The following is a 144179-nucleotide window of genomic DNA, read 5'->3' as shown; positions in this document are numbered from 1 at the left end:
CCTACTGGAAGCCCCAGTGTCCAGGGTCCAGAAGGGTAGCTTGGCAGAAAACAAACAAGCAAACAGAAAAATAACACAACTAAACACTAAACACTTAGTTCTCTTTCAAAAAAAAAAAAAATCCCCAACAAAATAAAATGAGAGAGAGAGAGAGAATATGAAGATGAAGTCTTTCTTCCTTTTCCTGATTCGGGGTGTCATGGAGTCTAGGCTGACTCTGAACTTGCTGTATAGCTGAGAAAGGACCTTGAACTCATGATCATCTTGCCTCTCTCTTCTAAGTCCTGGGAAAACAGTCATACTTTCCTTGTTTCATATGATACTGACATCAAAGTAGGCTTCCTACATGCTAGGCAACGATTTTTGTAATGGAGACACATTTCTTTTCTCTATTTTCTTACATTCTAACTCCTAAATAAAGCCATGGTTAGAGAGAGAAACTTCTTGAGGAATCTATAGGAGTCTGAAGTTTGAAAAGAAACCTTATTATTTATGCAGCTTTATCCCAGTAAAGTGGTGCAGGCATTACTTTGTGTATTTTGAGCTGCTTCATATTTGCTAATGGTTCTGAAGTCTCAGAAGAGGCTATCTGGGAAGGGGCTTCATGCAGGCTTATATTATGGAACAGAGTAAAGAGAAGACAACAGGGAGTAAGATGCACACATTTATAAAGAACTCACTTCTTCCATTACCTACTCTCTAATTATGTTAACTCATTCATGACAACAGATGCCTAATTGCCTGCTAAAGACACTACTTGTTAATGCTGTTAAAAATCATTCTTGATGGTGAGGTGAGGTAGTGGATTAAAAGCATTTGCTGTCTAACCTGATGACTTGAGACTGAGACTGATTCCTAGACTCACCTGGCTGAAGGAGAGAGCTTCCTCTTGAAAGTTGGTCTCTAACCTCTATGCTATATATGTATATCATGGTATGTACACACACACACACACACACACACACACAGTTAAAGTAAACCAACTGGACATTTTTGAATGTAGAAAAGAGTAACAATAATAGAAAAACTAGCACATTATCATTAAATGGTCTTGGGGCAAAAATGGGAGGGTGGGATCAAAAGTCTCTGGGGGACTACTGGCCGTTAAAGCTCTCTGGGGAGGGGTTCCATTTTCTTCAGTGGTGTAGCTGCACATCAGTTGACCCTGCTCTGTTGAATATCCTTTCACACACACACTCAAACTCTGTGGGCCACCCGAAAAATGAAGGCATGGAGGTGGAGAGGGGACTGTTTTAGAAGAGGTCTGCTGGTGGAAGAGGTAAGGGTTCAGGGGTAGTGAAAACAAATGGAATTCATTACTCAAATGCCTGAAATTGTCAAGGAATAATAATAATCGCATGCTAGAAAGCATAAAGGTAGGAAGAGCACTATTTTAGAGGGAAAAGGGAACTAGCAGGGAGCAAAGTGCATGGGGTATAATGGGGGGTGCGTATATGTGAAGTACATCTATTCCCATGGTTGAAAGGGCACAATGAATGCTTTCCTCAGATGATGCTGACACAAGGAAGCCTGACAGTAATAGCCAGGATTAGTGGGTAGCAGTAGGTGATAACCAATGGCTGGGCAATACACTGAGGAAAGGTGACAGGGTTATATATATATCCTGCTCTACAATAGTGGCCAATATCCACCCCAATATTGATGTGAGAGAAGTATTTATTTCCCATGAAATATATAATTATATATTATTAATAATTATTATTAATCAATAGTATTCACACAAATATAATTATATATCAAGTAATCAATGTACTTATTAATTTAATAATATTCCTTAGCATGTATAAATATATATCAATTGATATATAGTTGTTAATTTAATACTATATTTCCATGGAGTATAGAATTATATTAATTAATTTTAATAATCAATTATATTCACATGAATTATATATCAATTGGTCGATGTAGTTATTAATTTAATAATGTTCCCATGGAATGTATTAATAAATTAACCAGACCCCCATCGCTGGGCCTCTGCTAGAGGCCTCAGCTGGAGAATTCCGGTCCCTGGCCAGATCTACCTATCCCTACAGGACCATCCTGAGTCATTCCCTGCCTGATCTTTGACCCCTATCACCGGGCCTTTGCTAGAGGTGAGTCTGGGACCAGTTCGGGTTGAATCACCCCCTCCCCCCAACAAAATTCAACACCCTTTCATTATAAAGGTCTTGGAGAGATTAGGGATAACAGGAACATACCTAAACATAGTAAGAGCAATATACAGCAAACCAACTTCCAACATCAAACTGAATGGAGAGAAACTTAAGCCAATTCCTCTAAAATCAAGAACAAGACAAGGCTACCCTCTCTCTCCATATCTCTTCAATATCGTACTGGAAGTTCTAGCTAAAGCTATAAGACAACAAAAGGAGATCAAGGGGATTCAAATTGGAAAGGAAGAAGTCAAACTGTCTCTATTTGCAGACAATATGATAGTTTACATAAGTGGCCCATGAAACTCTACCAGGGAACTCCTACAACTGATAAACACCATCAGCAAACTAGCAGGATACAAGATAAACTCAAAAAAAAAAAAAAAATCAGTAGCCCTACTTTATTCAGATGACAAAGGGGCTGAGAAAGAAATCAGAGAAACATCACCCTTTACAATAGCCACAAAGTACATAAAGTATCTTGGGGTAATCCTTACCAAAGAAGTGAAAGACCTATATAATAGACCTATATAATAAGAACTTTGTGTCTTTAAAGAAAGAAATTAAAGAAGATACCAGAAAATGGAAAGATCTCCCATGCTCTTGGATAAGTAGAATAAACATAGTAAAAATGGCAGTGTTGCCAAAAGCATTCTACAGATTCAATGCAATCCGCATCAAAATCCCAGCACAATTCTTCACTGGCCTGAAAGGATAATAATCAACTTTATATGGAAAAACAAAAGACCCAGGATAGCCAAAACAACCCTGCACAACAAAGGAACTTCAGGAGGCATCAACATCTGTGACTTTAAGCACTCCTACAGAGCTATAGTCTTGAAAACAGCCTTTTATTGGCACAAAAATAGACAAGTAGACCAATGGAATCTAATAGATAATCTTGATATTAACCCACACACCTAAGAACACCTGATTTTTGGCAAAACAGCTGAAAGTATACAATGGGAGGAAGAAAGCATCTTCAACAAATGGTGCTGGCACAATTGAATGATGGTGTGTAGAAGACTGCAGATCTACACATTGTTTATTGCTATGTACAAAACTCAAGTCCAAATGTATCAAAGACCTCAACATAAATCCAGCCACACTGAACATCTTAGAAGAGAAAGTAGGAGGTACCCTTGAACACATTCGTACAGGAGACTGCTTCCTGAACATAACTCCAGTAGCGCAGACACTGAGATCAACAATTTATGAATGGGACCTCCTAAATCTTAGAAGCTTATGTAAGGCAGAAGACACAGTTGAGAAGGCCAAATGACAGCTCACAGACTGGGAAACGATCTGCACCAATCCTACATCTGACAAATGGCTGGTCTCCAAAATATACAAAGAACTCAAGAAATTAGTCAACAAAACACCAAATAACCCTATTAAAAATGGGGAACAGAACTGAGTAGAGAACTCTCAATAGAGGAAATCAAAAATGCTGAAAGACACTTAAGAAAGTGCTCAACATCCTTAGCTATCAGGGAAATGCAAATCAAAACAACTTTGAGATATCATGTTACTCCTACCAGAATGGCTAAAATCAGAAACACCAATGACAACTCATGCTGGACAGGATGTGGAGAAAGGGAAACAAACACTCTTCCATTGCTGGTGGGAGTGCAAACTTGTACATCCATTTTGGATATCAGTATAGCGGTTCCTCAGGAAAATGGGAATTAGTTTACCACAGGACCCAGCAATCCCCCTCTTAGGCATATAACCAAATGATTCACATCTATGCAACAAAGACATGTGCTCAACTATGTTCATAGCAGCATTATTTGTAATAGCAAGAACATGGAGAAAACCTAGATACCCCTCAACTGAAGAATGGATAAAGAAGATTTGGCACATCTACACAATAGAAAGGAAAACATTAATTGGACATTCACACTCTTGGTAATGTTCTAAGGGATGGATAAATCAATAATGAATAAAAACAAATGATAGCCTTGCTCTCATAAAGTCAAAACTGAACACAGTAACCGTGGATATTATGGGATATATTAGAATACACTATGGGGATGGAGTTTGCAGTGAGAAGAGCAATTGCTTACTTAATTTACATTGTCACATGCAATTTTACAAATTGATGGGGCTGGAGAAGTTGTAACAAACATTTGTATACATTTAATGTTCAGATCAAATAAGTATGTCTATTATTTATTATTTCTTTGTGGTGATAAATCAAAAAATATTTTCTTATGGTTTACCTGACATACACTGCATTGCCAATGTGTATAGTCACCCTGCTATGCACTAGCACACCAGATCATACTTCTAGTTAATGATGACATAGTGTACAAGGATCAACCTTTCATTTTTCACCACTCAGTCTACCTTCTGATAACCATTTATCTACCTTCAGTGTCTTTGAGATTATCTTCTTTTAGATGCTGCCAGTGTGGGGTTATACAGGACTTGCCTTTCTGTGAAGTAAGTTGTGTTTTACTCTTCTTCCATATTTTGTTACAAATGGCAGGGTTTCCCCTTTTCATGGGCCAATAGTATTCCATTTTCCATAAGTATCCTGTAATTATTATCCACTTACCAGTCTATGGGCACAGGTTGATGCCACCTCTTGGCTAAGGTTGATTTCCCCTCTTGGCTAAGGTTGATTTCCCCTCTTGGCTATGGTGCACAATGCTGTGATAGTCATTGCAAATGTCTCTTAAATGTACTAGCATCAGTGTTCTTGGTGACATACAAAGGAGTGGGTTTGCTGGCTTATTTAGTGATTTTAATTTGTTGTGGAAGTGCCATACTGTTTTCAAAATGGCAGGATGAACTCACATTCTCATTTATATTGTGCAAGGGCCATTTTCTCCATAACCTTAGGCATTAGTGATTGCTAATTATGCTTTTGTATCAGAGCTGCTTTAACTGGAGTGGGATATGCTGGCTTGTTATGGTTTGGATCTACATTTCTCTGCTGCTTAATGATATTGACTATTTTTTCATATGTCTACTGACTATGTTTATGGCCTTTAAGAAATACCTAGTAAGACCAGTTGCCTATTGTTTTATTGGCTTTTGTTGTTATTGGGTTCTTTGATTATGCTTAATAGTCACACTTCTTCAGGTGGATGATTTGCAAATATTTCCTTCATTTTTTAAGTTGTCTGTTTTTTCTTTATATTATTTTTCTTTTTGCTATGTAGAAACTTTTCAACATTTGCAGAAATTATATTTTCTTCTGTTGCCTGAGCTTTGAATCTTATCCAGTAACTCCTTGTCCATCACAATACCATGAAGCATTTCATGCATATTTTCATCTAGCAGCTCCATAATATCAGGCTTTAAATGTAAACAATTTTTGTTATAAATTTATTTTATACATTTAAATTAAAATGTAGTTGCATCATTTCCTCTCCCCTTTCCTCCCTCTAGCCCCTTCCAAGTTACCTCCTTCCACTCCTTCCATCTTCCCCATCCTTAAATCATCTCCTTTTATTATATATAATAAATGTAATATAACATAATATCTATGTGTGCATGCATAAATGCATTAATACAGCTGGCTGAGTTCATCTTTGTTATTTGTGTTTGTATGGATTCAGGGATGACTACTTAGTATTGGATAACCAATTAGGGAGGCTCATCTCCAGTATAGGCTAAGTCTCCCTTTTCCAGAAGTTATTTAGTTGTTTGTAGTTCGTTGTCTAAGGGTGTGATCTCATGAGATTTTCCCTCTCCAGATAAACATATCTATTGAGATGGTCAATTTTCTGGTCTTGTTTATGTAACTATTTCTAGGAAAGAAGAGTTTCGGGTATTCTGGCTTTTATATCTTTTGCCTCCTTTTCTGCAATGCTCCCTGAAGCATAGATGCAGGAGCTATGAAATAGATGTATCTACCAGGGCTGGACTCCCTATGGTTCTTCTATTTTTGCATTGTGTCCAGTTGCAATTTTCTGTGATGCTCTTTGCTTTCTGCAATGGAATGCTTCTTTGGTTGGAGTGGGGGTTAGACTTGTCCCACACACATGGTTCAGGGAAAAGGAGAGAGAGAGGTCTGGAAGTAGGTTTTTGGGTTTGCAGACTCTATTTAAATCTTTAATCCAGTTAGAACTGATGTTTGCATGGAGAAGTCAGGAGAGGCTTCAATGAGATGGTGACATTTACACAAAAACCTTCAGTAAGTGTTCTTGGATAATAACATCACCAAGTATCTAATCTGCTAAAAGTAAAAGCCAACATCAAAACTCCAATGTGGTTGCACCTTCTCTGATACTTCTTCTGTTACTTTACGGTATCACAGGTATACGGTGATCTCCATTATGGATGAGCAACACTGACTGTGTGAGAACTTCTATTTAATTCTTTGGTCCCCAAACTCTGATTCCTATTGGTTTTCGTTGTTTCAGCACTAATGGATTTCTTAGCTTCTCTCTTGCTCTCATTTGCAGGTCAGATTTCCATAATTAAATGGAGACTCTCTCTCATAGAGTCTACATTTTGGATAAAATTAGTTACCATGTAAAATAAATATGATAGGAAGGAGGGAAGGAAGTGATGAACAGCTGATAATACTTTATGAATGCAAACATGACTTATTTTAGAAGGGGAAACCACAACACAAAAGTTAGATAGTATCTATTGAAGCTTATGTGTTTGAGGCTAGATGGATCATTATTTCCTTTACAAAAAGGACTTGTAAACACAGAATTCACATATTAATCTGTGAACCAACTTATTAAGAAAAAAACTCTCAAAAGTGAAAATTATTTTTGAGTACCGACCAGTTACATAAAATATTGTAGAATGTACTTAAAAAAATCTCCTTGTATATTTACAAACAGCTTAGAGAATTCTGTGTTGGAAGAGTCAAGAGTATTTTATGATTCTGCAAGCTAATTACCAAATGAGCTACATTAGGAGGCAAATTTGAGTTATAAAACCAGAGTGTTAGAAGCAGCTAACAGGGTTTTCTGTGTTTTTCCTATGTTTATAGTGCTCACTAATTGCCTTGAAAGCCTGGGACTTGGGGATGTTATCTTCTCAGACTGAAACACTAATTGTGAGCATTAACTACTGTTGGATGGTTCACAACAAAGCACTGGCAATGTCAGTATGTCCTTTCTTCAAACCATTCTTATTTCTAAAGAAAAGCTTTATTCTTTGGTGGTTAGATTTTCATTATTTGTTTTTGAACAAATACACCCTATTCTTGTGGGTAATTGTGTTTTCAATCAACAAAGATGCAGAGTCTCTGTTCATTCTCAAAATGTATCCAAGTGATGACACTTGTGAATTTAGAGTTAAGCCAAATTTTCGGTAACTTAGTTCATTATTTATATTTATCATGAAAGTGTCTAAACTTGTAACCACATGTGTTGATGTGGAAACAATTTGGACCAGGGGGTGGGGTTTTGTTTTAAATTCACTTAAGAGGAGAATCCTGAATTACACTTGAGAATTTTAAGATTTTTTTTCCCTGTTAAATACTAGTGTAACACCAGACTGAAAACCATGGGATTGTGCTCTTGTTATCTGCAATTTATTTCCTCAGTAATACAAGTGTTACAAAGAAAGGGGGACTTATCCATGCCTTTCTTCTCAAGTATCAGTATTGTGTCTGGATATTTGCCCCTTACATGTTACAGTGCCCTTAGTAGATCTGTGTTATGCCCTGAGTTATTAATAGTTCCCTTCTCAGTAAAGCTAAAGACAGATTGTACAGTAAAGTTAAAAAATCAGATTTTTTTTTCAGAAATTATTATAATATGGAATATATCTATATAGAATAAGTCTCAATTCCTAATATACCATGGATAAGTGTGACTTTATAGCCAAGGACAGTGTGTGAGTGTGTGTGTGTGTGTGTGTGTGTGTGTGTGTGTGTATGTGCATACACATGTGTATATGTGTTGTACAAATGGATGGAATTTTCTCATAATTAACATCAGAGATAAGAGTAGGTTCAAGCTACATGAAATTGAAGGATTTCATTGTTGTTGTTGAAGGCAAGCTAGGGTGATCAGATAGCAAAGGACAAAATGGTGGATGTTTGTATCTGAACTGACTTTGCAAGGTTTTTGCTATAGATAGACCATGTCGGTATAGACCCAACAAGGTCAGACATGAGTGTGAAGCCCAGATTTCGACATCTAAATGGCCTACCTGTTTAATCAAAAGGAACCTGTCACTAAGCAGGGCATTCTGTAATGGCTCAGAGAATATGTACTTTTTCAGTTCTTGTGTGTGTTTATGTTTTTATTCATGTGTATGAGGTGCATATGGTCCCATAGGACACAACCTTCCATTATTCTTTAGGAGTTGTACATCTTGGTTTTTGAGACAGGGTTTCTTGATGGCTAGAAACTCATAGATCAGGCTAGAATGCCTGGCTAGCAAGCCGCAGGGATCCACCAGTCTCTACCTCCCCAGCACTAGGATTACCCATGCTCAACCTTTAACATGGTGACTGGCACTAGGAGATGTTCAGTCAATATTTTTGGATAGATATGTCAGAGAGAAGATCTTGACATTTCTTTAGAGGCAAGTGTATCAGACATGCTATATTCCTTGGGAAAGATCTCTGGCTTGGAGTCCTACTGGACTAGGGTTTGAGTCTAGAGCCCAGCACCAACTATGTGACTTTGAATAGATTTGTACATATCCTGAAGATTCATTCTTCTTCTTTATATGTGAAAATATTTAGCTAAAAAAACGTTTGTATGTGTTGTTGTTTGTTCATTTGTTTGTTTTACTCTTTTGTCTTTTTTGGGGGGCGGCTGCCACTCAGCTCCCAAATAATCACACAAGGAGACGTATTCTTAGTTATAGATGTCTGACCTTAGATTGACTTTTTTTTAGCCAGATTTTCTTAAATTATCCCAGCTTTAATTTTTCCCTTTTTCTATAATCTTAATTTCACTCTTACTCCACGACTTGCTGTATAGCTGGGTGACTGGTTCCTGATATCCTCCTCTTCTTTTCTTCCCAGATTTCTCCTCCTATTTATTCTGTTTGTCTGCCAGCCTATCCTTTCTCCTACCTTGCTATTGGCCATTCAGCTCTTTATTAGACCGTCAGGTATTTTAGACAGATAAAGAATCACAGATTCACAGAGTTAATGCAGCATAAAAGAACGCAATACCTCTTTGCATTAGTAAAACAAATGTTCCACAACATAAACAAATATAACACATCTTAAAATAATATTCCACAGCATGTATGTGAGACTTAGCTGCATGTAATATCTTTGGGTGGCCATAGTCTTGTAATTTTCTGCATTATCTTCCTTAATGTCCCTTACCCAGGGAGGGACTTCTGCTTAAACAGAGGATGGTGGCTGTCCTGAAGCTGATCTGTTCTGTGACAGGAGCAAGCTGTAGCACAGTGGCAACATTCCCATTGACCATGTGACGTCAAACCAGTCTCTTGTGTTTCTCAGTTATAATATTATAAGGCCCCATTAAATCATGTGTAAGGTTTTGAATAGTAGCCATTTTGAATTCTACTCCATAGGAATCTTAATCCAGAAGCGGGTTCATTTCTCACAGCACTGTGGTGGCTAACTTGGCCACTGTGTACTTTCCTATTAGTATTACATAATGGGAATTTAGCATTTTATCCTCCTTAGGATAATTGTTCATTAAAAACAGAAGGGTGGCTGAAAATGTTGTAAAGAGCCATTTGTTAATAAATATGAAAAAGGAAAATGGTTAAGCAAGAAGACAGCTGTCTTCCTTTAGTTCTTTCTTTTCCTGTATTTTAGGAGTACAGCATGACGCTCTTATGTATTTATGCATATAAAATGGTTCTTATAGTTAAATGAATTAACACATCAATTAGTTCACGGGTGGGGGGACTTCATTCCAGCATTTTCCTATGTGAACTATAGTTAAGTTGGAAGCTATGGAAATAAGATACCAGGGGTTTTATGCTTTGCCAAGTAAATATTTTCATATGTCTAGTGATCTGCATTCTCCTGTGAACAGAGCTAATAGAACCAATATATACTGTAAAGAAATTTATATAATTGGCTTACATGATATAGTCCAGCTGTCTTTGTACTAGAGAGGATGAGGACATGGTCTTTGCTTAGTATATGAGGTTGAATGCTTTCATAGTTTCAGCATGGCGTTGAAAGCCTGGAGAGTTCCAGAAAACCACTGGTCTTCAGTCCACTCTACAAAGCAAAGATTCTGGGTTTTGGTATCAGGAAGGAGGGCGGCAGCAGCAGATGGGAAGACAGGCAGGGAGAAAGTGAAACCTCTTCTCTTGGGCCTCATCATATCTGAATCACATACAAAAGGTAACATTCACATTTAGATTTGGTCTTTCCACTTCATCTAACCCAGTGAAGAAATCCCTCATAGGTGTTTCCAGAGGCTCACCCAAGGGATAACCATCATAGGTGTGCCTAGAGGCTTGTTTTATGGGTGATGCCAGAGACTAGCCTAAGAGATAACTCCTCAGAGCTGTGCCTAGAGTCTTGTCTCATGGTTGATGCCTACGGAATAACACCTCACAGCTGTGTCCACTCACTTACCTCATGGGTGATTGCAGAGGCTAGCCTAAGTGATAACTCCTCACAGATGTGTCCAGTGGCTTGTTTCATGGATGATTCTAGATTTTGACAAATTGGTGATCAATATGAATCCTCACAATCTGATTTAGGTTCTTCGGGATGTTTGAGAATGTTTTTGTATATGTTACACTATCCTTTTATCATGTCATCAAATTTTATTTGCTTTTTAATTTTTATTTTATGTGTACATGAGCATTTCTGTGAATATATGCCACATACATGTGTATGCCTTCAGAGGCCAGAATAAGATACTTGATTCTCTGGGACAGGGTTCCAACCTAGAGCAAAACATGGCTTTATTTGTCATCAGGCACAGCATTATTGTATTTATGGTAGTAGTCAAGGGAACTACTGGCTAATTGATGTCAAAGGAATGGAAAGAGCTAAAATGAAAGAATGAATGAATGAATGAGTGAGTGTATGGGGGAGGGAGAAGGGAGCAAAATATAAGAGATAAACAGGGAGAAGAAAACGGAGAGTAAACATGGAGAAAGGGGGAAAAGAGAGGAGAAAGGTTTCAGTTTTTCTGTCAGTTTTTAACATGAATTAGAAGAATATAATTAAGAAATCACAGAACACTCCACTATGGTAAGGAGCCAGTGTGTGAATGGAAGGATGACACTCAGTAGAAAGACCTGGCCTGCCGATAAAAATGTGACATTACTCACTGCTCCACATCTAGAAGGTACAGGTTAGAGTGCAGTTGCCAAGCTAGAAAGTCATCTGGAACTAAGACTCTATATGTAACAGCAGATTCTGAAGCACCACCCTATTAAGGCAGTGTAGGTTCCCCAGAATTGAAATCCTTTGCCACATATTCAGCTGTGATTTCTTAATTATTTCCCATTATAAGGAAACTCATCTTCTTCTTCATTTTCTCTCAAATTTTGTCTTCTACCCCTTGTTCCCATGAACTATCTTGTTGGCAACTTATCAAGATGAAATATGGGGAGACAATATAGATTTTCTTTATCCCTCTAGACCAAGATGCCTTCTACTTCAAACTTGTCTACTAAACAATTGCCATTTTATAGACAGGTTGGTGATATGGTATGAAGGAAACAAGTACAAACCTCTTGTTTATGTTTTACACACTCTTTACTGGGTCAATATTTTTAGTTATCTAAGTCCTTTTAAAGAGTTTCATATTCTACATAATATTTTACTTGTTATTTGAGAACTGTGTACTTTTAGAAAAATATTTTAGGAATTTCCCAGATTCCATCATTTTATTTTATTTTTACTTTTTGGTTTTTCACATAATGGGAACAATTTACCAGTGCCTTTTCTAACTATTTGCACAACCACTTAATATGTAGTTTTCAATGTCTTAAAAATTAGTTCTATTTTGATCAAGCTGCCCTTCCATCAGTCATGGATGACATGGATGTGAACCAGAGGCCCATTTCATTATCTGGTCATGGTGGATATATCACTCTCCATTTCTTTCCATATACTCCATACTCTTATTGGACATAGTGACAAGACATCTTGTGATAAAATCGTGTTTTATTTTTTGATGTCTTTTATCTATCATACACACAGAAATAAAGTCAGAGTGATGTAATAGATTCTAAAGCATAGGAAAGGTAGGATGATACAGTCTTACTTTGCAACACATTTCAGCTTAAGTTACAACATTTTGTCTTTTTTTGTTTATTTTTCTCCAACGTAATATTTTTGTTAATTATTTGGGAATGTCACACAATGTACCCTGTCATGCTCACTTCCTATTCCTTCCAGATCTACCCTCTCACCTTTTTTCAACCCCCTCCCTGAAGAAAAAGAAAAAAGAAAAACACATCAATTCCAATTTGTGTTGCTCACTGGAGCATGGTCAAACTCCCAGTGGCTAGCCTCTAAAACTGAGTCCTCCCCCACCCCACCCCTTTCTGCCAGAAGCTGTCAACTGCGAAGAGCTACACTTCAGCATCTTTATCATAATTTTTAAGTACTCTGTTTAATAACTTTTTATCTGGACTGTTTCTTTATGTGTATGTGTGGGGGCAGGGGGGTTGTCATAGAAGACTTGAATGTCTCTCATTAGCAGTTATAAGTCTGCAGTCATTGATACCATTGCATAAGAAGCTTCCTTGCCCATAGCAGTTAGGGACAGCATGGATCATGGATTTCCATACGGTGTCTGGTGGCAGATTGGTTGGACTATTGACACCCACACAGCTTCCAGGTGCATCATGGAACTTGGACTTCCACATGGCTTCCTGCAGCAGTCCTGATCTTAGATATAGCATGGTCTCCTGGATCATAGACATCAACATGTTTTCCCTTGGCACTATGGATTATGAACATCAATCTGGCCTCTGGTGGCAACACAAACCATGAACATCAACATGGCCCCTGTCAGCGACATAGATCATGGACATCAGTATGACCTTCTGTGGCGGCATAGTTAATGAAGGTCTTTAGGGAGGCTTAATACAGAATATGAACCATCCTTCATCTTTGACATCCTGTTGCTTCCCAGAATTAGGGTGCTCATGAGGCTGGGCAGCATGTCCTGGGGGCAGTACCTGCACAAGATCTCTAGGCCACTGCATACCTCCCTGACCTTAGCATAGTTGACTCCCTGGGCATGACCATTGTCCTTGCAGCCTGAAGGCAGTGCTGTGGCCCTGAGCTTTCTTCTTCCCAGCAATGGCAGAGGCTCCATGCCTTGGGTACCTGTGGGCTTTGCCAGGTGGAGACAACTACTGGGCAATGGAATGCTCGTTGAGATAGTTATGTGTTTCTTTCCTTGTTTCATTTGCTTGATGTACTTTTTTCCATCCTTTAGTCCTGATGTATATTCTGTCTTTAGTGATGAGGTGTGATTATATCCCATCTTGCTGTAAGAGTGTTCAGATTAAAGATGTGTGCTACCATGTCAAGCTTTACATGAGCTTTGGGGATCTAAACACGGGTCCTCATGCTTGTATGGCAAGTGTTTTATGTACTCAAGCATGTCCTCTCGTGAGGTTTAATTGATATGTTAGGAGAGTGTGTGGAGATGTGGTACTACTTAAATATATAGTTGTTGAGTCAGAAATGTGGCAAATACCTTAATTTATTTGTCTGTGTGGTTCGTTTATTTTATGGACATAACTGTAAAGACATGAACCAAATGCCATTATACTCATAGATGCCAGTAGAAGTTAAACTCCCTCTGCCTCTTTTCCTCAGGGACTGTGGAGAGCACTGTTTTTTCCTGCTTTTTTCTCCACGTGGCTGTCAGCTTCCTGATCTGTTCCAGGAATGGAGGAGCGAATGCTTTTTAAAGGAAACAGAACACAATTTCAGATTGATTTCAAAGGAAGGGTTTTGTATAATTTGTTCATCTTTTTTTTTTTCTGGTTACTTTTGGGGAAATATTTTGTTATTGTAAACACAGTATGTATCACAGCAGGAAGAGAACATCTCGGATTCGTCTAATAATGAATTTATCTCATACATACTTACTGATCTGAGATAGTTCTTAGTTTTTGACAATTTAACCTATATTCGTAACTTAAATTAATTATTTTCAATGCTTAAATGTGTGACATCATGTATTACCATGGGTTGTATGTGTTCACACATGCTCACATATGCAGTTTGAGGGTGTCATGCACATAGAGGTAGAGGTCGATGGTGATTATCTTCTTTGATCCCTCTCTGTTTCATCCACTGAGAGAGCATGTGGAACTCACAGTTCAGCCAGCCTGAGCAGTAGCTTTCTCCAGGGACTCTCCCATGTCCTCCAGAGTGCTATAATACAGCAGTGTTCATACTTGCCCAGCTTTTATCTGGGGATCTAAATTCTGTCCCTCATGCTAGCTCAGCAAGGGCTTCATCCACTAAGCCATCTTTGTAGCACAAGTTCTATTTTGTTATAAATAAATTATGTTCTACAATTACCAGGGGTAGATTTAATTTAATTTCACTTCCTTCATCCTTCATAACTATTCCTTTTTAGTTAATTAACTTATTTCTCTTGGTTTTTAGCTTTACACTTTCAAATATGCCATGATTCTGCCGCCATAGCACATTATATTCAATTGTAAAAAAAAAAATGTGTTTTATAAAATTGCTTTTTAGAAAAAGCAAACCTTCTGAGAACAGGGCTAGAAGAAGAAGGTAACTCAAAACCTATGAAAACTAAAAGCTAATGAAAAAATAATTAGTTCCTGATGAAATAACTTAGAATAGAGGCAAGCAGTTGAATGGCACCTAAGACTGTCACAGTAAAAGTTTAAAACGCATAAAAGAGTGACATTAAAATGTCATTAGAACTTTCATTTCAGGGGGTCTTTCAGGTACTGAGACCATCCAGTTGGAATGGATCTTCTATCAAATGTGTCTGCTCTCACTCTTTGCCTGGGAAAAAGACTAAGACTACACTTCATGGTGTAGACACCACTCTTAGATTTTTCCATATGCCCATGGGCTTCTATCAGTAGGCTGGTTGAAAGGAGTTTATCCTTCTGCAGAAATTCTAACTACACTCTTATAATTCTCTCCACAGTATAAAAGTGACAGTTTGTGTAATTTCCATCCACATTGGACCCTTTCTATAGCTATCAAACATCTCTGAGATAACTTTTGTCATAGAATTATGAGAATAATTCTGCAATAAAATAGCAGGCATGCCATTACTGCTTGAATTGTCATCTTTGCTATTTTTGACCTCTAATTACTAAACAAGCAAACACAAGAGGGAAGAAGATGACTTCCCAAACCAATTTTGTCCCATTTCCCTTAGCAATGTGCCCTTTACTCCCATTAGCACTGTTATTATATTACAGTTTTAATTTTCATTCATTTTACTATTCAACTTACAGTTGCTTTCTCGGTATAATGTTTATGGTTGTCTTAGTTCTATTTTCCTAGTACATTCTTTATTCTTTATTCAGAACTTATGAAAACTTTTTTGTTTTTATATATGAAAACATTAACATTTATGTTTGAAAAATAACATGCATAAAATTACTGGACCACTTTCCTATTCTAGTTAGTACTTGAAATTTCACTGCCTTTTATATTCCTTGTTGTGTGAGGATAGCTAGTTGTAATTCAGTTTGTCACAGATTAAATTTGTCATCCGATCATAGTCTATGTATTAACATATATTTACTGTGAAGGTCAGACAATTAATATTTTGTCTTTGAAAACCCATATTTTCTTAAGCTTTCTTTAACTTTCAATCTGCCTGCCTTTTATGCCAATATGAAATCATAAAGCTTTTGTCTATGCAATATTCTTGAGTATAATACAATTTTATTCTCTGTCATGTTTGAATCTCATCTTCATTCACAAGGTTAATTCCATATCTTCATTTCTTATTTCTCTACCATATATTCTTTAACCTTTTTATCTTTTCATGTATGCATATATATATATATATATGTGTGTGTGTGTGTGTGTATTCATTTATATGGTGGATGTATGCATGCCTGTTTAAATGCCGATGCACATATATATGTGAATGCATGGATGTGTAGAGGTCTGAAATTGGCATGAAGTGTCATCTTCAATTTTATCTACTTTCCTTATTGAAGCAATGATTCTTGCTGAGTTTGGAGATCACCAATTTCTAGCTAGACAGCTGGTCTAGGGAACACTTTCCTTCTGTTACTATACAGGAGATGCCACACTCCTGAACTTTGCAGTGGGTTATGGGTATTTGGACTCTGGTCCTTATGATTGTGTTGGGTGTATTTTCACTATAGAGTCATCTTCTCTGCCAATCTTCCTATTCTTTACCACTATTCATCCACTTTTGTTTCATTTGTGTGTATTTCTTTTAGTTCTTCTTTATGTTATTGCTGTTCTTAATATTACTTATTGTATTATATATATTCTATAGTCTATTCAATGTGTTCTAAATTGAAAACGCTCTACTATATTGAACCTCATTTTGTTTGCCTGTTTAAAATACATGTCATTATTTTATGAACTTACAATCATCAGTTTTCCCTTGCCATATATATATATATATATATATATATATATATATATATATATATATGGCATATTTATTCCACTCTTAGGCATGTACCCATGAGAACTTAGTACAGATCAAATCTGGGAAGCTATCACAGAGTATGCACACACACACACACACACACACACACACACAATTTACCTTTATAGCCAAACAATTGCTCTTTCCTCTAAATACTGCATAGTTCTCTAGAAGATATGAAACATTTACAGCAACATTATTTGCCAACAATCTACATGTTTATAAAGAACAAATTGGTAAATAACTTGTAATATAGTTATCAAAATTTATATAAAATTAAAACATTTGTACTTTAATATGTATAGCTATAACATGTCTAAAGGTCACATATAAACATCATCTTAACAGTAGTAAAAATGATTGAAAAGTATTATCTGTCCTTTACAAATCTGCAAAATACAAAGCAACTGATGATAATTGTGCTTATTGGTCTATTGTTTTGAAGATAGAAACTGTGCTTTTTTATTACCATGGCTCTGTAATATTTTTGATTTGTAACGTTCATTTTTGTAAGATAGCATACACAGATATAGTATTTACATAATTCCTAACACTCCCTCTCCCCATCCAACTCTTCCTACTCCTCCTATTCTCTCTCAAATTTATGACATCTTTAATTAATAGTTATATGCACATGTGTATACAAAAATACATGGTGCTGAGTTTATTCATGCTGTTCATATGCGTATGTGATTAAGGCTGATCACTTGGAATTGAATAACTTCTCAAGGGGTTTATCCCTGAAGAATGATCCTCCCTGTCTTAGCATCCATTAACTGCCTGTTGTTCTTCCTCTAGGTATATGATCTTGTGAGATTTCCCCCATCAATGTTGAAATATCAACTTGTGGTGTCATTGTGCAGGTAACCTTATTTTTTGAGATTTCATGGATGATGTTTCCATCATATAGAGAATACACTATCTCACAGGAGGCATCTCGGCCCTCTGACTCCCCTTCTTTTCCCTCTTCTTGGGTGCAGGCATTTTGAATTTGAATAGCATGCCACACCTAGGTTTGGTCTTTGGGGTTGAAATTGCTTTGGTTACTTAAGATCATTTGTGGAATCAAATAGATATGTTTCTTTTCATATAAAAATGTCACTGGCATTTTGATAAGGAGGCTGTGGAGCTCATAGATTGAAGTAGGTAATGTGGTTTGAGAGAAATGTGCCTCACATCTTTCCATGAGTTAACACTTGGGGCCCATCTCGTGGTTGTAAGTGTTTGTGACTTAGCTAGAGTTTTCTGGGGGTGGGACTTGATGATATCCACCCCCTCAGCCCTACAACTTATCTGCCAGGATTTGAGCAAGTGGTAGTTTATGTAAGCTCCTGCTCCATACACAAGCTGTTTCAGCTGCTAACTGTTCTTGCCATGAAACCCTGAACCAGAGCAGTATCTCTTCTCCCTTCCCTTTTCTTCCTCTGAGGTTTTTTTTATCACATCATGGGGAAAATGGGGAAAGTAGTTAGTGCAGTCAATCTGGACTTCAATAACATTAATTCCTTCAGTCTGTGACTGAATAATATCTTTCTACTCCAAAACTTGTTCAGTTTGTTTTTGCTGCTGATTTTCTTCCTTCCTTCCTTCCTTCCTTCCTTCCTTCCTTCCTTCCTTCCTTCCTTCCTTTCTTTCTTTTTTTTTTTTTTTTTTTTTTTTTTTTTTTTTTTGAGGGACAGAATTTTGGTGTTCTTCCTTGAACTCATAATTTCCTGCTCTGTCTCTGGAGCACTGGGATTATGGTGCTCAGAGCTGGTGTTTCTAGTGTTGCCGCTATCCTCTACTCTGGGTATAAAACATGCTCAATGACTATTACCAGTCATCTCCAAATAGTCCTCTGAGATGAAGGTTTCTCTTCATCTCTTGTTATATTTACACATAAAGTAAATACTGAGCATTAGTTATATAGCAACACAGTAGTATAAGCTTTTCCCCAGTGCTTAGTTTATTATTTTGTTTATGACTGGTCAAGGTCAAACTTTTTAATTATAGAAAAATATCAAAGATAGTGAAATATTTTTATGATTCTGCCTTAGCCATTACATGACCTTTGATAAAAGATATAAAAACTGGCTGATTTAATTTATTTTACTGAGAAAGCTAGATTCAACTTGTCTAGTATGTCTTTAGAAGACCTCTACAAAAGGCATCACCTATTACATGTGGATATTATATACTTTCTTACTTCATTAAATTTGGAAAGATTCCATATTCACATGGCAATTTTAAAGCGGGTATCATATTATATAGAACATGCAACAGGATGTTAAATATGTATTTACATAAGAGGAAATCAGAGGGTAACAAACTCAAGCAGCAGAAGTCTGATTTCACAATCATTAGTTTGCTTTTGAGGCTTTTAATAAGGAAATAAACACCAAACAAGAACGTTTAATTTCTCCCCAAAGAACAAGAATAATTATGCTTTACCTGGAAAGTTAGTGTTCATTATATTTTGTCAGGCAAGAGATTTCCCTGAGCAATTTTTGTTCAATGGAATAACCAAAAGGTGAGAAAAATGTCCTTGCCAGTCTGCCTTAAGCATATTGAAACAGCAGTCACAGACATGATTGTGCTGGCCCCTTCAGTGTGGAAATCCATGCTGGAGCACAGGGAACATCAAAGGGTCGGGGTGATAGGGGAGGTTTTGTGTCCTCACTCGTCTTACTCTCTTTGTTTTAGCTGATCCCATCTGTCTCTGAGAACTGAGTGTAGCTCACTCTATTGTAAGCATTCTTCACCTAAGCAAAGATTACACGTGTGGGTTCGTTCCCACATTTTCAGTCTGGCGTTAAAATTAAGTTAGATGGAAGACAGACATTCTGGCGTGTTATTGAGCAGTACAATGACCATCGACAGCAGTCCAGAGAGATAGAAGAAAGGGTGTTTTTGAAAGTTTTTAACACGGAAAAATGGTAAATGCTTGAATATACATATACATACATATATATGTCTTAAACATAACACACTACGAAGTATTGAAAACGTCATGCAGTACAATATTCATATGTACATTTTGTGTATTACAGAACTAGTTAAGAATAAATTAAAAAGAAATGAACAGAAATTTATCAGCAGATACTTCCATAAATAATGTGACTTGGTAATTTTAAAATGCCAACACTAAAATCATTTCATTTTGTGTTTACTTCATGTAGAGACTCAGGTAACTGTATATAATTAGCCATAGCTACTGTTCAGGTGGCTGTGAAGGTAGAGATTGCAACAATATGCAGAACACGCCAAATACAGACACTGGAAAACAAGAAGTAATAGTCAAGACTGTTGTGGCACAATGAACAACTGCTCCCAATGGAAGACGTGGTTTTACATTTCCAAAAGAGTTGCGTTTTTTCTGCTTCCTTAAATCTCAGGGCTGCCATTTCTGTGTGGGAAGCAAGAACCACATACCATGCTTTGCTGATATATTTTGTGATATGGCAAACAAATGATGTAATTCTCTACACCTGAACACCTGGGTAATGAATGAGAAATTAACATATGCAGAATTGAGATACAACTAGACATTGATTCTCTGGCATGCTTTTAGAAGAAAACAGTTCATGTACTTTGCTAGCTCCTCCTGAATCATACCCATATTAAAAAAGAGAAAGTTCCTAACTTAAAGCATACATATTGTAATATTAATTAAACTATACACACACTGCTGTCCTTTCTGATTTATGTGCAATCATTGAGTGAACCCCAAATAGTTTAGTATCTTGGTCACAGCCCAAGAGTGGACTGAAATGGTCTCTTAAAATGTTTTTCAAAATTAAGCAAAGCAGAAGTTAAATTGCTTTTGTGCTCCTGAGAACAGTCTAGCTTTGTTCATTATTGTAAACGGCGAAGTACAAGCCATTTGATTGCTCTTTAACCTTTCGCTATATTGACAATCTGTTACTGCCTAGCATCAACTCCATTCTTCTCAGAAGGTGGTTTGGCATTTTTGAGGTATTTTCAATCTAGGGAGATAAATCTGTGTCTCCATCTGGATTGACCAGATGAGGCTCCCTTCAGAGCCAATTAACACTTTGCCAATGGGGTCACCTCTGCACGGTTGGAGGTGCTTTACACCTCCAGGGCGACCATAAACTGCATCCACAATGCCTCCAGATGCTCCAGCACTGAAAACCAATCAATCTTGTATCTAAGTGGTTAGCACACCTACCCTAGTGTCCCAGAAGGCACACCAAGAGATGTCTATGACTTTCCAAGCAAAGTCCTTTGAATATTTGTTTGTCAGCCTCTTTGTGGATTGTTAAAGGCAGAAGACTGTTCAGGGCACAGTGGTAATCAAGGTTGGAAGGCAAGGCACAAATCCCCTGCTTCTGTGAAATTTTATAGATACAGAAACATATTGTTACCATTTCTTGACTAGTTAAACTCGAGGTTTCTTAAGAACCTCAGTTGTGGAAATGGAATAGACAAAAACTAATATGGAAAACCATCAAGTTCCCAGGCCAGGGAAAGTGTTCCACGTGACACCCCTGTGAAAATATGAAGCAGGGAGTCCAGCATTCTGGTACTATAGAAGGCTACATTGGGCATTCCTCTGTGGTATCCTGGCTTTATCTGGGATGTCTGTGGTGATTTGTGTAGAAATTCCCATTAGGGTCACAGGTCTCCTAGGCTTTTCTACACAGGCATCGCATTTAATGAAGTAATTCCCTTAACTCTGCTTTAGCTGGGAAAGAATGCAAATTAAATATTCTCTAGTGGTGAGGATGGGAGGGGTTAACAAGGGAAGGGAAATAAAGAAAAATAAGTGTGGGGGAGTCTGGCAAAGGCAAGGAGCTGGGCAACTAGCTCAGCCTTTGTGTAGACAGTCTGCCTGTGGGACATGCTCAAAGACAGAAGAATGATAGTCTGGAGGAAGAAAGAAAGACAATAATTGTGGGATGCGTGCGATTAGTGTGGTAGCCCGAGAAATTAAGCCACAAGTCCTAGGAATCTTCCCCTCTCTGTGGTACCTGCAGAGGGAGAGAAAAGAGCCCAATGTGCATTTCAGTCGGAGGCTACTCCCTGCCAGCTTGGCTTGATTGCTTTCTGGTTGCCTACTGTGGGGTTCAGCAACTCGACCTTCCTTTCAGCAGAGCTATATTGTCCTACACGAAAAAAAAAAAAAAAAAAAAAAAAAAAAAAACAAGACAGATTAAGAATTTACAAGGATCCCTCCATCACTGGCCTCTGACAGGAGCGCTGAGGGAGCTGATTTTCCATGGTTCAGTTTGCCTGGGGGCCAAGATTCTTATCAAAACGTATTTTGTACACGTAAAGAAAGATTGCTGTTCTCAGATAGGTGTAAGTTCCATTAAACTTCATCATCTCCTCCAGTCTCCTGTGTCGGTAGGTGGCATTCTTCCTGGGATATTGGACCAGAAATGTTAGGCTTTGAGGATTATCTACACTTGGGTTCAGGTTTATAGGTCAAGAATAAATCCTGTGATTTAAGTTTATAATTATTTTGTGGACAATGGGCTATATTCTGATTGCTTCAGTTAGGAAATATTCCCAGCTTTAATGCAAGTCATTTCAACTGCTTAATTTAAATATTTTATTTAAAATCTCTATGTTCACAGAATGGAAAAACATGATAGCTATTTAATTTTACCTCCTGGGAACAAACAAAAAATGATTCAATCTCTTCCTGGTCTGTTATCTAATAGGCTGCTTTAGAGGACTCATTCAGACTGTGGAGAGGAGGGGTTAGTTAGATTTTTAAATTAACATTGCTATTTGACAGTTTTATCCATTTAAATAATGTAACGAGAGATCTTGTTAAACACACACATTTATATCTATATATACATACATACATATATATATTTAAATATATATATATGTATATATGTATATATATATATATTATATTCTGACCAGGTTTAGTACTACTGTCATTTCTATTGTCTCTTCTGATTATAAGTAACTTGAAATAAAGATTTTGTTTTGTTTGTTTTAGCATTCTTAATTATATCAATATTAATTTTGAGGTCATACTGGTATATGAAGGCATTGTTAAACCTGTTATTAGTACTTCAAACTCGGATGAGTTCTTTAATGCTGCACATTTTATTATAGAGAAAGGGAGAAAACAGAAATGATGCTGTTCTAAAGACAAGAGAGACTCACAGATGAACTATGATGCTCCAGAAGGAGAAATGGAATACCACTGTCTTCATCTGGAATTGATGCTGCCTGGCATAGACACGGCCACAGCAGATGTTCTTAGTAACATGCTCGCTCAACAATGTCACTGCCCACTGGTGGTTTTCAATGTAAGAAGTATGGATCAATACAATTTTAATGTTTTCTGTCTACTAGGTTTGAGGTTTACATTTTCCAGTTTACCAGTAAAGGCATTTAATATAAAACACAATACAGCATGGTTCTGTATGTGACTCCTTCATGTCTGAGTGATTTACGTCATACTCTGCTCTATTACAAGGTCCTTAAACAAAAGATGGTTGATTCCCACTTTAGTAAGTCTTTGCTGATGTCAGATCTAGGAAAAGTGCCTCAGGGGAGGCCAAAGAAATATTTCATATTGGCCTGCCATCTCTCATGATAGTTTTCATTTTTGTGTTCCTCTCCATAATGCATAGAAATGAGAAGACTGACACTTCCCCATACTCTGAAGGACTTCAATTTAGAGCATTTGCTAATTATTTATGATAATTTCAAATTAAGGAATTTCATTATTTTCTGATATGTACTTATATTAAATGTACAAAATCAGTAGACATTCTTAATGAGACATTCATTATCTTGTCAACAGGTGAGGCTTTTTTCTGATAGTATAGCAGGTAAAACTTGAGAGACATTACTTTTTATGCATTGAGATTTTTCAATGATACTTTCTTCTGTTGTGATTAGATCATTTTAAATTAAAGTTCCAAAACAAACAAGTGCTTGAGTGGGTTTGGTGAGGCAGAGAAAAATTAGGTGAATAGAATATTATTTGAAAAGGGAAATAAATTGTTGGGTAATATATCATACTCAGTGGACAAAATATATTAGGTTAGTGCACAAGAAACTCCAGGTCTCCTCCATAGAGCTAGAAAACCATATTGGAAAACTTTCAAGGCAATAATGTTGGAAATACTTATACCACATGCCAATTTTGAGAGAAGAAAGGGCTGCTGAGTTGATGCAAGACCAAGGGAAGGATGGACACAAACTCCAAGTTGGTCGGCTGGAACAGACAGCAGCGTTGGGGCACACACCATATCATCAGTGTACAGCAGAATGTGCTAGCATGATTAAAACTGAACAGTGAGCTCATATCTGTGTTAATAAAACAGAACAGAGGGGAAAGAGAGGGAAGGAGAGGACCAAGGGACAGAAGGACAAATAAGGAAACTGGCTGTTGATAGCTTGTGCACACTGTGTGCCATAAAGGACTTTCTGATGTCTTAACTCAAAAAGTCTCTGCAGAATAATGATAACAAGAGAGAGATACACTGATGTGTAAGTGACATATTCAGGGTCTTGAGCATACTCAGGTTCAAAGAGAATCTAATCTTAGCCAGTTCATTTTTTCTTTCTAAGTCTTTGCCAGATGTGGAGGAAACACAGAGACCCCTATTCACATCAGCTTTTCTTGCTGGACCTGGAAACGAATAGACAAGGGCTTCTCAGAGTTCATAGATCAAGGGATCAAGCTGTAAAGACATGGGCTCAGACAGATAAGAACACCAGTGTAAATTAGCATTACACAAGCTTCAATAAGGATCTTAAGAAATGTCCGAGGCTTTGAGGCAAACACAAAACTGTATCATCATATCATCAGTTTATAAATAAAAGCGGACTTATCAAAATGTTGCTAGAACTGTCAGTGATAAAAATAAGGGTGCTTCTCTTTGCTCTGAAAACCCTTCTTGTCCTCCGAGCAACTCAGAGATCCATAGTTTGATCTTGCATAGATCTTAATAAGTAATGTTTTCTCGCCCATTTTCATTGTACAACAAGCCCATTTAACACCTCTGCTTTCTGGGTGTCATTATTTTGGAATTCCTGAAGATCTTTCACATGGAAGGAGCTACAAATTAGTGATACTGTCTTCTCACTTTTCTGTGTATTATGTAAGTAATCTGGTTCATCTTGGAGAATGGTGCATTAACTGGAATTCAGAAAGTTAGTATAGAAAACTCACATTTTATAAGGGCCACAGATTTGACTTTCTATATTTAAATAACAAGTCAATATTAAATGTTTATATGGCCCAAATATCTGCTTTATTTCCTTTTCTCTGTGACTTAGACACCAATGGAGGAGGTTATGGCAAGTGTTCTATTCAATGTAAGCTATAAGCAGCTTGCCTCCTGTACTTTTCCTGAACTTTGAAACAGTTAAATAGGCCTATGTCCACCATGAACTTGTGAATACTTCTCTTTTAGTTATTTAACTAGAGTTGGAAACCTTTATATAAAAATGAAACTATTTAACTTTCCACACCATAGCAGGTTCTTTAGTGGGCTATCAGTATCAACCAAGTGTGGCAATTGAATATCATTCTAAATTGCATGAGCATTTTCTAATAAAGATTACCAAATTAGCATCATGGTAGTACATATTCCTCATTTGGTACATTATAATAGGATATTTGTAGAAGCCTTCAGTGAGACTTGTCTACTTTAACCATTCAACTCTGGGATCTTGCCTTTGATAACATTCTCCCAAGCTGACCTATAAGTGAATGGGTATATGTTTGGACAGAATTTTAGCTATAATTCAGCAAGTCTGCAAGTCAGATGTAAGATTCAGTGTTCATGTATAATATTTGGGCAAGCAAGAGATGGAAATGGGTAATTAGAAGGAAAGTATAATATTTAGAGTTTCTTGATAAGTCACAAAATTATGTTAGTCAGTGTTCTCCAGAGAAGCAAGACTAATGGGAGATATATTATGATAGATAGATAGGTGATAGATGATAGATAGACATATGGATGATAAGAGCATATTTGTTATAAGAACTCACAAGAATTGGCTAATGCATTGTGGAAGTTCATAGGCCATTTGTAAACTAGATAACAATGAAAATCAGTTATATAGTAATGTATGCGCCTGGAGGTCTAAAACAAAAACCTGTGATGTACAAGGGCAGGACAAAATGTATGGGGGGGGGATAAATAAATTTCACATCTTAAAAATAATTCTATTCAGGATCTTAATGGGTTGATGGACATGTATTCCTGCTGATAAAACACAATTTCTCCTTAGGGTAGTAGTGATTTAGATACTAATCACCTTAGCCCTAACCTGTTCACAGGTTCTGAATCCTGGGCATGTAATTATTCAGTGAAACCCTGGAATTATGTCTTTGATAACATTTTCCCAAGCTGACCAATGAACCCTTACATACCTGCTTCCTCCCCCTCACCAAATTGCCTACTTTTGGTCTGTTTTCTTAGCTGATGCATCTTTGTTTTGTTCCCTTTAGTAAAAGCACCCTGTGACTCTTGGATAGTTTCCTTTTTGGCTTTCCTTTGCTCTCTGTTCCCCAAATAATGTGACACTTAACTCATAAAGCATCCCTTATACATATGGGCTTATTTCCACATCATATGTCAATTTGGAGGGCTGTTATACCTTGTCTAAGAAAGGCAAGTGACCTTTATTCTCCATAGTCTATCTACAATTGACAGACTTTTCTAGCCCATCTCTCCCTCTCTACTATAAATTAGCTTATATTTAAACCCAGGATACTCAGTAGCAAGAACAGGAAAATGCTGAATTTGCCTTGATATTTCTGGTTTGAGTATTCAACATGTCTGCCTACAAAGCACTCAATAAAAATAATCTTTATTCATTACTGCAACTACCATTATGGCAATAGACAAGACAGAAAGTGTTTGAGAGTCCTTGGAAGAAAGATAAATACAAGCGCAAACTGTCCAGTTTTCCTGTAACCCCTCTTCAGAGGGCCGCCAAGTGAGTCTACTATTTGCCTCACACCAGGGGTGTGTCACTGATGTATTTTCACAAGTGCTTAACTACTGAGATAAAGAGTGGAGTGTGACCGTCAGGGGTGGAAGTAAAGCATACGGCTCTACTACTTGCCAGCTTTCACTGAAGATAAATAGTTTGGCTTTGTAATAACAAAGGGTTCCCATATCTCCAAGTCAGCTGCTTACACCTCAGGAAATTGATCTCGAGGAGGCCCCAGAGTAGGGCTGACAAGGTCTATTGATTGGTGAGTGGCAGTTCTTGTAGGAAAAAGGCAATGTGTGTCAAAACTCTGTAGTGCTGACCAAGTCCTGTATCACAGCTCATCTGAACATGGAATATAGTCTTAACTCACTTCTCTGTTACAGCCACCATTTTTTCAACTCCCAGTTTTACTCTATGCCTACGATTTTCACAGTGAATAGAACCACATGCTACCCAAATCCATTTTGACAGCTACCATAGACAATCGTGATGCTCCTAAGATTTATTCCTGCAAACCATAAGCCAAGTAAATGATAGATATTTCTATTTGTTTTACCCTTTATATGTATGCATGTATGTGCATTTTTTCTTTATATGTAAAAGCCCAACACTACTGTGATTAGATGAAATGTCAAGTAAAAAATTTCCATTATTTGAATTCTCAGAATTTCTGTGGAATTACATGCTACAGATATAAGCACATTTCTCATGTTAAGTCAAGAAGCATGAGAGGCCTTGGAATTTAGGATCACCAGAGAACAACTACTCCATTGACAGTGAATGTTACCCAAAGGGGTTAAAAAAACATCTGACTTCCCTGCATGTTGTGCATGGCGTTTGCATTACTTGCCATCATTAAAGTGTTCTTTTCTCTTTTAAGCAAGCATCCCCTGCTGGGACATCACTTTGTTTTGGTGGTACTCTGAAGTTACACGTAAAGCGTGTATTATTAGCCAGAAATACTAAGTACTTCACATAAATATTTAATGAGTCTCTCTTAGTTATTTCAATGAGTGCATGTATTTCATTCCTATGACTTGGATCACTGAAGCCACAAAAGATAATTCTGTGGTAAAAACAAAACAAAACAAAACAAAACAAAACAAAAACAAAACCATGATTGGAGTTGTTTTTTTCCCCCCCAACTAAAGTTTTATGACAAGAAAACAAGGTAAAAATAGACCTTACTATAGACAAGGATTCTGAGACACTGAGTTAGTTTATGTTGGTTAGCTTCAGGGTTGCAGGATTGCCTTGAAAACTGTGCACAGTTTGTTCACCACGCTTTTCTCTTTGCTTCCAGAGCCTGCCTTTACATCCATCAGCGTGGGCTTTGCAGAGTACCTGGAAGGGCACTAGGGCTGAGTGCTCTGAGACTGCTACCAAGACACGCAGACAGGATGAGAGAACCAGATCTTTTTCTTACTTTCTGAGACCAGTGGCTTATAAAAATGGTGAAAGCAGTCAACACACAGGGCTGCTCTGAATAACTAAATCCATACCTTTTCCCAAGACTTCTGACTAGAGCCTCCATTGTGAGGCACTCAGGTTCTCTCTTACAGTGACGTGAGCTCATTTTCCACATTATAAAGGAGTTATAACTTTACTCTATGGGGCATATATATCTCTAAAGACAAACAAAGCTGTGAGTTTTGAAAATAAAATTGGATCACGTCTTGCAGGTTATGAAACAGCGGACGGGAAGTTTATTCTTGCACATGCAACTCCTGTTCCTGTCTAATTCACTGTGTATTCTGCGCTTTTAAATTGCTCTGGGACAGATAATTTTTATAACTAGTCATTCACGTTTTTTTTTTTTTTTTTTTTTTTTGCATTTCTCTAATAACTCTAAGACTATTGAATGTTTATTTTTCAACAAATAGAATTTTATCTAAAACTAACCACAGGCAGTTTTATTTTTCTCAGTTTTCCACAAGCAAGACCAATAACAGGTGGGTGGATGGGAAGGATCTCTGCTGAAAGACTGACAAATGAGTAGAAAATCCTCTAGAGGTGTTCTGCTCTCTTGGCTTCTCAGCACCCTTTATTTTGATCAATTCAACATCTTCCTCATGTGAAACCCCCACTAACAATTCTGAGACTTTGTGATACAAGGACATCAACTAGTAAGTACCTCAGTTCAGTCTTCTCCAAAAGACTGGTAGATGGATGCAGAATGCTACAACGTTATGGTGGATGCAGTCAAATCTACCATCTGTCTAAGTCCAAACATACCTTCTTTCCCTCTTATCACTATTTCAAAGATCAAAGAAAGTGTGCTTTTGAGTGTGTGTGTGTGTGTGTGTGTATATGTGCTTGGTATGTTCTAAATATGGTCAGGTATTAAAAGGTGACTTTAAAAATTAATTACCCATTTTTTAAAATTACCATTGAGCAATTAAGCTATTATACTAAATTCAAGCTATGTATGTACTCTCTCTCTCTGCCTCTCTCTCTCTCTCTCTTGCCTCAAGCTGTCAATCATGTGTTATGTTTTGAAAGTCTTTAGTCCTCAAACACTGATTTTTATAAACATCAATTGATTATCATCTATTGATAGTAAGTTTTTGTTTCATTCTTCCTTTCTTTATTATTAGAAACCAAAATTAGGTTATCTATAGGAGTTTCTTGTGAATTTTAGTAATTTTCTACAAAAATAATTCTATGTTGCATTTGGGAGAAAAGGTGGCCAATTTTCCTGCCATGTTTAACACAAAGGACAGGGGAGATGAGATTCATGCTGTCACATTCCTTTATCCTGTTTCTTTTTTTCTGTGTGAGGCTTGTTTCTTTTCTGGTGAGCCCATGACTTACACTTTAAAATGTTGTAAGAAGGTTTCCTTGGATGAAGAAACTACCTTGTATTATTTATAACAGGAGGACACTAATATGGATTAGCCTTAAAAAGCTGAACATACTGGCCTAAGTCCCATTTCAGGAGCACATCTTAGTTTGGCTCAGCTCAGTGGTGTGACAGTGTTCCCTTTTCCCGTTCCACTTTTCCTGGTTCTTCTGAAAGGAAAAATAGAGATTACCAAGAAGTCTCTTTTGAATGTCTCAATCTACCTTTTCTACTAACACTCAGTCATCAGGACAGAAATGGGTTGAATAAAAAATACTCTCAAATAGAAAAAACAAAACTGTAATAATATTTTCCCCTAAGTGCAATTTCTTGCATGAAGCCTCAGTTTCCATGATTTCATACAGTGGTTATACCTTACTTTTATTGATAAATACAGCTTAAGCATGTTAATTAGTCAGCACTAATTTCAGCATTTCAATAAATAAGCATTGCCATGGCTTTTGTTTGCATCTGGCCATAACCCTGCTGTCAAATCTGCTGTTGTTGGACCCGATTTTAGTTTTTGGCATGAGTGACACAGATGAGAGGTTCTTCTGTCTAGCTAGAATATAATAGAGTGAGCATGGTCTTCAGTTTTTCCCTGTAATGTCTGTGGTTGGTCACATGGCTTGTTGATGTGACTAGGTCTCCCTCATTTTCTCCAGGCAGGTGGTTCCCTGGTTTTCAGCAGAACTAAAGGCAAATGTAATCTAGTTGTCAACTGTTAGGTCATTAAAATAATTTTTGATGATAGATCACCATGTGAATTTTGGCATGAATGGATGACAGGGGTCAAAGAATTCTGACATTTCTGTGAAAGTAACCTTCACATTTTCGTTTCCTTATTTTGTGAACAACTTTCTAGGATAGAATTGCTGACACGGCCTGTTTCCTTCTGGTTTTAAAAAAAAATGATATCTATAATACTGAGCCATTTACAAAAATACTCCCTCATTCATCAATGTGAGAAAGTAACATAAAACTGTTTTGTTTAGTAATTATTTATCAAAATTCATAACACAGGTGCGGGGTTTTCACAGACTCAATACTATCAATATTAGTGCCTCAATACACATTTAATCACCTTAGAGAAATAAATGGGATTTCTTCCTATTAGGGTTTATTTTGTTTAGCAATGTGTAATACCAATAAAGGTTCCCAAGAATAAAAATAGATGAGATGAAATTATGTTGTAGAAATGGACTTAACTCTAGTTAAGTTCTGGATGCAGCACTAATAATGTAAAGGTGAAAGCAGAACCTGTCTACATTTACTCAGTATGTAAGTTGGCACATGTACCTCTCAAGTTCTATTGGCTATAGTTGGGTGAAAACTTTATTTGCCAAAATACATTTCTTTCTCTAGTTATTGCAGCAGAAGCAAATATTTAAACTCCTGACCGATTTTTAGGTCTTTAAAATAAATAGCTTTGTGGGGTGTTTTACAGGCTTCTTTGGAAGATTGTGAAAAGAAAAATTGAATATTGACTTTATTCCATCACCAAAGATCATGAGTAAGGCCTGCGTCATGGTTGATTAGCTTCTCTCATCTGCGCACTTCAAATGGTACTTTCCCCTCTGTCCTCTGATTCGTCTATGATCTCCTACTCCTGTAAAATCTAACCCTCTTCAATTCTGGATTAGATACCTGCATCTTTTTGATACTCTTCATTGTTATTTCAGCTGGAAAAAAATGGTCGTTTCCTTTGTGTCTTCTTTTATTTATTACTTTTAAGTATTTGGTTGTTCAAGTCCTCCTTTGTAGTGCAGAGTGGTCTGGAGCTCACTATATACCACACACAAGCCTTGAAATCACAACAATCCTCCTGCCTGAGCTTCTTGAAGGCTGGGCCTACAGGCATGAACCATCAAATCCACACCTGCATCATTTTAAGAATGTACTTGTATGAGTTTTATATTTTATATTCTAGATTTCCAGAATTTCTCCTAAGTTCAGATATAGAGAGACCACATCTCCTTTAAGTTCACATGCCTTGTATGTACCAAATATACAGTCTCCTGCATGGGAAAACTAATTTATTAAGTTGATATATGTACAAAGTCAATGAATTAATAGAAAAAAATTTCCATTATTTAAAAGTTCTTTTGATGTGGCTGTGCAGCTCTTGGGAACTGCAGGAGATTGTGAAATTAGGGAATGAGAAAGATGAGATTAATGTTGAGGAACTCACACTGAAGTGATATTTTAGATAGGTAAATATATTGGCAAGATACAGCATTAGAAAGATTTTACAAATGGGAAGAAAATTCCCATTTGTGTTTTCAATTTGATATGCATTAAATCAAAGGAGAAATATGTTTCAGGAGATGAACAGGACAACGAAGCCCTGACCTAATAGGTAAGAACACAAAGAGGTAAACCACTAAGGGCATGGAAGGAAGCAAGGCATTTGGTCACCAGGCCAATCTCTGTGGTCACAACAGCTGTACCTTTAATTGTTTAATTAGCCTTTTTTCCCCCACAACATGAGTTCCAAAGTAATTAAATTACTTAGACAAATATATGTGGATTTTTTTCATCCCATTTTCCCATATTGTTTAATTTTTGTTGGGGATAAAGTATTTCCCAACTTTTTAACTTTTAAAATGGCATTTAAAGGACAGCTTTCTGCAATCTAGAACTGATGAAGGAGGGATTGCATTCCTCATATAGTGCTGCTTTTCATGTCCTTATTCACTCGAGCTGAAGTTGCTTCTGGGGGATGCAGTTTGTATTCTAGGGGCAGACTCCTGTCATGTTGTGCTTTACCTTGTGGAATCTAGTACATGAGACTGGGAAAGTGTCAAGTGGGCAGCTGAGCATCCCCTAGGCATTTTTGCCTTCTTGTTCAAAATCCATTGCTGAAATGTAGTAAATCTGAAACCAAAGCTCACAACTGTCAATTAAAAAATGTAAATTAGGAATGACTAAATTAGGAAAAGCCTCAGGATATTGAGAAGCAAATAATTAACATTAAAACATAATGAATTTTTAGTTTCAACTGTAGAACTAATAATATCAATTAAGGAGCACCCATCTTTGGATATGACTGGAACTAGACATGTATATTGACAGGTTTAATTTCACACTGTTTTTTTTACAATTGTGAGAAATATTTTATATGAGAGTGAAATCAAAGCAAGTAAAATGCCTAATGAACCACATTTTTATTAATTTAAAATAAAAGTAATTTCATTGGACATCTTGGTCAATGCATAATCTATATAACTCAGAACACTTGAATTAATAAGTAGAAGAACAGGTAAGTCTCAAGAATATTAGTATAGATATATATTTAGACAATTCATTGAGTATCTCCCATGAGATAAGTAGTATTATAGACCCTGAACAAAAGAAACAAAAGTTTCTTCTTTTAATTTGTATCCTTGATGGTAAATCAAAATAGACAATAATAGACAAGATATGTCCTATGGCCATGAATACTACAAAGGAAAAGAAATTATGGTGGTGAGTTGAAGAGTGGTGATACCGAGTGAATGTTCTCTGCTTGAATTAGTAATGGAAGACATTCTATTGTCTCTGTATGACTCAAAAAAAAATCCTGGAATTATCTGGAAGCTAGGATCAAAGATAGACACACCAGCAAGAACACACCTGAATTTGTATTCTCAGAATTTTTTTTTTAAAGCAGAGGCCCATGAAACTGGGGAAGAGTGGCAAAGAGCAGAACTGGAAGAGATAAGAGGCAGACAGTTACCAGAGGAGTGTTAAGAGAGCATTATTGTGCATGTACAGAACTTGGAAATTATTATGAATGAGCTGAAGTCATGCAATATTGACAGACTCAAGAGTCTTGCTGTGTAAAACATAAACTAGTCAAGGTAACTTTGATACTTATGGTAGAAACAAATAGAATATCAGCCAGACTGATAGTTTCAGGCCTGATGAAAACTGGCATGGGATTTAGGAGATATTTGAACAGTATAGACAGTGAAATTTTCAAGACGCAAAGAAGTGCTGGGAATACTGTATGCAACGTGTCTAAAGATACATGACTCCTTCAGAGAATACTTATGGTCAATTATACCAATCAATAAAGGAAATGGCTATGGTTGCTTTTAACTGAATTGACTAAATGAGAGAACATTGAAACATGGAATATTACCAAGAAATTACTGAAATTAATATAGATGGAAGATAGCTGCCCAGTCAGCTATGTATAAGAATTACATATTATATACTTATATTTTATATATTACCATAAATATATGCATATATAAATTTCACACTGATGACTATGTCCAAGTTTGGTCATGTGACTTTCTCTTAATTCTGAAATATAAAAGGTGATAATGGGAGGTACACTTGGTCTGTGCCCCCATACTTTAATTTCCCACCTGCTGGAAGAACCAACGTCCCCTGAATAAATGCAAAACAAGTACATAACTTTAGCACTTCCAGAAGTTGATATGAGTAGGAAGCAAATACATACCACATGGGAAATTATTTTTATTGTACTACTACTAATATTACCTAGACAAATTAGTACTGGAAATAAAGTTGATATTTTCAAAACTATGTAGTATTAATTTCAACATTAGGTGATGATAAAAATAGGCATTAGAGGTTGGAGGAAATAAACAACCATGTTTTAGAGTAGCATACTTCCATAAAACCACTCCTGTTGATAATTAGGTCATATGCCTTCAAGGCTGTGACTCTAGAACCAGAAGTTGGAAAGCAGAATATTATGGTTTCTACTTATCATTCTTATGTTATCTTATGAGCTGCTACCAGAAAGGAATGAGTTCAGATAAGAATTCATACCTTGAAACCTTAAATAAAAGGGAGTAGATTAAATCCTCAAAACCTAAAGGCTGACAGGGTTGAAAAAAATCTATGCACTAGAACTCAATTAGATGAAATAATACTGGAAAACCTTCATTGCAACTTCTGTAAACAATGTGCTCTATTCTGTATTAAGATTAAAGGAAAATTGGGTGGGTATCTTTATTGACTCACAGAATTCTCTGGTAGATCAGAAACGTGGGAACTTTGAAAGAATCGTTTTGACAACGAAATTCTAAGCCAAAGTCTCATCAGAGAGCTTCTGTCATTGCCAAAGTCTACACCCTGCCTGGCAGAATTTCATGTCCACCACGAAGCAGGGACTTCCATGTGCTGTACAATCTTCTCTTTGTCCAGGGTTGTCTGTGTGGTGACTATCCTGTCCCTGTAGCAAGATTGCATGCTAGGTATCAAAGCATGGAAGAAAGGCATGTGCCTTTGGTCCATGGATGAATAGATTATAAATAGCCACATAATGAGTCTGGTGGAGAAAAGAGTGTATTGTTCAGAATTGCTACAGTCTGAGTCAGGTTCTGTGACTGGATGGAAGTTTGAATCACATATTCTGGGCAAGAGTGGATATGTAGAAAGATATTTAAAAGTCAAAAGAGTTGACTGAGGTACTGATGACTAGCTGTCTACCTAAAAGGTTTCTTATCCTTTTCACACTGCTCAGTTACCATTGGGGGAATAGTCCACAAGGACTTACATCAAGACTCTCCTCATCTATGTGCAGCTAAGGAAATATGTGCCCTAAGGAAATAGCTATTGATACTATCCCTTTCTCTGTCAAAATGGACCTTTACAGTTATGGCACTCTATTTCCCTTCTGATAGATTGTGCAGGGGAATCATCAGAGCTAGGGATGACTAAGAAACAAAATGGAAACCCACCATGTAACAGTGAAAGCATGAACTGAATAATACAAAATAAGCTTCCAGTTTATTAAGGCACTGAATTGGAGGACTTACCTATTGCTGCGATCAGTATTACTCAACTGATAAAAAGTATTATTGACAATATTAGATTGCTTTTTAATAAATGTGTTCCTAAGCATGCTGAGGAGGACTCAGTAAAGTACCAACTACCAAAGCATGGGGACTGAATCTAGATTCACAACATGCATATATAAATCTGGGTGTGTCAGCATGCATCCTTAACACCATTTCTAATGCAATGGTGATAAAGGGAGAGGCAAGCAAATTCTTGGAGCTCATTGGCCAGCCATTTCAACTAATCAGTGAAGCTCAGACCAATGCAGGATCTTGTCTCAAAAAGCAAGGTGTCCAGTGATTATGGAAAATAACTGACAACCCATGTCCAGTTTCTACATGCATGTGTAGAGATACCCACATAAATATGTATATGCGACACATGTGTTCATACATGCTATTTATTTCTCATTAACTTGATTTGAGAATTATTATTATGATTTTTTTTTTTTGCAACTGAGCTTAATGCATGAGGAAGCTTTAGCTACTTGCCCATAGTCATCTTATGAGTAGGTGACAAAATGGGGACTGAAAGGTATGTGTGCCAGTGTGGTGCCACATTTGGAAAGAAATGACAGATATAAATGGCTATGAGTAACTTAAGGAGTGTTTGACTGTTGTCTTTTTCTGGTTGAATTAAGACTGGAATTCTCTGCTAGTCTTAAGTGCTTATATACCATTTGAATATTTAAGTTGAAGGACACTGCACGCTGTTACTGTGTTGTGTTGTTTGTTTATGACATTAGGCAAAGCTAAAGAAAGTAACCCACTTTACTTGTAAATGCCTTTATCTCCTTTTTTGTATGGCTCCTATCCTCTAAGTCATTAATTGGCCATTCCCGAGATTTAATCTTCCAAGCAGGAAATGGCTAGCCTGAGTTTAAGGATAAATACTTATTAAAAATAAAAGTTCCTGCTTTTTCTACAGCACTTCCATGGTAACCATTGTTTACACTGTTACTCTTTAAGGCTGAGGAAATAGTCTAATCCTAACGCTTTCATTTTGATTTTCAGTTATTTTCCTAAAAAGCTGACATTTTATTACCCTCTTCCCTGTAGCACTGATCATCTGACTTTCGCTCTCGAAGCAATGGGTAGCAAGTGCTCTGCTTCTCATGGTAGACCTATTGATGTAGACAAGCCATGGCAGGCTTTAGGTTTTACTTGGATAAACTCTATTGGACTGCCCTCTTTTCAGCTCTCCCTGGCTGCACTCTGAGACCCAGACTTTACCTGGATTCACTTCCATAACTAAAGGCTCTCAAACGTGGACATCCTTGTACTTGGTTCTCATAGACTGGGACTTACTATGGTCATGTCACAGAGTTAATAGATGGTGCAGCTTCATATCAGACTCAAAGAACACCAAATTTCTTTCTCTCTTAATACGTTAATTTTGTTTGCCAATTCTGATTAAGTGTGAAAAAAATACAGAACTCACGTTTAGTAACAACTGAATTCTTTAAGAACTTGTAGGAAATTCTTTCTTGCATCCAACACAAATCTGTCACTCAACTCAAGTCAATCTCCTCTTCCCTGTCAATCATGGTGAGCAATGTATCTTCTTGTTTTCAGTCCCTGGAGTTTTTCACTGTAATTCACTCACCCCGGAAACATACTTTTAATCTGTGGGAGACAGTTCAGTAAAACATTCTACAGCACTGGCTGCTATCCTGAATTTGGAATTCCTCTGGTTTAACTGAGGGCTCCTGCTTTGTTAGATTAGTATATCTAAATACCTAAAATAGACCTAGAAAACATGTCACTGCTAAAGCAAGCATGCTTTTCTTTTCTTTTTTATTTAAATTTGAAGCCAGCTTGTTTTACATGTCATTCCCAGTTCCTGAAAAACTTCTGTCCTCCCCTGTACCCCCCCAACCCCCATCCTATCCACTTTCTGCTCCCCAGGGAGGGTGAGGCCTTCCATGGGTGATCTTCAAAGTCTGTCATATTATTTGGAGCAGGGCTTAGGCCCTCCCCCATGTGTCTAGGCTGAGAGAGTATCTGTCTGTGTGGGATAGGATCCCAAAGTCCATTTATATTCTAGGGATAAATACTGATCCACTACAAGAGGCCTCATAGACTGCACAGTCCTCCCAACTAACACCCACATTCAGGGGATCTGGGTTGGTCCTATGCTGGTTTCCCAGTTATCAGACTGGAGTCCATGAGCTCCTCCTTGTTTGAGTCAGCAGTTTCTATGGGTTTCTCCAGCCTGGTCTTGAGCCTTTTGCTCATCAGTCCTCTCTTTCCACACTGGATTCCAGGAGTTCGGCTCAGTGTTTGGCTGTGGGTGTCTGCTTCTGTTTCCATCAGCTACTGGATTGAAGGCTCTAGGATGGTATATAAAGCAGTCATCAATCTCACTATCGGAGATGGGCATTTAACTTAGATTGTTAGTTGGGGTCATCCTTGTGGATCTCTGGACATTTCCTTAGTGCCAAATTTTTCTTCAAACCTATTATAGCTCCCTCTATTATGGTCTCTCTTTTCTTGCTCTCCTCTATTCTTTCCCTGACTCAATCTTCCTGCTCCCTCATGCCCCCTTCTCTCCCCTTCCTCCCAACTGCTTCTCCCCTGCCCCATGCTCCAAGGAGGACCCTAAGAGAGACATGCATGGTCCCCTGGAGAAGGGGAAAGGGACAAGATCACCCAAGCAAATTGGGAGGAAGAATGCTGTTCTATGCATTCTTTTATTGTCTTCAAATGAGCAATCTAAACGATCATTTTATTTCTTTTTTTTAAAATTTATTTTATATAACAAAGTCCATTTAAATGAAAACAAACATTTATAGACAATATTTGGGAATTGGGGTGTTGTTCTTTCCAAACTTCCTGCTGGTAAGGGGCGCTGTCATGGGGGATTCGAAGAAGATTCAGAAATCCTGGCTGTAGTCTGTAAGGCTGCTTTGTCCAGCTGTTTTGAATGTAGGATCACCTGGTACTCTGTTTCAGGCGGTCTGGCTTGATCAAACCACATTAGTCTGGAAGGAATCCACATCTTTTCCTTTTCTGTGGAAACAAAAATAGAAATCCTTTTCCCCAGTAACTTGTCCTTCAACGTAAATTTTGGAGTCAAAACATTTTTTTAATTTAATTTATTATTTTACATGTCGATCCCAGTTCCCTCCCCCTCCCTCCCTCCTTCTCTCCCTCCCTCCCTCCTTCCCTCCCTTTTACCCTCTCTGCCCTCTTACATGCACCCTAACCACCCTCCCCTCCCATCCCCCCACCCCAATTCCATATGTAGGGGAATGCCATCCAGTTGGGGTCATGTAGATCTGACAGGTCATGTGAAGTAGGGACTAGGGCTTCTCTCCTGTCTCTAGATTTAAGGCAGTTCTTTCTCCATGGGGGATGTGTTCGCAAAGTCGTTTTGTGCACCAGGGATACATCCTGGCTCCACTGTCTGAGGTCCCTTAGCCTGCTCAGTCCTTCTGGCTGAGACCCATATTCAGGGGGAGCTGAGTCAGTCCCATGCTGGCTTCCCAGCTATCAGTCTGGTGGCCCGTTAGCTCCTCCTTGTTCAGGTCAGCTGTCTGTATGTCTAAACGATCATTTTAATTGACCAAGAGAAAGTAGTATTGTGCTGGCCCCAGACGGCTTCTGGGTTCTGCTGAGCTTGCTCTAAGCTTTGACGCTGGTGATGCTCTCTGCAATTAGAGCTCCATTAGAGGATCAGCAGTGAGGCTGGCACTACGAGGACCACCTCCCCCAATCGCACACTGTGTGAGCACTTTATTTTTCTTGCTTGCTTTACTGTTTTCAGTTTCAAAATGACCTGTAAATACATATGTTGCCTTTGGTAACTTTGAGAACATTTGGGTTTCAATTTATGATAAAATAAGACATGGTTTATAATCTCAAATCAGCAACTTTGATTGCCCTTCACACATAAGAACTACTGCATGAAGGTGGTTTGTTTATTAGAAGGAACATCCACGACTTACAGAAAACCATTGCTTTTAACTACTTGATATATATATATATATATATATATATATATATATATATTCTTATATTACATATCAATCCCAGTTCCCTCTCCCTTCCTCCCTGCCTCCTGACCCTCTCCCATCCCATCCCCCCCATTCCACAAGGAGAGTGATGTCTTCCAGGAGGGATCATCAAAATATGTCAAGTCATTTGGAATAGGGTCTAGGCCCTCCCCCTGCCTCCAGGTTAAGGGAGTATCCCTCCATGGGGAAATGTGCTCCCAAAGTCCTTTCATGAACCAGGGATACATCCTGGTTCCACTGTCAGAGGTCCCTTAGACTACTCAGGTCTTCTAACTGAGACCCATGCTCAGGGGTCTGAGTTGGTCCAATGCTGGTTTCCCAGCTATCAGTCTGGTAGGGACCATGAGTTCCCCCTTGTTCAGGTCAGCTGTTACTGTGGATTTCTGTAGCCTGGTCTTGACCTATTTTTTTTTATCACTTCTCCCTCTCAGCAACTGGATTCCAGGAGTTTGGCTCAGTGTTCAGCTGTGGGTGTCTGCTTCTGTTTCCATTAGCTACTAGATGAGGGCTCCATGATGGCATATAAGTTAGTTATCAATCTCATTATCAGGAAAAGGCATTTAAGGTAGCCTTTCCACTGTTGCTCAGATTTAGGTCTAGGAAGATGAATAGACGAGAAAGAGAGAGAGAGAGATACCATAATAGAGGAAGCCATTATAGGTTTGAAGAGAAAACTGACTCTAGAGAAATGTCCAGAGACCTACAAGGTCCAGATGACCTTAACCATTTGCTTTTTTTCTGTCAGTTTGGAAAGATCCTGACCTTTTTGTGACTTGCCTATTACAGGTAGAGGCCCCTTTTCTTGGAAGAGCTTGTGATTTCTTTCATGGAAGATTCCATAACTGAATGTAACTTGAGAATGATGGAGAGGCCTCCTCTCCCTGAGACATTGAGCATTGGTGATGCACTGTTATATCACTGTTAGGATTAATGATGAGTTCCTTTGATTTAGATTGTGAGAACCTTGATGTTCAATTTGCTGTAAGCAGAGGCGCTGGGCACACAGTGGTTTGTCTCCATTAAAAGCAGCTATTAGAATCTCCTTTGCTGCCCTGAGTGAAATGTCTATCAACTCCACAGCCAGCAGGCCAAGCCTTATGCCAGCATGAGCTACCATGAACACACCATGGACGCCTTGGGACAACTATGGAAAGACCGAATGCCATGCATGGCTCCTGAAGGTGTAGCCTGAGCCAGCGCTGTTTAAACGGTTCCTACCAGACATTTGCTATTATAAATAAGCCTCGATGAACTCTAGCTGACTCTGTGTGCACTTGGCCAGAATGGAAGCATGTCCCCGGTGCTAAGGTTCAAGGCTATGATTGCCCCTGAGAAGTGGTTGCAATGGTCCAAAACAAATGGCTGTGATTGGCCCAAGCATCTCCTTTTAGGCTAGACAGGCTGGCTGCAAAGGCTCACTCACAGAGTCATCTGAGAGACACCGCTGTGCTGCCCGGTTAAGAGTCATAAGGCTACTCTAAGGTTGTGTCCTCTTGCCAGCTTTCATGATCTGAGCTGGATCAGGAAGAAACAGGAGACAGCAGAAAATGGAGGCGACAGCAACAACCCTGAAGACGAGAATGACAACAAAGAGGCAGCAGGAACAGCAGCTCCTGCTTGACAGCCAAGGGGACCCCAGTGGCCGTGGCAGCTTGAGCTGGCTTCTAATGGACAATGTTGGGCTCCTGGACGCAGCATGCATCCAGCTACCAGCACAATCTGATGACAGCCTCTTATAGGCAGCTGAAGGAGCTTCGGAAGCCTTAGCATGGTTACCTAAAGGCAGACGTGGCCACATGCTGGTGGACCTGTCTGCCAGGAGCAGCCACAAACAGACCTGGTTCCAGGCCTCTAGTGAAGGGCAACCGTTACATGATGATCCTGACCGTATCTAGAACTGATTCCCAAGTGGACCCCTGGGTCCTGAGCAGGGGGTGTGTACTCTGGCTCCCACCAAGTTCCCCTTGCCTCCCTCAGTTTTTACAGGACAGAAGCAACACAACACACATGTTGTAAAAACGTTGTATCACCAATTACAAAGATTGTCTATTCTGATAGCAAAAAGAAACAGTCTTTATCCTCAGAAATTTTCCTGATGCCTTGTTGTGTTTTTTAATAAGGCTACTCTGCACTGATTTTGGCATCAGGCCACAGATGCTCACAGACTGGGGTTCCTTCATTGCTCTTATATAGAACACTGCTGATTCTACCGTGTTTATAGCAAATGCAGTTTTTGTGATGGATTTTGAGCGAACGGCAAGACAAATAATGTTTCCAAAAATGAGTGTTTTTGGCAGGCGCCTGGCCTGGACATCATTACTAGAGGAGGAAAAACTTTCTCTGAGTTGTTCAGCTTTTATGAGAGTCTCGTTCTTCTAGCTCATTTTTTTTTTTTTTTTTTTTTTTTTTTTTTTTGGTATGTGTTGAAGCAGCCTTGTCTGAGACATTGAGTGGAAACTTTGGCTTGTAAAGAATAGAAATTCTTTCCTTCACTTGTTAGATATGTTTATGAAGTAAAATTATTTGTTGGGCTGTTAGCTTTCAGTACATATAACATACAACTGAGTTAATTTCAGACATGAATTTAAATAGCACTTGGGCGATTGCCCAGGTGTGAAGAATCCTTTGGGATTAGGGTAGATGACATCGAATTCACAATAAACTTTGTCAGCTAAAAGGGGCCTTTAATTCCTTGGGACACATTGCTCAGCCTGGTTAGTAACTATTTCATTCTGTTGATAAACACTTCAACAAATTCCGAGGTTATGCTTGAAAAACAACTCCCCAAATTTAGCACTCTTTGTCTTAACTTGGATTGCATCTATGTTAGCCATGTCCACAGCAATAACTTGCTTCTTCCTAACTTCACAAAGTGTAAAGTTCCTTCATAGAAAGCCTGTTGAATAACAGATGCAGTTTTCATGTGAATCAAGGAAATGAAAATGACAGCGGGGACAAAATTCATCCCTGAAGTGGGGACACACTGAATTTCTTATTGTATATGATTTTGTTTTCTATTTTCTATCCCTATATGTCCTCTTTATTCTCCTGATCAGAAATAATGTGTTATTTTCCCTCTGATTAATTTGTTTTTTATTCTCATTTTTATGAATATTTAAAAGAAACTATCAAAGCATCTCATTGGAGCCTTGTATTTTGTTAAGTCCAACATTGTCTGGTTTCAATGAATTCTAATGTCTGTGATCTTCTAGAGCCATAATTTTCTGGGCAGGATAATTATAAGAAGAGAGAAAGAAAAAAAAAGTTGTAGAGGTCAGGTAGCACAAGAGCAAGTCTAAGTGTGGAAAGCATAGAGCTCTGTGTGAAAGAGGTGATAGCTTTCCCTGCGGCAGGTTCAGCAAAGTTTCTGCAGACAGCCAAGGAGCTGACAGAGTCAGCAGTACATGTATGGATTGATGAGCTTGTTACAGAAACCTTAAGAGGAAGCCAGACTTGAAGATAGAAAACAGCAGACTTCCATAGTAACAAGAGCAGTTAAGGCTACAGCGATGCTGGTAGGTAAATAGTTCAGGGAACGGCAGAGGAAACCGAGACTTCTGTAACATGCCTTTGATACTTTTGATACTTGTTTTGAAAAGATGTGTCAGAGGATTCCAATGTAGAGAGTCGAACACAGAAATAATTGTGGGTGACTCATCACAATGGCTCTCCTTTGCTCTCCAGGAAATCTCCAGTTTGCTCTGTAGAGGAATGCCATTCTTTCCCAGGAGACATGAGGGATGCCTGCCTGGACCACAGGAAACCCCTCTCTATCTGTTGTCAATGGCTAAGTCTCTGTAAAACCATGTGTCCTCAGGTAATTTAGGGAGATCTTGAGCTGCTGTGAGAGAAAATTAGGACAGAGAATATGATACAAAACTGGGCAATGAGGAAAAAAAAATTTTTTTTGGCAGGGGTTAGGGAGCTATTTAGGGATTGTTCTCTTTACTAAGTTCTGCTTTTGTTTGCTTTGATTTTTTTTTCCCTTGCCTGCCATGCACACAAGATGCAACCTTTGTATATTTGATCATTTTGCCAATCAAACAAATGCCTATGCAATTTATTTAAAATCTCACTCTGAGAGATGGAGGAAATGGTTTATTTGCTTATTATATAAAGTACTATCAATAAAAATCCCAAATTCGACCTAAACAAAAACACTCCAGGCAAATATGTTTTGGATTTGGATACATTTTGAACATTTTTGGTCATACTTCGAGTTTTGCTATTTTTGCTATGCTCAAATAGTTGTACGTATTATTATAGCATGAGTATCAAAGTATTTTGAGAATATTGATGTGATTGGTAAATACTAAGGTAAATACCTAAGGAAAAAGGTATTATTCATGTGGTTTCAAGATATGTTACTGCATTTAAAACTTTATTTTTAGAGGGCCATTGCTTCCTTTAAGTTCAAAGATACCTCTTTAAAATTTCATACTCTTATTCTAATTTTATCTTTGTAGTATATAAACTCTTATTATCACAGGGTTAATTTTCAAGTATTTATATCTATTTATAGTTCATGGTTTTTACTATAAGTTAATGGCTTTCAATTATTTCAGCTAATCATTTTATAACCCCTTTCCAGAAACTTTATCTGTAGTTACTTCTACAATCAATTTAGACTTATTTTCTCTAAATGTAAGCCAACAGAATGGGATTCCATTCCAGCAAGGAATGTAATGTCCTGCCACTCATGGGTTTTTCCACTTCTATGTGTGCCAATGTTGTGTTTGATTAGTATTGTTTTTAAGTAATTAATACTATACTGTTCATATTAAGTATGTATTTATTAAATCTTGTGTTTTTAATAGCATATTTGCTCATTTGGATTTTTTTTAATCTAGAAGATATGCTATTATGTGCTTTTTAAAAAATTTTTCCGAGACAGGGTTTCTCTATGCAGCACTGGCTGTACTGGAACTTGTTTTATAGACCGGGCTGGTCTCGAACTCACAAAGATCCATCTGCCTCTGCCTTCCAAGTGCTGGGAATAAAGGTGGATGCCACCATACCCAGCTTATATTTGGAACCAAATCTTTATTTGTAACTCTTTTATTCAGTCATTGGGCATGTGTCTGCAGTGTTTCAGGCATAGAGCCCAGGAAGGCGGGCGACTCAAGTCCAGATGAAAATGCATTAGGACCTAATGAATCACTTGTTTTTCAGGAACATCACCAAATGTCACAATGGACAAATGTCTTCTCACAGTCAGAAATGATCTCATGCTATATATAGTGTGGTATGACATATCCTTAGTATATCTCAGAAGACAGACCTTCTAATATTTTATCAGAAGTTGTAATAAACCATCATCCTCTGTTTTTTCCTGAAAACCTGACAAGAATTAAATCACAAATATCAGTGACACATCACTAGACAATAAATTAAACAATATTGAAAGCACAGCTGTACTGCCATTCATTCTGGTCACATTTCTTTCTCTTATCAGTCATTTGTTAAAAGACTTTGATGAAAGTATAAATAAATAAAATACTTTGACAAATGCTTTCCTAAACTCAGGATAAACAGAACTTTGCCTCTCTTTCTCATTTTAAAAGTACCTTTTCCTTTTATATATATTCAGTGTCTTACACATTATGCATCTCGATTCCATTCATTTCCCTATCCCTATGCCCCTGCAACAGCCCCTTCACACACACACCCCCAAAACCCCAAAATTTAAGAAAAAACAAAGTGCAGGGATAATGAAAAAACTAAAAATTCTCATAATGTAAGCTGCAATTTGACAGTGAGTCAACAGCAAACCCTTTTGTCCATACATCTTTACTTGCAAGTGTTCGTTGCAAAGTCATTGGTCTGGTCTGAGGCCTCTGGTTTCTACTATCCCATCTGTGCTGGACCCTCACAGAGACTCTTCTTGGATATCTTGTCGTTGTCCTGCATTATGCAGACCCTGCAGTTTTAGGTCTGAGGGTTAGACCCGTTCATGTGCTCCAGCAGATCACAGGTGGGGTGAGGGTATTGGAGCGGGCCAGTTCATAACCCTGGTTCTGGGCCTGGACACCTGCAGGGTTGGTCAGCCAGCCAGTTCTCCCATGTCCTCAAGAGCAGGGTGAGCACTCCAGCATTGCCCCTGCTAATTCACCCTTGCAGCATTGAGTAGGGTGTGGGGCTTCTTCCCCTGCGTTCATGCCCTCAGGTTGGCTTCCACCCATCTACACCATCAGGGCCAGCTCTACTGTGTTGCCCAGGTGAGGTGCAGGGGCCACTCTCCAGAGTGAGTGCTGCAGCTGCTGAGGGACAGGGCTAGCTCTCCCACTCTTATGACCCCAGGGCCAGCTCTTCTACCTATCTCAAATGTCTAGGGGTAGAAGTTGGGTGTAGGTAGGTGTGGGGGCATCTCTCCTCTGTCCAGGGTGTTACATGCCAGATAATTAATGGAAACCGCTATCCCTTGTCCTCAACATCAGGGCTGGGTCACCCACACCTTCAACAACAGGGACAGCTCTGTTGTGCTGGCCAGGTGAAGAGCAGCCCGCTTTCTTGAGTGCTTCAGCTGGCCAGAGGGAGGTCCATCTCGCAGGGGCAGGGGGGTAAGGGGCTGCTTCTCCCCAGACCACAGTGCCATGCGGCAGATGAGTAGTGGGGACAGCTCTCTCATGCTCACGACTTCAGGGTTGCAGTGTCACCCACCCCTCTGCCATCAGGGCTGACTCTGTTGTTGCCCAGGTGAGGTGCAGGGCCTGCTTTCCCAAGTGCTGCAGCTGGCAGGGGCATAGGGGTGCTCCTCCACCCCTGTGATCTCAGTGGCAGGCTCCTCCACCCCTGTGATCCCAGTGGCAGGCTCCTCCACCCCTGTGATCCCAGTGGCAGGCTCCTCCACCCCTGTGATCTCAGTGGCAGGCTCCTCCACCCCTGTGATCTCAGTGGCAGGCTCCTCCACCCCTGTGATCTCAGTGGCAGACCTTTGCCTCTCTGCTATGTGGGAAGCCAGATGCCATATCATAATCAAGTTGCCAGGCATGTTAATACGTTCTTCACGTGGCCACAGCTCGGCAGACATCTCAACTGCACATTCCCGAGCCTAAGGAGATCGTCTACCAGAGACACTAAGAAGCCACCCCTGAATGCTCCACACACAAACCAAGAGCTAACGAGTGTTTTTCTTTTGTAAGTTGTTGAGCTTTGGGGTAGTTTATTATGCAAAAATAAACAAATGAAAAATAATTTATCTAACTCACCTGTTCAGGTCAAAGTTTTGTGCAGAAGAATTCAACTTATATTTAAATTGGATATATATATATATATATATATGATTAAGATTTATATAGAAAAATGTTGTTTGCATTTTATGTAGAAAATGTCCGAGGTCAACCAATAGTCTCCTAACTGCTTCAATCTGTTTCTGAATAACAATAATAATGCCATTTACAAAAGTGCCATTATTGCTTAACATTTCATTATGCTTTATGTGATGATAGATTTAAAGCACAAATGCTGCTCTGAAGTTGAGGAAATGTGGTCTGCATTTTCATGTTATTTTAACCATTCTATCATGGATATTTCTATACAATTTTTATAAACAGACACTGAATGCCGTCTTCACTCTTATGGGTCCTACTTGACTTATAAATTATTTCACCTTTCTTTTTCTTGGGTTAGGCCCAGACCAAGCTCTGTATTATATATTAGAAAAATGGGGATGGTTTTCTTTGTACTATGTCCAGTAGAACATATGTACTGCTTCTGAAATGGCTTATTGCTTTACAATAATTCCAAAAACAGAACAGAACAAAACAAAACACACACACAGGCACACCACATACGCAGGCACACACACACACACACACACACACACACACACACACACACGTATGTGTGTATGTATGTATGTATATACACACAGCTTGTATTTTGTTTTAGGGATAATCATCTGTGCTTGAGTCCAAGTAAAAAAACATGAATTGAAAAATGCCAAAACACTAACTAAAACCTTCAGCAATAAATACCATGGGTAGCATTTTGACCATTTTTTTTTTCTGAAAAAGCTATTTTTAAAAAATCTATACTCAGGCAGTAGCCTGAGTGAAAAGAATAATTTAGGGTGGTCTAGCATGGAAACCTCTTTTCCTGTTCACTTTGGCTGCTCTTGTAGTTCAAGAAAGTGTGCAGGGAAAGACTGTGCTGTTTCATGCAGCCATCATTATCACTGATACCACAGACTCAATATGCATTATGGGAAAGGGCCAAGAAGCTGCAAATGTCTGCATCTCTCTTCCCAGAAAATGCACTCCTAGGCTGACTCCTGAAGTTTTCTACTCCACAATTTTTCTGTGTCTCTGTCCATGTGTCTCTGTCCGTGTGTGTGTGTGTGTGTGTGTGTGTGTGTGTGTGTGTGTGTGTGTGTGTGTGCTGAGTGGAAGCTAATCTATGTTGTAGAATATTCAAACACAAGTGCCTATTATGAATAATGAAACGCCAATAAAACAGAACTGAAGAGACAACTGTCTAGTGAGATGAAGGTTAAAGGGTATCAAACTGTGCTAGACATTTCTATTTGCTGGTGTTAAATCATTCTGTCTGCCCCAAGCACTCTTCCCATAAAAAGCTGATGCACTGTTGTTGACAGGCAGTTTATGAAATCACTACTTGAGCTCCATGCCTATACTTATGTGGTGTGAACTGCATGCACAGTGTCAATAACAGCACTGTGGTAAACTACTAGTTACAACAATCCAAACAGTATCTTCTTCTATTTGCCCTCTTACTCAGACTGCACGGGCTTTATTCAGTAAAACATGGCTTGATGTGTTGTTGGTTGGCAAAACAAACAGCTTATTGTACAGATGTGACTTTTCCTACAATGGTTTTGTTTCCTTGCTTGAACTTAAGTGCAGAGGAGAAAGGTTTTTGAATATCTTTACTTTCTCCAGTACCGAGGGGAAGAACAATCACCCCTGTGGGCTATTTAGTTCCAAATGAGGTTGAGTTTGCTCTATTGATCAACATATATTTATGGAGCCTCAATTATACTTAAAGTGCTATGAGATTTGTGTATGTGTTTTACATGTTATTTTCCTTTGTTATAAGGTTTCAAAATAGTGGAGAATATATATTATAAATCTAAGTATTATAAGAGGGAAAATTTAGGATGATATATGTATGGGTGTCAAGGGAATAGGAAACGCTCAGCCTTTAAGACTGCAGCTTATTGATATAAAATGTTACTTTTTTAAGTTAAAAATAGATATTCAGTCAGGTTAATGCATGTACATGAAGCATCCTGATGGGTGTATGGGAATTATAAATATTTTGTGGTTTGAGAGAAAGCAAATGCCAGTTGATGCAGAGTGTAGCAGACTTTGTAATGATGGGCTCTGTTGGAAATGATGACCCAAATAAAAAAAACAGTGTCACATGCCTCCAGAAAGAGTCCTGAGAGATTCCCAGCCCGTGTCTTGAAAAATCTGATGCTTGGGATACCCTTAAAACCAATAGAAACTATCTCTTGAGGTGAGACCCAGAAAGCATCCTTGTTTAAAGCTCCTCCAATTCCTTACAAAATCATACAGCTGGCAGCTCTACCATTTTTCTGAGAGGAAAAAGCAGCAGTGTTTTTTTGTTTTTGTTTTGTTTTGTTCTTTTGCTGTATGGATGCTTGTTTGTTCCCCTCTTCTTATTACTTTTTTGTTGCCGTAATAAAACACCCCCCCCAAAAAAAACATCTTAAAGAAGGCCAGTTCATTTTGGCTCACAGTTTGAGGGTCCAGTTAATAATGGCTGGGAAGAGCATGAGGCCACTTGGAGCTTTTCGTATTGAAAAAAGCTTCAAAGGTTGAATGTTGTTTTCCATCTTGACTTTCTTTTTCCTTTTTATCATTTCCTTGCCTGTGAATGTGCACAAGTCTTGAGCTTAGCATAAGTGAATTTTGGCAAAGCATAATCCACATAACCAGCAATAGTTGAAATACAGAGCAACAAATGTTCCCTGGGGTTCCTATTCATTCTCTGACACTCTCCAATTGCTATAAATAAATAAATAAATAAATAAATAAATGAATACATTCCACTATTATCCAGTTGTTTATATCTTTGAAAATTTTTACAATGTATTCTTTTTAAATCATATTTACCCCTTTTCTTAATTCCTTCATGGTCTCCTCACTTCCCATACCCAAATTTGTCCTTGTAATAAACAAACAAATGAACAAAGAAGCATCAAGTCCAATTTTTGCTGCCCATATAACCATGTATTCTTGGATGGATAGCATTCCATGGGAGCATGTCTGACTTAGCAAGGACTACATCCTTAAAGAAAATCATCTTTGCTTCCTTCAATTATAGTTGTCAATGGCTACTTCTCCTGTCCATGGTGGCATTTGGTTCAGATTGAGCTTAAATGTTGTCATAGCCACTGTGTGTTCATATGTGCAGTGTCTTTCTTTGTAAAAATAGTCACTCACTGTCCTTTGCTCTTAATGTTGTTTCACGTTCTGCAAAGATCCTTGAGCATTGGGAGGAGGGAGCGCGATATAGATGCTCATTCAAGGTCAAGCATTCTAAATTCTCTAATTCTTTCCACATTTCCAGTTGTGAGTCCTAGAGTTAGTTACTATCTAGTGTAAGTAGATGCTCCTCTGAGAAAGAGAGAGAAAAAGAGAGACTAATCTATAAACATGGTTATACGTTATTAAGAGTGGGTTTGATATTTGTATGTTTTTAGGAAAAAAATAGTTGTATGTTCTCCTTTAGGATCTATGCTACATTCTGCCATTGTTTCTTGACCTGATAACAGTGCCCGATATGGGTTTCATAGTGTGAAGTGGGTCTTACAGCCAGTCAGCCAGTCAGAAAGTGGTTGGTTATTACCGTGATGTTTGTACCACTGTTGCATCAGTGGGTATTTCATAGATTAGTTTTGACCATTGTTCATTGTTGGACTTAAAAAAATCCAAGCATAATGAACTATTTTGTTCTGAAAATTTTCTTGTTTATAAATGAGTTCTAGGTTTCTTCATACAGTTGATGAAACAGCTGTTTTTGTCTTTTTATTCCCAAGTTGCATTCTCCTGTGTGGATACACCACAACATTTCATACTCCTATTGAAGGGCATTAGTTTTGTTTCCAGTTCTTGTAAATGTAAACAAACCTCAGTGAACATCACAGTACAAGTTTTTGTCCCCATGTTTCTTTTTCATCTTTGTAAATAGCTAAGGATGGGTTTGTTGGGTCAGGAGAGCTGTAACATTAAGAAACTGCCAACTTCCTGTAGTGATTGTATCATTTTTATATGCTCACCAGCACTGAGTGAGTGAGCCCAGCTGCTTTGCATTCTCCCAGCCATTAGCGTTGTAACTTCTTTTTAATTACCCTCTTAATTTCCTCTATTATCTCATGGGTGTAGCTGTAATTAACTGCTGTTTTATTAGTAGTTCCCTGATGACTAACAATGTTGGCATCTTCATGTGTGCTTGCTTCCTACTAAATACCATTTTTAGTGAACTTTCTGTCAAAAAAAAATTTTCACATTTTTGTATTTTATTGCTTTCATTAATTTTTTTTAAGATTTCAGTTGTCTTAATACTTGTCATTTTCAGATGAAATATAATTTATTTCAGGATAATTTGCTTTCTTTTTACATGATACTTGTGAATAAGAGTCTTTAATTTTGATGAAAAGACTAGTTAATATACTTTCTTCTGTTATACTCATTGATATTTGTATCTCTTAAAGGAAATATTTGTTTATCTTTAGAATATGTTTTCCCATGACAGTCTTTTTTTGTTCTGTATTAGGTATGGTAGCCTTCAGAGTTAATTTTGAGAAAGATATTAGATATGAATCAATATTATATTTTTCCATGTGCAGCATTTAACATATAGTAGTTCAGTGTACTTACTTAAAATGTTCTTGTTTTTCTATTGAATTATGCAGGAAATATTGCTGGAATTCATTTATTTTATGTGTGCTTACAGTTTGTTTATGTGTTTTTTTTTTTGATTTACCAATTTTCTATTATGTGCCATATTGCACTAATTTTTACAAACTTCACAAAAAATATTTTGGATGACAACAAGTTTTCTACTTTGCTCTCCTTTAAGATTGTCTACACAGCTTGATATCTGGACATTTTCATCATATACATTTTAGATAAGCTTGTCAAAATTTAAAATTGTATGATGGGAGATTTCCTTATGTAAATATGTTTCTTATATTGGTTAACGAATAAAGCACTGTTGGCCAATAGGAAAGTAAGATAGGCAGGACTAGGAGACTAGGAGGAGAGAGGAGGAAGTAGGGAGGAGAGTCAACTTGTAAGACCAATAGAACAGAGGTCCGGGCCCTCTCTCCGGTAAGATGAGACCACGTGGAAATACTTAGATTAATAGAAATGGGTTAATATTTAAGACAGAGTTAGCCAATAAGACATGCTAGTAAAAGACGAACAGCTTTATATCGAAAATAGCATCTCTGTGTGTTATTTGGGGATGGCGTGGCTGTGGAACCAGGCTGGCAGGAAAACATGCTTGTAACAATTGTTTGGGTACATTCTGAACATTTTAAAGGGACTTGACATCATTAGTCACTACATGATTAAAAGCAATGGGAAGGACTGAGGATCTGGCTCAGTAGGTGAAGTGTGAGGACGGAGTTTATGTCTTCATCATTCATATTAAAGAAAAGAGCTTGGCTTAGTGGCATGAATCTGTAATTCCTGTACTAGATGGAAATACATGGATCCTTCGGGGCTTGCTTAGACAAACTGGTGAGCTTCTGGTTCAACAAGAGACCATGTCTCAGAAAAATAAGGGAGAAAGCAATAGTAGAAGATACCAATTGTTGATTTCTGCCTCCCTAAACACACACACACACACTCACACACACACACACACACACACACACACACACACACACACACACTCACTCTACAACATTTTCCTTTTCTGTAGATTTCAACAGATTAGCCAAAGGATCTTGCTCTAAGTAATGAAATGTAGCAAAAAGGTCAAAATGTTAAGGAGAATTTTAACAAGTTTCGTAAAGATTGGTAATTTCTTGTTCTGAAGTATTGGCAAATATCTTAGTTTATTACTCTTTTCAACCAATGTAAGTTATAGTAACAAAATAGAAGATATGCAGACTCAAGTTTAAAAATTGTCTGTTTTCTCCTGTGGGTTCCAGCTAAAGACAGAAGTGTTCATCACTAGATTTTTGCATCCATAAGAGTCTTAATACAGGTGAAACCTTCAGTGTGGTGGCTGGGAAGGAGAAATAAGATGAAAGCTTGGACTCATTGGCAACTGATTGAGTACTTTGTCCTTAGTCATTGAATGGCGTTAAGACCTTTTCATTGTTGGTTTGTTGTGTGTGATGCAATGTTTGGTGCACACCTTTGTAATCTGTTTCCAAGGAGCATGTGAAATATTCTAAATGAATTATTACAGAATGCCTGTTTTCTTGCTTCAATTGCTATCTAGTTTTATTTTGTTTTAAATACTCCTTTTGATATAACCTTAGAAGTACTGAAATGGAATTATTCACAGCACTTTCTAAGGTGTCTGAAGACTGATTCATCAGTGTGAGGCTAAGATGTTACTAGATATGCCCGAGTTTTGCTTCAATCTACATTCCAAATATATTTAGCCTATCTTCAAAAGGCCTTCTGTTTTATATTAAAAGTGATAAAATATTAGCTGATTCTACTATGTCTTTATTAAGATTAAAGGTTTAAAGGGTATGGGATAAATATGAAACACGTTAAAAATAAGACCTATTAAGAAAAATTTTATTTGTGGGGATAATTTGTGAGAAAGAGTTAGTGAATTCCCTTTAGGGAATAAAACAGATGAAGTATTAATAAATAACATATCCAAGTAGGAAAATAAGTTGAGATGCCAAGTCAGAAAACAGGACCAAATAAACTTCATATTGGAAGTCTTGCTGTGTAGCAGCATGAAGTATAAACAGTTGCCATTAAAGTAGTCAACTTGATCAGAAATTAATAATTCTGACTAAGACAACAGTACCCACAAAGGCCAGCATTATTGCTACACATTCACAACAAACTATCTGAGAGAAAGAGAGAGAGAACAAGAAAATGATATCATGTTTTAATAGCTAGCAAAAGAGAAAAATAAAAAGAAACATTTAGGAACAAATTTAAGGAAAGAAGTAAAAGACCTACATGGTAAAATCTATCAAACACTGCTGTAAGAAATTGATGAAGAAGAAGTAGGAGGACATTCCATGCTCATAGATTAGGAAAATTAATATTATTAAAATATCCACATTATTCCACATTATTTATACACCTAATGCATCCTCTACAAAAATTCTACAATTATTTTTTTCACACAAATAGCAAAAGTAACAATAAAACTATCTAAAGCATAGCATCTTCATATTACCTGATGTAAAATGTATATAAAGCTCATAATAAGAAAAATATCAAGATACTGGCATACATACTGACACACAGGCTAAGAAAATATTTTGGAGAGATCATAGAGTTATTCAAAATATTGATAATTTATTTGTGACAAAAGTGGCAAGGCCACAAAATGATGGAATGTGTTCAGTGAATAGTATTGGGACATATGGATATCTACAGGCAAAAGACTAAAATTAGACTGTATACCATACAAAAAAATTCTGAGAATAGATTAAAGAATCAGATGTAACACCTTAAAGACTAAAGTATAACACCCCAAACCACAAAATTTCTAAAAAGTAAATGAGAATAGCTCCATGGCATTGGTTTGGACAAAGGTTTTTGTATATGAAGTGATGTATAAACAACAGAGTGTAGAATTATACATCAAAATAAACAGCTTTTACTTCTACACAGTTGTAAAAACAAAGCAACTGAGTGGAATGGCAATCTGTGCAACAGAAAAATATTTTCAAAACATGAATTTATGAAGGGTTAATATGTATATAATATATATATTATATACATATGAAACTCATCCTGATATTAAAATGAGCAAATAAACTGAATAAACACCTTTTTTCTACTGAAAATAAAATGTTTTCATACAGTATATTCTGATCATAGTCCCCTTCCAGAGCCTCTCCACCTTCCCACCTATCAAACTCCAGGCTTTCTTCTTTTCTCTCTTTAGAAAACAAAAAGGCAAAAAAGAAAACTAGAATAAAAGGAAAAATCACAAGAACATAGACACACACACAGACACTGAAAACACAAAATTGGAGCCCATAATATACAAGCAAAAGACCTACAGCGTAGAAACTGTCCAGACAAAGCAATCTGAGATGAAGTATCTCCCCAAAGACCAGTGAGTTCATTTTGTGTTGGCCATCTGCAGGTGTGCATGAGGCCTTCCTTAAGTATGATTTGTCTATCCTGTGAGATTTTTTTTTGAAGAAAACTAATATTTTTTCTTTGCATGTAGTTGTCAATTGGTGAGAGCTTCTTGGTTAGGGAATAGAAGCTCATGCATGTGCATTTCACCTCTCAGTACTGGGAGCTCTTCTGGATTAGACCCATGTAGGCCCCGTCCATGCTGTCCAAATATTTATGAGTTCATACATGTATCAGTCCTGCTGGGTCTGGAAGACACTGATTCTCTGGTGTTAGCCATCTCCTTCTGCTTTTACAATCTTTCTGTGTGGCTCCCCGATCCTCCAAAGGAAGGAGTTGATGAAGACCTCCTAGTGAGGACTAAGCTTTCCAAAGTCTCTGTGTATTGTCCAGTTGTGGGTCTCACTGTTATTTCCCATCTAATGGAAGAGGAAGTTTCACTGGTGATGGCTAACAAACACTGATCTTTAGGCACAGCAGGATGCCATGAAGGGTCAGTTCATTGTCATGTTTCTATAGCAGAACAGCAGTATTTGGGTTGGCATATGTAGTCTTGGGTTTCTGGTCAGGCACTGGTTCCACCTTGTATGGTGAGAATTAAATCTAATCCCACAGAAAATAAGCATTTCTCAAAAGAAGATAGGAATGGTTAGAAGCATATAAAAGAAAGAAGAAAGAAGCTCAATATCCTCAATATCATGTCATCATAACAATGCAAATGAAAACCACAATGAGACATCACATTCCCTCATCCATGACATAATGTCTATTATCAAAATGGCAGGTAGGTGAAGGCAATGTAGAGAGAAGAATCACCTGCACATTGTGAAAGGAATATAAATTTGTGCAGCCATTGGAGAAAACAGCATGGCAGCCTCTTATTAAATGAAAGGTGATCTAGCATCCTCCTGCTGATTGCAAATGTAAGGGATTAAAATCAGCACTTTAAAAATGTTTCCTCATATCCATATTCATAACAGCATTTGGTATAATAGCCAGGATATGGAATGAATTTAAACATCTGTCATGGATGTATATGAAGAAACATATACAAAATATGTACAACAAGGTATATATACAAAATAGACTAGTGCTTGGTCTGAAAAAAAAAAAAGAGAAATAAAGAAAACTTGTCATTGGGACAACATGGAGGAACAGAGAGGACTTTATGTTAAGAGCAATAAATGGGAAACAGAGAGACTAATACTATGTGACCCCTCTGAAATATGAACTCTGAACACATGGATTTAGAGAGTGCAGTCTTAGAACGCTGGTTACCAAGGAATGGCGGCTGGGAGAAGGTATTTGGCAGCTATCCAACAAATCCAAGTTCATATAAAACAGCGACAGAGTTAAAAGACCTGTTCTACACAGAATGGCTATAGGCATGGAGTTTTGAAAATTGCTGAAAAATCTGGAGTTAAATGTTCTCACTGGAAAACAATAAGGGGCTAGTTGCGTGCTACCTGTTCTTACAGAAGCATAGTTTTGCTTTTCATCACCCATGTGGTTACTCACAACTACCTACGATTCAAGTTCCAGGGGATCTGACACCCTTTTCTGGCCTTCATGGGCTTCTGCAGAAAAAGTGTGCACATAAACGTACACAGCGTCACATACATATGAGTAAACTTAAAACAAATAGATAAATAATTTAAAGTAACAATATGAGACAATACATAAACTAATTCACTTTGTTATTCTACAGTGTATCCTACTTCAAATTAGCTTACATGACATATAAATGCAAATTTTGTCTGCTTAAAAATAAATAAAAGTAAAGAAACCAACTAGGAAAATAAAAATAGCCAGAGAAAAAATGGGTATATTTTTTGGAACTTCTGATAAGCTATAGTATCAGGCTCTTCTTTCATCATTTTCTTCTATTAAGCAATTGTGCTTTTATTTATTATTGATCAATAGCAGCGAGTCTCCTTTAATGAAAAAGAATGATCCAGGGAATGATTTTCACTACAACAAAATAAAATCAATGCTTCTAAAAACAGAATTAAAAAAAAAAAGAACTAGAAGTATCATCAACTACACTAACAATATAAAGGGTACAAATGTAATTAGTATAGTCTTCCTTTACTTACCTAACATGATCAAATAAAATAAATTTATTATAAACTGTACTTAGATCCAATTACATCATATTTTAAGTCTGTAAAATATCTACTGTAATCAACTACTTTTATGATTTTATCAAATAATGACTATCACATCATCTAGTGGTATATGTATATTATATTGTTCCCTACAAATAACCAAGAGAAAGTATTGCTGATTTCATAATTCAAATACGTGGGAAAGATTTTGTACAGTATCAATAAAAAACGGACTAGGCCCCAACAACGCCCAATGGGGCCATATAAGACATTCTGGTTTTCAGGAACTCAAGGGTGCAGTTCAACTTTGCATTCTTCTTTTCCCCTGAAATATTACTGACAATAATTTCTGTTCTGGAACCTTCCTCATGCGAGCTTTTCAAGAGAAGGCAGAGTGACTTTTGCTTAATAATTCACATACAACCCAGCAAGAATCAAAATAGAAGAGTTTTCTTAAACAACACCAGCAAAAACAATTAACAATAATAATAATAATAATAATAATAATAATAATGTTGTGAATGTGTTCAGAAGGTGTAATGGTTGGGGGAGCACCATTGGGTGGTGATCCAGGATTCTGATTTCATTAAAAGATGGAATTAATTAAATGTATGTTGCGCCACTTTATACAGAATTTTTATATAGGGCTGATTTATTTTAAATTTTGTTACATTTATTTATTATTTGTGCATATGTGTGTGAATGTGTATATGCATGCATGTGTGCATGTATGTGCATGTGTGTGCATGCTATGGCATGCATATGGGCAGTCACCAGGCAGCTTGTGGGTTTTGGTTGATTCTTTTCCAACCATGAGTGTCCCAGGGATCACACTCAGTTTGTCAGTCTTGGTGGCAGGTGCCTTTATACACTAACCCTCCTAGCAAGTCCTAGGTGAAAATATTTACTTTCCTGAGTGAAGGTATTTTTACTTAAATAAAATCGAAAGTATTAATTGACTCTTATTTCATTTCATTTTATGTGAATGTGTGAGTGCCTACATGTATGTATGTGTGCCATGTGCTTGCTTGATACTTAAATAAGTCAGATCCCAAGTCCCTTGCAAGAGCAGCAAGTACTCTTAATCAGTTAACCTTCTCTTTAGCTTCCTACTCAACTTTTAAAACTTTTGCATCCTTTTAGTGTTTGGTAAAATTTGGAAAGTAAATGCAACTTATTTTTTTTAAGTTTTTAGTTTAGTATATTTCAAAAGAAAAAGGAAACCTCATGGAATAGTGAGTTTTCTGTAGAAAAACAAAAGGGCCACCATTATAGCAGAGTGCAGCGACCCAAAGTCAGAGACCATGTACACTTACTTCCTAGCTCCAAACTCAGGCCCATGGTTCATTATTTGGATAATACGTGAGCCTGCACAGTTGAGAGCGTAGACAAGCCACAAGAAAACAATAGATTATAGTCCATTTATATGTTAGTGACTTGATAATTTGATAGTAAATTTCCCCATGGAAAGTGTTAGAACTGATAGGTGGGTTCCAACACAGCCTGCAAAAACTTAGTTAGTGTAAAAATTTGGTAAGAAGTAAGAGTTTGATAAGAGCTGTAGAAAATATTGTGTATTAAAATAGCAAAATACCCAAGTACGAATTTTGTCTCTACTATCATCTAACTCTTCACTCTGAGCAAATTATTTAATCCAGTTGTCATTTATGAAATGTTAGTGATAATTCTTTACAAAATATTTATTAGAAGTAAAATGGTTTTAAATCACTTAGTATTTAATTAAGTTTCTTATTATAATTGACCATACATACATCTTATTAAGATATTATGTTTTATATTATAATGTTACACAAAATTTATGTAATTCTTGACTGATCAAGAAAAGTGCTAAGAATTTGAGAGAAAATGATGCCACAAATAGTGAAAGAAAATATTTCATAGGGTCTAATCAAAACCAATTTCTGGGGATAGGCTATTGGGGGAAGAAATCATGACCTAGGTTTACACACATGTCTATAATACAGAACAAGAAGTAAAGTTTTCAATGACTTTGTCTAGAATTACCACTGACTTTTTCCCTTCTTTTCTTTGTCATTTTTTCCTTTGTGTCCACCTATTTTGATTATTTCAGTATCACATTAAACACATATTAATTTGAAAAGCAAGTTAGGGATAGGGTTGAGCAAGATGCAGGACATTCTCATTATGATGCACAGAACTGTGGGAAAACACAGGAGAAAGAAAGCAACTGTGTCAAGAAGGCCAGCGCTGGGTGTTGACACTGTGATTTCTGCCCAGGGTTCTGAATGTCAAGTGAAGAAATTCAATGAAGCATGGGTAATAGTGGGAGTAACTATGACTCCCTTAAAGTAGCTAAATGCCTCATTATCTAATTAGTGATGTGCATGAATGGATGAAGGAGATTCCCATTGTCCCTACCTACTATCCAGGGGAAACCACAGCTAAGGGAAGGACTTGGCAGAATCAGCAGGGAATAAGGACCCTATTGAGCTTGACTCTAGTGTGTCATGGTGAAGAGACTTGAGAAGTGTAGAGTAAGTGGGAGGTCCGCAGGCCTCACGAAGTAACGCCCAGTTGTCCACTTCTTTGTGAATTGTTACATGAGTCAGAATTTCACAGCCAACTCTGGATTATTTTTGACCAGAACAAAAAGACAGATGAGCTCAGGCCTGATGCAGCTACTATAAAAAATGAAATAGACAAGCAGAAATCCACACTGGTAGATGCCCGTGCAGGAAAGCATGTGCTCTGGCAGGATCACCTTCTTCACACACAGCCTCATGATGGGACAGCAGATGGAGAAACATCAGGAAGGGAAGAGAAAGGAGAAAGTACCTTGGCAACTCTGTCCGAAACCTTTTGGAAAACTGCCAAGTGCCTTTTTGACAGTAAGGTTTTGGCATTTGCATATAAGCATGCATTAGTAAATAAGATGTATGGGAGAGGCCTTATGTTTGCTACTAAACTTGTAGAAGGGAAACCAACAAAGGAAAACTGGAAAAAAATGTATTCATCTGATGAAATTACTTGGATGGACCCATTGTGCAACTTTTACTGAAAACTGGCTCCCCATCATGTATCCTGATATTGTGTATTATAAAATAAGAACCAAGACTTTAAATTTTCAAAAAGAAAATTTTATAGTGAACAAATGTGTGGCATTTTAAGTCTAACTAATGCATGTTTTCATCCACTATCCAATACCGATCATTAAAACTATGTGTGTTTATCAGAGGACTCACTGGCGTGAGGCTTAATAAATGTAAATCTAGACCTCTTACACCAAGCTGTTTTCCTATGCGTCCCACACTTGGCAAGGGCAGGGCCTACCCTACCTTCCAGCCCCAGCACTATGAGTTGGGTGCAGCTGCTCACAGGCATTAGAGGTTTTCACCTGTGAATTTTAACTGTAACACTTAAATCCTGGTTTTTATTTTATAAATCAAAAGGGTTAAAACATGTTCAACTTTTGCTAACTACATAAAGGCCTTAAAAAACTGGATTAGGGGTAGCTAAATTATTTATTTGACTAATAAATAAGAGAACTTCATTTACAGACTTTTTTTTTCCTAATGAGAAACTCAATTAATGGGAGGCAGGGTGGCATTAACACATGGCAGCTGAAGGAGGACACCTGTTGCAGAAATCTTCACTAAGGACCCATAACTGACAAGTTGTTTTTTCAACATCCTCAAGTACACAGCATCAGAATGCATTAAGATGTCGTGTGTCAGTGTCAGACAGCTGAATCTATCAGGTATTGTAAAGATAGAGTATGTTCATAACCTTGAAATCATGTAGACCACATGAATAAATATGCACAACCTCAGCCACAGTACACCATTTGCACTCTGATACCTTAATATATTTTTATAAATTATAAAAGTAAATAATAAAAAAGAAAGCAACTATGAAGATCTCAGCTTTCAGGGAGGGATGGGGACACCCGTGGCTTCTCCAGGACCAGCAATGTAAGAGCAGCCTTGTTCAGACATGAAACCAAAGTCTCAGTATTATAAGAGGTAAAGCAACTGCTTCATTCTTGGTATCAGCTCCCATTGTGGACAGACCTGAATATTTGACTTCAATTGACTTCAATTTCAGCCAGAGACGATTGTGCAACAATGATCATGCTGAACATTACCTTCATTCTTAATAGCTAACTTTAGTTTTTTTTCTGTGTTTGTGGTAATCCTTAGTTGATAACATCATTTTAGTAATGCAAAATTGTGTACTTACATAATGAAATAGAGGATTGAAGCGGTTACATTCGGAGTCCAGGGGCTTGGTGTCAAGAATTTGATTTAAGATGAAAGTGTGTCATTCTGATTGGTACTTTATATTTTTCTTCGATGTCAGAATATGTCATTATAGATAACATGATTGTAACCCAAGTGTTTTGTACAGCCAAAAATGGCATTGAAATCTGTAATTTGATGCATCCTCTTATACACACGCAGTCAACACAAATTTGTCTGAAAAGGAAGGCCTCTACAAGAAGAAATACATGTTTGGAAAATATAGTTGAATAAAACACTGAAATTATTTGGTTAAAAATTTCAAGTATTCAATACTATCCACACCCGTGGTTTCTCTTATAACAGTGTGATAATTGTCACATAAACTGTGGTGTCTGAAAGATAACACAGTTTTGTAAATATATGTGTTTGTGGATGTTTTCCTGTCTCATATTGCTTTCTCCAGTTATGTGTATGAGATATGTACATGTTGTTTTGTGGTCCCTCCAAATGCATAATATTCATGATAATACTTAAAATGTATATTTAGGTGTTACATTTGCAATGGAGAAAGTACTTTAGCCCGTAATTCCATTGCTTTGTATTTTTATGACAATGTGAGATAGAATGATTGGGTATAGTAATGCTCTTCATTTGTGCATACTAATTTTGAGTGACTCATAGTCACGCAACTGCTAAGCAGTTGCTTAAATTCTTAGGTTTTTTATTTTCCTGTTTTTCTTTCAGTAATTTCCCCATAATATTTTACCTTCTTTTCTATCACAAAGCAATGAAAGATGCCATTTATTGATGAATAATGCCAATTTAAAAGCCACATCGAGTGATGGACCTATGCTATGTGTTACGAAGCTTGCTCCTCAGGCCAATGGTAAATTGTGGTTTTGGAGAAATAGAAATCAAGTCATATAGTTAAATTAGAAGAATGGCAGGGATAAAAGCAGCATGGCAACTCTTGTCTGTAATCCCAGTTCTGGGGAGGCGGAGGAAGGAGGGCCAGAAGTTCAAGGGCATCATTAGCTACATAGCGAGTTCAAGGCCAGTTTATGGTGGAGGCCCTGTCTCAAAAACAGTTAGTGTGGGCTAAGTTGTGGTGGCAGACACCTTTAATCCCAGTACTCAAGAGGCAGAGGCAGGCCGATCTCTGGGTGTTTGAGTACAGCCTGGTCTAAAGATTGAGTTCCAGGTCAGACTAGAAAGCTACACAGAGAAAACCTATCTTGAAAACAAAAAAAAAAATCTCCTACTCATTTCCAAAATATTTTACCATTTTAAAATAACTACAGGTGATCCTGTAACATTAAATAATGAAGGCTAAACTACAGTAGATACAGCATGTATTGTAGGGTATATTTTTCCTTTTATTGTGCACTCTAGTTAAGAGGTAAAATGCAAATTTTCCTTTGAAAAATTTATTTAGAACCAAAATCTCATGTAAGTATCATAGATTTTATTTAGATTTACTGCATGCTTTTGTATCCTCTGTATTTATTACATTTACTGACTCAGCAATTTCACAATCCAACATCTAATACTTTGCCATTAGGCTGTCCTATTGGATCCAGGGTAATCTGGAACTCATACTTCATCACTTAGTATTGTAAATAAGAATGACTAGAATGAAGTTTAGACTAAATAGCCACAAGTTTAAAGAAATACCACCATTCATTCAAGTTGTTATATAAATAAACATTAACACAATGCCAGTTTTGCTAGGCAATAGGGTAAGTGCTTTGGGAATAAAGAGATTAACTAGAGAGAAAATAAACTTCCCTTCTTCAAGGAATTTCATATATGTTTGGAGTCATTAGTCAATACTGCTAAATAATTATAAACAAGAAACTAATAAATAATTATGAAGTGACCCCTTAATGCACTCACATTTGGCTCAGCCTTCCTATTTGTGCAGAACCTGCTATTCACTCCATCATTACTGACCTTGGGTATTACTATATAGTGATATATCACGCAACAATAGGAAAACAACTCTGAAAACTGCCCTGTTAGGTGATTTAGTGATTGTGTGAACATCATAGACTAGATTTGGGGAAGCTTGACTGTATAACTTACCACACAGCTAAGCTACATGGGAACACTAGTGGATTATGCAGTTCATTACTAGCTAAAATGTCATCATGTGACATATGACTTAGGTTGGGTCTGTGGCCTACTGAAATACTTGTTTACCATAGAAATTTGGTAAAGCAAGTGTAGTATATCATTTAAACAATTGCTAATTGTAGAGCAATTGTTTTTAAATACAAGAAAGATTCCATACATAGTTTCTCTACATTCTTTATTTGCTTTATATATTGCAATTCTATCATTGTTATAGAATAAATGCAACTTTTCAATGCAAAGAAAAGTATATGTATATGTATCAAGCCCTGAGTTTTGTCTCTAGCTCTAGTAAGATGTGATGGTGCACATCTACAACTTCAGCAATTCAGGAGGTGGAGGCAGGTGGGAAGGGTATGGAGTTTAGTTTGAGGCTAGACTATGGTATATGGGGAAGGTCTAACAAAGATAAGAATGGGGAGGAGGAGAAGACAGAAGAGGAAGATAAGGAAAAAGAAGATGAGAAAAAAGAAAAAAAAAAAAGGAGAAAAGAAAACAGAGTGGCCAGTCACCCTTTCTAATCTCTGAATGTTCTGAATTTCTTGAAGCGTGGGTCCAATCCTTACCAAAGCTTTTCTTTGTAACAGACAGAGACCATTGCAGAGAACTATACCTGATCAAAATACAGAGAACAATTGATCCTAGAGTGTCTACTCCCAGCAGATACATCTATAACTCATCCTCTGCACTTAAGGCGCAGGGAACATGATGGAATAAGGAGAGAAAGATGTCAAGAGCCAGAGAATCAGTAAGTCTGCTGTAAGATTCTGTCTCATAGAAATAACAAGGAAGTTTTACTCATGACACCCCAACAATATGGCTGTCTAAATGAGATCTAAACAAAGAATGACACCAATAGATTCATGGGACAGCAAATCTAATGAGGTCCCATCCTGAGAAAAAGAACTACAGTCAACTAAAGGATGATGACAGAGAGAGAGAGAGAGAGAGAGAGAGAGAGAGAGAGAGAGAGAAATAGTGTCCCTTTATAGAGAAGCTGGTTAATTGGTTATCCAATATCAAGTGGTCATCACTGAAGTTACACACATGAAAGTATCATTGTATGGACCGAACAGGTTGTTTTTATATATTACATAATTAAATAAAATAGTCCAGGAATTTGAGAGGGAACAAAGGGAAGAAGGCACAAAAAGAGTTACAGGGAGGAAGTGGAATGGGAATGATGTAATTATATTTTAATAAAAAGTGAGTAAAATAATAATTGTATTTAAAACAATATAAACACAAGTGTTCAGAATGCATATGTCTTTAGCAAAAGCCTGTATAAAAATAAATAAACCAATAGACTTTCTTCAAATAATCTATTTCTGAACTTATCTATGTATGTAATCATATTAAATATTCACTAATGCTTCACTAATAAATTTTATTTAAATTTCTGTGTAGAGAAGCAGTTTGTATTTTAATGTGAAATGAATTGTGGTAGTTTTATGATCTACAGATAATAAGCAAAGACAATCAAGAAAATCAAGCAAGTACTAGGTATATCTGTATCCCATCTCATTTGATTCATTGCTTATCTGTCTGGAACCACACTGAAAATTTAAAGATCTCAACCAGTAATATAAAACTAGTACTTAAGAAGGCCATGACAAAACCTAGGTTTTATATGTCACCTAAGACAGTATTTTCTTCCAACCCTCATCCACCCAGAAAGCAAGACAGAGCTTACAGAATTGGAAAGGCTAAAGTTTTAAAAGAAGTCAAATACTAAGTCTCAAGGAATATTGTGAAAGAAGAGGCAGAAAGACTGTAAAACATGTAAGAAATAATGTAATGAGAATGAGGCAGAGTCTTATCATGAACAAAATGCAGCTATTGTTTCCTGCCCAAGCTCTATACATGATTGGGCTCTTCAGCATTCAATCAAGGAAGAGAGGGCCTTGGAAAGCACACCCTCTGAGGAACCATTGGTAGCTAGTGTTCGGGGGAAGGTGAGTTTATTTTCTTCAATGGTCTAGTCATTGTTTAGCAGCCCACGGTTTCATAAATAAGTGCTATCCATGCTCATGCGAGTAATTGTGGTTAACTCAGTGAGTCACACACACTGAAGGTCCAACAGCAGACAGGAACTCAAGAGGAGAAGGGGTAGAAAAAGAGTCAGAGGGGGAAAAGAGAGGGGAATATGGCGTACAAGTGCTCAAAATAACTTACATGCATATATAAATTACGAAAGAATAGAGTTTAAGGTTGTGAAATGAAGAAGAAATTACCTCACGTGGATGCTGAACCATGTAGAAAGAAATGAGAAGAGGTCAGGGAAGTCTTTGTGGGGACATTATTGTAGGGCTACAAGTATGTGAGTAATTTGTCAAGTTATTTATTTGGAGTATTCAATGAAGTTTTAAAGGTGATTGCAAGTCACTTAAAGAGAATTGAGAGTGAACCAATAAGGAAGACAAGAGACACAAGAAAGATTCCATGGGGTTTATTTTGTACTCTGGGATTACTTAAATTGCATGTTTGGGGGGTATTTTCTCTAGTTTTAATGATATATATGAAGAGTTTCTAGTTGCAGATAATTATAATTTGAAAAGGGGACACACACACACACACACACACACACGTGTGTGTGTGTGTGTGTGTGTGTGTGTGTGTGTGTGTGTATCTCCTATCTGTCAATATTGAAGCCAAGAGAATATTTCTTTAAAATATGGAAGGATGGTTAGTGATTTTCCTCTGTTCTCTTTACTACCCTCATGATCTAGTGAAAAGGACTTCTTATTTTTTCCCCTTTGGTAATTTATTATTTTTAGAATATATAACAATGTGTAAAACAATTTGTGGCATTTTATAAATAGGAGTTAAATTTTTATAGACAATACATACATACATATATATGTATAATATGTATGTATGAATGCATAGATATGCATATCTACACCCCTTTGACTATTAGAATTACATCATGAGTGTTAGGAAGAGTGACTCAAACATTTGTATTTAAAAATAAGTTAGGGAAATGTTGCAGAGAAGATTGTGATAACAGAAAATAAAACCATAACACAATGATAACAACTTCTGTTCCAGTGAGATGTGATGAATAAATGCAGCTGGATTGCTATAAGAACCCAAATGTGACACTGTAGGATCTCAGATTTACCTTCATCTTTGTGTTACAAGTTTTTGCTATGATTTAGAGAACTGTGTCTCATATATTCTACTCCAGATTAAAAGTTGTGTGTCTAAACTAATCCTCCAAGAAAATTTGCTAACATATGAATTCAGAAATTAGAGAACATCGTTTGCAATGGCATCCTTTCTTTTCTCTCTTCTGGACCATTTCATCATGGGTGTGTGTCAATAGGTTTTGAAAACAGCCACTTAATTCAGTTGATTGGTGAAAGGAAATTGGTCAAGTCAATTGCTAGAATCCTATAGACACAGGATCCAGCTGGCTGATTGTTTTGCTTACTGAGTGTTTTCTTTGGCATTATTTAGACACAGCCTTTGTTACTTCATCCTTTTCTCTCAAGATCGAGTTCATTTTATTGCTTTTGTGTTATCTTTCTTGGCATTCTTCTCACTTCTTCCTTCGTTTCTGGGTTGTTCAAACTGTTTTATTTTTAAACACATTCTCCAATTGATCCATATGATACATATAACTGATTTAGCACAAAGTCTATAGGCTATTTATCTTGATACCCAAAGTCTTTACTCAAGTAACCCGAGTTAAAGTTTGAATTGGAATAAGATTCAAGGCCACGTGTGCCAACTTATTTATTGTTAACATCTAGCCAGATTTTAGTATTCAGAGAAACACATGTATGAAAACAGAGAGAAAATAAAGTCAGTCATCAAATAGATTGTACTAACACTGTGGTGCTCTCCACATCTTCATTTTCTGACCTGCTGTAGAGCAGACATGAGACACCTATTGTTCAAAGCAGGTGCCAGGTCCAGCATCTTTTCCTATTCACATTCTAAGTTCACAAACAGAAAGACGGTTAGCTAAAGAAAGGCATAAAAAAATACTGAAATGGAACTCAATTTAAATCTTGAAGTGGCATTCTAACACTTCTAGAATGCCACATTTTTCTAGTGAATTCACAGCCTTACACTTTCTCCTAAAGTCTTCACTAAGCCCTTACTTTTGACATACATTAGATGACCTCTTTAAACAGTGACAGAAAATCAATCTGACTAATGTGAAACCTGCACCGACCAACTAACCCACTGCATCTGCAATGCTTGCTCAGTCCCATATCCAGTGAAGAATGAAACAGTCTGTGATTCAGGCTACTCCCCTAACCCAGCTGACCCAGAGCCCTAGGCAACCCTACCAGTTTTGCATCTGTTAATGTATATCCACACTTTACACGTGTACCATTAAGCTCTCCCTCCCTTAGTTTTACTCCAAATACCTTTCCATATCACCCACACTAAAAAAAAGCATAGAATCTCTTGAGGCCATACTTTCTTCTTGATAGTGAACTGGTCTGTTCTCCATAGCTTCCAAATTCTTAAAAGGTAGATTATTACTACATTCTCTTTTTAAAGTGCCTTACATCCTTTCTTCAACCTGTTATTTCTTGGTTTGTATTTGTAGAGAAGCACTGAAGCAGAATCGAGTAGTTTTAATGTTGTTTAGTTAAAAAAAAAAAGAAGTATAATCAGTGTTTAAAATATTTCTTAAAGGCTGGAGAGAGCACTTGATGCTCTTGCAGCAGACCTGAGTTTGGTTCTCAGCACCCACATTTGATGGCTTATAACTTATGTAACTCTATCCCCAAGGAATCCCATGCCTTCTCCCAGACCCATTGGCAAGCACCTGTGTTAATCCATTAGACATAAGCAAAATAACACAAATCTTTTAAAAACACATCTCTTATAATGTCTTATAGCATAATATCTCCAGAAAGTAAACCTTTAATCTGAATGTTCTAGTCTTAGAGTCTTAGAGCTTCAGCATTCTAGTTCAGATCTGTCTTGTGGAGCCCTGAAGGTACAGAAGGGCATCTCACAAGTGTTTCAATAAGATAGGGATGCATTGATTCTTGTTGATAATATGTTAGTATGGGAGAGTGTGAAATGTTTACCAGCATCATTTTGATGTTAGGAAGTTTGTTGACCATCTCCACTTTCAGGCATGACTCATTTTGAAGTGTCCTTTCTGGGTGGCTGTCAACCACAAGGAACCCAGAATTCTTTCTGCTGCATTTGTACAAAAAGGGTTGGAGGAGAGAGAATGAAATCATTCTCCCTTGTATTTTTGCAGCAGTGCTTTGTGATTGATTGTTTCCATGGCAAGGGCCATAGGAATAGGCTGTAAGTCCCCAGGCCCATGGAGATGGTGTGGTTTCCTTCCTATTCTGAATGTAACCCTGCAGGTTACCCTTAGTGTGTTCACAGCAGCTTCCACAGAAGACCCTCCATTGGTGTCACATGTCCAGCATTGCATGGGCTTCTTGCTCCCTTAAGGTGTTTCCAGTTGGCTGGGGAGGATCTGAACCTGCTTTTGGTGCTCTTTTGGCTTCTCTGGCAAGGCAATTAGCTGCTCCTGCTCTTTGCTGAAACTGGGCCCATTGAGCCTGGGTTTCAGCCATTCTAAAAGGCAATCTAGCCATTTAAGAAAAGACATGAAAGTAGAAAAATGAATTATTTAGGAAGAAGAATGGAAGCAAAGTGTCTGAGAAGAGAGACCAGAAAGAATGACGGGTTAAACAGGATCAAAGTACTTTATATACATGACTGAAATTTGTATCTCAATGGAAGCAGTTATTCTGTAGAATTAATATATACTAATTAAATGCTAAACAGTGTGCAGGTGTGCACACATGCACACATGCACACACACACACACACACACACACACACACACACACACACAATGTCATTCAAATAGTCCATAGTGGAGGAGCACTAAGGAAGCACTGTGGACAGCTTATATGAATGTTTCCAAAGCTTTCACTGTTGACTTTCCTTCTTAGGTGACCTGTCACTTCTCCAGGAATTGCATAGCATCTTTTCCCAATATCCAGTGCTGTGTCTCCTTAGCAGCCTTCATCAGTCAGCTGGTTCTCTTGTTAGTATCACTGGATCACTGGATTATAGTAAAATAAGGTACTTTAAACGTAGTTTGGTTTGTAATGTAGTCATGTTATTTTTATTTTAGATGTAAGGCCCAGATCTTCAGTATTTAAACTTAGAGCATAAAACACAACTAGGCTTATGGTCTGAATTTATTAGAATCTCCTTAACTAGCTTTGTACTTGACCTTCTCTGCCAAAACAACGAAGAAAGCAATCATAGTAAATACTTGGATTTTCAGGACTCATTAACTATTTGCCATCTCCTAGTGTATCCATGATTCAAATCATGTGAAATTCAAGAGTATTGGGTGTATTGGATCTTTATGGAGTACATGTACTAAATGACATCCTGGAAGGTGAGTCTAGGGTTGGAGCAGAGCCTGTGCAGTTCCTTCTAGGACCTGCATTCATAGCAGCAGTAGTTCTGTGTCCTCCTGAGCTGACCCACCAGCTACTCCCTCTGAGAACATGGTGTATCTGTCCTAAATAGACCAAGACCTTTTAATGGAGCAGAGGTCTGCACAGTGTAGTGCCAACTATTAGCAGTAAATAAACACTGACTATCCTGGGATAAACTTTACTACCAGCTACTAAACAATGTGAAATATCTTCCTTATAAACTTGGTGTCAGAGTTGTTTTACAGCAAACAGTGTTACAGTTGTATGTTTACCTCCTCTCTCATACAAACAAACAGTGGACTATTGTGTGAGCATGTGGGCTAAGAATCCTGAAAGCTGACAGTGAGGTCTGTTTTCACAATGCAGATCATTTAATTTCAAAATGCTTTGACTTAATAATTTATGTGCGTCTTAAAAATGATCAACTAAATGATTTTAGATTCTATCTCTACTATGTAGCTATTTAGGAATTTTCCTTATGTACAGTGAAGTTTGCTAAAAGAAATCGCTTGAAGGCCATAACTAGACTATTTATTTCTCATTTGTGGAAGGAAGGAACAGGAAAATTCTTCACAGCCCTGAAGTACTCACATTTAAAACATTTAAGGCTAATGAATTTCAGATATTTTCTGGTAACAATCAATAAATGAATCTACACCATACATTATTACAGAGAGTTTACTTTTAATATTTAAGTCTTTTATTGGGTAACTAAACCCAAAATTCCACAAGAAATAGATCATATTCAAAGTTAGTCTTGCACAAATTTTTTGAACTAGCTATAATTAATGGTGAGTTAGAAGCAAGGAATAGTGGTGTTTATTTTACTGTCTCACCTTAAAGAAGTTTAGGCTAGTAAAGCTTTTGTAGTTCTAAAATGTCCTAACTTATAACTGAACCAAATTTATGCACTCCATTTGACAGTCATAATCTTATCATGAAGTTTCCCAGGTCACTGGGGTAGCAAGATCCCTTTTAGTCTAATCCATTCCTCACCAACCATCACTTCTATTGCCCGACAGCCATCATCCAAACACATACCAAAGGATTCCTGGAAAAAGCTACTGCACATAAAAATCGGCTGGCATTCGTAGATAAGAATGGTGTTTAAGTATCAATGATCAGTTGCAATTTACAAAATGCACACTCTCTAATATCCATAACCAACATTAAACAGGAAAATGCTAGAATTTATGCTGAGTTATGTCCTTCTTACTAATTGTCTACTGTTTAAATGAGGTTCATTTCATTATCAGACAGAGAAGCAAAATCAGTGGGTGAGAGAGGAGACAGACGTAGGTGGTGCTGTCTTTTCTAGAAGGTGGAAAAGTAATCAGCTTGAATATCAGTGCCCATCCTAGGATCTCATGGACCTGAGAGCTTTGTAAGCCTTCTGACAGCTATAACACACTTCTCAACAAAACTGTTTCTGATGCCCAGAGTCTCCATCTGGCCTTCTGCCACAAGGATTTCTCAGTTGCCTTAATTTTGCTTAGGAAGAGGTTACAGTTTAGAAAAACATTGGCTTTATTCAGACTTCTAGCATCAACTAGTACTTCTCTCCAAGACACTGTACTCGTGGTCCATGCTTTTTCCTTTTTGGCCCTGTTCCCAGTCCCATTCCCACTTAGCTTGAGTTGGAGTGTTATCCATTAAATTTCATATGTGTTTAGTTTCTTTTGGTAAAAGGTTTAATAGCTATTACATTGCACAAATTTTAATAGCCTCCAAGTATCTACCATGAATTACATTTTCTACAGAAGTGAAGAGATCTTGTCACTGGATGCTACAAATTGTGGCATTCTATTAACTTCGGTTTAGCTCTACATATCCTAATGCAAGTAACAGAGCAAGAAAATTTTCATGACATAATTTGTGCAAATAAACAGAAAATATTAATGAAAACATATTTTGGTAGTTCAAAAATTATATTTTGTGTAATATTGCTACACTGCAGTTCTTTGAAAAAAATTAAATGTTACATTTAAAAATTGTTTGTTGAGTTCATAGTGTGTAATGCTTTTTATCATAGATCTAAAACCCAGCACATTCAATCTGAATTCATAAAAATAACAAGTCTTGCTTATGGCTAACAGACGTTGAATTTAAGGGACCAGAGAATGTAGCCTGTGCTTTGGGGGCAATCTGTCTTAATCTGTCCACCAGTGTAGAGCTATGTTATAACTTATGAAACTACACATATAAAACTTGGGTTTTATCCTGCCTGCACATATTATACTAGGAAAATATGGGTTCTTTATTTGGATAACTGTAATATTAATTTTTAAAAATGTCAGCATCTTCTACTCTGTTATCTCTTTTTTAACTGCTTTTGCCATTTTTTAAAACATTGGAAATTTTTTTTTCTGGTCTTTAGCTAGATTTGAAACAATCAACAGCACACCATGTTTGCTCAGTAGTTCTGTATTTCAGTTGAAATAACAAATTAATGGCATTGTATCAATTACCAACTAGGTTGCCTTTCAAATGTGTTTTTTTTTTAACCTCAATTTTTATATAATCAAAGTCATCTTTTACTATTTTGGAAGTACCTTCACTTCTGCCTGTTACTTCAGCTTTCCTATCACACAGAAAATGTGTTCTGTAAACTAGAAAACCAAATACTCGGTTGCGAATGTTCAAACGGCAATCTTAAGCAAATGCTAGACTTTTTGGTTAAGTAATTGCCGTTTTCAATGGAAATACATTTGTAGATAGTTGTAATTCTCTTTGTAATTCTTCCAGAGATGTATCCAGAAGCACTGTTTTCTGAATTTCAGAGACCTGATTATATGACAGGCACAAAAAAGAATGGAAGTAGTGAGGACATTGTGTGCAAACTTCTGCAGGGCGAGGACAGACCAGCAGTTACCTTGTGGATTTGCATAGTGTTAGCATTGTTGCTGTGGGTGATGGTGATGGTGCTGATGTTGGGGTCATATGCTCTAATGAGCTGTTTTAAATGCCATTGGATTAGTCTTTGGGACACCTGGAAAAGATAGGTATTATGATTACTGGGAAGAGCACGGAGTCACAAAGAGAACCAAGTATCAGACGTGTTCTCCAGTCACTCTTGTAAGGGAACAGCAGTCAGGCTGCGGTTGTCCAGGATTCTTGTAAAGAATGGAGTGGTTTTCTGAGGAGTTCTGCCCTTCTCATCCTGCTCTCTCCCTTTTCCCAGTTATTCAAATGATATGAACAGCAAAGCATCTTTGCAGAGACATTCTGGGGTTAATTTTTTGCAGAGAAAGGAGGGGAGCACTGAGATTCCAAAAGGATCAGGAAAGTGGCTCTGTGGAGGAAGAAAACTGACCCTTTTCTTTCTGCTTATTCATGTATAATTTTTCCTTTTTGTTCTTTTTGTTTTTTCGAGACAGGATTTCTTTGTGTAGCCCTGGGTGTCCTGGAACTTGCTCTGTAGGCCAAGCTGGCCTCCAACTCGCAGAGATCTACCTGTCTTTGCTCCCAGAGTGCTGTGATTAAAGGCATGTGCCTCCACCACCTGCTCATGCAGATTTTTCTTAGAGGAACCTAGATACTTAGGGATGAGTTTGATTTGGTGTGTGAGACAATCAAGTACCTAATACAATAAATAACTAACCTCGAAACGAAGTCTTCACAGCATTAAGAAATAAATAGTACTATTGCTGGAAGATACTATTTATTCTGAATGTGTGAAGACTTCTTTTCAAACTCAACTATTACAAGGGGAGCTATTACTTTTTAGCATAGACAGTCAATATAAGAATATACAAAGAAGATAATATGCAGTTATAAGAAGAAATGGGTAATGATTAGATTGAGTCTGAGAGAGGAGAATATGCAGGGGTTGGAAGAGAAGACACAATATTACATAGTACCTGCTTTCCTAGAAACTTTATGAGTCACCACTGGGTAGCAGTAATGGAAAACTTTCCTTTTCCTAAAATCTGGGAATGTGATTGTTGCTTTCATTCTCCTCATGGGAATTAGCATGTGTTTGTAAGGCTTATTAGAGCTGCATGTGTGGGGAAAAACAAAATGAAACACTGTGTTGACAAGAGCTGTCTGTAAATGTCTAGGTTTGGATTGGCTCTACCGCTCTTGGCTTCATAGCTCTGGCGTACTCAGCACATGTCAGACAAAGTTACTGAAAGGCTTAAAGCAACAATTTTGAAACAAGAAAACTACAAATATATTTCATTAATTAAAATAGAGAACAATTTATATGGAAAAAATACCATTGGCTTCCATGTTGACTACTTGCATGTTATAATTAGGTGGCCAGTGCCTTGCATTTGAGACAAGGTCACTAACACAGGCTGGTATGCAACTGTCTAAGTAGCCAAAAGATGACCCTGAACTTCTGACCATCATGCCTCTATGTCTTGAGTGCTTGAGTTATAGCTGTGGATCATCAAGTGCTATGAGGTGCTGAGGATCAAACTAACACAGCTACACCCTTGGCTCCACACTGAAAATTCTCAAGCTTTTCTTCTGAAATGCAGTGGTAAACAGCAGGATGAGAAAAACAATCACCTGTGGATCTGTAAGCAAGTATTTTTATCCAACAGAAATCTAAGGTACAAAATTGAGAATAGTATCATTTGAGAATCTGCATGTTTGTCCAAACAGGCTTTTTGAACAGGTTGAGCAGAATATATATATAGTGATTAGTGGTTCTCCTATATAGGGGTTATGTGATTTTTTTTTCTGTTTAAAAATCTCTATAGTAGTTCTTATCAAACTCTTAACATTTCCCTGCACTCAGGATGTAAAGAGAGATCAGGAAGTGGAGCCACTCTATAAAACCTAAAGGTCAGTTCTGATTTACCTGTTTCCTCCAGTAAATTTACCTCCCGAAGGAAAACACTATTGACGGATTAGACAGATGGCTATAGATATTTACCAGGAAAAACAAAATTGAACTTTTATCCTTAATTTTGTTTGTTTTCTTTTTTATAAATGTATTTATTGTACATGCCAGCCAGTTTCCCCTCCTTTCTCTCCCTACAGTCCCCACCCTCCTTTGTCCTCACCCCACAAAACCCCCTCCTCTTCTTTTTCTGTTTAGGAAAGGACAGGTCTCCCACGAATACCAGCAAAACATGGCATATCAAGTTGCAGTAAGACTAAGCATCACTCTGTGTATTAAGGCTGGGCAAGGCGACCCAGAGACAGCCCCTGTCCCCATTGTTACAAGTTCTACAAATGGACCAAGCTAGACAACTGTGACATATATGCAGAGTGCCTAGGTCAGTCCCACGTAGGCTCTCTGGTTGGAGAGTCAGTCTCCATGAGCCCCTGTGATCACAGATTACTTGATTCTGTATGTTTTCTTGTAATGTTCTTGATTCCTTTAGTTCCTACAACTCTCCTCCACTCATCTGCGTAATTACCCAAGCACCGCCTAATGTTTGGCTGTGATATCCCTCCACCTTAAAACATTGCAAACTACTTCTGAAAATAAAATATAAAATAAAATTTAAAATCAAACCTTCTAGTTCTTGATTATATTTATCACTCATTAGCTTAATATGAGAATCAATTAATAACTAAATATCTCAACATATATATAAAACATTTGGGGGGGATGAGACAGCGTTTCTCTGTGGATTTTTGGAGGCTGTCCTAGAACTAGCTCTTGTAGACATGACTGGTTTTGAATTCACAGAGATCCACCTGCCTCTGCCTCCCATGGTGGGATTAAAGGTGTGTGCCACCAATGCCTGGCTCTATCTAAATATCTTAAATAAGATGTATTTATGTTACAAGGAAAATATGTCTGTAACATGAATGTGGATTACCAGGAGCTTGAAACATGACTAAAAAGGGAATAAAACATACAGTGTGTGAAATGAACTTGCCTTTGACATGGTTGAGGGTGGTGCTGTCTATGAGGGAGACTTGAATATGATGGGCCATGTCAGGCTGCCCTTTCAGACTGTTCATAGAAGTATGTTCAGTAACAGACAGAAATTCAGTTCTTATTTTTCTCTTCTATTTGATAGTGATCGATACTACATATATTCTACAATTAGTTCAAAGAACTTGCCACAGTCCAACGCAATTTGAGCCCTGTTCTAGGAACAACTCAGAGCCAAAACTTGAGTTAAAGCCCGAAGTTTTACAGTCTCCAGGTCTCCCGAACTATTTAATGCCAAAAGATACTGAGTTATGCATTAATTTATGGATTCACTAATGTCATAATTTTTCTTCTTCCAATCCAGACAGAAAATGAGAGCTCAATTTAAGAAAGATAATTTAATAATGTTAATATGATACAATGATTATCTGTTAAAAGTGTCAAAGATGTTAAGTTTGAAGTTTATAAGGAAACCTATTAGACAAAAAAAATATATAACAATAATCAAATTTATGAGGAAATGACTTGCTGGTTATGAAATAGGAAAAATAAAGAAAATTCATTGTCTTAAGTACTTTCTCATTGCTACGATGTAACTTCAAGGAGGAAGGGTTTATTTTCTCTTACAGTAGTCCCAGAGGGATACATTCCATCATGGAGTTGAAAGCATGGAGGCAGGCATGGAAGGCATGGTGGCAGGAACAGGGGAATGTGCCAGTCACCTTTCACCTACACTCAGGATGAAAAGAGAGAACAGGAAGTGGAGCCAGTCTATAAAACCTAAAGGTCAGTTCTGATTTGCCTGTTTTCCCCAGTAAGTTTACCTCCTAAAATTTCCACAGTCTTCCCAAACAGTACCACCTGCTGTTGGCCAAGTATTCAAACACATGAGCCTGTTGGGGACATTTTATGTTCAAACCACAATGAACTTACAGGGATTATCTCTGCTAATTATGACTCATTTGCCCATTAGATAGGAACAGAGCATTGACATCTTTGTTTTAGGTCTCACGTAGGTAATCAGGCTGCCTATGTAAGGCATAAATAACTAGTTATGAGGCTAAGCAGTAGAAAGGTAAGGAAAAAAAAAAGGTCTCAGATATCATTAGTGAAATTGTTGGTATTATAATTTAGCCATGTTCAAATGGCTATGGTTTGGAAGTGGTGTTTGGGAATTTGCCATGCTAAAAATTGCATTACAGACACAAAGAACTCTGGTCTTTTGGGTTAGATTGAGTTTTGATCCAGTACCCTGGATAGCTCCGTGATGTCAGTAGTTCTTTCTGGTGTCTCCTTAAAATTTCCAGCAGATGCTCCAGAAGGAATTTCCTGAACATGGTCTTTCTAGTTACCAATAAGTATAGCATCATCATCATATCACCTGGAAATGTTTGAAATTACCAGAAAATGTAAGTGTTAGATATTTAGTACTACTCTTGGGGTTGATAAAATACCTGTCTCTGACAGGCATGGTGGTACAAATTTCTAATTTCCATGCTCAGGAGAAATGTGCAGACTGTTCTCTGAGTTTGACACCATTCTAGTCTACAAGGCCAGTTCAGACCAGCTAAGGTTATAACTAAGGAGATGGTCTTTAGAATAATTAACCCATGGAGAATAAGTGGGGAATCCAGGAAAGGAATAGTATTAGAGAGGGGATGAGAAGAAAGACACTGCATTGAAGACAGAAAGGAGCAAGGAATCAATGTGAGAGTTTTGTAGTTGTTCTATGATGATGTGGATAGGTTTGAAGAATATTCCAAACATTATAAGAACAATATTTGTCTGTCTATCTATCTACCTACCTATCAATCGATTGATCTATCATTTCTGTATGTGTGTGTTCTGCCTTAATTACACTTTAAATGTTTCAAACCTGAGCATTTAGTTAGAATGGCAAATGGGCATAAATATGTTAAATGAATGGAAAACACTACTGAAATGTATTCTTTTCTAAGGCACTCAAAGAAAAGAAATGCAATTACAATAATAAAATATTTTTGTGCATTTACAATGACCTGAAATGAGGTCAGTAATATATACCAAGCACCAGAGAAAAGTAATACTAAAAATAAATTGAAATATTTATTTAAAACTACTCTCTGAGCATTTGTCTCAAGCCTGTCTTCACCACTCAGTTGTTCTCTGATTTTTGAGCCTTCTCTTGTGTTCTATGTCTTCTTTTGGTTTGTCTTGTTCAGCTCCAATGTGATAGTTTTTGGGTTAGCTTATTTTATTATATTTTTAAATGAATGAATGAATGAGTAAATAAACAAACAAATGAAACTTTAGCCACTACATAATGAATTCTAGGCCAGTCAGGGTGAGATCTTCCTGCTGCCCCCAACACATCCCCAAAAAGAAAAAAATAGAAAAAGAAAGATAAGGGCTTGCAGAATAACTCTGGGTAAAAGGGATTCTTTGTGGTTTTAGAGACCTAAATGTGATCCCTGTAAGGAAAGAACCAACTACTCAGTTGTCCTCTGACCCTTATCTCCCTCATACACAAGTACACACACACACACACACACACACACACACACACACACACACACACTCACATGCACACATGAACAATAACTACATATAAAAGGAGATTAAGAGTTTGGGAATAGCTATTCTCAACTCCTAAAGTTTTCCAGATAAAAAGTGAAATTTCTCAGCCATGTCCTTTTTTGTTATAAGTGGGTAGGGTATATTCTAGAAGCTACTCCTTTACCTTGTGGGAATTCTCTCTCTTAGAAGAGTCCAACAGGAAAGCTTTTCTAGTGTAGGGCATGTGTTGCTCAGAAGAAACCCCCAAGGTTTAAGAAGTAGACTGGAGTGAACCGAAGCAGGGTTTGGTGCTACAGTTGCACTGTCTGATTAATTAGGAATAGGTCACAGTGGCTCACAGCTTTCCTAATATGGTTATCGTCACCCCCAACCATAAAATGATTTTCAGGGCTACTTCATAACTGTAATTTTGTTACTGCTGTGGATTGTAATGTAAATACCTGATATATCCATGGGAAAGGGTTGTTCTACCCCTAATTAAAGAGGTTGTAACCCCCAGATTGAGAACTGCTGGAATAGGGCAAGGCCTTCATAGCTTAAACAATGGGTTTAGGTGCATACATAGTTTCAAAGGAAGTCCAACTTTCTCTTAGTTTTAGAAATCCTCTTGGTTGTGTGTTATTGAGCCAGTAAGAGAGTTGTGGCAACCTTTATCTCTATAGGCTTTTCCAAGACGGTATCCAAGATTACACAGGGAAATTTCATCATATTCTATTCCTTTACAATCCTTTAATGTTTAATCAAATTTTAGGTATAATTGATAATCCACAGATTTTCTACATTTGGGTTTGATGGAAAATTTAATACTAAAACAGTGATACTGTTTTAATATTATTTTCACCTGAATCAGAAGAGCAGCAACTACTTTCATCAATAGATTCTGGTATTATCAAAATAGATTTTAAATCTAGGGTGGTGATTTAGGGAAAACCTGTCCAAATTTTTGACAACATTAATTCCTACAGTATAAGTAAATAACTCATTCCCATTTGCCCACTATTCTCGATTGACCCATCAGGGCAACAGACCATAGGATTCACGCAAAATATTGTGGAACAAAATGGGCAAAGCAGAGGACAATTCCAAATCAGAATACCCCCAAAATTAACTAAACTGGAATTAGAAACAGGCCCGGATCTGCCCTTTATTTTTGTGCCAAGCTTAAATATGTTAGAAAAATAAAACAAACATGAATGATTAGTATCAAGATAGTTAAGCCAGTGTCTTAAGATTCAAAACTCTACTGTAAATAAAACGAATCTTTGTGTTGTAATGTAAACAAGTTACTATTGTGAATGCTGGACCATTGTTTTCAAGAGACCAAAGTTACAAGACATTTGTATCCCTATACATTTTCTTGCTGCTGTTTGATATTTTGTGTTTTGGGGTTTGGAGAAAGTTTTTGAAGAAGGAATAAAAAGCTCAACAGCTAGTTTTAACTTGAGTTTTCTGGAAGTTGCTGAATGAAAAACGTAAACCTCTGAAACTTAAGTTTATTCATTGTTGTTACGTGAGGGGGCTCTTATTATATCTGGCTAAGCTTAAAATAACTACAAGAGGAAAGGAAGAAGGAGTGTAATTTTGATCTTAATATAAGGAGAGGGAAGAAGGAGGAGGAGAAGGAGGAGGAAGAGAAGAAGAAGAAGAAGAAGAAGAAGAAACCATGCTCCTAAACTGTCTATAATAGGCAAAATATCATTAGTCTCTTTAAGAAAATAATCTTATTAAGTTTATTTGATTCTATGTTGCTGGTTGATTTTTAGCTGCTATGGTTTTATTTATATCCATGGGTTACCTCTGTTTTGACCATAAATTTCCCTGGAGCAGATTACTCGGGCTGTAGATACAAATGTGGTCACCATCAGTTCACTATGTTATGTAAGAATAGCTGATTTAATCATATCATGATGTCCCATTTCCTATCTGATGTTTTGCTAAAAATATGTACTTGTAGACATTCATGTTGTCCGTGTATGGTATTAACTATCCACTATTGCGTCAGGGTTTATATTTGGGGATGTGTGGATTTTACAATGAACTATAGTTATTATCTTGTAGTGGGGAATAGTCATCTAGCCATATGTTAGGGGTGGTATTTGATGTTGTCTTTAGAAGCTTTTTTTATCCAGCAGGATGCCACAAGTGATTTATGACTCTGGACTTGATTATATGCTTTCATCCATTAAGCACTAAATATGTCATGATATGTGTAGAAATAAATAAAACACTTTCACTGCAGTCAATAATAAGTGTGTAATCTTGTAGGGTGATGAGTGCTAAGAAGAGGGGAAGGAAGAGGAGGAGGAAGGTGAGGAGGAAGAGAAGGAGAGAAGAAAGGGAGGGAGAGTATAAGAGGCACTAGCTGAGCTAACTACTCTACATGCACTTTCCACTTTACCTTTTAAAAACATGTATGAAGGCTAGGTACTCATCATTCTGATTTTATAGATGCAACAGGTTCTAACACTTAATTGCACAGGGCTACAAAATTGACAGCTGAGCTTTATAGCTTTGGTTTAATTCATGTCGTACAATCATTCTATCTTTATTAGTGTGATGTAATGAATAGGAGAGCAGGGCCTATTAGATTAGGCCACAAGATAATGATACCTAATGGCCATGAGACTTTGAGAATTTATTGCTGCTTCTAATTTTTTTTTCTTTCTCTTTTCTTTTTTACTTTATGTTTACTACTTGGTTTACCACTAAATCTCTTCATACTCTTTTAGTATTAATAATGTTTGTATCATATTCAATTGTTAGAGAACAATAGTGAAATTGAGTGAAAACTAGAAGACAGGAAGAAAAATCAATGTATTGAAGGCAGCTGGCTTGTTCTTGCTTCAGTTTAGCAGGATGGGAATTCAGCAGGGGGCTTTGGCCCCTGGCTGAAGCCTCTACCCAACTACCATATTCTCCAAACTTATGGGTTGCAGATTTGGAATTGTAATGTCTTCAGATTTAATCATAACCATGACTCTTGGTGATGAAAGCTGTACTGGGACAGCCAGACAGGTCCTTGACTATTTGCGTAGTGCTAGTAAATTCAGTCAGAAAAATCTTTTTAATAGTTTAATGAGTAACTGGTATTATAGGAAGACAACCAGACAGAAGAGAAGTATGGGGAATGATCAGACTTCGAGGGGCTTAATAGGGGAGTTTGTTTTTTCTGTTAAACTCTACCTGCAGCCTAAGTGAGAGGGCCAGTACACACTCTGCAATAGCACCACGTGCATCTTGTCTCTATTGTGAGGGATCTGATAGGTTCTCAGGATCCAGTCCAGCTGTGCTCTCATCACATTGATTTAATGGCCCTTAAGAGAAACCATAAAAGTGCTTTCTGGTTAGCAGGACCCAGCTGTTTCTCGTGCTATTGCATAAGATAGCAAGCTAAGTTAGCTATAGATTATTTAAAGTTTGAATTTTTCCATGTATTTTCTTTTTGTACTAAAAAGTTTGAGAGCACATATGTGATTGTTAAGCCTCAAGGTAGAAGACTTTAATGGATTATTTGATTTTATCCTAATAAGTTTATTGGGCCATCCCCAAAGCACTGATTCTAATTAATGTGTGTGTGTGTGTATGTATGAGTGTGTTTCCAATGGGTGATGTGAAGGATAAATGCCTACAAAGAATACTCTGTTTTCATTAGCAGGCAGCAGCATAAGAAGCCAAGAAAATTATTGGCAGATTATCAGGCTTTCCGATGAGGTTATAAATGGTGGAAGTTGGTACAAAATGAATGGCTGTGTCGATTTACAGTGGCATTCATGTCATCTGAGTCCTTTGGTTTCTACAAACAGAAGGGTGACTGAGTGTTCTACCAGGAAATCTGTTAAGTATTAACTCAGGATATGAAGCAGCCTGTATTGCAAACAGACATGAAGCACTTAGAGCTTTTGCAAATCAGGTACTCTCCGGCAGTGGACCATTCCAAAGTATGATAGCATATTTTCTTATCCTTTTGAAGGAATGAAAAACATGGGCCTGGGAAAAGTGAACCATTGATTTTAGAGCTCTGATTTTAGTATTTAACCACATTATAGTGGTTAGGCTCATGGACTGAACTCATGGAAATGAAGTCTTATGCAAATAATATTATCTGGAGAATTACTATATATTTTTGTTGATCATGACTACTGTGATCATCTTTATTTAAAATTGATCATGCAAAAGTAATTCATTATTACATTTGTAGTATCACAGAATCCAATATTGAAAACTACTGGAAATTAAGCAGGAAATACTTGCATTTTTATGCTATCACTGAAAGGGGTATTGCTGGCAATAGGCAATGTCTTGGGGAACTGACTCACACAATTTAGAACCATCCATTTAAATGTAAGGATTGGCAAGCATTTAAAAACACATACAGATATTTTCCTATTTTCTTATCAGTGTGTTCCATGGTGAGACTGTGTACCTGAGAAATTCTTGGGGAAGGGATTTTATTCTCATTCATTCATTCATTCATTCATTCATTCATTTATATTTTGGAGGTCAAGCCTTATGACATAATGAGGACACGAGAATGGGGCACCCATGTGGCTTTATGAAAATATGGGGGGAAACTTTAGTTGATATGTTTCAGAGATGTCCCCATGTAACATCCTCTGTCATGTTAGGACAGCAAGAAGGCCAAGCAGATGCCAATGCCATGCCCTTAGACTTCCCGCCTCCAGAACTGTGAGAAATACATGTCTTTTCTTTGTAAATTATCCAGCCTGTGGTGTTCAGTTATAGCAAAAGAAAACAGACTAAGATAATGTGGTTTCCAATAATAACACTTCTATAACCCATTTCAAACTTCATTTGATTTAAAAACATCTAAAAGTTGTATATTTCAAACTTAAGAATTCTTTTTGCCACAAATTGAAGCACTATTGTTTTTTAAACATTGTTCTTGGCTTAACTCAGTTATTTTGAAAAAAATACCTGTTGAATATCTATTAGAAACCTAATAAGGAAATCATAGGACTATTCTAACAACAAAAGAGTGGAATAATTGTATGGTACTAAACAGTTATTGAAGGATGTGCAGATCATACAATGCTTTTCTTCTGGGTAGATTAACATGGATGTTAGGGGTCCATAACAGGTACCTGCAGACAGAACTTCAGCAAGATAAATAGTATGACCAGAGGTGTTTTAAGGTCAGTATTTGAGTTGCTGCTGTTTCTGCTTAAGTGTCATGTAAACTAGTTTTCTTCTGTACTAAGTACCATTAACTTGAGAAATCAAAGGATTAGTGGCCCAAAGAGATACCAATAAACCATTATCTTAACCTTGCCAGATAGTTTTGTGGGAAACAGTAGACTGTGTCAATATTTGCTATCATTGCAATCATAGCCAATGCTCCAAAGCCGTTGCTTGGTTTTTCGTGGTGTGGGCCTGGTGAGTGTGGTACTACTGTGTTCTGAATAGTTCCAGCCGTCAAGTTTTCTTTTGCTAACAGGAAAAGCACAGCCCAGGCTCTGTATGGTTCTCTGGTTTGCATTCTGTACTGAATTTAGAGTTCAAAACAAGAAAGGGGTTGGCAACCAACACCCAGCAAGTCAGAAAAATGCCAGGCTGATGTAGCACAGGCTTCTCTTTCACTTGAGTATGAGAGTTTAATGTTCCCTGAGACTGTTACAGAGTAATATATTATGGTTATCTTATGAATGATGGCTTTTGAAAAGTAGTGTTTGTGCTACATATTTTTTTCGTGCTATTTTAGAAAATGTATTACAAGAGGCAAACAGCCAAGAGCACAGACCAGGATTCAGATGAAGTGAGACTAGTTCCATGCAAACGGGGTTTTAGTTTGTTTCTTTAGGTCAAAGGTAAAGCACTATATCATATTGCACGTGAATTTTTGGAATGGCTGCCGCACTATGCATGCTTCTTTAAATTAAATAAATTAATAAGTAAGGCTGTCTCCTTTCCTTTGTATCAGTATGGGTAAATGAATTTTGACTCTGGTGATTAGTGTGCCTCTATTTGTTTACTTAAAAAATAGAAAAGATATCAACTATAAAGAAAACATCTGACCACACACATACAACTACTGGTAACATAACGTTATAGCATTCTAGCAGTACCTTCCTTGGGTAGTCTCCAAACACTATATGATCATTCTAATTGCTTATCAACATAGAAACAAATGGGCATTAATACTGGGATGGTTTTTCATTGATGTGTCTATTGGGATTTGTTGTTGTTTAGGTCTTATTTTTAGGGTACCATATTGTTCAGATTTCATGGAGGCAGATTGCATGTCACATATTAAGTGCAGTCTCTCAGCAGACATCCTAGTCTGGCTCTTATAGTCATTCTGTCCACTCGTTCATGGTGTTCCCTGAGCCTTCAGTGTAGTGGTTATTTTGTTGATGAATCAATGGACTGGGTACCCTATGGTCATTTGTTCTCTGCATTTTGACCAAATGTGGCTTTCTGCTATGATCTCTACCTGATCTACAAAAAAGTTGTGTTGAAGGATAAAAGCTACATGAATCTGTGTATATAAGGATATGTAGTAGTTAGAAATTATACTAGTTTAGGAAAGTGGCAGTAGTATGTGTTTTGTCTAGGTTCCATGGCCGACAGATCATGGTATTGAGCTATGGTTACTGTACCCGGCATGAATTTCCTATTATTGAACAGCTCTTAAGTCCAACAAGACAGCTGTTGCTTGTTATGAGCACTTTCCTGCCAGCCTGGTCATAGGGTCTTGTCAGCCCCAAAATAACACATAGAGACACTGTATTAATTATGAAACTGTTGGCCGGTTACTAGTGTTTCTTATTTTTAGCTCTGTCTTAAATATTAACCCATTTCTATCAGTCTAAGTGTTTTCACGTGATCTTGTCTTACGAGAGAGGGTCTGAACCTCTTCTCTCAGTCCTACATCTTGATTCCTCTTTACTATCTCTCCCAGAATACTCCTTGTCTCCTAGTCCTGCCTATCTTGCCTTCCTAATTACCAACAGTGCTTTATTCATTAACCAGTAAGAGAAACATATTTACAGAATGACATCTCCCATCAGTTCCTAATTCTCTAAGATGTAAGTACCACTACAGTACTTTTGGTGGAATCTGTGTCCTTTAGTTGGTGGGTTATGGCTATTTGCACTCTAGTTTATAATTGAGGGAAACTTGTTAGTGATATTGGTTTTGTTATATGTTGTTATTGTCGATTGGTTAATTGTTAGTCTTTTCATCCTTTCCTGGTATCGTTGAGAGTTTTCTGGTTGGCTCTGTTGGATACCATTGGTTCCTTCCCTATCTCTTCTATTCATTTGTTACATTCATGAACTGTGCTATGCGTTGTCTTTTTATGTGAAGTGTGAAACTGTCTTTTCTTCTTCCTCAGTGTAGAATATCCCCTTAAGTATTTTCTACCATGCTGACTTTGTTTCATAAATTGAGTTAAGTTGTGTTTATCTTGAAATATTCTTATTTCCCCATCTATTTCAATAAATAACTTTGCTAGTTATTATAATCTTGGTTGACATGTAGTCATTTTCAATGCTTGAAATATATTGTTCCGTGCTTTCCTAGCTTTTAGCATTGGTGAGGACAGAGCTTTCTCATCAACAGTGCTTTTCCAATGGCGCCCAGCTTCTCTACCTCAATCACAATCTTCAGTGCTGCTTTCAGTGACCCTTCCTGTATCTCTAGTCTGCTTTCCAGCTTTTTCCTTTCCACGCCCCACTACTTCTGGCAGTAGACCTCACTGGCTTACCCCAAGGCTTGTTCATTTCATTGCTACTGCAGGGTCTCAATGTTCTGGGCATGGCCGTTCCCCTTTGCCTCACCCCAGGCCTGCTTGCTGTCTGTTATATCAAAACCACTGAAAGAAGACTTGCTGTTTATCATATAGGCAATTTTTTTAAAAAAATGGGTTTCACATGTTTGAAAAGAGTATGGATTCTACAGTGGTTGGGTAGAATTACTGTAAATACATTTCTAATCATTTAAGTGTATTCAAGTGGCTCTTTAAAATGTATATTGGGGTTTTCCCTACATGTATGTCTATATATCAGGTATGTAGCTGGTACCTGTGGTGGTCAGAAGAAGGCATTGGATCCATATTTTGGTATTTCAGATGGTTTTGAAGCATCATATGGGAATAGAGAATTAAACCCAAGTCCTTAGCAAGAGCAGCAAGTATTCTGACCAAGGAACTTACTTTGCTGCTAAAGATATACAGCAGAAACAACAGAACATGCTGCTTACTAGCTGGTTTTGAGGCTAGCTTTATATTCAGGTAGCTTCCTTATATAGTTCAGGAGTGCATGTCTAGGGATGGTAGTGCCCAAATGGACTGGGCATTTCTATATTATTCATAAATTAAGGAACATCCCTAGAGACATTTCCACAGGCCAACTCAATCTGCAGTTCTTCAATAAATACTCTACTTTCAGATAATTCTAGACCTTGTCAGGCAGACATCTAAACCAAATCCCACAGTGCGTGATTCTGTTGCAATTGTACATTTAGTTTTGATTTATCAGTTATTATTTTCAAATTTTAGAAGCTTGACTCAAAATCCTTATTAAAAAATGTTAGGCATGTATGCTATGTCAACAATCTAGAATGACTAGAAGGATTAGTCTTCCTTATCATTTCTGTTTTTCAAGTGTGAGGCCTTATGACTCAGAATTATCTTGTTTGTACCTACTCATTTGTGGTTATTCCTGCATTTGTAATCAAATTATGTTTAGACTTGTTGCAATATTTACAAATTTTTATTTATCTTCATTTTGGCTTTCATTCTTCTTGTCAAAATATATCCTGTAATTGTTCTTCAGTGAAGATGAGGAAACTTGCTCTATTTTAACCTTTATCCAATGGTACACTTATTTAAGCCCCAAATTCTTGTCTGAAATAGCTGTTGTGTGACTCTATTTTTGATTGTTCTTTATGATACCCACCTTGTATTTGATGTGCCTTCCATTTGAGGTTCTGATAGTTAGTGGAGAAGGTCCAGCAAGTGTAGAAGCTCTGGCTTCTGGTTTCAATAATGGAAGCCATTAATGTTTGGTAGCCATGGAAATCAGTCTGCCACATGACCCATAGCAGCCAGTGCTCACAGCACAGATGCGAGGCCAACATGGAAATATGGACCCCAGAGTCTTTAGTGTTGTTAGTATGAACCATTGACTTCTTTCCATGTAATGGTGCCCATGGATCCAGTGGCCATAGAAGCACATAGTCATCATTGTTTTCCCCTTACTACTGTGAACAACCCTCTGCAATACACTCCTGTTGGGTATACCTAGCGTAGTATGATTTCTCTATCTGAACACTATTTAAACTACGGATAAGAACGTGGTACTTTATCTAGTGCCCAACATTTATACATGTTTGTTTCATTGGCATCAGTAGTGAACAAATAATTATTCTAAATTTTAACCAGTGAAATAACTAAAACCATGTGTCATATCTCATGGTCAGACAGAAGGTTAATGCAACACTGTAGTATTTTATATGACAGTAGCTTCTTTAACTTCCTTTACCTCTATGACTAGAAAATCAGAAGAAAAGAAAGAAAGACCAAGGAAGAAAGATGATTATTTTGGATTTTGAAATCGAAACACATGTCTGTGGCACTAGGATCTATGATGGATACACAAATAAAAGTAAGAGACATATTTGTTATTGTAAGCTATTTAAATATTTAAGTAATTTTTCATTGGAATATAACTTATCTTTGCATAAAATATACTTTTATATTATTTTATGTATTATGTTTTAGAATAATTTGAATCAACCTGAATGATTATGTTGTATTTTCAATTCTACAAAATGTAGTCATTATTTTGTTTTTATATTGCTTCCATCTACTCTCAGACCTTTTTTGCTGGTACTCAAATAAAATATGTTCAGTTGCTTATTATATCCTCTGTATATGTTAGCCTCTTTCATTTTTTCCATATAATAATTCTATGTGTTACACTCTGACTAACTTCCTCTATCTCCTCGCTAATTTTTCCTTGTCTTTTATCCTAATGTGCTGTTTATTATTTCGTGACCATTTCCCTCTATAGATTTTTTTAGTGTAAGTAGAAAGTCTATAGAGGGAAACAGACAACTAAGAAACCCACTGCTTCTACGTTTTCATATACCATCTTAACATTGCCTTTTTACTTGCATTCTTTTATCTCAGTTCACTTGAAATACACTTGTTACATCGTCTACTTTAGTTATTTCCATTACTATGAAGGTAAAAGTCTTCTGTTTGTTAATTTCACTCATACCTCTTCACAGAGGGCTATTTTCTTGTATATAAGCAGTTTTGACAATAACCCATCTTCAATTGAATTTTCCTCTGTAATAAAGGTCTGCATACTAAATTACTATAATTTTACTTGATAATATTTTCATATTTCCATGTTCCAGGTGCTATTATTCATAGATCTAGAATTAATTTCTAGAATAAAATGCTATGATATAAAACTTTGGATACTTGTGGTCATAAATGTGAAGCTTTGATTTTTTGCAACAAAAATTTTTCTTCACTTAGGTTCCCAAAGATAGACAAGTATTATAGACAAATTTTTATGGATGAAGGTTTTTTTGACACTTGATTTTTACTGAAATAATACCTCTCCCAATACCCCACTTTTCTACAGATAAGTCAACCCTAACCCTTCTGATACATATTATATGAAATTGAAATGACCAATACCCATCTCTGAAGATGTGCGAAGGGCTAACTGGTATCAGGGCCATTCTTGTAACTTGGTGTCAGTGCACACAGCTGCTGTGAGATAATGATAGCAATGCAATGTCAGGCTTAGAATACACCATTTTGCACCCCTTCTCCCTATCTTCTGATCCTTAAACTTTATTTTCTTCAACCTGTCTCCCACATTGGAGGGCCTTGTTCAGTCCCCTGGAGTTTCCATAGTTGTAGGTCTAGAGTCCATGAGTTTCCATGAGCTTGGTTGAGCTGTCACTGTAATTTTCTCCATCATGTTCTTGACCTCTCTTGCTCATATGTTCCTTCCTTCCTGTCTTCCCCTGGATTTCCAGAGCTCAGTCTGGGTCTTGATTTTCTGGAGTAACTCTGCCAAGACAAAAGGAAAGCATACAATCTCTTGAAGAACTCACTTAAGGAGCTGAAGAATGGCCTAGTACTTTAGGGCACTCATTTCCTTTTCCAGAGGATCTGAATTCATTTGGTTCCCATCATCCATGTCAGTTAGTTTATAAATTCATGAAACTTCATCTCCAGAGGATTTGACACCTCCACAGACACTTGAACTCATTTGCGCACATACTCACATGCAGACACACACTCCTACAAATAATGAAAAATAACTATGAATCTTTTAAAATAACATGATTCAATTTATTTGACTATACTCCAAGAAGTAGAATTATTGATTATCTTGTGATTACATTTTAATTTTCTAAACTCTCCAAATTGTTTTCTATGGCATTAACACTTTTATAAATTCTTACCAACTGTGTGCAAGGATTGCCTTTACTCCACATCTTTACAAAAATATTTCTTCTACATTTATTTTTTTTAGTCTTATTTATATGGTTCCAGATGCCATCTGCTGGCTTTGGTTTTTGTTTTTGTTTTGTTTTTTTTCATTTTTATTTCACTGATGATCAGAGATGCTTTATATTTCTTATAGACTAGTTGGCCATTTGTGAATTTTCTTTTGGGGAAAATGCATTTAATATTTTATCCATCAGACTTTCATTTTCAATTATCCCATATGTTTTCAGATTTCTCATTTGATTCATTGAGTTTTCAGATTGTATTGTTTAATTTCCACATTTTGGTGATGATGTTTTCAAAGTTTTTTACTGTTGATTTTGACTTTTATTGTGTTGATTCTGAAAGGATACTTAAAATGATTTCAGTCATAATAAAAGAGTTAATTTGTGGCCTCAAGTGTGTCTATTCTGAAAAATATTTTATGTTTTTTAAATATTTCATAATATTTCAAATATCTGAAAAATATTTCTTACACTTGGAAAAAGAGTGAATTTTATGGTGATTGGATAGAGTATTCTGGATATATTTGCTAATTTCTCTTGACCTATAGGGTTGGTCACACTTACTGCTCCTACTCTCCTTCTGTCTGAATATCCTATGCATTATTGACAGTGGGATGGGAAGTCTCTTATTTTATCACTGACTATACATTTCTGTTAAACTTTGCCTTACATACTTAAATTTGATACTTAACATATATAAATTCATAACTCATATATTCTTGATGAATTGATCATTTACCATATATAATATTCTTCTTAGTTTTAAGTTTTTTATCTTGAAGACTGTTTTGTGTTGATTTTTTATACAGTCTAATATTGCCATCACAATATCCATCTTTTAAAATTGCAATGGAATACCATATCTGTAGCTCCACTTTTAACCTATGTGTGTTTTAAGTTTAACATAAATTTACTCTAGAAAATTGGTTTGGGGGAAGCTTAAGAGATGGCTCAGCAGTTAAGAGCACTGGTTGCCTTTCCAGAGTACCTGAGTTCAATTCTCGGCACCCACATAGCAGTTCAAAACTTTCTACAACTGTAGTTACAGAGAATCTGGTGCCCTACACACATGTAGAAAAAAACAAACAAACAAACAAACAAAACAAAACCCAATGAATATAAAAATAAACAAATCTTTAAAAAAGAAAATTGTAATGGGATCTTAACAAAACAGTTTAATTGCTCTATGTCTTTTGATTGGAGTGTTTAATCTTCTCGTATTCAAAATAATTAGTGCCGGACAACAACTTCCTAGTGTGATTTGCTTGTTTTTTCCTTCTAATAATTCTTATAGTCCTTTCCCTGCATGTTATATGTTTAGTAATGTGTCATATTTGTGGGTAGACTTTTATTTCCTTCCCACCAGTTGCCAATTAACTACACAGAGACTTATTATTAATTACAAATGCTTGACTAATAGCTCAGGATTGTTACTAACTCTTACATTAAAAATTAACCCATATTTCTTATCTATGTTTTGCCAAAGGTACTCAGTACCTTTTCTCAATGTGGCAAGTTCATCTCCTGCTTCTTCTACATTTCCGCAAGACTCCCAAGACTTCTCTTCCTTTTCCTCATGGTCTCTTTTTGTCTGCTCGTCTCACCCAACCTCTTCCTGTTGACCAATGGGTCAATCAGATTCTTTATTAACCCAATCACAGTGAAATATACTCACACATTATAATGGAATATTCATTTTTCTTTTATATATGTTGACCTTTGAATTCTTTGTGGTTATTAGGCTTAATTAAAATATTTCAAGTTGTAATATAATATTTTAATTGATAACAACTGTGGTTGCTTTAATGAGAATGGCTCCCAAACTCTTATGTTAGAAAATCTGTTCCCCAGTTAATGAAACAGTTTGGGGATGGTTTGAGACTATAGCCTTTTTTGAGGAGGTGTGTCATTGCAGGCCAGCTTTGCTGTTAAAAAGACTCATACCATTCCTAGTGGGCACTCTCTGCTTCTGCTTATGAGTGGATCAAGACGTGACCTCTTAGCTGCCCTACGGCCATATCTTTGCTCTATCATCATGAACTCTTCCTCTCTGAAACTATAAACCAATTAAACACTTTCTTTTGTGAATTGCCATGGTCATGGCAATTTGTCACAGCAGTAGAAAAATAACTAATGTAACAGTTTAACTTCTATGCATACATAAACTCTAGGTTTTGGATTCTCTCCTCCCTAACACTTGTGTTACCACTTGCAACCTTTATACTGTGTATCCAGTAACTAGTGTTTGTAGTCAGTCTTAATAGTGACTAATAATAAGACTAAAATTAAACAATTAAATGAGATTTACATACTTCCACTATGTTATAAGTCTTCATATTTATCTGTAGATTAACTCTGACCACTTATGTTTGTAGTTACATGTGCTTTTGTTTTGAAATGCCCACTCAAACATTGACTGATTTTTTAGACCAAGTTTATGAATTCAGCATTTTTATGCTTTTTTTTAAAAGCACTTCTTTAATTTCAAAATATAGTTTTGGTGAGTATAATATTCATAGCCAACACATTTATTCTATCAGCTCTTTAAATAGATCATATTCTTTCCTAAAAGTTCCGGAAAACCAGTTGACAGTCAAAGAGTTGTACTCTTTATGCAATAACTTGGTTTCCTGTTGCTGTCTTTAAACTCTCTTTGCTACTAAACCATATGACTATAATGAGTCCCTGATTTATTATTTACTTTATTCCATTAAGTTTTTCCTTCTATCTCTTCAAACTTTTATGGGAAAATTCTATTGGATTATTTTGGTTATGAGCCTAGCCTTTAACGGCTCAGCCATCTCTCCAGCCCATATTGGATTATTTTACAGAGGATTCTTAACTCAGAAACAGAAAAATAAGTTTGTGTCTTTCTACAAGATCAGAGTTTATTAAATAACAAAATTTCACAAGATACAAGGACTCATTGCAAGTGATTTCCCAAGTAGTCTGTCTCATTTTTCTTGATAGTTCTGGCTGAGAGTTAAAAAAATAATGTGTTTATTTCTTTTGTTTGTTGATATTTTAGTTTTATCCTAACTACTGACATTGAATCTTGAGTTTTGCATCATGAACAACAATATATATAAACACACACACACATATATATATATATGTATATATATACATATATATGTTACAGAATGGTTATGAAGATGTTAAATGGGCCATAGCAGAACTCGAAATGGTCTTAGGCTGAAACTGGAAGACTAATTTAGATGCAAATAATGCAAATAGAATTTTGTATGGGAACAGGATAATGGCATGGAGCCCATCATACCTCCATTCCATTATCCTGCACATAACATGTTCATAGATTACACACACACACACACACACACACACACACACACCATAAGGGCCATCTCTCATGGTACTGGGACAGTGTGTTATCATGAGGAAGCTGATATATAAAAAGTACTGTTCTTCTTATTCCTTTCAATGCATCTGCCGTGTGTGTGTGTGTGTGTGTGTGTGTGTGTGTGTGTGTGTGTGTGTGTGTGTGTGTGTGTGTGAGTAACATATGGGCATGTTGTTAGGTGCATTGCATGCAAACCTTCGTGTACATTCCAGAGAAGAGGAGACCTTCTGGTGTCCTGCTTTGTTGCTCCTTTTTCCCTCTCCAGATAGAATCTCTGGCTGAAGTTAGGTCCCTCCAACCCCCAGCTATTTAAGTGGGGTTTGACATTCAAACTCACGTCTCCATTCTTAAGCTCATACTCTTGTCTATTCACATTTTTTCCTTATAATCTAATCTCAGTTTTGTGTTTTGGGGGATATTTTTGCCAAATTTATTTTTTGGATTCTGGACCTCTCATGTAGATTTTGTGTTTCATATATGTTATTATATCAGTGTTCTTCTCATACAGAAAATGTCTGGATTTCTATTCCATCAATTTGCTGATATCGTCTCATATTCTTAGTGAAAGATTTTTCATTTGTGGATGTTTAGTCTTTCTTTATTCAAGTAGTTTAGACTTGAGATCAATAACTTGCAAAATAAAGGCATGCTTATATACATACTTACTTGACTTAACTATTTCATTTATAAAAGTCTAGTTCAAACGAAAAGGACAATTTTTTTTGGTCAGTGTCCCTTTTCTTCCAGTACTTAACGTATTGTAGGAGATTAAATATTAATGTTATTTCTTAGTGTAAAGAATATATTGTGGTCTTATAGAAGACTAAATGTGAATTATCTTTAAAACAATGTAATTTTAATCAACCTGTTGCATATGAGAGTGTCCCATAATTGATTTATGTCAAAGCTGAGAACTTATGAGCCCCAAAACAAATAAACATTTCTCTGAGGAATCAATACTTCCCAGTATGAGAAACAGTCTCTTAAGTGTTGATTCCTATGAAAAGTATCCTATTATAATAGTTTGTTAAATGTTATACAGCTGGACTTGGCTGGATTTCATTCCTGTTGCAGTTTAAAGCAGTTATTGTTAGAAATTATGATGCTTTTGTTCTACTTAATGGTAATTGTATGCAAATTTTAGAATCTGCCACAAGCTTTCTATTTGTGGTGAAACTAAGGGCGTAGTTCCCTTTCCTTTTACTTTTCAGGAAAATGGCCAATATCAGGAGTCACTGGCTGTCTCAGAATTGCAGCTGTGGTTGCCTACTCAAATTACTAGGAAATTGGAGCCGAGTTTGTAGCAAACTCGAAAATTATTGTACAGCAATGTCCAGTTGCCTAGAAACACAGCTAATGCATAAAGACAGTGGAGAACAAAGATGAGGTAAAAATAGGAGAAAACTTGGAAAATTTTTCAGTTATCTAATTAATAATTCATATTATCCTAAATGAAAGGAAGAAAAGAAAGGAAACAAGACATCCTGTTTTGGGTCCAATTATGGAAATTGCCCACTCTCCCTTCTTTTGTTTTAATATTAATCTTTTTTATTCTTATACATGGATGAAGTTTGAGATAAATTTTCAGGCTGAAGGAAAGGACATATATTGTCTCTAGCGAAGCACTTCAATATGAGTAGAAAGCCATAGCACATGATGGAAACAGAGTAAACACCATCCTACAGAATTGCTAACCAATCAAGCTATATGATGCCTAAGATATAAAAGCCTATAAGTAATAGGAGATTGTATCCTATTTCATATCACAACTTCCTCATTAATTAACCTGTTTGTGTACAACAATATGTATGTTTATAGTAGACTGTTAAAAGCTTGTGTGTTACCCTCTAAATTGTGTTCTTTGTTTATATGGACAGTTGACTGCTCTAAATGTATTCTGAGTGTTCTGTGTATCTTTCAATAAGATGCTGTAAAATAAAATAAAAATAAAATTAAACCTACCTTCATTCTAAAGTTGTCCATCTTAGATTATGTGATCATTTATTATACGCTGAAACCTAATAGTCACTTTAATAATTGACTGATATATAAAGAAGCTGCCATGATAATATGGTATGTCTGTCTAATCACATGCTGTGTCTTTCCCAGTGCTGTCCACTCACTGTATTTTCCTGAACGTTTCCACAGTCAGATGTTAGTATCAGTGTCCCTTCCATTACTAACACAAAAATCTTCCTAATTGTGTACATACTGATATTTTCCCATATAACAGATTTTCCTAGGTTTGGAAGCCACAGAGGAGCATTTATGAATAATGGTGAATTTTCAGAAAGTGTATCAAACCCAGTTTGTTTGTTTTTGTTCATATATCCTTCCATTACACCATATATTGATTAATTAAATTCTTCCACTCTTTCTCACACACACAAATGTAAAAGAAATTGATAATTTATATTATCAGTATATACGATATAAAACACAATCTAACCCCCTTTTATCTAAATATCTTTACAATGAACAGATACTAGGATTTAGGATTTGTGACCTAAATTTGCATATCTTGAATTTACCTCCTAACCTTTTAAAAATTAGGGCAAGCTGGAGCTGAATTTTGCTAAGTGTTTGAATTAAATAATTCATTTAATCATATATAACAGGCTGTCCAGAGAGCTCAGGGGTAAAGTTGCTTTGCTGCCAAACCTGAGGAACTAAGTTTCATCTCCAGGTCCACAAGGTGAACAGAAAGAAACAACTCCTGCAGGTGGTCCCCTGACCTCTACCTGCAAAGCATCCATGGCAATATGTGTTCCTCCCTCCTTCCCTCCTCCTCCCTCCCCCTCCCTCCCTCTCTTCTTCCCTCCTTCTCTCTCTCCCTTCCTCTCCCTCCCTCTCTCTCTCCCTTTCCCTCTTCCTCTCTCCCTCTCTCCCTTCCCCTCCCTCCCTCCCTGTCTCTCTCCCTTTCTTCCTTCCTCTCTCCCTTCCCCTCCCTCCCTCCCTCCCTCCCTCCCCCCCTTCCTAACTCTCTCTCTTGCTCTCTGTATGTGTTGCTCTTTTTCTCTCTCACACACACACATACACACAGGATTTAAAATAAACCTTCATAAGTTTTATCTATAGTAATTTGGTGGGAAGGGGGAGTTGAGACAGTTTCTCAGCTGGCTTCAAACTCACTATATAGCTGAAAATGACCTTGAACTTCTGAACTTCCCCACTTTACCTACCAAGGGCTAGGATCACAGGTTGATGACACTATGTCTAGTTCATCTGAAAACAATTTTTAACCAAACTAAACCTAGTACCTTAAAAGAGTCTTGAAAATAGTAGTGGCATTACATTGATTTGGCATGTTATTTAATTTGAATATTTATAAGGATCGCATAAGAAGAAACTGAGACTCTATCAAAGAAAGACTCTCAAATATACTGCATATGCTTGCATGAAAAAGACCTATAAAATATTTTACTTGGACTTAAAAATAATAAGTGCCTTACAAAAATGCCTGTCAGCAAATATATTTTTTCATGAATGATTAAATGAACAGAAAGGACATTATTGTAGCATTGAGTTAGTAGATAAATAGTCTGATAATTTACAACAAAAGTCTTCCTGCTGTATGGTACTAAGGTTCCTTAACTGCCGTTAGTGTGTGAATCATATTAGTGGATGATATTTCAGCATTAATTAAGCAAAAATGAAAATTTTATAGTGTTATCCTAGAGAATTGGATATCAAAATTTTACTTGTTCAGAAAACAACTGTGGTGCCATTGAAACTAGGCTAAGTCTGAGCCAAAGTGTTGAGCCAGCAGATGTCAGAGGTTTGACTTCCCCCATCAGAGAGAGCACATTAATGTAGTAGAGAGGAAAATGAAACCCACAATTAATGTCGGCCTCATGGTTGATTGATGAAGCTGGAAAATTCAAAACGCTGAAACAAAGCTGTGGAATAGGACAGAGGGGAGTGTGCATGAGAGAGAGAGACAAATTGAGAGTATTCATGAAATTAATAGATTTGATAAAATGGTTTTCTTTTACTACAATTTCTGTCAGATTTCAGACATTACAAACAGGAAAAAAAATAGAACTCTTGATTTGAATGATTAAAACTGCTGATAAGTTATCAGTTCTGACCAACAAATATTTCATTTTTGTGTTTCAACATTTCCCAAAGCACTGAATTCAGTATCACTCTTTCAATGATGCTCCAAGGCTCCTGCTTCCTGTTGCTCATAAAATGTAGGTTGTGATTATTTTTGTTTCCTTTTTATTAGCCTACTACAATCCAGCTGAGGGTCTGGGTATTCAAAGCTCATCTGGAGGTGGAGAGGAAGTAGCTTACTTCAGACAAATACAGGAAAGGCTGCTGGTCCTGCACAAAACTCAGAGGCAGAATAGACATCTTCATACCTTTCTTATCACTATGACATCATTCAAGGAGACTGTAGCACAGAGTTAAAGCTGGGAACAACAACAGCAACAAAACAACTGAGCAAAAAGGAATCATAAGTAGCTGGGTAGGCAAAGGAGAGGGAACACAACAACCTATTTCCTAATAATAGCAATAAAATTACACTTGAGGACACTTTTGTGAGATCTCACATGTGAGAAAGTGGAGGGGTGAAGAGAGACAGAAACAGAGATGTGTGTGAGAGATGAGTGTGTGTGTGTTAAAGAGACAGAGAAGGAGGAGGAGACGGAGGAAGTAGGAGATGGAGAGGAATAGGAATACAAAGAGAATAGGATGCTGAAGGAAGGCACAACATTGAGTCCAAGTCAACTTTCTTCTCCATTGTCCTTTTCAGTGAAGACTAAGTCACTGAAGCAATCAAAAAAAGTCTGACCAGAGTTTCATTGTCTTTGTCACCTCCGTTGATCCCTGTGTGCATTTAGCTCCCTCTGATGGACTGCTGTTTACACACAGTGATATTTGCTCCTTGAGGAGACAGCCAAATGCCTTTCCTCCTCAATATTTTGCCATCCAGAAGACAGGAATTTTCTTGTCTTATTGTTTCAGGATTTGTAAACATGTCCTACATGGTGGTTAGAAAACACGACGAGTTGTTTGTACAACTCACACTTTCATCCATGTCTCAATTCTGGTGGAGAACTTTAAGTATCTCATGTCTTTATCAGGATGATTTTCTCACACAAAATATTCAAAACACCAACCTGGGAAAGGGAAGAATTTGGAAACCAGAATTTTATATGAAGGTAATCTCGATGATTTATCATAACCTCCAGACTTCACATGATATTGGATTGTAGTATAATAAGCCCTGCCTTCTAAGAGAAGTTGAAAGTGAACAATTTCCCAATAGTGTAACTGATATTTTATGGATTGATGTTTTGGAAATTTTTGAAGACATCATAAAAGTTTGTTTCCTTCTTTTATTTAAATTAGAAACAACCTTATTTTATGTAATCAATCCCATCCCTCTTCTGCTCCATAGAAAGGGTGAGGCCTTCCATGGGAAATCATCAAAGTCTGTCACATCATTTGGGGCAGGGCCTAGGCCCTCCCCCATGTACCTAGGATGACAGAGTATCCCTTTGTGGGGAATGGGCTCCCAATTTTCATTCCTATACTAGGGATAAATGTTTTTCTACTACCAGAGGTCCCATAGACTGCCAAGGCTACTAACTGACACCCACATTCAGGGGGCCTGGTTCCATTCTATGGCAGTTTCCAGGCTGTCAGCCTGGGGTCTATGAGCTCCCCCTTGTTCAAGTCAGTTGTTTCTGTGGGTTTCCCCAGCCTGGTCTTGACCCCTTTGCTCATCACTCCCGGCTCTCTACAACTGGATTTCAGGAATTTGGCTCAGAGCTTACCTGTGGTTCTCTGCTTCTGCTTCCATCAGTTACTGGATGAAGGCTCTAGGATGGCATATAAGGTAGTCTTGGATCTCATTATAGGGGAAGAACGTTTAAGATACCCTCTCCTAAGTGTGTAGGATGCAGTCATCTATGAACCTGACTATATGCTGCGTAAGAGATTGGAAATTTGATGCCTGTTGAATGCAGTGGGATCTCTCTTAATATGCTTTTCCTAATACACTGATATTAGTAAGAAACTAAAAAGTCTGACTTTCAATTTTCCTAGTCAGTCATTCATTCATTGAGCTTTATTCAAATAATACCTAGAAAGAATAGAGTCTCTCCAGCATCAGATTCCTGACACTTACTTCTAAAACATGGTAGCTGTTGGGAATAGTTTTCATGTATGTGACACAGACGCACACTCACAGTTACTTAGCTTGAATTCTGATATTTGTTTCTACTTCTAGCTAAATGAAATCATAACAGAGAGTTATAGTATGACAGTGGCAATGTAGAATTTTTCAAATTTATTTTGACACCCCACGTACACATAAAACAGGTTCTAACTGATCTGCCATTTTTGCTTCTTAGATTTCAAGACTCGCATGCACACAGATATTCAGTTTCACAGAGAAAATTTAGAGTCAACGATAAACTGAGCTTTATAAAATGCTTTGTGCTAAAAGTAGGAACGGTCATCTTTACTAGGCTCATTAAGGCTCAGAGGGCAACGGATATAATTTTTAAAAGAGAAATTTATGTAGAGCACTTTAAATATTATAAAACAAATATTGTAAGTTAATAGAAAAGCAAAACTAAATAAACAAACAAACAAAAAATAAACTCCATTATTTTTCCTAAGGTGATAAGATACTGATCAGATAGCACTATTAATATAGTATAAGTGAACTTTTCATTTTATTTCATTTATTCTTCTCTCAAACATTACACCCAGACTGCATTTTCCCCTCCAAGACCCTCTCCCACATCTCGCTTTTCCCCCAGATCCATTCCTATCTTTCCCTTCAGAAAAGAGCAGGCCTCCAAGGGATATCAACCAAACAGCAAAAAAAGATGGGATAAGGTGGGACACAGACCCTCATATCCAGGCTGGACTTTGAAGATTGAAACAGGGAGTCATGCAATCTGTTCTGGGGACAATGCTAAATTGTCAACAGTGTCCAATAACTTTGGAGTATATTAAAACACTCACTTTTCCTGTGTATTTATCTATGGAGGCTTCTGCTAAATTCAATCTCAAATATTTTTCTTCCACTCTTTATTCATTTGCCTAACAGTCCATTTTCCAGACCATTCTGACAACAGAAGGAAAAACAATTGCTGTTGTAAGCCTGTTGATTCTGAGTAGGTGTTTAACCCTTACTACAATACCCTTTATGTATTATGCTACTCAGAGGAGAGAAACTGGACAACTCAGGAGGAAAAGTTCTCCAACATCAAGTTATGAAGGAGCTGAGTATGCCTGTGGACACAGCACACACACGTGACGCTATCAGTGCTTTATTTCTTATACCAGACTGAATCTGTTCAGACTCACTGTTCATGACTTTCTGTCTTTATTTTACCATCACTCCCCTCACTGCTCTGTGCTATGAAGCCTGTTTGCCAGTCACCTGTCCATTTCTCCATCTGGATCATTTTTAAGTCTGCTATGAAGTCTGAGCTTCTAATCCCTCTTTTGCATAAACCGGAACACTAAATTTGTCATGACAATCTAATCCCTTATTGTCAATAAAATCCTCCAGTGCTATTTGTCTTTACCCTGTTGACTGCTCATCTTTGGTCGACAGACTTTCCTTTTTCACTGCGGTATGACACAGACCTGCTTCTGCACGTGTACCTTCATGTTCTCTTTCTCCTGCAGTGCCCGTGTTACCTCTACCTCCATGTTCCTAATTTAAAAACGGATGGCTTTGCTTCTAGATCCACCATACACAGGATAACTAGTGATCATCAAGCTTCATCACATGTGTGGGACAGTATGTTTTATCTAACATGATAAATTTAATGCCTACTTTATGAATAACCTGTTTCTGAAGAAACAAAATGTGTAGGTTTATTGTATATGAAATGCAAATGATCTTTGATGTGAAGGCAGATCTTCATCTAAATGAGACGATATATTTTTTATTTTTGTTGATATAACAAACACAAATTAAGCTATTATTTTAATCACACTGATGATGGAAGAGGAAGAGAAAAATCCTGTACTTGACCGAAATCTTTCTTCCAAGAACATTCATTCCCTGAGCAGTTCTGTTGGTGTCTATATCCTTCCTTGATAACTGACAGTATTCAAGGTTGAAAAAGTGGTATATTCATAAATTACATTAAGTTTAGACAAATATGTTTCTCAGTAATTTAGGAGATTAATGCCTTTTAACCTCCAAACATCCCAAAGTTCCTACAAAACAAAAGCACGGCCTGGGTCTCATGCTCTTGCTGCCAAACTGGAAGAGTAACCCAGGGCTCAGTGGTTTCAGACATAGTTTTCCTAGTTAATTACCATTTACATGGGACAGTGTAATTCATGTTTTCTTACATTCAGCTGCATTCCAAGGCATTTCATAAGCATTTCCGGAGCTCACTTTCCCATCATCAGTCTGAAGGCATGAAGCAAGAGGGAAATGTCGATGAATATGCTAATATTCAGCATCTTGGAATGTATGTGACTAATATTTTCATGGAAGAGTAAGAACAGATTCTGAATGGTGGGTATGGAAGTAATTTCTTCAAGGGGTCTTCTCTGTTGTTGACCCTGGATCTGATGTGTGCTTATGCTAGCAGAAATACCTGTCATCTTTTCTTCTAAAGTTTTTATTACATGTATTTATTTATATGTGGAAAGGGGAGTTGCCATGATGCATTTGTGGAGATCACAGGACAACTCCCAAGTCAGTTTTCTCCTTCCAAAATATTGGTTCTGGGAGTTGAATGCAGGTTGTCTGGCTTGGAGAGCTGGCTCATGAGTTCCATGCCTTCCTTAAGCATCAACTAGAGTATCATCCTACTGCTGACTCTCACCTCTGGCTCTCAAAGGAAATCAGACACCTGTTTCTAAATCTGTTTTACACCAAATTATCAGTTTTCACACTGGCTGGCTGATATGGACGACTCAGAACTTAGATAATTTTTCCTACCACTCTTCGTCTCTTTTGAACTCATGAGCTGAAATACCATTTTGTACTTTACCTTCCCATCTGCAACAAGCTGCTTTCCCAGCCTGCCTCTAGTAAGTAAACTTTGAAGAAAAGAAACACGCTTCAAGAAAGGAGGTGATAAATTATCTTTTCACAATTCATCATACAGAATAATTAAAATGTACTAACTACTTGATCAAAATATCCTTCATGCTTAGGGTTCAATAACTCCCCTAGACATAATGCTTACTTTCCATGATTCTAAACTTCAGTTATGTGGAGGTGTAGCTAAGGATGGTCTACCCTCATGAGCATTTTGAGGTGAATCAGACAGTTGAATTCCACAATCTATTTCTTGAAGACGCTTAGCTACTAAAACTTGGTGCCACATAATTTTCTTCTTTTATAATATGCCCTCTGATTTTACTAGTTATATATATCCATTTTGTATTGCTATTTCCTCTCTTGGATCTTTGTTTAAGTCAATCTGTGTGTAAGCAAACATTAACCACAAATGCTCCAATGCAAACTTTGAGCAGAATGAATCAACTTCAACTAGGAATTGTATTCTCCATACAAATTCTTATATTCCATAATTGTAATGCAATTATAGATACTGTGTCATGAAGAGGTATAAAAATGGTTTCTATGGTCTTTTATTTTCTACTAGAAAGTTTTGATAGAAATGGAGGTATCTCATTAGATATTTACCTAATTTCTGTATTTTTCCAGATAATCATATCTAGACTGACTCCTAAAGACTTGTGAAATTTGTGAAGTGAAACTGTTGTTATACTCTCTAAATGGCATATTTCTAAGTAAATCCAGTTTTTGGGTTTTATTTTGTTTGTTTTTGGTTGGTTTGACATAAGAGGAATTCAATGTCTTTTTACTAAATGAAGGAATAAATTGACATATGAATCAATTTGGTTTCGAGATAACAAAAATTAACAGCAAAAAAGACATTTTTGTTGTCAAATCCTTTATTTATAATCTGTCATCAATAAATTTCCTCAACTGTGACTCAAATTTTATGAGGAACAACTATGCCCAAGCACATACTTTATGTTTTTAAAGTAATACAAGCATAGTAGACTCAGACCTTGTCCATGAATTGTCCATTTTATAAACTCTCTAGAAAATGTATAACTTCCATGGTAGATAAGGGCTCATCTTGGAAATGTCTACCAGTATCAATTAAAGATATTTTACTTCAAGTTTCCTGGTGCCAAGGTATGCAAGATCTTACAGATCTCCTGACTGAAGAAATTAAATCTAGAGTAACTATTGTAGACATACCCTAATTACCAAACAGCATCTCTACAAATCAAAAAAGCCTCTCTGGAAAGCCAAGAAACACATGAGAAGACTTTACCTGCATCCCTAGATTTTCCTTGTCAGAACCCTTTAACCTTAGTGTCCCAGAGTGTCGATGTGTCTGGACTGGTGAAGCAAAATGGAAATCTTAATGTTCAGGGAGTATTTGGTTTGCAAATGCAGAAATCACAGTGTATTTGGGCTTCACAGTGATACTGAAGACAAACACATTTACTATATCCCTTCTAAAAACATGACTTTGTTTCCAACACTAAATAGTGTGAAGTTACTGACAGTGTTAGTGGCCTGGAATTTATTGGATCAGTGGGAAGAAACTTCTGGCTTCCCCGTTAGACATGGATCAGAAAACATTTAGAATACATAAGCCCACCCAAACCACAAAACTTGAAAGCTGCTTCTCAGTCTGCATGACTGGTATTAAAGCTGTGCAAAGAAGTTTTGGGGGAGTTATTAACTTGCAGTAAGGAACTAGACCCAAATATCTTACTAAGGCATGCCTTGTGATTCGCATTTTCTTTCTCCCGTGGAGTGTGTCATGATTTTATCCTAAAAATGCAAGGCTGTGTCTCTGTTCACACATTCCCAGAAATAGTTGGATGTGTACAATATGCTCACAGACTCTCTAGTTGTCTGGGAACTGCAGCTTGCTGGAGGAGGCCAAAAGTGCTGTGAAGAACCAAATGAAGCAGTTGCTGGCCATCTGAACAGGCCTTGCTGCTGGGGCCCAGTAAAGATAAATACTCATCCACCCAGCGCCTTCATCTCTGTAATGTCTCCCTGTCCAACTTAATAAATGCTTCCTTGCTGCTTTCTTGGCATCTCTTTGAATGAGGAATGTAAACTGAAAAGGCCTAGGAGACCAGAACTGGCCCAAAACTCTACAATGAATAATACCAGGAGACACAGAGACTCGCTCAGTAGTCCCATTGAAGTGCCACAGTCTACCAGAGGATGGATGGACATGCTTCCTGGGACACGGCTGTTGTGTAATGTGCTGATGTATGAAATAAAAGCAGTAAACGAAAGAACAGAACCAGGTACAATTTTTTAAACAGTTGTAAGTTAAGAATAAAGCAAGAAATTTATATAAAGAACATGCTACACAATAATTTGAAACTCAACTAATAGAACTATATATTCAATCTCTGGATATTGAAATAGGCAGACACAACAGTACTTTTCTAGAAACACTGATAATTTGAAAGAAAAAGCCAGGAAAATTAGACTGGAGGCACTATTTAGCTATTTCTCTATTTGTACTATGTTACAAACTGTTGCTGTTTCAAGATCTAAAACAAACAAACAAACAAACAAACAAACAAATTCCCTACAAATTCATGTTCCTTTCCCAAAGCTGAATATATCAAAAAGAGAAAACATTTTCCCCCCACAGTACTAAGTGTCTGATTGATTTCAGCTCAAACTTTTCTCCAAAGAAGTTTTCAAACATATTGTTTTTAAGGTTCTAGTTTTATTTTCACATTACAGACATTTCCTCAGGCTATCATGTTTATAACTTTGGTTACAACGTAATGGTTCCAGATAATATGAATGACTAGTTGATTCAGATTAAGCGGCAATGAGTATCCCGAGCTTCTCAACATTTTGAAATCTCTAGGAACATGTTTGGAAATGTGTCTCAACAGATGGAATTGAGAAGCAAGAGGAAGAGCTCACCTGAGAAGATCTCATTATTGAGGGTCTCTGTAGATTCTCATGTTCTTGCAGTAGCAACTATGTTATATACGTGGGACTCTGCCAAATCAGAAACATTCAGATGTATTGCAACAAGAACATTTCTGCCTGGTTAAAACTGGGCTCAGAATGGAGGGAACATATAGGTAGGGGATCTCTTCCTTACAGGATGTGATCATTGCTCATACTTTGTGCCTACAAACTACTGACTAGCCAGAGGCTAGTAGTCATGCCAACTTGGAACAAAGGATAGAAAATTCATTTGTTAATTAAGGGTCTAGTAGAAACGTGAAGTGTGTGGAACATAACTGCTATACTTTGGGGCAAATAGCACTGTGTGTCACAATAATCAAAGGCTAAAACCAACTGAAGACTTTAATGGAGAGCATGTTCGTTTATACTGCTCATCAAAATAACAATTAAAGAAGAGAGGTCAGAGGCCATGAATTAGAGAGAGAGTATTGAGGAGGTACATCGATGTGATTGGAGGGAGGCAAGGGAAAGTGTAAAGTGATGTAATTATAATTTTAAAAAATTAAAAATAAAATTTACTCTTATAATTTTTGCAAGACTGTTAGAATTATGTCAAGTTACAATCCCTAGGGAGAAATCAATCTCTATCAAACTGTCCTCAGTTCTTGTGCCTTTTTGAGAGTCACATGGAATTTGTCAACATCTTACTTTATATACTAAAACAAGTCATTTTTATGGATAACAAAACTTCATTTAGCAGTCCATTTGTTCGCTCAGTCTCTCACCTCTGTAGGTATTGATACGATTTTCTTAATTTCAGTTATTATCCTTTCTTCATATCCTGTCATTTGTCTTGTCCCTTGTTGCTTATTCTGTATTGGATGAGTTATGATAGTGTGGGATGACTCTGTATTATTAATACGTAGAAGGGGAGAGGACTTTAACCTTGACAAGAAGAGGGCACACAAACACTTCTGAAGAAGTTCTTTTGACTTGTCTGGAGATGTCTGTTTCTCATAGTTAATATGAGGTAAGGTGAACAGGTGGGCTGTGGTTCATAGTCACTAATTTTAAATTGCCAACAATATGATACTCTATGCAAGTCCTCATTCATGTCTTCATATTTGTTGATAAGCTATACTTATTTTTAATTTTTTATTGTCTCATTCCTTCCTCTTTGAAACCACTCCCACATCTGAGTCCCCCCTCCCAAATACACCAAATCCTCTTCTCTGTTATTACATGTACATACAAATAAAAACCTGTTAAGTACATTCAGTGTTGCCTGCATGTATATGATTCTAGGGTTGATCACTCAGTATTGAATAACCAATCAATGAGGTCACTCCTGGTGAAGACTAATTCTTCCTCCATCAGCAATTATTAAATGCTTATATCTCTTTATATAGGGATGGGGCCCCTTGGAATTTCTCCTTTCTACATTGGGATGTTAACTACTGTTGGGATTATCAGACATGAGAAGAGTAGGAGGGAGTGTTAGGAACTAGCAGGCAGCTGACCCTGGCCCGGACGATGGGCGGGACGCTCATGGCCCTGTCATAGCTAAGTCAGCTTTACCTGGCAGCCAGAGGACTCAGTTACCATGTGCAAGCCTCTTTTAAAGCAAGTGCGCCAAGTGCTTCTGTCTCTCTGCCTTTGTTCTCTGCTCTCTGCTCTCTCTCTGCCTCTCTTTGCTCTCTCTCTCTGGTCTCTATCTGCTCTCTCTCTGCTTCTTTGCTCTCTCTTTGCTCTCTCTCTGTTCCCTCTCTCTCCTGCTTTCCGTTGGCCACCAGCTACCCCCTCTTTCTCTCTCCCCTCTCTCAATAAACTCCACGTGGGCGCTGAGTCTCATGTTTGTGTTTCTTAGGCATTAGCTGCAGCAAAAGAACAACAGGGAGGAAAGACATAATGTCAGAATTGTTCACATCTTGTTTAGGCAGCCATGCTGTTGGGACTTCATAGATGCTATAGATTCCCTATCATAGTTGAAGAATAAACCTCACAGCTTGCTTCTTGGTCTGATGGCCTTTACAATATTTTGCCTTCCTTTTCTCTGGCATTCCCTGAGCTTTTGGAGCTAGTTATAGATGTATCCATAAGAGCTGGGTAACCCATTGTCAGTTGCTCTCTGCATTTTGAATAGTTGGTGGCTTTCTGTAATGGTCTTCTTATGCCATGAAAAGGAATATCTTTGATGAAGGACTTCACTTTCCTGAAACTAGTGTAATTCCTAACTGTATTATAATACTAATCTATGTACCAACATAACCATTGTAGTAATTATCACTATAAACAACAAAAGGAGTACAAATTTTTACTGTTAAGAAAGTAAAATTAAAAAAGAAAAACAAATTTTGAGCCAACACAATATAAGGTCATAGCATATTCATCAGCTTCATTTGGAATGGGGTCAGTGCAACTGTAGAGTACATGTAAAATTGAGACAATGCTTAGAACACTCTTTGAATCCAGTGAATGAAAGACACCATTCTAACAGATAGCATGCAATTGTGTTTAAAATTACTGACTGCTGTGTAACAAATTATCCTAAAACTGAATATGTTGATACAGCAAGCATTTATTATCTCACAGTTCCAATGAGTCGAAAGGGAGTTGTGTTACTATGCAGGTCAGGAAGCATTATTGGAACAGCTTTCTTCTTCAGGCTTCCCTGACACATGCCCTGCTTTCAAATCAAGTCACATGGTTATTGACTGACTTGTAGTCCCTGTTGCCTCTTCCCTAAGCCATCAATTTATTTATTTATTTTTGCTTTGTGGGCCTTTCTGTGATTCACCTCACAAAATGGCAGCGAGCTTTGCTCCCAGTGAGTGAAAGACCTGATAGAGGATATTTTAAAATGAAGTCACATTTTTCTCTTTGTTATCTCACTTTGAAGTATCATGACATAGTTTTTTCATTATCTGTTCAATTAAAAGGTGACACTAATCCACACTGAAAATGGGAAGAATGACAGGAGAAAGGAAACATTAAAGAGAGGGAATGATTGGGTGGCATTGTAGGAGACTGCCTAGGTTCATGGAGTAAGCTAAGATGGAGAATAATAATACACTGGCCTCCAGCTAGTCCTTCAGATTCAGGTTGGATTCCAATCAATGTTCAGTAGCTTCCTAATTCTGTGAGCTTGTGTTAGTCTCCAGCCTCTACTGCAAAGGTTAACCAATGAACAGTTTATTCTTCTTTCTCTCATCAGCATAAGATTGTTACAATAGACCATTTTTCTTAGGTCTCTTGGGAGGATTAAATAGTATAATTACACTTAACATTGTAAGATACATGCAGCAACTATTTTCCTGTTTTGGTAGGAATACCATATTTGTTTGTGAAATTCAAGCAAAGCAACTTTCCACAGTGACTGTTTATGAATGTCCAAGGTTCAACACTGGTGCCTTCTAGAAGAATAACCAGCATATTTATATCTTCAAAATTCTTTAAAAGTGGTGGTTATTTTGGACAACTTTCTGTGAGAAGCAAAATACTGTGACCCAACTGAAAGGAGATATTTTTTTTTCTAATTTTCCCCCTCTCTCTTCCTGGTATTTGAGTTCAGCCAAGATACAGCAATTTCTCATTATAACCAGTGAATAGTTAGACCTCTAAATGGTCTACTTTGTTCTTAGCACTGACAACACAACCAGACTATTTTCACAGTTTCTAGATGCTACATTTCAGAAGGAGGCATGGGCACATGGAACTATGTCTAAGAAAAATGATCAGATTGATGAGTGTATTCTAAATCTAGACACATAGCAAATGAAATATTAATAATAAAGAGATTATTAAACCCAGGTAAATGGATTGGGCTGGCTTTGAATCTTAGTTATGCTTTCTACTGGTGGACCTTAACAATGCACTCACCATCTCTGACACTATTCTCTGATTCTGTAGGCATATAATAATGATTATAAGCTACAGGACTATTCTATACCACACATTAAACAAGTCCATTTGCACTTTACACGAATCATCTTTGAGGTCACTATTGTTTTCCTTTTTATGTGAGGATGGAGCTTTGCAGCAGTAAGTTCAATCTTCAGCTGTGGAGTTTCTCTTCAGTATTTTTGTTGGCAAATTCAAATTGCATGGAACATCTTTTCTTTTAAAAGATTTGTTTGTTTTACTTTTAAATGATGCATGTGTGTGTGCACACACATGTAAGTGCAAGGGCCTAGCATCCAGACTTGAGTCTCCTGCAAGAGCAGTGTGTGCTTTAACCCCTGAGCCATCTCTCTAGCATTAGACCATCTTGTCTTTATGAATAGACCTGACTATTTTATTGATCAGATCCATCAATATTGCACTTTAATTAACAGCCCACTAAAAACTCAATTTGAAATGACTGCTTTAGGCTTTTAAACCCCAATACAGTAAAAGATGATAGAGAGAGAGAAAAGAAGTTGGAGGAAGAGAGGGACTGAGGAACAGAGGTAGGGGGAATTGCTACAAGAATAATCAATACCTAAATCAAATCATGATGAAATTCACCGACATTCCAACTGGATTTCACATAAAACATCTAGGAATTTTTCCTTAAAAGAGTAGTATCATGAACAATAGGAAAAGACTAATAAACTTAGATTCATAGAGAGGAAAGCAATATGAGTAAATGCAATCTGATTTTGCCTTGGCTACTCAACCAAAAATTATAAAAGATAATATGATGATACAAAATGAAATAGTATTCATTTAATATTTAAATGAACAGTTGTTCCACATTTTGCATAATAAACATTTTTAAACATATGCATTGAATTATTTTGATGTAAAAGCTCATGTTGTTTGACTCAAACATTTAGCTGCTGTTTTAATACCTCTTTTGATAAAAGAGTGTATGAGAACACTGGAAATAGATGTTATAAAAATAAAAGCAGGGGCTGTTCTCTCCCACCCTGGCAGAAGGGAGTCACTCACCTGGATTCTTCCCTCCCAATGACTCATTGAATGAGGAAAAATAAAAAATAAAAGCAGGAGTTTAAAAGGCTGAATGGTTAAGAGTACATATTCCTTTTGCAGAGCACGCAGTTTACTTACCAGCACATAAGTCAGGTAGCACACCCACCTCTAATTGTAGCTACAGTAGATCCAGAACCCTGATTTCCATAGACTGTGGATTCATGTACACACAACCTGTCCCCAACGACTTACGTATACATAACTAAAAAGTGAAATAAAATTTCAAAGTAAAAATAATTAAAAATCAAATTATTTAAGTCTTGAAATTAAGTGGGTCCACTGTCATTTTGATAATCATGTTCATCACTGACATGACCATTAGTATTCATTTTTATTTCCCACCTGCCAGCACTCTCCAACTCATAATATCTCTTCTGAATTTGAAACATTATTATTATTTTTATAATTATTATTATTATTATTAGTAGTAGTAGTAGTAGTATTGTAATGTGTGCTGTGTTTTTCTGTCAGTGTATTGTTGTGCTGCTCATTGTGAGCAGGGGGCTGTTTTCTGTGCAGTCAGAGTTTATAACAGAAGTCCTTGTAGTGATATTCCATAAATTTGTTAAGAATTGGTGAAAAATGAGGCTATGAACTTGAAGAATAGTAGGGATGGGTTTTTGAAAAGGAGGGACAAAAGGAAGGGGGGGAATAACACAATTAAGCTTTATCTCAAAGGTACAAAGATTGTATAACATACTTAAATCAATGTTCCATCACATAACCAGACTGAAAGCAAAACCAACATGACCATACCATTAGATTTAGAACAAGCCTGTGACAGAATCCAACACCACCTCATGATAAAAGTCCTGGAGAGACTAGAGATACAAGGACATGGAGGGCTGTGTCTGAGCCCATGGCCCTGCTTCAGCTAGAAGCTAAGTTAATGTCAGTGACTTCCCTTACTGCCAAAAGCCATGTGGACATGTGTTGTCTACACAGCTGCCCAAGCCATGTTTGTTTCTGTGGGCTTGGCTGCTGCTGGTACCTTGCTGCAGTCTGTGGCCCATACCACCTCTGGTGACCCTGCTGAAGTCCATGGCATGTGTTGATGCTGGAGGACAGGTGACTATCCCAGGTTATGCTGCTGGCAGATACCACGTGAAATCCATAAATGGTGCTCCTGCTGACAGGAAAGGACAAGGGACTTTTTAATGCAGTGGTGGTGTTGAGTGTAGACTCAGAGTTGAGAAACATGGACTTAAAAGGCTTCTGTGACAACCTCTACCCCCACTCCACCCCTGGAAAAAGTAACAACCTAGACAGAAAGTCATCACAGAACTCTTAAAAATCGTGATAAGGATGCTGAAGTGTAGTTCTCCATAATAGATGGTACAAACACTATTTGCTTGGCTCTAAGGCCCACTCCAGGACTAAACAATAAGAAGAGTTTCTTCTTGCTATTCTCTCCTTTTGTTACAAAGTATCCACCAAATATAAGTTGAGATTTTTTTTCAACTTATATTTATTTTCAAGCCTTAATCTAGGAATCACCTTTTTCTTATAAGAATCTTTTCAAAATATTTTTTTTTATTTTCTGTTTTTATTAACCTAATAGAGACATGTCATGAAATATATTGTTCAATTTATTTGAATTGGCAAATATTTTATCTTCATATCTTGCTATCTAATGTTGTGCTTGTCTTATTATGAATCAACAGGAGAATTTGTGGTTTGTGAACTAACACTGGTTCAGAGAATGACACTGGAAGTACCAGTCATCTAAGACTCAGTCACTCTTTCCTGTCTTCTTTTATCTTGGAAAAGGTAGACAAATGGAGAGTACAACCCAGTTTGACTTTTAAAATATTTCATCATAGATTTCATTTTCCATTTTTATGCTATGTATTTTTCTCTTGTCTCAACATACCAGGTTTCATGAGTATATGTCTCTTCTCCCTTTCTCTCTTTTTATCTCTTGACATATGTCTGAGCATCCTGAGATCAAAGTGATCAAACAGTCACTCTATTCCCCCTTTTCTTCATGATTTCCCTCCATTCATCTCCAGTTTTCATTTTTCTCTCCTTCCCTCTCTTCTGACTCCCTCTCTTCTACTGAACAAATAGGCATAGTCTAATCTGTTCCAGAGAGCAGATATTCTCTCAGAAGCAAGATGCTTCCTTGTTTTCTGGTGCTAGGAAGTTTCTGCTGTTCACACAGTGATTAAGGAGGGATAAATTCCACCAAGGGGAATTAAAGGTTCCTTTGACAGGGTTAACATATATGATGAGACATAATCACCTCCATAGTTGTAGAGAATAAAATGACACATCTGGAAGAAATGAATCATGCCTGATTTCTGCCATCTTAAAATGAAGATTTATTTTTTCAAAATGGCATTGTTAGTTTTAAACATCTGGAATGACTTTTTTAAAGGAATATTATTATTTTGTTCTTTTATTTTTGAAATAATTTTTTGTTATTTCTTTGAGAATTTCATGCAATGCATTTTTGATCAACCCCATCTCCCTACCTGGTCAAATACACATTCTCTCTTTCTATTTTATTCTGCTGCTTTTAAGAAGATGAAGATTATCATTAAAGACATTAAATCAAGTCAGATCCTCAGTTGAATTTGTGGTCATTCTTTTAAGTATTTTTTATACTGTTTATATAGCTTAAGAATCTTGCCTTTTAGGTGGGTATTCTAAGTTCTATTCTTCTCTTGGATTTATTGGTTTTTATTTTGGTTTAGTTTTTAGAGATAAGTACCTGTAACTGATATTATATCATTAGCATGGATTTTCCCATTAAAATACACTATTTTTTTTAAATGAATACCAGTATAGATGAAGACAGGCTCATGAAGTCCCGCCTCTACATTAGGATCTATTGGCAAATGGTAGTTATATGGAGAGGGATAGTCAATTTTCTTCCAGGGATTGGAGAGACATATAAGAGAGTAACCATGCTCTGGTAGATAATCTACACACATTCGTATTCAGAAGGCACTCAGTGTATTCAATAGGCTTAAAAAAAGAGACATGATGTTAAAAAGGAAAAGGGTAGGGAGGGTGTGGGGAGAATTGGAACATGGAGAATGGTGCGTATATTTGATCAAAGCACATTATGTGCACATATGAAATTATCACAGGAAAAAATGATTTTTTTGAATTGTCAAGGTCATACAGTTGAAAAATAATGCTAAAAACTAATGTTTCTTTATATTTATTTACCATTTAAACTACTAAACATACTACCAATATCTGAATTGTTTTCTTTTGGCTTTCATATTTCCATTTTTCTCAAAATCTAAATTTTGGGGCAGTACTATCTTTTTTTCACAAGTTTTCCTGAATGGACAAAATCAACACAACTCACTGTGTCACTAAAATAAACATAAGTTTATATCTTATTATTCAATTGTTCAAATGCGCTTTATTTTGTATGTGTAAATTTTAATTCTTAGTTGTTCCTTGCTCTTAAGTTGTCTCTGAATATGCACTAGAACTGAAAGGTTTTGAGCAAATGATTGTAGCCTCAATTCATGCGATACAGTTGTAACTTTAGGAAATAGGGCCTCTGGAAAGTGATTATAGACTGTGAGCCTGGAATGCCTGGGATGAGACTGGTAGCCTTTAACAAGCATTTCAGATCTGCCTCTCTGCCTTGTAGAGAAAAAACAAGAATGTGGTCTTCTGTACTCAACAGGAGAGCTCTCAGCTGGGAACTGTGACAGGACCTTGATTTTGAGCTTACAGGCTTCAGAACTGAAAGACATAAATACCTCCTTGTCACCCAGTCTACAGGACTTTGTAGATGTGGGACAAAATGATCATGGTGGCATTTTTCAGGACATAAGAATTTGTACAGAATTACTCAAGAGCCTTCAATCAATGCTACATGGCTCAAGTGAATAAAATTATTTGTAGAATGAAAATAATCATCCACAAAACCTGAATAGTTTCTCCTGGTTACATGTACTGGGTTGGAAAAAGATAGTAAAGTTGCATAGGATACCAAAGGTAGGAATCGAGTGAGGGGCTCCATTGTTAGAATGCTACCTAATATGCACCAAATTCTGTTCAGTCCCTAACATTGTGTGTACTCTAATTCCGGTATTTTGGATTTAGAATCTGTGACATCAGCAGTTCAAGGTCAACCTTAGCTGCATAACAACTTTGAGGTCAGTGTAAGCTACAAGAGACCCTGTCTTCCAAAAAACAATCTGATTTATACATATAAGTGAGTCACTGTCTTCAACTGTAGTGTTGATTAACATGCATCTTTCTGAAGCTTCTGTAAAAATCCAAATGAGTACATGCTTAAAAGGTAACAATGGAAAATGTGTGGTTTTTATAAGAAACTGTAAGATTTCAATAATGTAAAATCTGTGGGCATCTATGTACATATTTGTGTATAACCTGTATTTTATTAAAATGTACAGATACATTTATGAATAATCATGCTTTTGAAATGGTTTTAAGTTCTCTCAGTACTGCTCATTAAAGGTCAAATCAGTTAATGTTAATGAGTACATTGATAGATTGCTAAGTACTTAATATTTGAAGCTTGATTAACTAAGAAGAATAATGCCTACTTTTGTTCCAGAAGTCTGAGAAGAAGAAAATCCAAAAGGGTCAACTAATGTTGACTTCTTCTCTTCCTTGTGCTGACAAAAACCATTTAGGCTGCATCTCAGTGGATTTATTCCCTAGTAAGTGTCCTAGAGCTACAGTCTTGAGAACACAGTGCTCATCTTCTCCAAACCTCCGCCTTTGATTCTCTAGCAGATGAATCTTTCTTACTGGCACTGACTTGGATAGGGCGGTTGTTTTTATTACCTGCCCTCTGAATTCAGAACAGTATGAGGAAAACTTGCCAGAGTGAAGCGCTTGCACAACATTCTAGTTCAAGTTTGCTGAAAGTGTGTTAATAACACAGGATACATCCTAGATTATGGATGGATAGAGCTGATTTATTCTGCCCTATCATCTCAATAACATATACCAACTGGGTTAAAAATGGTGAAAAACATGAAGCAAATGTTTTGTCTAAAACCAACATTTAGTACAATGTATTCTTCTTCTTTTTTTTTTTTTTTAGTATTTGTTCTTGCTAAATTCCCTTTTTTAAGTTGCCTTCTTTCTGTAACCTGTAACACATACACCTATTGAAAAAAAAAAACTTTCTTGAATGACTAAATCAAAGGCCTATCTGCTCAGAATTCCTGCAATACTAGTGAGATTCCCATGCTCACAGTGCTGATCAACACAGTTTACTGGAACTACAAACACTAAAGAGGAACATGCCAGCCTTAAGTCCATGTGTCTCTTGCAGAGCACAAGGAGGCTTGGCAATCTGTGCTCCATGTTTCACTGAAGAGTAGAGCTAGCTCTTCTAGGAACAGCACGTTAAAGTTTTCACATTTCCATAGCTTAAAAGAGAAGCAAACAGGCAGTCTGGAAAGGGTTGAGACCAGAGCATCATGATGCTATGGTTAGTCAACTCCATAGGCACATCTGGAGAACAATTGCAATCCATGAACCATGCAAAATTGTAAATGTGGCTTGTGGAGAATAAGGGCCTTTTCTATCTGACATTATATTGACTGGGCTCTTGCTCTTCCCTCTAGAGAGGCCCTTCAGCCTGTTCTGTAAACAGAGAAGGAAGTCAGTGGCTCACTCTTGCATGCAGGAGGTTGGCAGATCACCCTGAACTTGCTTTAGCCGGAGCATACCCAGGCGTCATGGTCAGTGGGTATCTTACAGCTTCAAAGGTAAGTCCACTGCTCAAAGGGAGACATTTCAATGACCCAGGATTCCTGGCAGATTTTATTTCAGTTGCTGGAAGTTTCTCAACAAGGCACACAAGCTCTCCAGCTGCCTGGAGAGTCTGTGAAATGCATGCAGCAGGGCTCCCGGACAAGGCTTTAGAAAGTGGCTTGCACTACAGACCCAGCCCTGTCTCTGCATCTTGATTTCACTAGAACAGATGTTATCTGCAAGCAATTAACATACTTGTCATCACCAGGGAGATAGACACAGAGTTCTTCAGGTCGCTGCTTACAATGTTTTAATGTACCCTAAAGAAAAGTGTGCTCAAAGCAAAAATTTCACGTTGATATTAACACAGCATTCCTTGAAAAAAGTGACATGTGTCTATTTCTGTTTTTGCTCCCAGTTTTTAGAAAAAAAATACTAATAAAATATTTTAATTATTAGGGAATAAAATTCACCAGCAACATAAATATTAATGGTAACTGGCAACTCAATTTAACAAGTTTAACTGTGGTTATTACCTACTTTCATACATTTGTTGACAGAATTTGTCATTTGATTTATTTTCATCCATTTCAGTTTATCAAAATTACTTGATCTTGTTTGTTTTTATATACTTATTTAATGTTTCTTATTTTAGTATGTGATTTGCAATATTTATACCAAGGTAAAATAATAAAATGATGTTATGTCTTCTAAGATCAATACGATGAAAAAGATTGATATAGATGAAGTAAGATGTTCTAGCATAGATGACAGAAGAAAAACAAAATAACACTTTTAAGTTCTTAAATTGCTTAAAAAGATGCCCAAATATCATAATATGTTTCTATTACACAGATAAACTTTTGACATTAAATTATTTTCTTATAGACTGACTCAAACCTGATTGCCCAATCTATCATCATTTAATTCACAATTTTTATTTAACATTCATTTTTTTCACTTTTTTGAAGATAGTGACAATGTGAAAGATTTCATCCTCTGAACACAAACATTCCTACAGAGGTAGAGTAATTTCCTCTTTTCTCTCTGTTCCTTTACAACTTAGGCAGTAGGGATACCCTCCTACAAGGCAATGCCTCCCAGTCAGCTCAACTGGATTCACTATGTAAGCGTCAGTCACATAAGAGAATGCTCTGATGCAGACATTAAGCAGCAGCATTGTATCTGAAGTGATAAAATAGTCACTGCTACTGAATTAAGACAGTCAACAAAACATGGGCTGGAGTCTGATGCTCTAGGTCACCTTCAAAGTCCACAGTTTTACTAACTGATGGCCTTCAAAAATAATATTTTTACTTAAAGAAAGCTTTTCTTTTATCTAAAAGTGATTATTTTTATCCAGAAACATGACTTACAGCGTGTAAAGTGATTGCTAAACAGGACAAATACTGTTTATTTTTGAAGTCTCATCGTCTATTAAGCTGAGCTGTTGAGGAATCTGCCAATGTAGATGATGTGAAACCTTTTGAAGCAGAGCCTGGATAGTGCGGCCTTTTTGCCTACGGTAGGACTGAAATCCTCATACCCTTGCGTGACGCACTTAGAGTTTCTTGATTAGTCCTTCACAAAAATTGTCAAGACACTAAGGTGACAAACCTGTGCATGCTTTTGATAAGAGGGGATCTTCAATCATTTCAAAAATGTTCTATCATCAGCCTTGACTCTAGTTGGAATGTGACTCATCTGGAATTTTTGATTCATTCAGTAGCTTCCTGAAAGCACATTTCTTACAGTTGATCAAAGACTAACTCCTTACCCCCCAAAGCTGCCTTCTGCTGGACAAATTTTTAGACACTTAAACTTCCAATGAAAGGAACCAACAAGGTACCATGACAGAGATAAGCAGGGGAAGGATGACAGTTTAGATGATTAGAATGTAAGTTGAGGCATGAGCAGGGCAGAGATTAGGAGATCCCAAACCAAGGCTGACTAGGGCATAATAGATTCTAACATTTCTCAGAAGCCAATATGGGTGATGCCCAGCAAGGGGAATGGGGATCTCTAGAAATATTTGCAGAATAGCAACAGTGGTAATACTAGCTAATATGAGCTCTTACCTCAAGATATAATATTTATAAAGCACCTTGCACAATGAAATAATAGTATCAATATTTTGCAATTCCATTCTTAGAGAACCTCAAGTGGGCAGTGTTCTAAGAAATAATTTATATGCTAGGATGTCAACTTTTCTTTTGTTACAATAAAGAGCCATTGAAAGACACAAGAGTGAGAAGATGTATTTTTATTAATATGAAAACATACTCTGCATTGAAGGTGAAAGGTGATTGCTTAATATCCCTTCCTCTCTTTGCATCTATTTGCTGTGTGGTTACATCCTTGTTAGCCCCTTTAGGAGAATAGAGGTTATCAGTCTCGATTATCACTGTATTTGTATTCCAGTATTAGCATATTGTGAATTCTTGCTTAAAGTTTTTATTCTGAATGTTCATGTGTGTATATACATATGTGTGTACATGCTCAAATGTATGCCCTTGTGTGTAGTTGCTAAAGATTGACATTAGGTCCTCTGCTTCTCTGTATTTTACTTTTTGAAACACAGTCTCTTCCTGAACCTAGAGCTTGTCAATTTGGCAAGATAGTTGACAACTAAGCACTAATTATTTCAGAGGTAGGGTTAAAGGCACTATCCACCACAACCAGTTTTTTACTCAGATACTTGGAGCCTTACTTCAGTTTCTCTAATTGTGTAACGATGTATTGACTAAGCTATCTTCTTAACCTCTTTAATTGATTTTTAAATTTGTATTTATTTTATTTTTACTTGTATTGGTGTTTGCCTGCATATAAGTCTGTACTATGTTTATTCCCCATGGAAGTTAGAAGGGGAAGACAGATCACTCACTTCACCTGGCCTGTGAGCTTCTGTGTGCGTGCTGAAAATCAAACCTGGGTCCTTTGCAAGAGCAACCAGTACTCTTAACTGTTGATCCATCTCTCCAGCCTTTGCAATCAATTGTATTATTAATGGGGGTGCTTGATACTAATTTCCACCCACTTGAACTATGGATTGGATAATTTGTCTTTCACCTTTAAAGTACTCCTTGTCCTAGTACCATTATACTGGTGATCAGGTTTCATTATGTGAATTTTGGTGGTAAAATCATTGAGAGGAAGAGTGTGGAGGGAGAGTAGAGATGGATGCTCCAAGCAGAGACTTTTGGGAGGAGGTCACATAGGTAAAAGGAATGGAAAACATCAAGGAAGAGCACAATGAAGCAAGGAGAAAAGCTCATCCCCTAATTGCACTAATCACTATGAAAGCTCATAATCGTGTCAATGCTTTTCTTCTTCTGTGCCTTCTTCTTATGCTTTTTATTTGTCTTTTTACATCAATGAGTCAATAATTTTAAAATCATAATAGTTATATGTAATTCACTGGATATAGCAAATTAAATGCAGACTAGAATGGTGATGAAAATAGTTCTTTAAAAATTAGAATTCTAACGGCTGGGCAATAATAGTTTATGCCTTTAATCCCAGCTCTTGGGAGACAGAGGCAGGATCTCTGTGTGTTTGAGACCAGCCTTGTCTACAGAGCTAGGTCTAGGACAGTCAACCCCGTGTCAAAAAAAAAAATAGAATTCTACCCTTTCAATATCTTTTATAACTATATCTATTTTCACAAACTAAAGATAAACCCATTTTATCATACCATATATTATAAAATTGACTTTTTATTTTAAAAAATGTAACACTAGATTTGTGTTTGCTCAATGTTAACTAAAAACATATTTTGCTATTATAGCAGTCATTTTTAAATCTTAGTACCATATCATATACCGTAGACTGTAGCCTGCATAGTTCCAGTCATCCTGGGAGAACAAAGGCTGAACCATTTTGCATCAGAAACAATTGAAACATGGAATATGCTCGTTGGCTTAGAAGGGGAAGAAATACTACTGGTGCAGTTTTCACCTCCTCAAACTGGAAATGATACTGGTCAGGACTAGTCACATTATAGTTTTAACTGCAAGGTTTCTAATGCAGAAGTGTGAGTAGAAAGAAATTAGTTGAGTATCCCTTACTCTTTAATGCTGTTCACACCACTTTTGGAAAGGTAACAAACTTAGTGCCCTTAGTTGATAGTGGAAGGATAATATTCCTCTTTCAAGTCTGGACTGCATATCTACTCCTGCTTGTCTTCAGCCAGGTCACTGTGAGCAACATCCATTCATTAGATGCTCCAGATGCATTTCTACAGGTCTCCTTTATGTACAATATTAAATAAACAGATGCCAGTCCTAATTAGGACTCTCCATTTCCTCCTACCTAATATAAAATGTACCAAGTCATTTTCAAATTAGGGATTTTTCTGTTTATTTACATATTTCTTGGTATAGGGTTTGCCAGGATAGGTAGTCATAAAGCTGTTGGCTGTCCCAAGTGAACTGTATATTTGCTGATTGATTTGAAGCACAGTTTCAAGAAATATGAGGTCATCTTCCAATTTTTAAATGAGATGCAGTTGTTCTGTGATCCCCAAGTGACATACAGTGCTGGCAGCAGCATTTAGATGTTGTCATCAACATAGTAACATTGATGTTCAGGCAAATGTTCAGCTGTGTTTTTACTTATTTTGGAAAACTGTCTGATATCAATAAATTAACCAGGAAAAGAAACATGGCTCAAGTACTTTTTAAAATTATCATTCAAATATAGTTCTTACATTCAACTTGAACACTGCTATGAAACATTTCTGGAGCTGTTATGTAGCCATCTGAATCATGCTGTCAAAGGAATTATTGTAGTAATTTGAAAGTTAAAATCAAGGCCTTCTGTGTTCTAGAATGTTCCATTCATTCCTACGGATCTTTTATTTAAGTGATTGCCCATGTTTATTGACCTTTTGTCTTTTTCCCTGTCTTTTACCATTAGATCCTGAGTTTAAAAGTGGGATATTTTCTGGTCACTTTTAGTAGGAACAGTTTGGGGCCTGCCAAGACGGCTTAGAGGTGCATGCTCCATGAGCTTTCTTAATGCTGGATTTTCTTTATCCTGCCAGGTCGCACAGACATTTTGGCCCCAAATAAACACACAGATGCTATATTAATTATTAAATTGTTGGCCATACACTTGGGCTTCTTATTGACTAGCGTTTTAAAATATTAATCCGTTTCTATTAATCTCTGTACTGCCACGAGGCTGTTGTTTCTTGGCAATGCCCCAACATGTTGTTACTCCACCAGCAGCATGACTGTTCTGGTGGGCTCCCTCTGCCTACCATCCCTAGATAACTCCTTGTCCTAGTCCTGCCTATCTGCCTGCCTCATTGGGCAGTGTTTCAGTCAGCAATCAATACTGATGATGAGAAACATAAATACAGATGGTCATCCCCCATTAATTGCTGATCTGGGTTAGATCTCCAAGGAGCCCATACTAAGCTGTAAAGAGAGACTCACTCCATGAGGTTGTCCTCTGATGTGCAAATGCATCTTGTATTCTCTAGAATGGCAGCATTCTAATTTTTGTACAAGGCTTGTCAAGGATGGGGACTCAAGGAAATCCCAACATTTTTTGTAAGGAATAAAATGGGTCCAACTACTTTTTTTTAAAGTGTCTGATTGCAATGTGTTTTCTTACAATTGAACAATTAACTCATGCATTTGATTAAATTGGGCAAATCTCAGTCTTAAATCTACCTAGTGGGACTTTTGTCTTCATTTATAAGACTAAAACAGTTTTCTATACTCTTTACTCCTTCTTCTAAATTCTCCTTCTCTGAGAATGCACTTGAAGAACTAACCAGACCAAGGCTTGTCCAGTTCTTCTATGTAAGGCTGGAGTTTAAGGAATATATTTCAGTAGCAGCTTCCCAGTACTCCAAATGCTGGTGTGGTACTGAATTTATCAGAACAACCAAGCACATCTTCAGTCTTGTTGCCCAGAGCGTATAATACTTTCGACCCTCTGGCATCGAGACTGCCTCCATGAGAAGTAATATGTACTTTCCATTTATATAAACAGCTCAAAGGTAACGCAAGTAGGCAATGCCTAGGGGAAGCCAGGAAAAGGATTGGAAAAATAGTGACGAGTCCAGCAAATAACACAGTCACTAGAACAGACAAAGGGAAAAGAATCTGTGCTCGGGTTTTATTTGTTTGCTTAGGTTTTGTGTTGGGTATGGATTATTGTTTGATTTTATTTTCTGGCACAGCATTTTAGAGAAAGATGAGAACTGAGCAGTATCCAGTGGTGTTTCCTGTAGTTCTCACATGTGAAAAGTGAATATAGTAGAATCAAGAGTTCAAGACCATCCTTAATGGCATAGCACATTCAAGGTCAACCAGGGCTTCCTGAAGCTTTATCTCATAAAAGAGACAAACAAAACAAAACAAAAAACAAGCCACTCATGAACAAATATCTTACCAAAAAAAGATGAGAAACAAGTAATACATACATCCACACATATAAGAAATGAATGTTTTTGTTTGTTTGTTTTTGTCAGAGCTCACACAATGCAAATTACAGGAAGAAGAAGAAAAACCAATTTCAGGTTTTCAGATTTCTGCATTTTTTGTGGATACTCACTAATTTCCTTCTTGAGAACCACAGCAAGTTACTGTTTGCATTCTTAGACAGAAGTTCAAATCAGAAATGAAGCAGGCTGAGAATATAGTAACTTCTTCAGACTAACTCATACACTGTGTTATTTTAAAAAAAATCTATGTTTTTTGTCTTATTTTTCTGAAAATATTCCATTGTATTGGTTTGAATTTAACGTAACTAATTTCTTTTTTTTAAAACCTGTCTCCTCTTTAAGAAAACACACACCGCATTTTCTATCATACTTCATATATTTTAAAATGTCATGTTTAATTCATTATAGATTGTAATTTAGATGTGATATTATCTTTAACATAATGTAGATTGCTGTCTACTAGTTAATTCATTGGAATTTTCCATGTATGATTTTCTTTGCTTTTTTTCTAGGCTATTGATAGCCTGGCACATGTGTAGTAATTCCATGTCAGCCTAATCCTTCAGGAGATGCACTCAATCAAAGAATAAACATGAGAGAGGCTTTAGAAGTTATAGGTGGGAAATTGATGGAAAAGGCAGAGAAAAAACTTCTTCCCAATATTTTGTCATGGTTAGAGCAAAAGAAGAGAAACCCATCTATGGGAAAAATGTGAATTTAAAGGGAAGAAGAAGAAAATGTAGGAACATGAGGCTTTAAGTGCAGAATATCCCCTTGGGTAATATCTAGAAAACATGCTGGAGGATACCCTGAAAACAAACTGGTTGGTTTAATTTACTGGTTCTACAAAAGTTGGGAGCAATAACCCCTCACCCAAAATGACTGAGATTCAAGACTACACTCCTAGTTCTGATCCTGAATACATCCTAAGTTGAAAAGAAGTGTAACTTTTCATATAAGTAAACCAAAGCCTTTGAAGGGTGTGTGAGATACAGTGCTGATTCTAAGTGAGTAGCAAATTAATAAATACTCCATTGAGGATCTAGTAACAGGTAGTCATTGTTTCCTGTCTCCTAATGTCTTGGAGTTTCCAACACATTGTATTCATTTATGACTTTAATTATTGGGGAAATATGACAGGTTAAAACTTTCATTTTATAATATTTTAGTTACTTGACATTAAAGGGAGCAGTTTTAGACATGGAGATGAGCCAACAGTGTCATAGGCATAGGTATCAGGAAAAGATACCACAGAGACACAAAATGAAAGTATCAGAGAATGTAAGCAGTCTCCTATCATCCACCCCAGTGACACCCACAGGGAGCTGAAGAACATCATACAGAATAGTGGCATATAGTGCAAACATACAATGGAGGCTGTATGTGCAATGTCAACTCCTATAGCTTGGTGGCATCATTCAGAAAGCACAGAGTTGAGATAATCACCAGAGGTCATGCACTTCCTGACTGAGTGACAATGTCTTACATAGCTTCCAAGAGACATAGAACATTACAAAGACCACAAATTATCTATTCTGCCATACTCTATTTTGTGTAATTACCTTTACACCATGTGATAAATTACCTTTCCTGACAGAAAACTATAAAAGGTAGAGATAGTATGCAATTGTTGAATTTATTTATTTTTTCTTTTTTTGAAAAGTACTTAAAGTAGGGGCTGGGTATCAATCTGATGAGGGATCAAAGTTCTTCAGGGTAAGCTGATACACATACATGCATGCATACATACTTTCAGTCATACATATATAACGTATGAGGTGAGAGACAGAATGGGAGTAATAGGAATGAACCACCCCCATGGCATAGCTTATTTAGTAATTCTATTGAAGAGAGAAATGTCTTGATTCTAAGCAAAGATGATTGAGATTGGCTCCCATGACAGAGGTCAAATGAAAACTGCCATTTAATTACAACATTTTAGAGAAGTTCAATTTTATCTAGATTGCAAAAAAAAAAATGGGATTGAAGTCAATTAAAAAGCACAAGTAAAGTAGGTTAAACTTGGGGTTTGTGTGGTTTCACCATCCAATGATAGGTGGGAAGTAAAGCATCACAGAGGTTTAGAATTCACCAATCCTTCAGTTTTTGAGATTTGAACCTAATCTGAACTTTCCAATGTCGTGTGTTTTTATGGTGTATATGTGTGTGTGTGTGTGTGTGTGTGTGTGTTCTCATTTCAATTTCTTTTTATAATTATTGTAAAGCCAGGTGGGAACTGTGTCTATAAATGGACTCTGGTGAATTAACCATAAATAAATTAATCTACAGAATTAAACTTTCATTAAGATATTAGAAGACTTAAAAATTGGAAGGCAAACTAGTTAGAAAAATTATATTTAGGTCTTACCTAAACCAGAACATTTGTTTAAAAAAATAGTTTTAGAATATTATATGATCTCAAGTTGTATTTCAGCTCAAAATCCTAAGTTACATTGTTTTCCTTTATTCAGATTCCCTAAGATCCCTATGCAATAGATGGTGAAGCTATTGCTCCTTGGGGAGGAGAAGTTCAGTTCTCTGATTTTGGTCTCCTGCTCATTCATCAAACCACACTGGAACTTGTCCCTGTTCAGATAACGTATAAGGCCACCATGCAAGTTCTAACAGCCACCTGGGAGAAATGATTAAAATCATGTGGCTAAGCTCTTTAAAACATATAGAAAAGTTGATATGCCTGTCTCCATGGGAGGAAAAGAAATCCACGTGAATAATGACTTTAATGGAGCCTGAATGTCCATTGTGTATTCTGTAGTGCAGCCAAAATTTCTAATCTGAAGAATTGTGGTGTTGGCCAGGAGGAGAATAAAATAAATGCATGGCTTATGGGAACTTTTTCACATGTGGTTTTGTGAGACTTCCTTTAAAAAGCAAGACTTTTATTTTTTCCCTAGTTTACTGTATTATTTTATATTTTAAGGACATACCATTTTAGTTTAGTGAGTGTCTAGAAAGATAAGGAGATATGACTGTCATGTACTAGCTGAGTTTATTTGGGTAAGCATTGTACATGGTGTGTAGTATAAATAAATAGAATAAAACCCTTGAGTAATGAACAAAGAGTAAGTATGTAAGAGAATGAATGATCAAGCTGATGAAATAATCACTGGTGTATAATAAAGTGAGAACACTAGAATAGGCTTTTTGCAAGCCCAGAGTTTAATTTAATACAATGTTCTGGATTTTGAGATCACACAAGTACTCTGTTTGTTGTTTCTACGCTTATTTGATTCTTTTTTTTTTTTTTTTTTTTTGATCTTTCTGTGAAATCCACTTTCAGACTAATAACACCAGTGCATTTTCATAATCTCCTACAAATGGGTTAGTTGCTGCCCTTTTCTGACCTGCTTGAGAAGCACATTTATATCTAAAAGAAGTCTCATTCCTCAAGCACTTTGAGTCTTTGTAACAATTGCTCAAGCAACCTGGAATCTTTCATATCAAGCCTGAGGATAATCCCAGTTCCTCCCACTTATGGGGCAGACTATTCCTAGACAGTTTTTGAGACAAATCACATATTTTTCTGCTGTCTCCCTTTCATATTCACCTGGAAGTGAATGACGAAAATCAGTAATTATCTTTACTTTTGTTTCTTTCTAAGATGATCAAAACAGTTTTGTTTTTTGTTTTTTATCCTGGTGTTATTTATTTGAGTTCAAATACAATTCTTTATTGTAGATTGTTATATGCAGTCTCCTATGAAACAAATGAGCCATGGGGTCAAGTTTAACAGGCCTGACTGATTCTTACACATGATAAACCCCTTCCAGTAAAGTCATCACTACAATAATATGCACCCGTGTAGCTAAACTGTATAATTGCTGGAATATGAGTATTTTCTCCACAAACTACAAATATACATTCATCATTTCTGTCACATCAACTTAACAGATAAATTTGAAGACCAGCAGTCGATACTAGAAGTTTTTGTGTACTTAAAGTGCATCATTTCTACAATCATTTAGGGAGGATTTATTTTCTATTCTAGGAATTAAACCCAGAATCTCATATTTTTCTAGGCAAGTGCTCTATTACTGAGCTACATGACAAGTCATCATCATTTAGGGAGTTTTCAATAAGTATACCTAGAGATATAGCTTCCAGTTATTTTTCCTTTTTTTGTCTAAATTATTCCATCTTTTGAGATCTTGCTATCTTTACATATAAAAGAGTGATCACAGTCTATGTAAATAAAAGAGATTAGCAAATTATAGGAGTAACAGTGTAAAAGTAGTAAATCCTTCCTTTATATCAGACATTTCTATTACGAATTAGCTCTATCACAGTACCTCATAGGAAACATATGAAGTTGGTTGATTGGTGTAATATTGTCTTGAATGAGTTTGTATTGGTATCACTTCTTTTAAATAATGTCATAAAATAGAAAGTGATATGATTTTTTTTTGCTACATTACTAAATATGGACTGAAATTTACTCTAACTTTCTAGACTTTAGTCTAGAATTTTAGAATAACACACACGTAATTATCAATTAACTATAAGAATTGTTGCATTGTTATATGTATATCAGTAGTTGAATAGCAATGTTGGTTGTGTTATATCATACAATGAGGTACTAAAAACAACAAAATGAAAATTTTCCCTTCCACTAGATATCATCATTCCTTCTTGCCTTAATGTCCCACAAGTGGCAGGAAAGTTAAACAAATGCTCACATTGTAGTGTTAGTTCGAATCACAGCTCAGCCCCACAGAGGCAGAGCAAACAACTCCAGATGTCTATTAGTCATGGACCCATGGAGTTAAACACCACTAGTCTGCCTGTGAGTGGGAAGATCATGAAATTATCTCGCCACCATATACATAAACAAGGACATGTTCTATCAGTTCAGAGCTGGGGAAAGAATTCAAATGCCAATTTTAAATAAAAAGAAAAGCATAAAGAAAAATTAAAGTTTGACAACTATTTAGGTGTAGAAAGAGAGAAGGAGATATAAATTCTGAGACCATAAATAAAGAGGAACAACAATGCAGACAAGAACCTGGCTTTTGGAGTACTAGCAATGTCTTAATTATTGCATGTGACAGACCTACACTGGCTGCATTTATGTCTAGCAGTTACAGCAGTGGAGAGAACTTGCCAGGAGCTTGGAACCTTCTAGATTTGTGGCTCTTCGGATGTGCTTCTGTATCAGAATGTGTTTGCCTTTATTTGTTTTTAATAATAATAGTAATAAAAACTTAAAGAAGTAGTTTTTGCCTTGGTAGATTTTCTTTGGAATTCCAGAAAAGACTCTGGAGGATTTTGTGGTTCTTTGTACTGATAAATCAAAGCTTTGCATTTGTCCCAGTTGGAATTCCAGACACTGAAGAAGCCAACTTTAATTATTATTATTGTTTTCTCCAGTACAAAGTCCCTTTTTGATTATTTAGCTTTATAATAATCATCTGCTAAGCATACTCCCTTTCCCCCAAGTAAGGCTCAAAACAAAGCAAGGGAAACTTTGCAGTAAGATTTCAGAACAACCAACTCTTGGAGTTTCCACGGAGGCCTGTGATATGGTGGGTTTATTAAGAGAGAAATATGAATAGCAGCAGAGCCAGCAGTGAGGGACAAATTTCGCAATGTGTAGAAGAAATTGTTGTCCAGGGGGAAGTAGCATCTGAGATTAGAAATAGTCTTTTATTGTAATATCTAACTGTCAAACCTGAGATATTAATAATCATAGAACTTCAGAGTTATAATAATTTTACAGATTTTAAATGCAAAATTAATTTGCAAAAACTGTCATTTACAAATACATTATTCAGTTTCAATGCAAGTTCTATATAGATAGGCCAATAGCTTTTGCCTTTTAAGTTGAATGAGAAATGCCTTAGGCCATGAAGGTATTTGCCATCAAGCCTGATGACCTGAGTTGCAACCCAGGCACCTGAAGGCAGAGGGGAACAGTCAACTCTCACAAGTTGTTTTCTAACCTTAGCACATAAAGTATGGCACATGTAGACACACACACACACACACACACACACACAAACACACACGTGCATGCACATACACGCACACACACGTGCGCGCACACACATGGGCACACACGCTCACACACACAGGCACACACAGCACACATACACACACTCACATTCACGCACACGCACACACACACACGCACACACACACGCACACACACACACGGGCACACACAGCACACATACACACACTCACATTCACGCGCACACGCACACGCATACACACACACACACGCACACACACACACACGGGCACACACAGCACACATACACACACTCACATTCACGCGCACACGCACACGCATACACACACACACACAAATGTAATTACATTGACCTCATGAATCATGGCTTCATTTTTAGAAATTACTGAAAATCAGGCAATTATTAACAAAGTTATTATCCTACCCTATCCTCTAAATTACTTTCTTTTCAAAACTCCTAAGCTCCTACAAGTATTTCACTCCTGTAAATTAAGTCCAATGAAAATGTATTGACTATACCATGAGCCACACTCTGATGCAGGTTCTTAGAAAATAAAGATGAGCAAGAAGCTGTGGTCTTTGGAGCACACAAGAAACAAGGAAAGCAAAAGGCAGACACAGTCACATTGTCCTACATTCTACCAAATGCTAAGCAGACAGTCTGGAGAGAAACCAAAGAGTGCTTAGCTATGCTGGGGAAAGCTGCGAACTTGATGTCTAAATAATACACGTTCCGGAATGAAGAATCAAGGAGGGTGTTTCAAATAAATGAGGACACTTGTGGAAGATTATAGCTATCGAGACCACATCCAATGAGTATTTTCTATGACACACTTGATTGGACATAGAGATTTGTTAGCATGACTCACCTAGATACTTACCCCCAATCTTCTAACTTATCTTGAAATTCCATCTCTTCTTAAAAATGTTTATTCTGCCTTTTAAAATGTAAGAATAATTCTACATCATAGAGAAGACAGCAAAGTAAGAACTGAGCTTTTTGTTTTCTCATAATATAGTTTAATGAGATACTCTCAATGGTCAGTTATTAGGTCTCTTCTCTTCTTGAGTTTGGCATCGCAAAATTTCTACTTTCATTCCCTTCCTTACATCCTTAACTCACAGGAGGTTTTCCTCCAAGTGAACCTGTTATATTAAACAGTTGCATGTAATTGTTAACCCTTTCATATTTTTGTGTTTCTTTGTGATGAATACTTCTTTAGAGATTTGGTAGAGCAGCATTAGCTTTGAGAATAAACTTTTATTTCTATTTTATGATCTCCTGACTTTCCAGACCCCCAAATCTCCATCCAATCCACCAAGGACATATGTATAGCTATATATCTCGCCATGTGGTGTCTTTATTTTTTTTTTTTTAAACCGTGGCTATTACTCTAAACCTAAAATACTTTGAACCTAAAAATAGCGAGAGCTTAGGATCATCATTTAAAAAAAAATAATAAAACAGCGCTGGCAGATTCTAAAATCACAAATGAGAAATTCTGTTACATTAAGTTTTATAAGATGTGACCACTGTGCTTTGTCAAGGCAAAAGCCACTCTTCCGAGGATTGTGTGACTGGGAAGCATAGTGACTTATTAGAAGGTACCGAGGGGAAATTGAGCTGGAGAACAAACAGAAGCAAAGTTGGAGGCTTATGTTAAAGGCAAACACACTTGTTATTAGTCTGCAGGATAGAAATCTTTTTGAAGGGAAGTAAGCTAGCAAAGGCAGGGCAGTGTCTGTCTCTCGGTTTGGAGGCCTGCAGGGAGAGAAAGGGGGACACACACATTTCATCAAATGAAAAGGGACAGGATGTGAAATACATTCTGCTAATAGACACAATGAATAACAGGGAGATCACAATTTCTCTGGAGGAAAATACATCGACCATTATTATTTGATTTTGAAATGATCTCCTTTATACCTGTTTTACTAATTTAAAAGAAGAAGAAGAAGACACCACAGAGAACAATTTCTAGTCTTTGCCACAATTCCATTATTTCTTTTGATTGAACATACCTGGGAGGTATTCCTAACTGCAAGCTCCTGCCAATTCTGGAAAGGGAAAAGGACCGACTCGCTGGGGGAAGGAAGAAGGCGGGGAGAAGGTGCCAAGAGTGTTGAGATGAAGGAATGTTATTCTGGCATCTCATCCTGGTCACTGACAGCAGGTGCTGTGGAGGGAAGACAACCAAATAAAGTGCAAGGAAACCAGGGGAACAGACACAAAGGGGAAACAAATCCCTCTGCCCTGTGACTCATTAATCTTGTCAGAGACTCACTGTTGAGCAAGGCTAATCTCCTCACTGCCTGAAGGAGCCTCCCCCACTCACAAGAATGTATTAAAGGTCTGGGATATCTAATGACTGAGCCATTTAATAAATGACTTATTTACGTCACTATAAACACTAGCCAGCAGCTGGAGGCTACATGTAAAACTCTAAATCCTTTACCTGACTTTCTAAAGATTCCTCTAAATCATATTTAGTGACAGGCTGAGGTATACAGGCATCAGGATTTAGTGGCAGGGCATACTTCATGCTGTTTGGGGTAGGTCAGAAGGTCTAACTTGGATTTCTTCCCAGTAACCTGATCTAGGTGAAGCAGCAGGTTATAAATGAAAGTCAGTTTCTGAGATATCCTGACTTTCTTTAAAAAGCAAGAACTTTATAAGAACCTGGTGAAAAACAGGAAAAGATCAAGCACAAAACAACTCTATTGATCAGTATTGCAATTTCACTTTCCAAACACTGTATGAAACAGATCCTACTTTATCTGATTCAAATATTTGTGTAGGTTCTTAAGTTTTTTTTTCTTTTATTATCCAGAATAGACACCTAAAAGTGTTTTCCCTAGAAACATAAAATATTAAATTAGACTTTAAATTCTTCAAGGACAGTTTCTAAGACTTACAGATATTTTAATCACGTTATATGGAACAATCTCCTTAAATCATAAAAAGGAAAATGAAGAAAATAGACAGAAACAAAGGAAGTAAATTGTGCTGAAGATTTGTCATGTTCAAGGTATTATTTTTTGTTCCTTAGTCCCCACAGCAACTCCAGTAGATTAAAAACCACTAAATAAAACAGCTCTGACATTTGATTCTAGTTTTGCCTGATTGGAAAGCCTGAGATGTTTTCTCTGAAGCAAATCTGTTTGAGTTTAAGCAAATTTTCCAGTGTTCCTAATTCGTGTGTGGCTGAAAGGTGATTTGCAGAAAATGTCTAAAGACAAGTGCTTATTGCTTTCTTTGTAAAGACTTTAGGATTAACACTCTGATGAAATCAAGGTTAGATTTTAAAAATCATTGAGGATCCCAAGCTGTCACAAACATCACTATTTTCTCTTTGTTATCAAATTATAAGCACAGGTATTGGGATTTTTCTGTGGTGGGAGATTTGGGTATTTGTTGGCAAGCATAGCATAGGACAAGTATATGAATTATAATGAAAATTAATTTTTGCATATTAAATTGGCAATGATATTGATAGCTGTTCAGCTGTATGGTATATAAGTAGCTCACAGACCAGAATACTTGTGGGATCATTGGGTTTCTAATCTCTAACTTAGGGTTAGGTACCTCTATAACCACAGCCAGCACATTTTAATGTCAGTTTCATTATTTTACCCAAGAGTACAGGAACATGGTTTAACAATGAATAAAATAAATATTTTAAAAAATCTAAATGATAAGAAGCTGGTTATGCTTACAAATATAGTTCTTAGTAACCTATAACTGACTTGAAGTTTTTCCTCCCATATATACTGAGACAATAACAGAAACTCAGTGTTTACCTACTACCTTCTACCCTTTCACGTTCCTCAAATAGCTAAATTTCTATAAAAAGAGTTTTATGATCATACAGCTAAATGATGAAATCCCGCACTTACTTAAAATCTTTCCTTTTAAGAAGTTTTAATGCAATTTGGCAGTGTCTACCCTCGATCATGTTGATCCCTTATTCTTACGCGTCTAATTTTATTTTCATAACTTCTATGTTGTGTGGTGAAGACAGGAGGGTACAGGTTTGGCTATCTAGTATCCAGAAGCAGTAAACTGAAGCTCCCTGTTTATCACAGCCCAGGTGTGGTGCCGACAGCCTGGGACTCTACATTTCCTCACTGTGCCCTACCTGTGACCTTAACCCTGACATAACAGGAGAAGCAGCAACACTGTGATGGACTGCTGCTGGCTAGCTGTGTGGGAGAGAGCTGTCTGAGTAGACATGTATCACATCAATCTCCCTGTGCAGCAACGTGTCCAGTCTCCCTAAGCCATCCTGCTCTGGAGCTAAGGAGAGGTCAAAGTTGAGTATTGTCAACCATGAGATTTGCTTTATGAATTTGTTCCACATACAAATGGGAATATGACTCCAATCGACACTCTGTTTCTATTTAATCTTGAAATTGATTACAAAGGAGTATCTCTCGTTAAAGTATGGCCACCAAACAGTGGCATTTTCTATCTTTATACTAACATACACAGATAAATGGGAAAGAGTATGCTTGCCTTCAAAAAAATCAAGTTAAAACAATGCTCATCTTGACAATCTGCCTTCTCTCCCCGCCCCCATTATTCACTTAATGTGTATTCATGCCTTTAGCATTTACCAAGCCGACAGTATTGATAAAACTATACTGTTGTCTATTTTAAAGAATATAAATGCTTTTAATTTCTTTAAGGAAAAAGTAATTACTTTATGACGCCCAGCGTTTGGACAGTTCACGTAGAGCTCTGCTTTTACTTCCTCCTTCTGTATTTCTCAAAGTTGGGTGATAGAAAGCAATCAAGTAACCAAACCATAGGATGAAAGATTTTAAGTAAATGGAATTTTCTTCACCAAAGTTTATTAAAACAACATGCTCATGTTTCATTCCTTAAAAAGGGATGGATAGCATTAGATTTATGAAGTATTTTTGCAGCCATTTGGTTAAATTCAAGTCTTCTGTAGTCTGATTGTGTACCTTCTTCTCTGAAAGAAAGTGCCATTTTAGGCAAAAAGTGGTTTCTTCAAAGTTCACCTTCTTCCATGCTTAAGTCTCTCTGATACCATTTCTTCGTCTCTTGGAGCTTCCCAAACACTCAGCACAGAAAATGATGGCACAGACTTCTAATAGATTTCATAGACTTCTTAGAGGGTCAACATCCAAAAGCGTGACAACTTAACAGAAGAAAGGAGGACCCTCCTGTCCTTTGATCACCTTCCCTTTAAAAGATGACAAAGAAGAAAAACAATCTCTAGATCCCTATTTCAGGTCAGATTTTATGTAGTTTCCATATCAAACATTTATATGTTGAAGGGGATGTTGTATGAATTCGCTTTGAGTATTTTCAATAGTAAGGACTGACAACTAATATGGACTTATAACTCACAACGACTTATGACCAATCAGACTTCAAGTTAGTATACTCACAACATGACTTGAAGCCCATTACCAAATAAATCTTGGTCAAGATCTACCAATGGCAGACTGATAGGCTTACATGTGCTAGTATGGTAGGCTAGATTTGCGTTCCTTATCTCCAGGAAAATGTCCCGGTTAAGTGTTACTTTCCCCAGTGCTGCTGCTGCGGAGAACACCATAGCTCCATTATCATGGATATTAGGAAGACACAGATATTTTCCCCCACTAATCTCTTCCCTGAAATGCATTTTCAATTTTAAAATGTTTACTGTGTACTAGACTAAATCATATCTCTCTACATAAATACCTACAATATCTAATACATAGGTATAGCTCAGTTTAAGCCAATAGTGCTATTAGGAAACTCCTTCCTTTTATTTGAAAAGAAAAGCAAGACAATATTGCTGATGCCAGATCAGATTTTGAGTGGTATGTGCTTATTCTTTATATAACAAGTATATTTTATAAGGAAAAAAAGCACATGGGAAATATTTTTATTTATTTTATTAGTTGTACAAAAGCCATGTTGGCAAATGAAGAACCAATAAAGCAAAATTGTCCCATGTGTTTCTCATTATGGAATCAAACAGTAATGTAAAAGGCAAGCACACACCAGTCACAATTCCATGTGCGGGGATGAATGGGAAAGTGTGGCTCCATTTTCATGGGGAAAGAGACATGTATTTCACGATGTGTTCAAGCATAGTTCTCAAGGTAGTTCCAATGGACTACTGCACTGTGTTCTGCTCAAGGAGAACTGTCCACTGTGGTTCAGGGTGAAGGATGTCCTCAGCCTCATACCTCATTATACCAATAGAATCCAACACCATTCCTGAGCATTCCAGAAAGGAAAATGACCAACATGATAGATGCTATGTTGCAATAGACATTTGGATCATTTGCAAGTGGGTTGACTGCATGAAATGAACAAAGTCTCATTCCAGAATGTCCAGAATGTCAGACAAAAGACTCTAATGCAGCATGAGAAGTGTTTAAATATTTTCTAAATCCCTTCAGTGCTGTTTCACTTTTTCTGTGGAAATATATATGAATAACCACTGTTGATGGCAGACAGGTACTCATTTATGGATTGAAAATCAGCAAGATATTTTGAAAGTGAATAGTTTTGGCAAAGTAATAAATGGTTATTGGAACCTCTAGGAAATATCCACACATGAGCAACTTAGTTCTTTACTACAAATAAGAAAATAGCAAACCCTGACATCATGGATGTTCTTCTGTGCCAAAATTAATCTTTTAGCTTTCTACTATGAGCTGGCCTTTTTTGTTTTTTCCCTTTAAAGCCTGCTTGTGAATCAGTGAGTGGTCATGTCACTCAGAAATGAGTCTGAGTCTCCTCACTAGTGACCTGTGTACACCACAACTGCGATGAAACTATTTCCCAAGCCTGTACTTAGTTCCAGACTACTACAGAGAAATGCTAAGCCTGTTCTTAATGCCTTTTATTAAATCGGTCCAATATTTAATGAATGACACTGACATTATTGTATTTGAAAAGACGTTAAGTACAAAACCACACTCAAGTCAGATAAAATTTCTGAATTTGCAATATTATTTAAAGAAGTATAATTTTGTGATCATATCTCAACCATACAATTAATAGAAAAGACATGGGATTTTCACTTTCAGCATCAGGATCTAGGATCTGTGCAACCAGGTATGTTTGTGTGGTAACTAAATGTTTATCTAAAGATGTTGATAGAATAAAAACAATTATCCCATTGGGCATTGCCCAACCAAAGAAGAGCTGTATGTAGCATTTCTAAAGATCTAAGCATATATCCTAGTTGGGGGGCAATTTTGGTTGTTCACTGGGATCCACCATATCTTTAATACTGAGGTGAAATGAAAGGAACGGATTAGCTTGTGACACTGATTTTGTGTTCCTGTATTGAGAAAGGCTGATTAGGACAAGCCAGACAGCCCTTGTTTCCGGCTGCCTGATGCCTTGGACAAGAATATGATATGCCATTCCGCAATTGTGACAGTGTCCAGTAAGTGCTTCTCATGTGGAAACCCAATGAGAGACTGGACCGGAAGATTTCCTTTTAATTCAATTTTATCCACAAAGGCTAGACTACTGCGACACATGGATGTTTAACATATTAAAAAGAAGAAGAAAGGGATCCCAAAACTTAAATTTCTTTATCAGTGATCTATTCAAGATGATAGACATATATTTGAAATGTATTAACAGATTAAACCACTCTTACATACAATATTTTAGTAATTTTTCTCTTTCTGCTCTTTTTGGTGTCTTCCTTAGGTCTAGTTAGAATTAAATTGCCCTCCAAGGGGTAAAGTTGTGTTTAAAGAACAGAGAATATCAACTCAGAAATAATATAAACTTGTAAGATACACATTTATTAAAACGTTTGTTTCACAGAATACACAAACCATCTTATGCTATGTTTGTGAGTCTATTGAATTTCTTTCAGGGTTTTCTATACAGTCCAAATGGAAGTAGATTATATTCTAGAAAGCAGTTTTGTTCACTTGATTTGAATTCAACAGAATTTGAGGCACCAATACAGAAAGGATCCCCTGTCTTTTTTTCCCCCTCCTGAATGAAGACTATTTCCCCCCCTTGATTCCTAGAAGCCTAGAAGCTATAGCTCAGCATGAGTCAAAACACAAACCCTCGTGGCTAAGGGAGTGTTGGTCGTTTTAATCCTGTAGTCCAGGGTGAGTCATGATGGCAGAATGAAGAGAGGAACCGACCTTGGGTGGGGTCAACAGTGCTATAGATAGGGAGACTTAACCCTACTTAACTTACCCTACAGCACGCCTACAGGGCAATGCTCCCGTATTGAATGCTGGCGGCAAGGAAGAGGGCAATGTTTTCTGTGCCAGCTTAGGGGGATGGATATGTGCTCGGCCCCAGGCCTCCTGTGGATGGCCACTGATTAATCCTTTGAACAGCTTTGAACAGCGCTGCTTCTGTTTCCGAGGCCAGGCTGGAGCTCAGCACTGAGTCCCTGCCAAGCCACTAGAAAGGAAAAGCAGAGCCCGCAGTGAGCTTTCAGCACTGTGTTTCCAAATACAGTGTTTATTTCTCTAAATCTTGTCACGATTAAAAACTCTCAATTAGTACACAAGCATCTTTAGACTTTGCTATAGTCTTTCAACTTGCAATGTAACATTATTTATTTTAACTTCAGTTTACTTTTGATGTGGTGCATGTATACAATTTACCACAGGACCCGTCCTAAAGTTTAACAGCACACTTCCTCTTTCCTCTCTCAAGCAATTTCAGGTCACATGTTTTACATTTTAGTTGGACTGAGATACACTTTCAGCAGATAGCCAGTAAAAAACAAATAGAAATATATCGATTATGATAAATAACAGAAATGCGATATGAGGCAAAAGTTCAATTTACACCTTCCCTGGTTCTCTTATCTTTTTACAGGGAAGGATGCAATTTTCGTTTTTACATGAACTCATCTAAACAGCCAGATGATTGCTGTCTCACTTTAACCTGAGGTGAAAATTGTGATTACCTTTTTCTTGTCTGAATGACGACCCTGCTAGCTCTTATTTAGCTAGCCATCAGTATATGGTTAGGAAACGGGTGGGTTACAATACAAAAAAAATCCTCTTTATTTAAGATCTAAAACTAGAATTAGCAATACTGACACCTTATTAAAAATGAGTAAATTGGGCTAAGGAAGTGACTCAGCATGTAAAACACTTGACACATAGGTTAAAAATTCACAAAGCCTGTAAATCAGGGCCTGATAGTGTATTTCTGCAACTCTAGTGCTCTTACAATGAAGGGCAGGTGAAGATAAAGAATCTTTGGAAGCTTCCTGCAAGCGGGGAGACACAACAGTTAACAATAACAGAGACCTGGCTCAAACAAGGGGTAAAGGCAAAGCCCAATACCTGAGTTTATCTTGTGCCATCCACATGGATAGCTTGTGTGCTCTCATATTCCTGCTCATAAAGCTGCATATAAACACACACATATGCAGCACACACATGCATACGCCATACACCACACACACACACACACACACACACACACACACACACACACCATACACATCCAAACTACAACTTAAAAAACTTTAAAGTGAACTGAAAAATATTCTGAAACGACACTTGGCTTTTAAAAGCCTAGCATTGTTTGCTGGGAAATGTTCTTCTGTATATTTGTTTCTTTCATTGATTAGTGAATAAAATACTCATTGGCTGAAAGTGACATAGCTAAGCAGAATCAGGATATAAGCAGGGACAAATAAGAAATTGCTCTCTTCTCTGCAGAGACACTGAGCATTCATCATGAAGCAGGCAATGTAGTTGCAGGTCCAGCATTCCCCGGTAAGCCAAGACCACATTGAAATACATGGATTAATAGAAGTGGGTCAGTAATTAAGATAGAGCTAGCCAATAAGAAATCTTAGCCAACGGCCAACAGCTTTATAACTAATATAGCATCCGTGTGTTTATTTGGGGCTGAGAAAGGTAGCTCACATAACAATTGGTGAATAGGATTATGGTGTGGGACAAAATCCCAATCAGGTGACTTTTCTAGTTGTTCACTAAACATGGGTCAATCTTCCTAGGAGTTCAAACTCATCACTAGTTTTTCAAACTTTCTCTTTGTCATCCTACAATGTTTCAAGAAAGCAGAGTTGAGGGGACTGAAAACAAGAGAGGATTCCACTGGCCTGTCTCCGGCTTGTGAGTCTCTGTTTCTCATCATGTGATATTGACGAATACTTAAACTTTACAAAATGACTTACTATGAATTGATATTTGAATGCTAGCCTTATGTTGCCTCGTCCATCCCCTCCAAATGCATATGGATGTTGCTTTCTCAACCACACTTGGGAGAAATGGGGAAAAAACTGGCTAGTAGTCACATGGAATCTCCATCATTTGATCCCAGGCTTGAGTCCATGAAAGTCCTACTTGGGGCAGCCTGTTTGACCTGCAGTATTTTGAGGGTTCTGGTTTGTAATCATAATAAACAGAAGGAGAGAAGGAAAGAACTCAGTGTGTGTGGGTTCTGCTTGTCTCCTGATACCTCTTTTATTTATCACAAGTTCCTTTCTCAATGGTTCAGTTCATTTAAAATCCACATTTCCTGGGTAGGTGTATTAGCTATATTGCCTTGCAATAAATGATCACAACCCTTTAAAACCTATTTTTAGCACATTTCATCTGGGTCAGACTGGCAAATGTATGGTGTGTTTCTATTCAATGTGCTTCCATATCACATCATATTTTGTCACCTTGTAAAAAAAAGTGCAATAGTCAGCTGAGTTTTATTTGAATGAGAAGATCGAGGGCGAAATCTTTTAAGTCACACTGGAGAACTCAGTTCCTACAGAGCTGTCATTTTCAATTTCTTTCTGGCTATTAGCACTAGGAGATACTCTGAGTTTCACATAATCAATATGCTAGCATTATGAGTTGTAAATAGTGCCATAAATCTGTTGTGTTACGAAATGTGGGACATTTGGAATCATGTTCCAGTGAACAACTTCATTGAATGAAGTAAGGAGTGATGTTTCTACACAGCTGGGATGACTCTGGGCTTCTACTTCCCCCACTTAGAATGGAGTGTGTGCAAAGACAGTGATGCCCTTTGGTTGAAAATTTTAGAGGAGCTATTTTTGAGAAGCTGTACTTAAGGATCCTTCACTTCAACCAACTTAATGAAGAAACACTAGACATTTGAGCAAATGACACTGTGAGACTTGGGAATCTTCAAAAGGACAATGAGTTGGTGGGAAAGGTGAGAGACATGGGAATTTTCATGGGCATTGGATGGATTTTGACATGCACACTTTTCTGAAGGCAAATTGTATGGTTTTCTTCTAGTAGATATCGTTGCAATCAAAAGTTGGGTTACATTCCTAACAAAACCTTAACCTTTCATTACATTCTTAACTTCATAATATTTCTTCATGTCCGAGGAAGATTTTTATGAGTGACTAAACTAACACAGTATAAGAGAACAGATACTACTTCATTTTGAGTCTAAATCATAAAAATGCCAGGCACCTTCATCTTGTTTCCTTGGGATACCTGCTTTTGGAACACAGGTACCAGGTAATAAGAAAGCTATATCAGCCCACAAGAGAGACTTCTTGAAACTATTCATAAGATTTCTGGTAAACAGTCAAACTGAGGTACAATGAATATCTGGTACAGTGGTTCGTACCCTTCCTAATGCTGCAACCCTTTAACACAGTCCCTCATGCTGTGCTGACTCCCCACCAAAAAATTATTTTCGTTGCTTCTCATAAGAATCATAATGTAAGCCAGGCATTGTTGGCACACACTTTTAATCCCAGCACTCAAGTGGCAAGGCAGGCAGATCTCTAGGTTAGAGGCAAGCCTGGTCTACAGAGTGAGTTGCAGGACAGGCTCTAAATCTACAGAGAAACCTTGTTTCAAAAAAAAAAAAAAAACAAAAACAAAAAACCAAACCAAAACAAAACAAAAAATTGTAATGTAAACATTTGTGTCTTCCAGTGGTCTTAGAAGACCCTGTGAAAGGGTCTTCAACCCCAAAGGGCTCACGAACCAGGTCTATTACCAACCTGGACACATAGGAAAGAAGATGACAAGTAAACGAAGGAGTCTCCTGATATTTTTAATCTACAAATCCTCTCCAGACTTAAAATCTTTCCGGTGGAAACAACAGTCACCACAAAGCAAAACGCCAATTGTCCTGCTTTCTCGGTCTAAATTCCTAAGTTAGGGAGTCCATGAACATAATATATTAGTTACACGGAGCAATAGTCACTGGACAAGACTAGAGAAAAAGAAAGTCTTACAATCACACCAGTGTGTTTCAGCTTGTTGCTTTATTCAAATGGCTTTCTGTTAGTACCTTCTCTGCCAAAACTATGAATCATAAGTGTTTTAAATACTGTGAATATTATGGCTGAAACCAACAAGCTACCACAAAATAGAGCTGGGTGCATATTCAACAATATGCAATATTCAATTGCACAGTCAACAATATGCAATGTCTTTACTGCTCCCGACTGTGCACAAAATGCAAATGTGTAAGTAAGTATTTGTAATTGGCATAATATTTTAACATTATCTCTTCCTTGTTAGCTCTTGACTTTTTTATTTGTATTGCTCATCATTTGTGGTAGATTTCTACAAGTAATGCAGTTCAAATCTGGATACTGCTAAAAGATTAAACTTTACCACATTCCAGGATTAGGGTCAACTGACCAAGCCTGCTGCTACCTGCTACCTGATGTATGGGGAATGCAGGAAGCAAGAGGCTAAGGGCATTGTTCAAAGTGATGATGGGAGGTAACCAAGAGATGCTCATAAGATGTGGGTATTGAATGTTGGCCAGAGTGACTAGAGAAGAAAGGAGGCTGAAAAGTGTTCCAAGTGGGCAAAGGGGGCACCTAAACCCACATTGAAAATCATGGTCATTGTATGGATTTTTATGTATCTGTGGAATAACTTTTCTTAGGTAGGCTCTTGGACTGTGAGGGAAGAGGTATTCAGTGACAATAGCTTCAACAATAAATCCTAATTTGCCTTAGTTTGGAGTTGTTCTTAAGTTTGACCTTTAAATGTGTTTATATGTTTATTAGCTTTTTGTTGTAGCAGAAAGGATTTGGGGAAGAAAATAGAGTAAATTTCATGGAGACCTGTTCTTCTTACCAAGTGAACGTAAACATTCTTGGATGCTAAATGTGATAATGTAATATATATATCTTGGTAAAACTGAATTATCTGAGAGCTTAGAAGGTTGTCAGAAGTTCCATGGTTGTTGGTAACTGTATAGTTGCTGATAATTAAATCAGATTACAGTTCTCCTAGATATATATTAGAAAAAATACTTACATTCACTTAGGGATAATCTTAGTCTTTTATCCATTGATAATTTAATCTAGATTGGTTTTGAGTTATAAAATGGGTTACTTTGATCAAGTATTTCACATTGGTTTTTTTGTCTCCTAATTTTGAAATTAAAATGCACCTTCGTGGTCCTGTCCTGGAGTTATTGCAGGTGGATTGGTGAGGACATGTACCAGCTATGACCTTTGGAAGAAGAGTGGTCTCATCCTGTCTACCACTTTCTGTTTCTATTTTAGGTAGAAGATGAAGGTGAGATGTGATCAAGTGGAGTAAACACACTGAAAATTTAACAATGTAGTAAAAAACAGTCACAGAAAAAAAAAAAATTCAACCAGGCAAAGCCTCTCAAAACATCAGTGGTTTTTTTCAAATCACTTAGGAAAACAAAGAGGAAAAATCCCACTGAAATGCAGCCACCAACCACGTTATGAGCATTCCCTAAATGACTTGTGCAGCATCCTTGGAAAGAAACGGACTGGGAGGACAGCTGCGTCCTCTCCAGTTTGAGATGTTGTGATCTTGCCTTTAAAGCCCAGAGAACAGCAGTCAGTTTCTGTATCACAGAGGGATTTCGCTCTAGGCCATGGTGAATTTTCTCCACTCACCTCAGTAGACCTTGGCAGTCCCAGGAAACCACATTCCTCACATGAGAATCCTCTTTAGGAACAAGTGATTCAAGGGACACATTTGCCCTAAGGTCCTATGCTTGTTGATGAGAACTAACCACTGGGTACAGAACACCCCATGCTAGTACCCTGCCAGCAGCTGTGGGCAATTTCAAAGTGTTAGGTACTGTCCTTACAACAGCATTACATAACCTATCTATCACGTCAGGGCCTGCTTACACTCTGCACCTAAGCCTTACTCAAGCCTAAGCCCCCAGTGTACTCCATCTTCCCTCATCCACCTTTGACTTGGCCCCCTCCATCTCATTTTGGGTTCTCATCCTTCAGATTAAGAAAGCTACTATCTGCAGCCGCATTATGGACTGCATTTCTTAAATCGTAGAGATTTTTGTCAAGTTGAAATTTTGGGTAACAGGTACAAGCATCACTTACAGGGCACAGAACCCGAAGCAGAAAGATGATCCCAAAGAAAGGGGGAGATTCATGAGAAAAGTTGACTGTGTCGTGTGCTCAGGGACAATGTTTGAGTCGAAGACTTCCCAGACTGAAGGGCAGAGGTGTGAAACTCATTTCTGCCTCCATCCTTACCTCTATCTGAAATGAAATGCTAAAAGCTAACCATCTGTAGCTTTACTTTAAATTAGTGCTTTTAAGTGGACATTGAGTGCCAAGTAAGGAAAAGTGGTAAAGGAGGCCTTGGGGTTAAAATGCTAATGTCCCAGTAACACATAGTGTGGATCAAATTCAATGAATGTAAATTACAATAACTGATTATTTCCTGCTTTCTTGGTAATAAAGGTGTAAGCATACAAGTAGGAAGCAATAGAGAAAAAAATATCTTGTGCCTGGGTACTTACACCTTATGTATATTTTTAGGACACCTTTACAAATCATGTAATATATTTATGAATGTACACATGTACATATAAACATATTTGTAGTTATCTATCAATATTTATTACTCTGAAAATTTCTCTCAGTTCAAAGCATAGAAATCAAACAAGCAGAAGTCAAATGTAACAAACTGATTATAATATCTCATTTTATCATAGTTTTACAGGCTGAAAGGTCTCTCACATAAGCTTCTCAATAAAACGAGTCTCTCATTTCTGAACTCAGATAATGACACTAAAGCATAGATGGTAAACCAATTTGCTTATGGCTGATGGAGCAAGGGGCTTGTAGAGCCAGCCCTAAAACCCAATCACTGAATTTTAGTTTGGCCTCGTTGCCCATATTTTTCCCAAAGTATTGCTGTTCCTTCTACCTTAACACACATAAATGGCTTCGAAGCAGCTTTCAATGGCTTTTTGGCATAATAACAATAAATCCTGCACATCATCTTCCATATTATCAAAACAGCAAGTTGGACTACTACTGGTAATCCTGCCTTTTTTCTTTCTGAGAAAATAGGATCTAGAGTATTGGCATGTTGAGTCTAGGCTTGATAATGATCAAGAATTTCAAAGGAAAACCAAGATTTCTATATTTTAAATGTTGCCTATTTATTCCTCATGCTTATGACATTATGATTAAAATTCTGTACCTTTTGAAGTTAGAGAAACATGACATGTCCAAGTGCCTAAGAACTCATAGTTGGCAAGCTGCAAAGCTCCAGCTGGGAAACGGGTGGCCCTGCTCCTAGTTCTCCATTCTGAACTGCGGTGGCAAACACTGCATGGAAAACTGAGAAGTCTGCAGGTTCCTTCAGGTTAGGCTAAGCGTCTGTGCATTTAACCAACAGAACAGTTGCCCACATGCGTTGTATGCTTTTCCAAACCCCTAAGTCTCTTCACTATGGTGTGTACTTCATTTTGATCTGCTCCATTTTACCTCCCACTCTTTTTGTCTCTTGGAGTCAGGGACTGGGCATTTGTTTCAGTTTCCAACATAACAGGGGCTTGGCAAATGCTCTTTAAAATAACTAGTTCATTAAAGCAGTGACTGGATGGATTATCACATGCGTTAACAAAATGCTTGTAAATCTAGTTGGGCATAATTCTCTTAGATGAGGGGATGCTGTTTGAAGCTTCCCTATAGTGAACTCTATGGCAGGGCAAGGCGGTGGGGGGTGGGTTCTGTAGGAGAAGTACAGGAATTCTGCTTAGAAAACCGGAAGAGCAGGGTAACAGCAGAGTTTAATCTTCCTGGGCTTCATACCCTTAGCTATGAAATTAAATTTTACTGTACGATATCATTGAATCTTCTCAGTTAAAGTCGTATGATGATATGATTCTATAAGTTATAAGAGAGTTGCAATGAGCACTATTTAGACACCATTAGCATTTTTTTCTGTTGACTTACACTGAGCCTTCTTTCTTTCTGTCTATCCTTCTCTTTCCCTTCCTTTTCAAAAGTAATAGTAAAAAAAAATATTCCCCAAGTGGTAC

Source organism: Phodopus roborovskii, unplaced genomic scaffold (genome assembly GCF_943737965.1).
Source record: "Phodopus roborovskii unplaced genomic scaffold, PHOROB, whole genome shotgun sequence".
Taxonomy (NCBI): Eukaryota; Metazoa; Chordata; class Mammalia; order Rodentia; family Cricetidae; genus Phodopus; species Phodopus roborovskii.
Note: the sequence above shows the minus strand (reverse complement) of the source record.